Source organism: Sus scrofa, chromosome X (assembly GCF_000003025.6).
Source record: "Sus scrofa isolate TJ Tabasco breed Duroc chromosome X, Sscrofa11.1, whole genome shotgun sequence".
NCBI classification, from domain to species: domain Eukaryota; kingdom Metazoa; phylum Chordata; class Mammalia; order Artiodactyla; family Suidae; genus Sus; species Sus scrofa.
In genome coordinates, this window is record NC_010461.5 from 97,243,398 (window position 1) to 97,365,293 (window position 121,896).

A 121,896-nucleotide genomic window follows, 5' to 3' on the forward strand; every position below is an offset into this window, starting at 1 on the left:
ACCGGGACCTTCAGCACAGTGTTGAATGGAAGTGGTAAGAGCAGACATTCATGACTTGTTCCCTGATTTAGAAGCATATTCAACCTGTAGGTTTTTAATAGATGCTCTTTATCAGATGGATAAAGGTCTTTTCTATTTTTTTTTTAGGGCCGCACCTGTGGCTTATGGAAGTTCCCAGGCTAGGGGTCTCATCAGAGATGTAGCCACCGGCCTACGCCAGAGCCACAGCCACACCAGATCCGACCCGAGCCTGCAACCTACACCACAGCTCACAGCAACTCGGATTCTTAACCCACAGAGTGAGGCCAGGTGGGATGGAACCCGCATCCTCGTGGATACTAGTGGGGTTTGTAACCCGCTGAGCGACAATGAGAACTCCCCTGAGGATTCTTTTTTAATGTCATGAAGAGGTGTTGAGTTTTTTCAAATGCTTTTTCTGCATCTATTGCTGGAGATTACATTTTCCTCTTCTATTCTGTTTACATGGTCTATTCGGTTTGCCTTGATTTTTTGGTAAATTATAAACCTTATATTCCTGGGACAAACCTTACTAGTTTATAACAGATTTTTAATTCCTCCAAAGTTCTTCCTTCCCACTGTTGCTGAAAATTTTAATTCTGGCTGTTAAATGTTAATATACAGATTGTTTATTCAAGTAGCAACATTTAACGGACATCTACTATATAGTCTCATACAAAATATTGTCCCTATTTTGAAGAGTCAGAGCCTGTTTGGAAAGTTAGCTACATAGACAATGGGAAGTATAGTGATAAATACCCACCCTCTGAATTATCAGAGTAGGAAGAAAAGATGTCTGGTGTCTTGCTACTCTGTGCGGATCAGGACACGGATCCTGGAAGAGGTGATGCTTTATCTTCTTAAAGGGGTCAACTAAATGAAAGGGATTAAAGGGCAAAAGGGAACAGGCACACAGTGAGGTCAACACCATGGTGCTTCAGGGAAACTACTAGCAGTTCTTTGCTGTTGGCGTATAAAGTACAAGGCTGAGCATGATGGATAATGATATTATAAAATTTTATCAGCCAGATCACTGCAAGTCTTATGTGTCAAACGAGAGACCTTGTCCTTAGTTCTGTGACATGATGGGGAGCCATCATGAGATTTTGAGACGAGAAGGAGGATGTGGTCTGGTTTACATTTTAATCAGAGCCCTTTTTTTAAATTTATTTTTTATTCTTATTTCCCCCAACACACTCCCCCCCCCGCACTGTACAGCATGGGGACCCAGTTACACGAACATGTATACATAATTTTTTCTCCCATTGTCGTGCTGGGTTGTTAAGTATCTACACATAGTTCTCAGTGCTACACAGCAGGATCTCATTGCTCATCCATTCCAAGTGCAAGAGTTTGCATCTGTAAACCCAAGCTCCCCCTCCCTCCCTCTCCCTCCCCTTCCCCCCACTCCCCCGGGCAACCACACATCTGTTCTCCAAGTCCATGGTTTTCTTTTCTGTGGAAAGGCCTCCAGCAGATTTGTGGAGGATAGATTTGAAAGTACTAAGGCTGGAGACAGAAAGATCACTTAGAAAAAAAAAAAAAAGGAGGTCTTGAACCTTAGCAGTGAGAGTAGAAATGAAAAGGAAGGGTCAGATTTGAGAAGTATTTAGAAAGTGAAACTGAAAGAACTTGGGGATGAACTGATTAGGCAATGAGTCAAGAAAGAAGAGTGTCTTAGTGTGCTAGGGTTGCCATAACAATGTACACAAAGTGGGTGGTTGAAAAAGCAGAATTTTATTGTCTCCCAGTTCTAGAGTCCAGAAGTCTGAAATCAAGTGTCATTAAGGCCATGCGCCTCGGAAACTCTGGACAGAAACCTTCTTTGCCTCTTCCCAGCTTCTGCTGGGAGCTTTTGATCTTCGATGTTCCCTGGCTTGTGGCTACAGTACTGCAGTCTCTGCCTCTGTCATTGCATGGCTTCTCCCTGTGTGTCTCTGTCCTATTGGATTAAAGGCTCACCCTACTCCAAGTAGGACTTCACCTTCACTAATCATATCTGCGGGGACCCTATTTTCAAATAAGGTCACATTTGAGGGAGTTAGACCGTCCCATGAAAGAGACACAATTCAACCCATAAAGAAGGGTAAATTCAAAACCGCTCTTAGTTTTCTAGCTAGGAGTTTATAGGGTGTGACCACTGGCTAGATAGGAAACACAAATGAAAGAGCTACTTCAGGAAGAAGATAAATTCAAAGTTGTCTGAAGGACATACTGGAAGAGTTGTTTTCGCAGTCAGTTCTCTGGGTCTGAAGTTCATCTCCTTAAGATAGAAACAAACTGTTAAGACCAATGGATCGCATGAGTAATTGGCTTCATCTTTTTACTGTTGACAACATGGGATTATGGTTCACAAATAAATTTGTTTTATAGCAGCTGTTGTCACTATGGCAGGGTTGGAGATCTCTGTCTTGAGGTATCATACTATCATTCTCACTAATTTTAGAACCAACAGTCAAGAAGGGAGCATTCTTTTTGTTTTGGTTTTTGTTTTGTTTTTGACGAAGGAAGCATTCTTGACTAAAATCGCATCATTTTAATAAACACGTATGTCACTAATGCAACAGCTTGAAAGTTGTCAAATTGTCCTAAGACTCTCTTAATTGTGTGTAAATGTAATTTTTTTTTGTATTTCATCCTTTTCTAGGGCCGCACCCAAGGCATATGGAGGTTCCCAGGCCACGATGGGAACTCCTAAATGTAATTTCAATACAGAGGAAAAATAAGCTTAGTGGAATTTACCCTGTTAGACATCCAAACATCCTCAGTTTAGAACAATGTATCCCCTTTTAAAAATACTGCTTCTCAGAGTCGGCGCAGCGGAAATGAATCCAACTAGAAACCATGAGATTGCGAGTTCAACCCCTGGCCTCGCTCGGTGGGTTAAGGATCCAGCATTGCTGTGAGCTGTGGTGTAGGTCACAAATGCGGCTCGGATCCCGCATTGCTGTGGCTGTGGTATAGGCCGGCAGCTGCAGCTCCAATTAGACCCCTAGCCTGGGAACCTCCATATGCCGAGGGTGCAGCCCTAAAAAGCCAAAAAAGAAAAAAAAATTTTCTTCTCAATGTGTTACCATTTACAAGTACGGTTAATATCTTCATTCTATGATAAAATAAATACATGTCATTTACTATTGTCGATATTAATTTCATACTTTTTTTAATGACTGCACCTACAGCATAGGAAAGTTCCTGGGCCAGGGATTGAATCTGAGCTGCAGCTGTAACCTATCTATGCCACAGCTACGGCAACGCCAGGTCCTTTTTAAAAAAAAAAAAAAAACCAGTGTTTCTCTGTTTTCTTTAACATCTAAGATCCAAGGTTAAAATATGATTTCAAGAATGGAGGAATTACGTTAATTTCGAGGTTAGGAGAAACCGCCAAGGGGACACTCGGATATGAACACCGGATCCTTTAACCTACTGCCCTGGGCTGGGGATCAAACCTGCCTTCACAGCGACCCAGGCCACTGCAGTCGACTCTTAACCCCATTGTGCCGCAGCAGGAACTCCTAATTCTGTGCTTTTAAGAATAGTTTCAATTTCAAATATTTCAAGTATTTGATTTAGAAAATATAGTCACACAACTCTACTCCTTTTGTGCATTTCATTAAATTTAGTACATTCTGTTCTGTATTAAGTGGAAATAGTTCAAAATATATTTGCCCAGAGCTCTAAAACTGTCTCTAATTCTTGATTGCATTTTCTCTCAATACAGGAAGTTTTACTGGAGTTGCTAGAACAATGTGTGGATGGCTTATGGAAAGCAGAGCGTTATGAAGTAATTTCTGAAATTTCCAAGTTGATCATTCCAATTTATGAGAAACGTCGAGAGTTCGAGGTAGATAATTTAAACATTTGCATCACCGGCCTATATATTTTATTTTGATCTTAAGTTACAGTCCTTAAAAAATGCTGTGAAGGTCTAAAATTAGAATCCTATGGTATGTTCTTATAATTTCCCAATGAAATTAAAGATGAAACATCTCAAATATAAATTGGGAGTTCCCATCATGGCTCAGTGGTTAACGAATCCGATGAGGAACCATGAGATTGTGGGTTCGATCCCTGGCCTCACTCAGGGGGTTAAGGATCTGGCGTTGCCATGGGCTGTGGTGTAGGTCGCAGACGCCGCTCAGATCTGGCATTGCTGTGGCTGTGGTTGTGGTGGAGGCCAGTGGCTACAGCTCTGATTAGATCCCTAGCCTGGGAACCTCCACATGCCACAGGTGCAGCCCTCAGAAAGACAAAAATAAAAAATAAAAAAGTAAAATATGAATTGACATTTACATTATACCAGTAATAATGGTATAATTATTCTCAAAACATTCTTGGAGTTCCCATCATGGCGCAGTGGTTAACGAATCCGACTAGGAACCATGAGGCTGCGGGTTCGGTCCCTGCCCTTGCTCAGTGGGTTAAGGATCCGGCGTTGCCGTGAGCTGTGGTGTAGGTTGCAGACGCGGCTGGGATCCCGCGTTGCTGTGGCTCTGGCGTAGGCCGGTAGCTACAGCTCCAATTCGACCCCTAGCCTGGGAACCTCCATATGCCACAGGAGCAGCCCAAGAAATAGCAAAAAGACAAAAAAAAAAAAAAAAAGAATCCGGCATTGCTGCAGCTGTGGCATAGGTGGCAAGTGAGGTTCAGATTTGCTCCCTGGCCTGGGAACTTCCATATACCATGGGTGCAACCAAAAAAAAAAAAAAAAACATTCTTATCTCGCAATCTCCCCTCCTGCACTCCTGGCAGAAAACCGTCAAAGTTGTCTTCACTAAAACCTTCACTTAAAAAAAAGCTATTGGCTTCCTTGTTGCCCGGGAAGAGGCATAAGCATGATTCTATTCTTTGCAATTTGACAGGGGGACTAAAGGTGCTGGCAGATGACAGTGGGGGCAATAATAGGACAGTAGTAATAGTCCTATTATGAGTTTTTCAATTTAGCCTGCCAGACTAATAGTTTTAGTCTGATGAAGGGCAGTTAATAAAGAATAGCAGGATAATAAACAGCTGTTGCCACCAGTACTGAACAGGAATTTTTTATATTCAAGTCTCAAAGTTCACAGCATAATTTCCTACCCTGCTATGCTGGGAAGGGGTGATTTAGGGTTCAAGCCATTTTTTTTTTTGAAAAAACAAGATAATTTATCCTTAAATATAACAAGGAGTCTTTCATTGTTCACGCTTTCATTCCAAGAGTGAAAACATACGTTTAATGTCATCTGTGTAGTGTTCGCATCTCTGCCGCAAACTGGCTCTGATCAAGCTTTTTCTTCCTAGCTTCTAGGTTTTTCTCTCTTTGCCATACTTTCTGTGTCTATGAGGCATGTCTGAAAAACCATAGTGGAGTTCAAATAATTATATTAAAAAGCAAGAGGTAAATAATTAAATCTAGGTCGGATAGATGACAAAGAATAGCCTATGAGACAAGACAAGAATTGGCATGGCCCCTTCTATCAAAGTATTACATCCTAAGAACCTTTGTAAAGGTTTTAAAACACCCACTTTCTTACTCTTAGGTTGAAGATCAGGCTATTAGAAAACATTTTGCTTCTCAAGTGTCTGATCGGGAAAAAAGAAAAATCTTCCCTACACATTAAAGAAAACCATATGTTCCGTAGGGGAACTATTCCCATTTCCTTGAAGGGATACACAGGTCTGTATAGATCCCTAGCATTCTGCATGAGCTGAAGTAGTTTTTCAGTGTATCTTTATGAGAAGGGCTGAAAAGTATCAGAGATAGCATCCATAAAGGTAAGGAAAATAGCCCTCAAACTGAGCTCAACTGAAGAAAATAACATGGAAAGAATTTTAGAGAAAGAACTTCTGCTTCTGTGATCCCATTTTTTTAATTGAAGTGAAATTCGCATACTATCAGTCAACCTTTTTCAAGTGTACAGTTCAGTGGAATTTAGTGCCTTTTTTTTGGTCTTTTTTTTTAGGACCACACCCACAGCATATGGAAGTTCCCAGGCTAGGGGTCGAATCAGAGCTGTAGCCTCTGGCCTACACCACAGCCACAGCAACTCGGGATCTGAGCCGCGTCTGTGACCACAGCTCACGGCAATGCCAGATCCTTAACCCACTGAACAAGGCCAGGGATCAAACCTGTGTCCTCATGGATACCAGTCAGATTCATTTCTGCTGAGCCACAAAAGGGACTCCTAGTGCCTTCTCAATATTATGCTTTCACCACCTCTCTCTAGTTTCAAGACATTTTTTTTTCTTTTTGGTCATGCCTGTAGCATGCGAAAGTTCCCAGGCCAGGGATCAAACCCACACCAGAGCAGTGACCCGAGCCGCTGCAGTGACACTATGGGATCCTTAACCCACTGTGCTATTAGGGAACTCCAGTTTCAAAACATTTTTGTCACCTCAGAAAAGCACTCCATATCCTTTAAGTGATCACTTTCCACCCCATCCACCCTCCCCTGGTCACCACTACTCTGCTTTCTGTCTCTGTGGACTTGCCTGTTCTGGATGTGTCATAAAAAAGGATTAATAAAAGATGGGACCTTTTTGTGTCTGGCTTCTTTCACTTAGCCTAATATTTAGAGGTTCATCCAAGTTGTATCATGCATTAGTACTTCATTCCTTTTTATGGCCGAATGATGTTCCATGGCATGAATATGCCACACTTTGTTTATCCATTTGGGTTGTGTCCACATTGGGGCTATTATGAAGAGCGCTGTCGTAAACATTTATGTGTAAGTTTCTGTTTGGGCATGTTTTCATTTATCTTAGGTATATACCTAAGAGGGGAATGGCTGGATCATCTGGTAATTCTGTGTATAACTTTTGAGTAACCACCAAACTGTTTCCCTTTTACCCTCCAACCAGCAGTGTACACATTCCACGTGGTGACCAACACTTGCTGTTTTTGCTTTCTTATTATAGCCATCCTAGTGGATGTGAAGAGGTGTCACAGTGTGGTTTTGATGTGTGTTTCCTTAATGACCAGTGATTTTGAACATCTTTCATGGGCTTGTTGGCCATATATATATTCTTTGGAGAAATGTCTATTCAGGTTCCTTGCTCACTGTTAAATTGGGTTGTCTTTTTGTTGTCGAATTGTGAGCCTTCTTTATATGTTCTGGATAGAAAAACCGACCAGATCTGTGATTTATAAATATTTGCTCCCGTTCCATAGGTTGTCTTTTTGTACTCTTGATAATGTTCCTTGCACAGTGTATGCTCCCTTTTTCTGGGTGTGCAGAAGAGTATATTCTTTGAAAATGTCCGTGAACTTGTTATCAAAGCAGTTATTGTTATTTTTGTATCTGCATTTTACTTTCTTCTCCAAAAGTGTTTGCACAGATTGCTTATTCTTATCTCTCCACCTAAGGGCGCAAACAAAGCATTTTGCTTCTCTTTCCGTTAAAATAATTCAGGCAGAAAATGATAGTCGATAACACAATATTTGAAAGCTATACACTGCCATTGAGCTAGGAAGGAAATGAAGCATGAGCCTTAGAAATACAGTGTTATTTGACTCCTTGACGTTCTAGCCTATGACCTTCAGTTATTAAGGAGTTTTGTCCTGTTGTGGCCATGGGCCATGCGAGTGTGAATGATCCCACCAAAACCATTCTGAAAAGGAAATAGTGTTGCCTTTTTTCCCCTGTGCATTTATCTTAGACATTTAGTAAGCAAAAGATGGAGCTAATTTGTTTATTCTCATTTTTTTTCCCAGAAACTTACTCAAGTTTATAGAACTCTTCATGGAGCCTACACAAAAATTTTGGAGGTTATGCACACCAAAAAAAGACTTTTAGGCACTTTCTTCAGAGTTGCCTTTTATGGCCAAGTAAGTATACTCTGGTTCATAAAGGTGTTTTTTCTTTTTGAACGTTCACCTTTGAATTATTAGATTACTGTAATAGCAGTTATTGGGTCTAGGATTCTGTCTAGATAGAGCACCTGTCGCAACAGCAGGAGACCTCTTTGGTTAAGTATAAAGTTCACTTTGGTTTCCATATCTAAATCCACTAGGTCAGAGGACAACATAAAACATTTGAATTTTTCCTTTGGTTTCATTTTCTGTTAAGCTTCTTAAATAGATACTTACTATCGAGTACTGGAAGCTTCCAAATAAAAATCAAGTATACGGGGAATGAAACAAGTAGAATGTGAGAATCTTGAGGCCAATAATAGATTCATATGACTGTGAGTTTGAAAATTCTCATTTGTTTCAGAAAAAATATATGCATGTGGCTTTGGGTAGTGTTATTTAAAATCGATTTCAAATACATTATTGCTAGTTATTTAGTAGAGTTTCTCTAAATGCTGTAATTTGCTCCTACTATTTATAAATCGTGTATTTATCTTTATAATAGTCTTTTTTTGAAGAAGAGGATGGAAAGGAGTACATCTATAAAGAGCCAAAGCTCACCGGCCTCTCGGAGATTTCCATGAGACTTATTAAACTTTATGGTGAAAAATTTGGCACAGAGAATGTCAAAATAATTCAGGATTCAGACAAGGTAACATATGCCCTGCACTTTGAGATCATTATTTGTTAGTTTCAAGTGTGGTACTTTCCTTCTGACTTTTTCCCTTTTTTAGCTGGTGATGGAGAGGCGTGGGAAATAGAGCCTTTCCAGATTGTGAAAGAAAGGACAGGGATTTGGAGTCGGATAGAAGGATGCAGATCTCCATTCTCTGCCCCGGCTAGCTGTGTGACCATGGGGAAGTTACTTAAGCTGTCTGTGCTTCATTGTTCTCAGTAATGTGACGTTAGTAATAGAGCCTTCCTCATGGGATTGTCCTGTGGATTCAATGAGTTAATATCTGGAAAGTGATTAGAGGTCTGGTAAATAAAAAGCATTCGCTAATAATAATAGAAGCTCGCATGCTCAATAAAGATGAGCTATTATTGCACATGCTGTTGGGCATCGTGATTGTCAGTTTCGTACTTGATGATTCATATCATCTTAGGACACACATTTTATTCTAAGGTATCCTTAGTTCATTAGTTACATTCGCAGTGATGTGGGTGTAGGAGAGATGCCTTGCTCCAAAGATTATCCATCCACTAGGCCCTTCCAAGGCAAGGATGAGAAAGGGTCCAGGAAGAGAGGCTCTTTCTTAGAAATGCATAGTTTCCTACAGACAGAATTTCAGGCAAGAACTGTAGGGATGCCTGACTGTCCTTCGTCACCATGGGTGTGTCCAGAAGAGCCGATTTTTAAGGTCGGAAGCATCTACACAGTGCAGGATCTGTAGGCCTTGCACTATTTACTCAGTGACTGTGATATGCATGGTGCTGTGCAAAGCACTTAACAGCTCACAGGGGCCGCATTGCCAGAGTGAAAAGCCCACGGCAATGGTGAAGACACGTCCTTTTCTACCATGAAAGTGATCTCGTCCCTTCGTAGGCTTACTTATATCTCATGGAGGTGGTTTTATCTTGAACACATGCCTTAGACATTTAAAAAGCAATGTGCTGGCGTTCCCGTCGTGGTGCAGCGGAAACGAATCCGACGAGGAACCATGAGGTTGTGGGTTCAATCCCTGGCCTCACTCAGTGGGTTAAGGATCCAGCATTGCCGTGAGCCGTGGTGTAGGTCACAGAGGCGGCTTGGATCCCACGTTGCTGTGGCTGTGGTAGGCGGACAGCTATAGCTCCAATTCGACCCCTAGCCTGGGAACCTCCATGTGCTGCGGGTTCAGCTCTAAAAAGCAAATAAATAAATAAATAATAAATAAATAAAAATAGATGTGCCGGCAGGCTCAAATTTCATTAATATTCAACAAAACCTCTCTACTTTGTAGCAGTTTCACTATTTTGTGTTGTTTTATTGAATTAAGACAACAGAGAATTGTGTCTCCTTGTGGCCAAAAAGTTTTAGGCTCACTGTCACAATGCTAACACTATAAATGGAAAGTTAGTGGAAGGCTGGCCTTGCAGAACAACATACAGGTTCTTACTTTATTCTGCCTCTGAAAACTCGGCCAAGGAGCCCTAATGACAAACTACCACCAGGCAGCTGGACTCCTGACAGTGTTTGTGTGCACAATATTTTAGTCATTCATCACAGGCAGCAGATGTAATAAGCAGTTGCTACTTTTAAAATCCTTGTTTCTTTCTTAATGTGTGAAATTAAAAATTAAACCCCTCTTTTACTTGCCAAAGAACAAGATCTGCTTAAGGGCATAAACAATTTGAAGAACCATTGGGCAGTATTCTCCTGTATTTTAAATGTATGTTTCCTCAGACCCCATAATTTCACATTTAAGATTTTATCTTGTAGACAAAGATGTATGTTTAAAGGTGCTTATGGGAGTTTCTTAGTAGTGCAGTGGTCTGGCAACTGAGATCAAGCCACAGCATGCTGTGGCAAAAAAAAAAAAAAATGGATTTTAGTACTGCAAATAGTATTACTTGGAGTTCCCGTCGTGGTGCAGTGGTTAACAAATCCAACTAGGAACCATGAGGACGTGGGTTTGATCCCTGGCCTTGCTCAGTGGGTTAAGGATCTGGCGTTGCCATGAGCTGTGGTGTAGGTCGCAGATGCGGCTCGGATCCCAAGTTGCTGTGGCTTTGGCGTAGGCTGGAGACTACAGCTCCTATTGGACCCCTAGCCTGGGAACCTCCATATGCCATGGGAGAGGCCCAAGAAAAGGCAAAAAGACAAAAAAAAAAAAAAAAAAAAGCAAGAAAGAAATAGTATTACGCATATAATGGACTTAGTAACCTAAGCATTAAAAAATTTCTAACTGTTGATATGAACCTAATAAAACATATTAGTGGGAGTTCCCATCATGGCTCAGTGGTAATGACCCTGACTAGTATCCGCAAGGATGCGGATTCAATCCCTGGTCTCGCTCAGTGGGTTAAGGATCCGGCGTTGCCATGAGCTGTGGTGTAGGTCACAGACAAGGGTGACAAGATCTGATGTTACTGTGGCTCTGGCGTAGGCCAGCAGCTGTAGCTCTGATTCAACCCCTAGCCTGGGAACCTCCACATGCCGCAGGTGCAGCCCTAAAAAAAAGACATTGAGAGAAAAAAAATGGTGAGGTACAAGACATTATGGATGGGATGATTACATTTGCATACAAACTGATATTCATATTTCCGGAATGAAACATATGAAAATGTTAGCCATGGTTAGCCCTGAGGAGAGAAAACTAGAGTCTTATGTGGGAAAAAAAAGTTATTTCTTCCTTTTCATATATACCCTCGTGTACTGTTTGAATGTTTTACCATACGCATAGTTTACTTTTATAAAATTAAAATCAGGCTTGACCTCTTTTCTGTTTCCTGTCTATGTTTTGTCTGAGCCAGATAATCATCCTCAACTGTCTCCTGAGGTTTCTCTGGAGAAATCGAGCTTTTTAATGGGAGAGAACAGAAAGGATTTCTAGATATAGGCTTTTTGCTTTTTATAGAATAACAAGCAGAATGGGGTTGGAGACGTTTTAAAATATGCTTTGAAACTTTCTATCCCTTGTCTGTCCTTCTATATATGTGGAGGGAAAAAAAGGATGCAGGGGCTTTTTCTTGGGAGGTTTTTATTGGGTTTTTTGGTTTGTTTCTTTGTTTGTTTGTTTGTTTGTTTCCTATGCTAAGCACAAAAAAGGCCTGGCTCTCAGATTGCAAGGATATTGACAAAGTTACCAACGTGTAAGGCAAAGTCAAATCTAGTCAGGAGAACACTGTAGGACAGTCCTGGGAACCATCTGGAGTTAATGGAGAGACTGCTGGAGGGGAGGGTATTAGGGCCTACAGACTGATACTCCAAGAAAGACTTCTGAGATTTGCTTCCAGCAGCATAGCTTCTTTTAACATGGAATTTAGACTCTTTACTAAGTAGTCCGCAGCTACTGTAATTTTATGTCTTGGGAATAGAGACGTTCCGCTTTCCTGGTCCCCTTCCTCCACAGGCTAGGATTGCTGCAGTCAAGAGTACCTCCTCTGAAAAATGTCAAAACACTGGGAGTTCCCATTGGGCTCAGTGGTAACGAACCCGGCTAGCATCCATGAGGACTCAGGTTCGATCCCTGGCCTCGCTCAGTGGGTTAAGGCTCCAGTATTGCCGTAAGCTGTGGTGTAGGTCAGACATGGCTCAGATCCCACGCTGCTGTGGGCTGTGGTGTAGGCCAAAGCTCCAATTCAACCCCTAGCCTGGGAACTTCCATATGCTGTGGGTGCAGCCCTAAAAAGACCAAAAAACAAACAAAAAAAAATTTCAAATACTGTGGATGTACAAATTGGGAAGCTTCTCTGTAGAGCAGTTGGGTAGCATGTAACAAAATCCCTAATACCATGTAAATATTTTAACTAAGCTACTTCTCAGAATTTATCCTAAGGAACAAATGAGAAAAAATACATACAATTTTAAAAACAAGGATGTTGACTGAAGCATTATTTATCATAGCAAAATGTTGGAAAACAACCTAAGAGTCTGTTAATGAAGGACTGATCTAATTATGTTTATCCATATCCATCCAGTAAAAGTCATGCTAATGACTATAATATAGAACTGTGATACCTATAATGTTTTTCATTGCGGTAAAATATGCATAACATTTACTGTTTCACTATTTTAAGTTCAGCGGTACATCCAACACCATGTTGGACAGAAGTTGCCTTATTCCTCATCTTAGAGGAGAAGCTTTCAGCCTTTCACCATTGAATATGATGTTTGCTGTGGGTTTTTCACAACGGCCCTTGAATAGATTGTAGACGCTTCCTTCTATTCCTTGTTTGTCGGGTGTTTTTATTAGGAAAAGGTGTTGAGTTTCGTCAAATGCTTTTTCTGCATCGATTGCGATGATCATCTGTTTCATTCCCCCTCATTCTGTTAATATGGTGTATTACATTGATTGATTTCAAATGTTGGACCAACCTTGCATCCCAGGAATAAATCCCACTTGGTCATGGCATATAATCCTTTGACTGTGCTGCTCCATTCAGTTTGCTAGTATTCTGTTGAGGACTTTTGCAGCAGTGTTCGTTCATAAGGATATTGGTCTATAGTTTTCTTGTACTGTCTTTGTCTGGCTCTGGTATCAGAGTAATGCTGACTTCATAGAATTTCTTCCTCTTCACATTTTTTGGAAAAATGTGAGAAGGCTTGGTGTTTAGCTGCGCTGAAATGTTTGGGAGACATCACCAATGAAGACATCAGGTCCAGAGCTTCTCTTTGTCAGGAGATTTTCTGCTATTGATTCAGTCTCCTCACTGGTTAAAGATCTACTCAGATCTTCCTGTTTCTTCATGGTTTAGTCTTTTTTTTTTTTTTGTAAGGGCTGCAGCCATGGCATATGAAAATTCCCAGGCTAGAGGTCAAATCGGAGCTGTAGCTGCCAGCCTACACCACAGCCAGATCCCTAACCCACGGAGCAAGGCCAGGGATCAAATCCACATCCTCGTGGATACTAGTGATCAGAAGCCACAACCAGCGGTCATAGCACAGACTCCCAATATTTGGAAGACTGAGTCCTTCTTGTTCATCCTGGGTCCCCTGAGAGCTGTTCCAGAAACATGTGCATAAGTGCCTGCCATTGTACTTAAGGGTGAGGCATGGGCAGTGCCAAGAGCTAAAATTGACCAAAATCAAAATTAACTGCAATTTTCCATCCAAGCCTTCCCCTGGAAGTTGCAAGTCTTCAAGAAATTCTTAGAGGTCCAAATAGTTACATCAGACAGATTCTGCCAGTGTAACCGTCATCTCTGTAGAAAGATTTCTGGTGCTCTGCCGTCTTCTCAGGATCCTCTCTATAATATATTTTTATTGAGATGGAATTCAAATGTAGTTAGCCATTTTACTATATTTTAAGGAGTCAGATTATAAAACAATGTTCAGCACAATCACCTTTGTAAATATATGGCATAGAAACAAAGATTGGAAAGAAATATCTGTGCGTGTGAATAATGGTCATTGCTGAGTGTTAGCATTACAGGTTTTATTTTCTGCCTGCATTTCCATAAACTCCAAATAGGTTCCTGTAACTTCTTTATAATCAGGAGGAAGTGGTCTTTAAAAAAAGAGCAGGAGTTCCCATCGTGGCAGCGCAGTGGAAATAAATCCAACTAGCATCCGTGAGGATGTGGATTTGATCCCTGGCCTCCCTGGCCTTGCTCAGTGGGTTAAGGATCCGGCGTTGCCGTGAGCCATGGTATAGGTCACAGACGAGGCTTGGATCCCACATTGCTGTGGCTGTGGTGTAGCCGGCAGCTGTAGCTCCAACTCGACCCCTAGCCTGGGAACCTCCATATGCCGCAGGTTTGGCCCTAAAAAGCAAAGACCTTTTTCAAGTGCATAGTCAATTCACAGTGTATGCAATGACAGTGTTCCTCAGTCGATTTCCACGGATTTAGTAGGTCACCTGCACACCCTTTTCCCTTCTGTTGAATAAAAAACAAAACTTTGTTTTACTTTACAGGTAAATGTCAAAGAGCTTGATCCCAAATATGCTCATATCCAAGTCACTTATGTGAAGCCCTACTTTGATGACAAAGAACTCACAGAAAGAAAGACTGAGTTTGAAAGAAACCATAATATCAACAGATTTGTTTTTGAGGCTCCTTATACACTATCAGGCAAAAAACAAGGTTGTATAGAAGAACAGTGCAAACGCCGTACGATCTTGACTAGTAAGTAGGACTTGGCATGACTTCTTTGTTTGATATGGTCTTTTTTTTTTTTGATACACAAGTAACAGCAGGTCAGCAGGAAAATGTAACTGAAATGTCAGTCATCCATTGTACTGCTGTTCAGTCGCTAGCTTGCACAAACAAGGCTACATTATAAACCGTTGTTTTCCCATGTGTAACTCATAATTGCTCTGAGGTATCTCATAAAAAGAATTTCTCCCTCAGTCCTGAGTGTCTTTCTCAGTGTCTAATTGCTCTCCTAAGGTATTTTCTAGAGAAGACATCGGGAGAATTAAGCATAACATATTTTTCCTCGAATTTGAATTTGCAATCTGAAAAACTCATTTGTTCAATCTTAACATTTAATAGCTTCAAACTCGTTCCCATACGTGAAGAAGAGGATTCCTATAAGCTACGAACAGCAGATTAACTTAAAGCCGATTGATGTCGCTACTGATGAAATAAAAGATAAAACTGCAGAACTGCAAAAGCTTTGTTCTTCTGCTGATGTGGACATGATTCAGCTCCAACTTAAATTGCAGGGCTGTGTTTCAGTGCAGGTATGTTGGTTGCTAAACATGTATTAAATGTTTCTTGATATTCCTCTTTCATAAAGGCACAGAGCAAGCACTCAGGGTAATTGTGTGTTATACTCTTCTCGAGTGCAAAAACCTGTCCATTATTTTTAATAAACTCAACAAAGAAGTTATATTTACTTTCTATAAATTTTGTTTTATATCAGAGGACTTTGAAAGAAATCCCTTTGACTATAGCCGAGTCCTACATTTACATGTGAGAAATTATTAACTAACTTATTAGACTATCATCTTTGCAGATGATTTGCTTTGGTTAATCTTTTTCCAATAAATTTACAGTAAAAAATAGTAAATACGTTTCTCAATGTGGATTTTTAATATATCGGGTTTTTTTTTTTAAGATTACAAATGCAGAAATTACTTCTTGATGGCCTTCTAACAATTCTCTCGTTTTTCTCCTTTTGTAATTTAGGTAAATGCAGGTCCCTTAGCTTATGCAAGGGCGTTCTTAAATGATAGTCAAGCTAGCAAGTATCCACCTAAGAAAGTAAATGAGTTGAAAGACATGTTTAGGTAAGTGCTTTGTAGTTTTCGGATTAGACTTCTCTTCCATTTTCTTCTTCTTCCTCTTCGGCATACCCATGGCATGTGGAAGTTCTCAGGCCAGGGATGGAACCCACGTAGAGCAGTGACCCGAACCACTGCAGTGACAACGCTGGATCCTTAACCAACTGTTCCACAAGAGAACTCCTCTATTTTCTTCTTAAAAGATACAAAAATATTGACCAAATAATGACCCTCCAAAAAGGGATATTCTCTGTTCTCTTTTACAGCATTGAAGTGACCTTCTAGTGGTACTCTAAGTAGTGAGGAAATGTGTGATCTCTCTCTTGCTGCAGAGCTTGAACCAATTACTAGTGACCAAAGAGATGAAATATGCCAACGCGATTTTTTTGCTTTGGATATTGTGACACAAACACAAGCCTTCATTCCTGACACGATTTGCTCCGTTGCCTGATGGACCTCATGTTACAGCTTTTCAGACCATCTGGGATAGGAAGGGTTGGATAGACTTGATCCTATCCCATGTTCTTAATTTCTGCCAGTCTGGAGCATGTGATGTCTTGTCTGGATTGAGCAGCCCTCTAAGCTAAGGCATGTCTGAATGGTCTTACATTAGAAAAAAACCTGTTTCATATATAAAAAGAGGTTACCTTCTGAATAAGAGAGAGAGAGATGAGTAAAATAGACTAAGGAGAAAGATAATGACTTATCTACTCATTTGCTTCTGACATTGACTTTTCCTATCTCTGTGTTATCAACCGTTTCAGGTTACACGGTAACCAGTAGTCAGTAACAGTAATTCAGGATCTAGTAATACCTGGCATGTACAATAAGATTCTGTTAGTTGCTATGACAGGGATACAAAACAAATGGGCAGTGAGGTACTTTGTCCCCTAAGACCTATGTTCTAAGTATGGACATTAAGGAGTTCCCGTTGTGGCTCAGTGGTGAACGAATCCGACTAGGAACCATGAGATTGTGGGTTCGATCCCTGGCCTCGCTCAGTGGGTTAGGGATCCGGCGTTGCCGTGAGCTGTGGTGTGGGTCGCAGACGCGGCTCAGATCTGGCGTTGCTGTGGCTGTGGCGGAGGCCAGCAGCTACAGCCCTGATTCAACGTTTAGCCTGGGAACCTCCATATGTAACAGGTGCGGCCCTAGAAAAGAAAAGAAAAAAAAAAGTCATGAAAATTTAAGTATGGACATTAAATGTAAACACATGAAATGATGAAAAAAATGCTTTTATGATGTCATCAATTCTCTATCCCCACTCTTACCAGTCCAGGACAGATACTTTCTATCTACAGTACCCAGCACTGTACTGGGTACATAGTTAGCCCTAAATAAATTTTTTTGAATGAATGATGTTATCTACAGATGTAAATTATCGTTAGCACAACTTTAGCTGAGAGCATATCAAGTAAATGACTGAGCAAGTAGGCTTCCTAGAGGGTGTGTGTTTTGAGCCATGTTTTGAAGGAGGTAAGAGACCAGAGGAGAAAGACGGGAAAGATATTTCAGATTTAGGGAATGTCATTAGCAAAAGCACAGGGTAAAAACAGAGGATTCTAATCTCCCTTCCAGGCAAGCCGTGGTTAAAGTAAGTATTAAATCACCCGTGAGATTTTCTAGGAGCACATAACAAAAACTTTATCTTTGATCTTCATCCGTAGGAAGTTCATCCAAGCATGCAGCATTGCACTGGAGCTCAATGAGCGGCTAATTAAAGAGGATCAAGTTGAGTACCATGAAGGGCTAAAGTCAAATTTCAGAGACATGGTGAAAGAATTGTCTGACATTATTCATGAGCAGGCAAGTATTACAGTGGTTGAAAATGAAAACATGACCTGGGATCCCAAAAGTGTTCCTTAGCCAACCTATGGATTTGAAATGTGTGGAAATTAGTCTGTTATTTTAAAATGTGCTCCTGTTTTCTTTCATCATTTAAGTGATGTAATGCAAATCAAATTTGAAGCGCTTGCTGAAGCGATTGTCAGTAATAAGCCATTTTGTTCTTTGTGCCGTTAGAAGTGAGTAGCTGAGCATGTCTGAGTTGATCTACTGTGAACGTGGCTAAGAGTCTCTCAAGAAGGGCCCTAGAGAAGTAAAAGGGCCCTCGGCAGCCAGATCCCTAAGTGAATATCCCTCTCCTGGTTCTAAGAATCTAGGTACAGTTGGCCCTTCATATTCACAGGTTCTGCATCTATAGATCCAACCAACTGCGAGTTGAAAATTTTTGAAAAAAAATTCCAGGAAGTTCCGAAAAGTAAAACTTGGAATTTGCTGCACACAGGCCATTATTTACATCACATTTGCATAGTATTCATTATTGTAAATAATCTAGAGATGACTTAAAGTATAGGAGAGGAAGTGCATCGGTTATATGTAAATACGGTGCCATTTTATATAAAGGTCTTGAGCATCCACAGATTTGGGGGGTTTTAGGGCCACACCCACGGCATGTGGAAGTTCCCAGGCTAGGGGTCAAATCAGAGCTGTAGCTGCCAGCCACAGCCACGGCAATGCCAGATCCCAGCCACGTCTTCGACCTACATCACAGCTCACTGCAACACCGGATCCTTAACCCACTGAGCAAGGCCAGGGATCGAACCTTTGTCCTCATGGATGCCAGTCAGATTCATTTCTGCTGAACCATGACGGGAACTCCCACTTCCACAGACTTTGGTATCCATGGGCAGGGTTGGAGGTACAGGGGGCAGTGGTCCTGGAACTAATCCTTGAAGGATACCAAGGGACCACTATACTCTCGTTTAGGTGAGATCCTGAAGAATTTCCAAAATTTGAGAATTGGCTTAGTCCCCATGCAGCCTGCAAAACTATTTTCATAAAACCTAGCATTTTAATCTATGACTGAGCATGATTGACAATTACAGATAACTTAGTAAAAACACAATCTGAAAAATATAGAAGATCAGCTCACCACTTAGAGTTGAAATGATGTCATAATCAGGTGGTATGGCTTTTATATACCTTCTTACCTTAAAGCCAGATTACTTCTGGATTATCCTGGTAAACGTCATTCCTACACTGAGGTCCTAAAATCTGTGATTACAACCCACTCTGTATCTGGATTGCCACCAAAGTCTTTTAACATCTTCAGCACCGTCATAAAAGTCACAGTGTGATGTTCTGGTTCCCTCGGTGCCTGAGTCTATTAAGCTTATCATAAAGTCTCCTTCATTCCCTTACTAAAGAAAACACTCAATAAGAAATAATTGCTTTAGAAACTCTTCAAACTCATTTTTTCTTTGTCTATTGTCTTTTTAGGGCCACGCCCACGGCATATGGAGGTTCCTAGGGTAGGAGTCGAATCGGAGCTACGGCTTCTGGTCTACGCCACAGCTCACGGCAACGCCGGATCCTTAACCCACTCAGCGAGGTCAGGGATCAAACCTGCATCCTCATGGATCCTAGTTGGGTTCGTTAACCCCTGAGCCACGGCAGGAACTCCCTTTTTTCTTTTCATTGGTGTGTGTGGCGGAGAGTTCCCTGGTGGCACAGGGGTGTTGTCACATCCGTGCCCTGGGTCACTGCTGTGGCGTGTGTTCTATCCCTCGCCCAGGAACTTCTGCATGCCGTGGGCACAGATAAAAACAAACAAGCAAAAAATTTTAAATGCAGTGAAGACTCCTTAAAAGAAACAAGGATGATTACGACCATTTATTTTATTTTTTTAATTTATTTTTTTATTACTCAAATAAATTTATCACATCTGTAGTTACGTAATGACCGTAACAATCCAGTTTCACAGGATTTCCACCCCATAACCCAAGCACACCCCCCCACCCCCAAACTGTCTCCTCCGGAGACCACAACCATTTAGAGAATGTGTTCTTAGCGCTGGTTCGTCCTCTGTCCTGCTCTCTGCGTTTCAGTGATTGCTTGAAGGCAGTCCCCTCTGTGAGACCATCACACAAAGGAGGTACCTAGCACTCGGCCGCCAGTAGTCAGTACCCAAAGAGCTGCAGTGTAACGATGGAGGAGAGAAGAGACATTTTGAGGAAACCAAAAGCTAGGAGACTCCGAAGCAAGCTCTGCCTCCTGGAATTGATCTTGTATGCTTTCTCTTAGAAAGGACTTGGGAAATTTTAGGTATAATTAGCCCACATTCACACCGAGTGACCAGGAGTCTCGTTTTCTTTTTTTCTTTTTTTTTTTTTTTTGTCTTTTTTTGCCATTTCTTGGGCCGCTCCCACGGCATATGGAGGTTCCCAGGCTAGGGGTCGAGTCAGAGCTGTAGCCACCGGCCTACACCACAGCCACAGCAACGCGGGATCCAAGCCACGTCTGCAACCTAAACCACAGCTCATGGCAATGCCGGATCCTTAACCCACTGAGCGAGGCCAGGGAACCTCATGGTTCCTAATTGGATTCTCTAACCACTGAGCCACGATGGGAACTCCAGGAGTCTCGTTTTCTAACCATTGTCATCTCAGTGTGGAAAAGCCAGTCCATCAGCCTTGCATCATCCCATCTGTTCGATGAGACGCCTACTCTCCCGTTGTCATGGCTGGGAATCTGGTCGGCCTGAGGAGTCTGGAATCAGTGTTCTATTTCTTCTTTCTGCCCTCTTTACCTCTGTTAGCCCGCTTAGGACCGAGTGGAAACTGTTCCGAGACATACCTTGGCTGCTGTCTGCAGAGGCCCCTTTTTGCCTCCTTCCCGCAGTAGCCAGGTGATGAGGAGGAGGCAGGTAGGGGGTCATTCCGCTTCCTTTACTGTCTGTATCTCAAGCTCGGCCCATGATTACAGTGGGTGGGGGGTACACCCCTCTTCACCATCCCTGTTCTGGAGTATGCTTTGATCGAATAGACGACATAATTTGTTCCCAGAAACTGTCCGGCTTCTGCCTTGCTGTTCTCCACAGTCCTTAGGAAAAGACAGCAAAAACTCCTCCTTCACAAAAGATATAAAACAATTACATCATGTTAAGCCAACGTGTATTATATTACAATGATATGCTTTGCATGCAACTGTATGACCTAGCCTTGACCTCTAAATTATTCAAATTGAAAGCAAATTATTCGATTTGCTGCTATTACTGTGATCAAGACATTTAGAGTAGTCGTTTTATAAAGTTCGTTTTGCCCTTGTTAAACAACGAAATACACCTGAGTAAATTTTAAAGATCTCAGCTTTATTTGGTGCTTGACGAAGTGGGCAGCATCCCACCAAGCAGATAGAAAGGAGCTCCATAGAGCTTTACAAAATGGAGGGCTTTTACAGGTAGAAGGAGGACAAAGAGGTTATTCTAGAAAAGAGCTGATTGTTTCAGGCAAGGTCACCTTCCCCTGGGCACAACAGTGGTCTGTCAGGTGGACCACCTCACTAGTGCCAACCAGGTAATTCCAGATTGAAAGTCATACATACACAGTTTTGACTGGTTAAGATTACCTGCCTAGAAAAGGCTGAAACTGAAATTAGGTTAGATATTGAGTCTCGTTGAGGTGATGTAGGCTTAGCACAAGTGACTCCGTTTTGAGGCCTTTGATCTCTCTCTCTGTCTCTTTTTTTTTTTTTTTTTTTGCTTTGCTTTTTTAGGGCCGCACCTGTGGCATATGGAAGCTGCCAGGCTAGGGGTCAAATCAGATCCAGCAACACCGGATCCAAGTCATGTCTGCGATCTACACCACAGCTCAGGGCAATGCTGGATCCTTAACCCACTGAGCAAGTCCAGGAATAGAATCCACATCCTCATGAAGACTAGTCGCGTTTGTAACCCACTGAGCTACAACGGGAACTCCTTTTATCTCTTTTTTTTGATGATGCAAAGCATGGATTTTACAAATCTGTTGTCATATTTCCCACCTATCTCTTTTAATTTCCATAAATCATGGCTATTTTATTTAGTTCTAGAGACTAATATTTTTAGACCCTTGATGTTATATACTGATAGCTAACCAAGAAAAACCTTAGTTTCTATTGGTTTATATTGATGCAGGCTGTGCTGTCATAAGGCCTCAATCATATTCAGGTGTGCCTTCCTTTGGGCAAATGTTGACTTTATAGTGAATTTTTGTGAATCAGTATTTCCTATTAGAGTCTCATATAAAAGAGAGCCTTTTTTTTTTTTTTTTTTGGTCATACACTTTGAGACATTAGTTCCCAAAGGAAAAGGTAATAATACAACATAAAATATAGTTGTGCACTGAAATGTGAATTATCTGTTGAGCTCTGTAAATGATTACTTGACAAAAAAGATACAGCTGGGCTATTCCTTGGCCTTTTTCAATGCAATCTGTTACACTATGCCAAAAGCTCTTCAAGCTTTTGACTTTTTAAGAGGGATTTATATTATGTTAAGACTAGTAATTGCAGGAGTTCCTGTTGTGGCGCAGCGGAAACGAATTCGACTAGGAACCATGAGGTTGCTAGTTCAATCCCTGGCCTCGCTCAATGGGTAAAGGATCCGGCGTTGCCATGAGCTGTGGTGTAGGTCACAGATATGGCTCGGATCTGGTGTGGCTATGGCTGTGATATAGGCTGGCAGCTGTAGCTCCTATTCGACCACCTAGCCTGGGAATCTCCATATGCTATGGGTGCGACCCTAAAAAGCAAAAAATAAAATAAATTTTTAAAAAGACTATTAATTGCAGATCTTAATTAGAGTTGGTGGTGGCTATCGTTGTGTCTGTTTGGTCTGTCCTGTTTGCTTCATGGTGAATGCTCTCTGCTTGTCAGATCTGACAGGTGTGGGTAATCGATTAGTCATCTCTTAAACCTCTCCTGGGCTTTCAGATCAGTGTCATGAGTTATGATTTTTGTAAGAGGAAATTTCTCTATTATGGGCTTTATACAAGATGTGATGTGTAGCAACACAAATGATAGGACCCATTACTGCCACCATAAATCAGTTTGCAGGCTTAATGCTGAATTTCCAGAGCCAACTTGAGAAACTGGTACTGAAAGCTCGAGACCTAAGTTGGGACTGTTGAGTAAAGAAGTTGGATGTGATGTGTGTGCTCTTCTTTTCTTCCATCTAATCCAGGCATGAGATATTTCTTGCTTTTTTTTTTTTTTTTTTTTTGTCTTTTTGCTATTTCTTTGGGCCACTCCCGTGGCATATGGAGGTTCCCAGGCTAGGGGTTTAATCGGAGCTGTAGCCGCCGACCTACACCACAGCCACAGCAACTCGGGATCCGAGCCGCGTCTGCAACCTACACCACAGCTCACGGCAACGCCGGATCATTAACCCACTGAGCAAGGGCAGGGACCGAACCCGCAACCTCTTGGTTCCTAGTCGGATTCCTTAACCACTGTACCATGACGGGAACTCCCAAAATGGGTATTTTTAAAATATCTATACTAATATGAATATATGTATGCTTATATACTTATGGGATATACTTATATACTTATGAGATATAAAATTTTTATTGATGGAGTTCTTCATTTCCAAGAAGAATCTTTTGTATCCATTAACTTGTACAATTATAGTGTGTCTTTAGAAATATTCACTCATTTTCTCCTCACTCAATATTATTTCCCAAGTCTCCAGGGAAGGAGAATATGGGTACCTGCATGTTTGAAAAGCCCCACAGGTGATCTGGGAACCACGATAAGAAGATGATCTGTAAATTGTATCAACCAGTCCACTGTTTAGGCCTCTTGTCATGACCATCTGTTAAAAAAATATTTCAAAGACTGTATCACCTCTCGCTTTTTATTGAATTTTGCTGTTTACACCCTTTTGTTTTTCTAAATGAGTAACCAGATCTTTTCTGCTTTTTTGATATGCTGCCTTTGTAATACAGCTTTGAAGACTTGAGTCGGTAATGTTTTTCTTTGCTCTTTCTGCTTTATATCATGTGAAATAGCTAAGTGTCAGTGATGAATTGAAATATGCCTGTGATTTCATATACACATACTTTTTTGGCAGTGGCTGTTTTGCTTCATGATAAACATGGGGATTTCTTTTGTTTTAGATATTACAAGAAGACACAATGCATTCCCCCTGGATGAGCAACACATTACATGTATTTTGTGCAATTAGTGGGACATCGGGTGACAGAGGTTATGGTTCCCCAAGATACGCTGCTGAAATATGAAGACGTGCAGATGGAAAGTGACAACAAGAATGAACTCTCTCAGGAATATTTGGAGCTGTGCAAATGTTAAAATTTAAAGATTTGCTGTACATGGAGTGTTTCTTCCTGACACCAAAATTTTCATGCTTTCCAACAGGGTGCTTACATATTTGTAAATATTTAAGCAACTTGAAAGTGCCTGGAAAATTGCACCACTGTGCTTGCTTTGTACTTTTTTAGGTAAATCTATATACTGAGAAGTAGAGCTCAAAAACATCCATTCGATTTGCTTAATTGTTGCTTAAAATAATAATGGTACTATGTAAAATTGTATAATGGAACACAATAAAAGGTAAAACTTATTTGTAATTAGAAGTGAAGGAAATAATACTTTGAACATAGCATTTTTCTTGACAGGAAGCTAAACTCATGATCATACTAATCCTTGGAGGAAAAAAATTGATAAAATTTCCTTCAAATGTGAATACTTCTGATTGCCTACCAATGGTCAAGACTGGCTTAAGGAAACAAAAGCATTATTTAAAAGGGCAAAGTTCACAAAGAAAGGATAGACAGAGGAATACCAAGCTTACTGATCCTTTAGGTATTGTCAGGTAGTCCAGTCGGTCGCTCTTCTGACATAGGTTTGCCTGCTCCCAGCACTTGTTGCCAAAGCTTCATCAGCTGAGGCTATCCATAAAAGTGAAACAAAATGTCTTCTGAGGAGTTCCCATCTTGGCTCAGCAGGTTAAGAACTGGACTAGTATCCATGAGGACTCGAGTTCCATCCCTGGCCTTGCTCAGTGGGTTAAGGATCCGGCGTTGCCGTGAGCTGTGGTGTAGGTCACAGACATGGCTCAGATCCTGTGTTGCTGTGGCTGTGGTGTAGGCTGGCAGCTGCAGCTCCGATTTGATGACCCCCAGCCTGGGAACCTCCGTATGCCTCAGGTGTGGCCAAAAAAAAAAAAAAAAAAAAAAAAAAAAAAAAAAAAAAAAAAATCTCTGAGAATTTGCAGTCAGTACACTATGCAACTTGAAAGCCTTAGCAGCAGAGCCTGAGGATAAGCATTTTGTAACGATTATTTTCTTCAGTTTATGAGGTTAACAAGCATCTTGATAGAACTCGGTGGTTACAGCATTCTTGGGTCAGGACACATAACCACCACAGATTTCGCAAGTGCTAGCTAAGGGTTACGTCTCTAACTATGAAGAAACCTCAGACGACTGAAGTAATTCAGGAGCAACCAAGATGGGAAGAACGTTTTTAGCTTGCATTATCCATAGAATTTTGGCTGCCTTTCATGTAAACGTTAAGTCCTAGACTTATTTTTTGGATGTAGTTTAGCCTATTTTATAGGTGGGGAAAAAAGTCGAGATAGACACTGAAATATAAGTGGGTTGATGGAGCCTTGGTTTTTTAAGTACTTTGTGATCAAGTAAATCATAGAGATTATGCACCTGGCTTGGCCATTTTTCTTTATAGGTCATTTTTAAGCTTTTGGGGAGCATGAAATTATTGATTAAAGGTTCATCTTGTATTTTAATAGAAGATTCAGAAATTTCAAAGGCCGTTTGTAGGTCCCTGATACTTTGGAGTAACCTGTCGAGTTAGTTTCACCTTTGCCGTCCTTATATTTGGCGTGTGTGTGTCAAGAGTGGTCGACTAGCGCTGACTCTGAGAAGAGTGCTGCCATCTGAGAATGAGGTGTCCTGGGGAAACTTCACACTCTTTTGTCCATAATTCGTCCCTAACATGTCTCCCAGCACAGTATTGTGCCTGTGGGTAACATTTTAAAGTACAATAGATGGCCCCTGCCCTCAAGGAACTTGCAGTCTAGTCGAGGAGGCAAGATCAACACAAAATTTAATAATACAAGAATTAGGGGTTTGCATCATGGCTCAGTGGAAACAAATCTGACTAGCATCCCTGAGGATGTAGGTTTGATCCCTGGCCTCGCTCAGTGGGTTAAGGATCCGGTGTTGCCGAGAACTGTGGTGTAGGTCACAGACGTGGCTCAGATCTGGTGTTGCTGTGGTGTAGGCTGGCAGCTACAGCTCTGATTGGACCCCTAGCATAGGAACCTCCATATGCCAATGGGTGAAGCCCTAAAAAGACAAAAAAAAAGAAAAAGAAGAAGAAGAAGAAGAAAATGTTTTTCACAGAGAAGAGGTTTTAAATTTAAAAATCAGTTATTTCTCTCATGGGCCATGGCTTTGGTGTTGTATCTAAAAAAAAAAAAAAAAAAAAAAAAAGGGGGAGTTCCCGTCGTGGCGCAGTGGTTAACGAATCCGACTAGGAACCATGAGGTTGCAGGTTCGATCCCTGCCCTTGCTCAGTGGGTTAACGATCCAGCGTTGCCGTGAGCTGTGGTGTAGGTTGCAGATGCGGCTCGGATCCCGCGTTGCTGTGGCTCTGGCGTAGGCCGGTGGCTACAGCTCCGATTCAACCCCTGGCCTGGGAACCTCCATATGCCGCGGGAGCGGCCCAAAAGAAATAGCAACAACAACAACAACAAAAAGACAAAAGACAAAAAAAAAAAAAAGAATTAACAATATAAGACAAAAAAGTTGGATATGACCATTGCCAAATGAAGGACACTGTTGATAGCTCTTAGCACATTCAAGGAGTGCGAGGTAGGTCACTGTGAACTGCAGTGTTCAAGGATGGTTTCATGGACAAAAGATTGACCCCTTCAAAGATGAGAGGGTTTTCTAGGCAGGAGGAACAGCATGAGCAAAGGTATAAAAAGAATTAGCAGGAGTTCCCGTCGTGGCGCAGTGGTTAACGAATCCGACTGGGAACCATGAGGTCGCGGGTTCGGTCCCTGCCCTTGCTCAGTGGGTTAACGATCCGGCGTTGCCGTGAGCTGTGGTGTAGGTTGCAGACGCGGCTCGGATCCCGCGTTGCTGTGGCTCTGGCGTAGGCCGGTGGCTACAGCTCCGATACAACCCCTAGCCTGGGAATCTCCATATGCCGCGGGAGCGGCCCAAGAAATAGCAACAACAGCAACAACAGACAAAAAGACAAAAGACAAAAAAAAAAAAAAAAAAAAAAAAAAAAAAAGAATTAGCAGAAGTTCAGAGGATGGTGAGGGGACCGGTTTTGTTCAAGGGAGTAGTGGGGTGATAAAATTTGGAGCTAGATTTTGGGGAAGGCCTTGAATGCCAGGCTAACAAATAGTGTATGGACTCGAGTCAGTACATGTGAGGGAGCCAGTCAAGGTTTTTAAACAGATGAGTCAATTAAATGTGATTTTTAGAAATTTAATCCTGTTTTGTTACCATATGTATTTGAGGCAGAGAGAGATGGACATAGGGAAACCAGTTAGACAGTTGTTGCAATCATCTAGTTGTGAGTCCATAAACCCATAGATAAGAACAAGGATGGAGAAGAAAGGGCGAGTTAAGAGATACTGTGTGCAAAGACTGGACATGACCTTCTGATGGCCAAGGAGGAAAAAGGAAGAGTTAATTTTGTGTCCTGTGGCCAATGAGTTCTCCAGGTCCTGGCACAGTTTCACTAGATTTATTTCAACAACTTTCAGACTGAGGGCCAGAAGCTATAGAGAGAGGATACGGGGGCTAGACTAGAGAAACCAGCTAAATGTGTTTTGAAACTGTGTATATTAGGTATTGCTGTTTTATATAGTTTAATGATTTCATGAAGCGATTTGCCTGCTACAGATTCGTTCACATCAAAGAATGCATTTCTGGAGTTCCCGTCGTGGCGCAGTGGTTAACGAATCCGACTAGGAACCATGAGGTTGCGGGTTCGGTCCCTGCCCTTGCTCAGTGGGTTAACGATCCGGCGTTGCCGTGAGCTGTGGTGTAGGTTGCAGACGCGGCTCGGATCCCGCGTTGCTGTGGCTCTGGCATAGGCCGGTGGCTACAGCTCCGATTCAACCCCCTAGCCTGGGAACCTCCATATGCCGCGGGAGCGGCTCAAGAAATAGCAACAACAACAACAACAACAACAGACAAAAAGACAAAAAGACAAAAAAAAAAAAAAAAGAATGCATTTCTGCTATACTGATTATTTTGCAGTTAAGCTTGAGTCCAGTTTCCTCTGGAAGCTATGTTTTGATAAGTCTTTGAACACATAGTCAAATGTGAATGAAGTCACCCTTGGTGTTAGTTTATCACTACAGTGATAACCCATAGAGAAAAAAACGTAACTCCATGCAGGTTTTCCTAGTAACCAGTGCACCAGTGGCACCATATCTTATAGATGAGATTGTTATTATTACCGTATTTATGTGACTTGACTGCCTGTGTAAATATTATAAACATCTTTGAAAAAATGAAAGAGAAAGCAGCAGTGATAGCAACAATCTGGGAACCTTGACCAGCATACCACAGAACTAGAGATGACTCACTAGTTAATTAACAAACTAAGCAGGTCAGCACAGTAAAAACCCAAGCCTTTGATTATAAATACAAGTTTGCCTGAAATGAAGAACTTGAGCCATATATTGCAATAAGAATTTCCAAATTCGGAGCTCCCGTCTTGGCACAGTGGTTAACGAATCCGACTAGGAGCCATGAGGTTGCGGTTTTGCTCCCTGGCCTCACTCAGTGGGTTAAGGATCCAGCGTTGCCGTGAGCTGTGGTGTAGGTCACAGACGCGGCTCGGATCCCGAATTGCTGTGGCTGTGGTGTAGGCCGGTGGCTTCAGCTCTGATTCGACCCCGAGCCTGGGAGCCTCCATATGCCACGGGTGCGGCCCTAAAAAGGCAAAAGACAAAAAAAAAAAAAAAAAAAAAAAAGAATTTCCAAGTTCTTGAACATATTAATAACCAGATACATATTTCAGGCTTCTGAGCCACAAAACGGTGGGCCACCTTCAGTCTTGTTCTAACGGTACACTATTTCAGCCATCAAAACACAAGGGAAAGGAGTAGAAGAAAAGTTGGTGGGGAATGGGAAGTGGGTTCGTGTAACAAGGCCATTCCCCTATCCTGGGAGTTGGCCGTAAGAGTGCTTTGTTTATCTGGTTCCAGTTACGATAATACTTTTTTTCTAGTCCCTAACCACATAAAGGTCACCCTAAGAAAAGTGTGTATGTATGTTTATCCAACTCCTGATTGAAGTTGTGACTACATTCTCTAAAGATTTTGCCTCTCTGTGTGGCATTTAAAATTTTTTTCCAACATGCTTTTTTTTTTTGCTTCTGTTTTTCTCTTTATTGAGATGTAATTCACACACATTCACTCATTTAAAATGCACAATTTGGAGTTTCCGTTGTGGCTCAGCAGACTAAGAATCCGACTGGAAGAAAAAAAAAAATCCGACTAGGAACCATGAGGTTGCAGGTTCGATCCCTGGCCTCGCTCAGTGGGTTAAGGATCCGGCGTTGCCATGAGCTGTGGTGTAGGTCGCAGATGCAGCTTGGATCTGGCATTGCCGTGGCCGCAGTGTGGGCCAGCAGCTGCAGCTCCAATTGGACCCCTAGACTGGGAACTTCCATATGCTGCGGGTGCAGCCCTAAAAAAGCTAAATAAATAAATAGATTTTAAAAACGCACAATTCAGGAGTTCCCGTCGTGGCGCAGTGGTTAACGAATCCGACTAGGAACCATAAGGTTGCGGGTTCGGTCCCTGCCCTTGCTCAGTGGGTTAACGATCCGGCGTTGCTGTGAGCTGTGGTGTAGGTTGCAGACGCGGCTCGGATCCTGCGTTGCTGTGGCTCTGGCGTAGGCTTGCGGCCACAGCTCTGATTAGACCCCTCGCCTGGGAACCTCCATATGCCGTGGGAGCGGCCCAAGAAATAGCTAAAAAAATAAAAAAATAAATAAAAAATAAATAAAAAATAAAAACCCACAATTCAGTGGTTTTTAATATATCCAGAGTTGCACAACTCTCACCGCAATTAATTTTAGACCATTTTCATCACCCCCAAAAGAAACCCCAAACACATGAGCAGTCACCACTCACATATACCCTCCCCCCACCACCCTGCTTGCTCACCAGCCAGCCTCCAGCCCCTGAAAATCACTAATCGACTTTCTGTAGCTATAGATTTATATTCTAGATATTTCATATAAATGGAATTGCACAATATGTGGCCTTTTGTGATTAGCTTCTTCATTTAGCATAATGTTTTCAAGGTTTGCCTGTGTTGTAGCATGTATTAGAATTTCGTTCCATTTTATGGCTGAACATATTCCTTTTATATGGATACATCACAGTTTCTGTCCATCAGTTGGTAGATGTTTGGGTTATTTTTGCTTTTTGGCCATTATTAATAATGTTGCTATGAACACCCATGTACAAGTTTTTTTGGGTGGATGTTTTCTTTTGTCTTGGGTGTATACCTAGGAGTTGAATTACTGAGTCACATGATAACTCTGTTTAACCTTTTGAAGAACTGCCAGATTGTTTTCCACAGCAGCTACACCCTTAAGTTCAGCAGCAGTAAATAAGGATTCCAATTTCTCAATATTCTCAACAACACTTGTTATTATCTGCCTCTTTGATTATCACCTTCCTAGTGGATGTGAAGTGTACCTTACCCGGCTCGTTGTTTGCATTTCCCTAATGGCTAATGAAGTTGAGCATTCTGCCCTGTGTTTGTTGACTTTTTTCAGACCTTCTTTGGAGACATGTCTGTCCAGATTCTTTACCCATTTTTGAAAACTGGTTTGTCCTTTGTCAAGTTGCAAGAGTTCCTTATATGTTCTAGACGCAAGTTCCTCATCAGACAAATGATTTCCATATATTCCTCCTCTTCTGTGGGTTTCCTTTTCCTTTTTGTAATGGTGTCCTTTGAAACAAGTTTTTAATTTTGATGCTCTCCAGTTTATCTATGTTTTCTTTTGTTGCTTGTGCTTTAATGTCGTACCTAAGAAGATATTGCCTAATCCAAGGTCATGGGGCTTTATACCTGTGTCTTCTTAAAGTTTTATAGATTTAGCTCTTACTTTTAAGTCCTTGATCCATTGCAAGCTAGTTTTTGTATATGGTTTGAGGTAGGGGTTCAAATTCATTCTTTTGCTTGTGGCTATCCAGCTGTCTTTGTATCACCTGTTGAGAAGACTATTTTCTCCCATGGAATTCGCACCCTTTTCAAAAATCAGTTGACCATAAACGTATGGGTTTATTCCGGGCTCTCAGTTCTATTCCGTTGATCTATGTGTCTATCCTTATACCAGTACCACATAGTCTTGATCACTGTAGCTTTGTAGTAAGTTTTTAAATTGAGAAATGTGAGTCCTCCGACTTTGTTCTTTTTGGAATATCTGTTTTGGATCTTATGGGTCTCTTGCATGTCCATATGAATTTTAGACTCAGATTGTCAATTTCTTAAAAAAAAGTAGCTGAGATTTTGGAAGTATTTACTATTAATCTGTAATTTAATTTGGGAAGTATTACCATCTTAACAATATTAAAAGTCCCAATCCAAGTACACAGGATGTTTTTCTATTTCCTTAGTTTATCTTTAATTTTTTTCAACAGTGTTTTGTGGTTTTCAGTGTAGAAGTCTTGCTCTTCTTTTATTACATTTATTCCTTAGTATTTTATTCTTTTTAATGCTGTGGCAAAGGGAGTTATTTTTTATCTCATTTTCAGATTGTGCATTAGCTTACAGAGATACAACTGACTTGTATATTGACCTTATATCCTGAAACCTTGCTGGATTCATTTATTAGCATTAATAGTTTTCAGTGGATTCTTTAGTGTTTTCTATATACGATCGTGTCATCTCAAAATACAGATAGTTTTACTTCTTCCTTTCCTATCTTGATTCTTTTCATGTCATGTTCTCACTTGGCACTTGGCTAGAACTTCCAGTAGAATGTAAAATAGCAGTGGTGAAAGCAGACATCCTTGTCTTATTACTGATCTCTGGAAGAATGCTTTCAGTCTTTTCACCTTTTAAGTATGGTTTTCGCTGTGGGTTTTTCATAGATGCTTTTTATCAGGTTGAGGAAGTTTCCCCCAAAGGGATTTGCATCTGTTTTCTGATTCAATTCCCCCCGTAATCATATGATCCCTGTGTGACCTGTAGGGAAATAGATGACAAATGATTCAGAAATGTACTCAAGATACACCTCATGTTAGAGATGAAGCCAAGGTATCCTGACTCACAGTCCACAGTGTTTTCAACTATTATTTACTATTTCCTGTGGTCTTCTGCTGCAACTTTCTAGAGACACCAATAATTTTCCTCCCTTCCACTTTTTGACTAAGGTGGTAAGTTACCTAAGGATAGAGTCTGTGTCTGATTTTTCACCTTTCTTTCTCGGGAACCTCAAAGTGCCTGCCGCAGAATAAGCGCTTGAGCAGTCTCAAGGAAATACAGCCAGTTTAGATAAGCGGATATTGCTAAAGCTTTTATTATACGCGAGGCAATGTGGATAATATCCCAGCCCTCAGAGAGATTGCGGTGGAGGGCGATAAGCCCTAGTCACAGAGGAAGATATGAAGACATCTGATAATAGCAAATCACTGGTAATGACAAGTGCTTGAAGAGGCAGAGCTTTTCTAGATGTGGAACAAAAAAGGCTTCATGCAGGGCATGAACGGAGCCTTGAAGAATGGGTAGGAACTAGCGTGTGTATGGTAAGGAAGTACCTTCGGCAGGGCTTTAAAGAGGAAGTTTAAAAATTAACTCCATTTTAATTATTATATGAACTCTGACCCTTAAAACCATTCCCACTCTAAAAATCCCTGAAAACCATTCCCTCTCACAAGGGCCATGCAAAGGAAAAATAATAACAGGGTGCCTCTAAAGTCGGGGAACATTCTCTATGTTGTTTTTCTTTTTCTTTCTTTCTTTTTTTTTTTTTTTTTTTTTTGTCTTTTTAGGGCCACACCGTCGGTATGGAGGTTCCCAGGCTAGGGGTCGAATCAGAGCTACAGCTGCTGGCCTACACCACAGCCACAGCCGCAGCCACAGCAACGCAGGATCCGAGCCGCGTCTGCGACCTACGCCACAGCTCATGGCAACGCCGGATCCGCAACCCACTGAGCGAGGCCAGAGATCGAACCCACATCTTCATGGATGCTAGTCGGGTTCATGAACCACTGAGCCACGACAGGAACTCCTATCTTGTTTTTCTGACTCCCTTGTCCTTTGGTCCTAAATTGAGTAAATCGGCTTTTTCTTTTTGCCCAGAAAATTTACACTCTTACTTGCTTCGTTCCCATGTTATAAAACTTTTCCAGCCAACCTCAGTCAAGCTCTGCTCAGCAAGTCTGGTTTTTTGGGTATCCTAGAATTTCGTCCTAATCATGGCTTCAGTTAGATCTCCTAGGGTTGAGAATCTTAAAGGCTCTGGATGCCTCATCCTGCATGCTGACTGTATGCCTCCAATAGAAAAAAATCATTGGGGAGTTCCCGTTGTGGCTCAGTGGTTAACGAATCCGACCAGGAACCATGAGGTTGGGGGTTCGATCCCTGGCCTTGCTCAGTGGGTTAACGATCCGGCGTTGCCGTGAGCTGTGGTGTAGGTTGCAGACACGACTCGGATCCCCCGTTGCTGTGGCTCTGGTGTAGGCCAGTGGCTGCAGTTCCGATTGGACCCCTGGCCCGGGAACCTCCATATGCCGAGCGGCCCAAGAAATGGCCAAAAAAAAAAAAAAAAAGAAAAGAAAATCATTGGAAGCTGTCATATGAGCAGGCAAGGGCCACAATCCAAGAACTGCAGACCATTTGTCACAATTTTTTGATTCCCCCATTGCGAGCCAGGCAATATTCAGTGGGCAGATAGGCAGATGAGAGATTATCATCTAGTAGCTAATCTAAGGGTAGTCTTTTTCTGTCAATAACTGGACTGGGGAGTTCCTGTCATGGCTCAGTGGTTAACAAACCTGACTAGTATTCACGAGGACGCGGGTTCAATCCCTGGCCTCGCTCAGTGGGTTAAGGATCTGGTGTTGCCATGAGCTGTGGTGTACGTCACAGATGCGGCTTGGATCTTTTGTGGCTGTGGTGTAGGCCGGTAACTGCAGCTCCAATTTGACCCCCAGCCTGGGACGCTCCGTAGGCTGCAGTGCAGCCCTAAAAAGAGAGCAGACAAAAAAAAAGAAAGTAAAGAAATAACTGGACTGGATCTTCTGCCTGAATGGGTAAAAGGAAACATCTTATGTCTCTTTGAAGGATGTAACGAATAGTGCGTCGAGATATGTTTGGACATTACATATTGAAACGCAAAAGCAGAACCAGTATAGATATGGGGTTCTGTTCAATGCCAAGCTCACTAGCTCATACAGTGAATTAATTATTTCAGAATTCTTGCTTGCCATAGGCAGGACTTGAGATGCCTCCCAAACCACTGTAAGATCATGGTAATTGTCCTGTGCCCTCCCTCCACAGCCCAGACTAAATCTAGACACAAACACACACAATAAATGAGGCTGAGTGAGGGAAAAGGCCTGAGTTGACAGAATTATCCTTATCAGAACAAGTACAGGGAAAACAAGAGACTTCTAGAAGGACACTTGGCTGCAGTTTGTTCCACCATAACCCCCAGTCGGTAAAGGTCAGCTGAATACAATTCAGGCCACGTGGAGGAGAAATTATGTTCAGGAAAGAAATCGGGGTATTTACGCAGAATGTTTTGTTTTCGAAAATAAGGTAACCCCACCACCGCTCCTAACACCTCCTCCTCCTCCTCCTTTGTTAGGAAAACAAAACTTAAAGTTGCCCTGGAAGGCAGATCTTCAGGAGGGAACATTCCAACTCTGTCTCCGTGGGTTGAAGCTTTGCTGGTTTCTCTTTGAACAGCCACCAGTGTGATGGCCCCATGGGGTGTTTCATGAAACCCCTGCACTTCTAGATGAGACTTTGGCAGGGAGTGGACTGGTTAGGGGTCCTCACAGCCTCCCCAGGGGCTCTGTCACCCTCTATGGTTATTCTCATTCTGACAGGTTCGGCATTCCATCTACATAGGGTTAAGGCTATGGATCTTTTGTGGCTGTGGTGTAGGCCGGTAACTGCAGCTCCAATTTGACCCCCAGCCTGGGACGCTCTGTAGGCCGCAGAGGCTCAGAAGCCAACTGACTGGGTCAGAGGCTCTACGCTGTCATTTACCAAGCTGTGGGCACTTGGGCATGTTACTTAAGCCCTCTTTGCCTTCATTATCTCATCTGTAAAATGGAGCTATTCGTCGTACCTACTTTCTAACATTACTGTGAAAGAGCAGTGAGGCAAGGTGCATAAAGCACAGAGAACCATGTCTGGCACAGCTCTCTGACTGTGGCATCTTTATACGTGTTTGCTAGAATGCTAAGCTTTACCCCCAAGCATAGCAGGATTTTGCCAGCCACCTCATGCTCTCTGTCACTGGACCCACCTCTCCAGTGGGTCCGATGGATGGTTCAAGGTCAGACCATTTTTCTACTTGATCGTTCACAGATCACCCTTGTGTCTCTAGGTCTTGCCCTGTGATAGGGATCCATACCCCTGCACAGGGATGTTATCTCCTGTGTGGCATGGGCACCAACAAATATGCACAGATGCTGGCAGTGAGCGATGGACACGGCCATGCTGGTGCTTCCTGGCTGAATATCGGCCCTGCCTGTGTCTGCCTTCCTGAACAGAAGCCAGTGACTTATGGCTTCCATACACATTTTGACAAGCTGGCCCTTATAACCCCAAGCTCTAGGGCCTCTCTGCTTAGCTTCCACTATCCGAATCATACAGAAGGGATTTTGGATTTGAGATTGAACTGGTGGCATTTACTCCCTCAGTATTCCCTCCATAGAGAGTCTCTAAATACACAACCTTCTTCAAGTGAGCCCGACTCTTTCTTTCTTTCTTTCTTTCTTTCTTTCTTTCTTTCTTTCTTTCTTTCTTTCTTTCTTTCTTTCTTTCTTTCTTTCTTTCTCTCTTTCCTTCTTTCTTTCTTTCTATTTAGGGCCGCACCTGCAGCATATGGAGGTTCCCAGGCTACAGGTCAAATCAGAGCTGTAGTCACCAGCCTACACCACAGCCACAGCAATGTGGGATCCAAGCCGCATCTGCGACCTACACCACAGCTCATGGCAATGCCAGATCCTTAACCCACTGAGCCAGGCCAGGGATCGAACCCAGGTCCTCATGGATACTAGTCAGGTTCGTTAACCACTGAGCCACGATGGAAACTCTCTCAGCACCCTTTTAAACACTTGAAAATTATTGAGGACCCAAGCTAACTTTCTTTCTTTCTTTTTTTTTTTTTTTCTTTTTAGATCCACACCCGAGACATATGGAGGTTCCCAGGCTAGGGGTTGAATCAGAGCTGCAGCTGCTGGCCTCCACCACAGCCACAGTAACCGGGGATCAGAGTCATGCCTGCCATGTATGCCACAGCTCACAGCAACACCAGATCCTTAACCCACTGTGTGAAGCCAGGGATCAAACCCACATCCTCATAGATCCTAGTCAGGCTCGTTACCGCAAAGCCACAATGGAAACTTCCCAATTGAGCTTAATTTCTATCTCTCATTTGGATTTCCTCTGTCAACGTTCACCAATAACCATTCTACAGCTCTCCTGACAAAGATCAGAAAGTTTTCACCGTTTCGCTCCCCCATTTCCCACCCATTTCTCTGCAGCTATAGAAACCCCGTAGGGGAAAATCTGCCCCACCCTGTTGAGAGACTTTTCATCCCCACTTTAGGAGATGGAGCTTGGAGTTGAGGTCTGCTGTCTCCTGGCATTGCAGGAAAGCTCTGGACCCTACCTCCCAGCCCCCTCCTAACCCTGTCCTCTTCTGCTCAGTCCCTTCATCTCCCCAAGAGCTCCACCTCGCTCCCATGCTGTGTGCTCTCCTCTCGCTAGTTTTCTCAGCGCTCACCATCTGGACGAATCAATTTCCACAACCATGCCCCATAACTCCAGCTTATCGCACCCAAGCACATTTCAGCAAGTTTCCGCAGCCACTACAACTTGGGAAAAGTGACATTTAGTCAGGATCTGTCAAGCTTCCTGCTGGATAGCACTGGGAACTATACCTAACCCATTTGTGATGGAATATGATGGAGGATAATGTGAGAAAAAGAATGTGTATAAATGTGTGTGTGGGGGGGCGGGGGTTGGGTCATTTTGTGATACAGCAGAAATTGACAGAACATTGTAAATCAACTATCATTAAAAAAAATTTTTTAAAGGATCTGATAAGCCTACACTAGGGAAATGTCTGAAGGTGGAACTGACTAGAATTTCCCTCTCTCCACCCCAAATCTGACATTTCAGTCTCCCTCCCTGCCAGGTTTTCCCCAGCAAAGATTTCTTCCTTTGGATGCCTATGAGCCAGTCCGTTCCCTGCCCTGCTCTGCTTCTTCCTCCTCTGATGCTGGGACATCCTCAGCAAGTCTGCTACCCCATCTTCCCACCCCCTCTACCAGGATGTGGCAGAGTGGGGGTGGGTATCTTGCACTTCCCCTTTCCAGGAGGCCATTGCCTAAACCCTGACCTTCACCGCCAGCACCCTGCTGGCTGGCCTCACACGCTCACTTCTTCGGTTATGCCTTTGCTCCTTGGTCTCTTAGATCTTAGAACAGCGGTTCTGAGAGATGCCCCCTGCTCCCCAGGAGGACATTTGACGATGTCTGGAGACATTTCTGGTTGTCACAGGTGGGAAGTGGGGTAGCTATGGGCGTCTAGTGGGTAGAGACCAGGGATGTTACTAAGCACCCTCTTATGCACAGGCAGTCCCGCCCCCCCACCCCCCACAGCAAAAATCTACCTGGCCCCGAATGTCAGTCCTGCGGAAGTTGAGAAATGCTATCTTGGAAGGACTGCCCGCCTCACTGGACTCCTTGACAGCTACTCCTCCAGCTGGTTTGTCCTCAAGGACCCTTTAGCAGGTCTTTCCACCAATGCAAGTCCACGGAGACATCTCTCTTTCGTACTAATGACTGCGTTTACCCTCAGTTGCAACTATCTTCCCCCTTGCATGCTTGTATGCCACAAGCAGTAGTAGGAGTCTACCTGAATTTCATTTCATTTCTTTCTTGCTTGCTTGCTTGCTTGCTTTCCTGCTTTCCTGCTTGCTTGCTTGCTTGCTTTTTAGGGTCGCACCCACGGCATATGGAGGTTCCCAGGCTAGGGGTCGAATCGGAGCTGCAGCGGCCAGCCTACGCCACAGCCACAGCCATGTAGGATCCGAGCTGCGTGTGCAACCTATACCACAGCTCATGGCAATGCCAGTCCTTAACCCACTGATCGGGGCCAGGGATTGAACCCACATCCTCATGGACGTTAGTCGGGTTCATTGCCCCTGTGCCACAACGGGAACTCCCTGACTTTCATTTCTAAGTTGGCACTTAGTCTGCAGGAATGCTCTAGTCTGCTTCACCACCTCTGTAGCTGTCCCTTCCTTCCACTTTCTGCTGAAGCCTTTCTCACTATTAGAGACCCTCCAACTCGCTCCCTAGGCCAAACCTTTCCAATTCTATTGTTGCTGCCATCTATGAAGCAGCTTAATCCCTTTAATAAAACAAACCCCAAGATCTCTAAGCTATTAGCCCTGATTAGCAGGGGCAAACTAGTATATACAGGATGGATAAACAGCAAGGTCCTACTGCATAGCACAGGGAACTATAATCAATATCCTGTAGTAAAAAGCCATGGAAAAGAATACGAAAAAGAACATAGGTGCATAACTGAGTCACTTTGCTGTACAGAAGAAATTAACACAACATTGTAAATCAATTGTACTTCAATACAATTTTTAAAAAGTTATTACTCTTGAAAGAAAAAAGCCTTAGGTCAAGAGGACTATCTACTGAAGGGCATAAAAAAAAAGTCCTGGGAGTTCTCACTGTGGTGTAGTGGGTTAATGATCTGGCTTGTCTCTGCGGAGGCTCTAGTTCAATCCCTGGCCCAGCTCAGTGGGTTAAGGATCCAGCAGCATTGCTGCAGCTGTGGCATAGGTTGCCGTTCCAGCTTGGATTACATCCTTGGCCCAGGAACGTTCATATGCCACAGGGGTGGCTGAAAAAGGAAAAAAAAAACATCCTGAATCCATGGAGAAGCACACCTTGTCACAATTACAAAAATGTGATGTCTCTCCTAAATACCTAAATCCAATGCCGCCCTAATCAAAATCCCAAAAGGATTTTCTTAACTTGGAGAAATGATTCTATAGTTTATCAGAGAGAATACAGATGCAAAAACAGCTAAGAAAGGCGTTGCCTGGTGGCCTAGCAGTTAAGGACTCAGCATTGTCACTATTGGGGCTTGAGTTTGATCTCTGACCTGTGAATTTTTGTATGCTGTGGGCACAGCCAAAAAAAACCCCAAAAAACAAACAAACAAAAAAAACACAGCTAAGAGAATACCCCCAAAAGAGGAATAAGAAACAAAGGCTTGCCCTAGCAGACATTTAAATGAATAATGTAGCTTATTAAAGCTGAGCATTACAGAATAAAATTGGAAGACTAATACTACCCGACTTCCAGACTCAATATGAAGCTACAGTAATCAAGACACTGTGCTATAAGTGGAAGAATAGACAAAGGGGTCAATGGGACAGAAAGAGACCCCAGAAACAGGCCCACATAACTATAGTCAATTAATCTTCGACAAAGGGGCAAAGGCAATACATTGGAGCAAACATGGTCTTTTCAACCCATGGTGCTGGAACAGCTGGACATCCACATGCAAAAAAACAAATCTAGACACAGACCACACCCCTTTCACAAAAACTAACTGAAAACGGATCACAGATCTAAATGTAAAATGGGAAACTATAGGAGTTCCCGTCGTGGCTCAGTGGTTAACGAATCTGACTAGGAACCAGGTTTCGGGTTCGATCCCTGGCCTCACTCAGTGGATTAAGGATCCGGCGTTGCCGTGAGCTGTGGTGTAGGTTGCAGATGCGGCTCGGATCCTGCGTTGCTGTGGCTCTGGCATAGGCCGGCGGCTACAACTCCGATGAGACCCCTAGCCTGGGAACCTCCATATGCCACAGGAGCGGTCCTAGAAAAGGCAAAAAGACAAAAAAAAAAAAAAAAAAAAAAAAAAAAAAGACAAAAAAAAAAATGGGAAACTATATAACTCCCAGAAAGTAACATAAGATTAAACACTTCTGCTCTGTGAAAGTCAAGAGAGTGAGAAGACAAGTCACAAACTGGGAGAATATACTTGCAAAAAAGAAGCATTTACCAAAATGTTCCACACTATATCATCAGGAAAATGCAAATTAAAACAACATCGCGATCCCACTACACATCTATGAGACCGAGCCAAAATCTGGAAGCCTGACACCACCAAATGCTGACAAGGATGTAGAGCAGCAGGAGCTCCACTCGTTGCTGCTGGAGATGTGAGATGGTACAGTCCCTTTGGTCATTTCTACACCCTAGACATATACTTATCATATGATCCAGCAAATTACCCAAAGGACACGAACATTTAGGTTCACACAAAAACCTGCATGTGAGTATTTATAGCAGCTGATTCATCATTGCCAAAGCTTGGAAGCAACCAAAATGTCTTTCAGCAGGTGAATGGATACATAAACTGAAGTACATTCGGACAAGGGAATATTATTCAACCCTAAAAAGACATGTGTTATCAGGCCCTGAAAAGACATGGAGAATCCCTAAATGCATATTAATAAGTGAAAGAAGCCAGTCTGGGAAGGCTACATACTGTATGACTCCAACTATGTGAATTTTGGGAAAGGCAAACTGAAGCAGACAATAAAAACACCAGGGGTTGCTGTTTGGAAGTGGGTGGAGGGAGATGAATAGGCAGAGCACAGAGGGGTTTTAAGGCCGTGAAAATACTCTGTATGATATTGTCGTGATGGATACATATCATTGCAGATGTGTCCAAACCCATAGAATGTACGGTAATATAAGCTGTGAACTTTGAGTGATGATGATGTGTTAACGTGGGCTCATCGGTTGTAACAAATGCACCACTCTAGTGGGAGAGGTTGATAATGGGGCTACATATGCGTGGGGCAGGGGGTATATGGAAAGTTTTCTGTACCTTCTCAATTTTGCCGTGAAACTAAAACTGCTCTAAAAAAATAAAGATAAAGCCTTAATCATTTTTTTCTAAACTGGGAACTTACTAATATGGAAATAGGCAGAAGAATATAATAGAATAATATATATCAAAATCTATATAGCAAAGTTTCATTTCAAAAAAGAAATCAATAAATGGTGTTGGGATTATTCAATAAATAGTGCTGGAATAATCAGCTAGGTATCTGCACAAAATTTAAGGAATCCCTACTTTATTAGCTACACAAAATAAATTTTAAATTGATCATAGATTTAAATGTAAAAAAAAAGACCCTTAAAGAACTCGAATCAGACATGTATTATTATATGTACAGTCTTGAGGTTGGGAAGGTCTTTATAAGAAGACTCAGAATCCGGAAGTCAAAAAGGAAAAGCAACTAATTACTTGGATCACAAAGAATTTAAATTAAAAACACTGTAAGTAAAATCCAAAGAAAAATAACTAAGTAAAATATGCGCAGCTCATATGATAAAGATAAATATCCTTAATATAGAAAGTGTTCTTACAAAACAATAAGATGAAATTTCCAATAGGAAAATGGCTAAAGAACACTGAGTAGGCAATTTGCAGAAGAGAAAATGCAAAAGGTTGATAAACATTTTTTGATTCAACTTTCTTATTAAAGAAATGTAAATTAAAATAATGACAGTCCAAGGAGGAGGAGGGGACGTCGTTATTAAACTCTAGGAAGGAACAAAAGGAAGTAAACCTCTGAAACATCTAGCCTTAAAAAAGACGGGGAAAACTTCAGAGACAACTTAACCTGGGGTCCTGGCTTTTTATCCCTGCTTCTCCCCACTCGAAACCTACTTCTCACCCCAGGAGGTTGTCCTTCCTAGGCACTGACATCTTCTTGGTGAAGATGGAGCATCAGTGTTCCAAGAGATGTGCCAGTGAAGGCTCTCCTGCCCAATTCAAGTTAGTTCAAGTTTGGTTTTGGTTTGAGAGACAGGCCTTTTGCCAACAGGACTGACACCTAGAATTGACTTAGTCAGGTCAGGACTCACTTCTGTGAGGTTCCGCATAGAAGAACAACACTCAGCACCCATGAAAAGAAAACCTATGTCTAGGCAGTAACCCAAGGGGGAAAAGAGAAAAAGGGATGTGGAAGGGATGATGACATTAATAATAACTCAGACAGTACTTAAATATGTGCCTGGCAGCATCACAAGTGCTTTGCAGGAGTTCCCATGGTGACTCAGTGGTTCACGAATCCGACTAGGAACCACGAGGTTGCGGGTTCGATCCCTGGCCTCGCTCAGTGGGTTAAGGATCCGGCATTGCCGTGAGCTGTGGTGTAGGTCGCAGACTCAGCTAGGATCCCATGTTGCTGTGGCTGTGGTGTAGGCCAGCGGCTACAGCTCCGATTCGACCCCTAGCCTGAGAACCTTCATGTGCCACGGGTGCGGCCCAATAAATAGCAAAAAGACAAAAAAAGAAAAAAACCCCCCAAAACAAGTGCTTTGCCTACTCGAACTCATTTCATGCTCACTGTGACTTTGTGAGGTAATTACTAGTGTTACCCACCGTCTTATGAGTAGGGAAACTGAGGAAGAGTGCAGCTAGTAAGTGCTTTAAGATCACATCCTTGCCTGATGGGAGGGGGAGGGAGTGGGAGGGATCGGGAGCTTGGGCTTATCAGACACAACCTAGAATAGATTTACAAGGAGATCCTGCTGAATAGCATTGAGAACTATGTCTAGATACTCATGTTGCAACAGAAGAAATGGTGGGGGAAAAACTGTAATTGTAATGTATACATGTAAGGATAACCTGACCCCCTTGCTGTACAGTGGGAAAATAAAAAAAAAAAAAAAAAAAAAAAGATCACATCCTTAATAAGTGGCAGAGCTAGAACTTCAACCGGGGAATCTGGTGTAAAAATTCACACTCTGAGCCACACCACCGAGACAAATCAAGGGAAAAAGAGAGATGCAGGAGCATAAAAGGATGAGGAAGGAAGGAAGGGAGGAAAAGGCAAACCTCAGTTCCCTGACACTGGAAGGCTGTTGTTAGACAGTACCCGGTCTAAGTTCAGTTGATTTGGACAAAAACATTCAAACCAACGAAGCAAGTGGTGTCCAGAAGAATCGATAGTTTGCTGTTTGTTTGTTTGTGTTTTGGCCACACCCTAGTTTCCAGGCCAGGGCTAAAACCCATGCTACAGCAGTGATCGGAGCCCCAGCAGTGATAAGGCTGGATCCTTAACCCGCTGTGCCACACGGGAACTCCTCACTGTTATTTTTATATTATGAAAAACCATTGTTTTCAGAAGGAATCATGTGAATTCAGGAATACAAAGATGCTGCCTTTTGGTTTTGTTCTTCGCCCCTCTGCCAAAGCACAACCTAGAGCAACAAAATCAAAAGATCCAGTTTTGCCCCCTCTTCGCCCTTTAGCTGTAATCTAAACAAGAAAAAGCTTTACATCTTAGGAAGATTGGAGACTAAACTGAAGATAACTCTAATTTCTCGAATAAGTTGTTAAAACCTTCTAGGCTTTACCCAAGCCATGCCACATCTTTTAGGTTCGAAAAGAAATTACAGGAGTTCCCACTGTGGCTCAGGGGGGAAGAATCTGACTAGTATCCATGAGGACTTGGGTTCAATCCCTGGCCTCACTCAGTGGGTTAAGGATCCGGCATTGCTATGAGCTGTGGTGTAGGTCGAGGACGCAGCTCAGATCTGGCGTCGCTGTGGCTGTGGTGTAGGCCGGCAGCTGCAGCTCTGATTGGACCCCTAGCCTGGCAACTTCCATATGCTGCTGGTGAGGCCATGAAGGAAAATAAGTAAAAGAAAAAAAAACATAAAAGGAATTACAGTTTTATGTGTAAAGCAAACACTGAAATTGAAGTGAACATCAGAGCTTTAAGCCCCCTACCAAAAGAGCAGGAAGAGACTGTGGGAATTTGGGCATTTGCTTCTGGAGAAGGGGAAGCTTGCTAATATTCACTAGCTCGGTGTCCAGCCCAGGCCTCTCTCCTAAATTCTAGAGCCTTATACCCAGCTGCTTGCTGGGTTACTCCCTCTGGGGACCACGGGCACCTCACGATCCAATTCCCCAGGCCAGAAACCCACAAATCATCTAGACTAGCAGTAGGCATATTTTTCCATAAAGGGCCAAATATGAAATACTTGAAGCTCTGCAGACCATATGGTCTCTGTTGCAACCAACTCAAGGCTGCACCAAGAAGGCAGCTGTAAATAGTATGTAGCAAAGGGGTGGGGCCGTGTTCTAATAAAACTTCAGTTGCGTGCACAGAAGTTTGAATTTCATAGCATTTTCATGTTACAAAATAGTCTTGATTTTTTTTCCAACTCTTTAAAAAATGGGTTCCATTCTTATGTTATGGGTTGTCCAGAAATGAGTGGGCTGGATTGTGTTGCTCTCGAATCCTCTCGCTCCTGCCTTTCCACGTCTAATCAGGCAACTCCTGCAAGACTCACTTTCTAAATAGTTCTTGAATCTGTTCACCTCTTCATTCCTATTTATACCACTTTAGATCAGGAACTTGTCCATATTACTTGCTTTTTATTTGTGTATTTATTTATGCGTGTGTATATATATATTTGTATATTTATATATATGTGTGTGTGTGTATGTATATATATATATATATATATAAGTGCACATTATTTTTACTTTTACTTTCCTTTTTGGCAGCCCCACAGCATATGGAGTTTCTGGGCCAGGGATCAGATCCAAGCCGCAGCTGCAGCAATGCAGGTTCCTTAACCCACTGTGCCTGGCTGGGGATTGAACCTGAGTCCCAGCCCCCAGAGATGCTGCCAATCCTGTTGTGCTAACAGCGGGAACCACTATAAATACATTATTTTTTTAATATCCTTTTCCATTATGGTTTCTCATAGGACATTGGCTGCAGTTCTCTGTGTTATGCAGCAGGACCTTGTCGTGTCCCTGCTCCGTGAATCAGAGCTCACAGCTGCTCACCCCAACCTCCCGCTCCGCCCCTCCGTATTGCTTTCTGACATGGACAGTTAAGCAAAATTGAAGACTGCAAAGAAAGGTTTTCCGAAACTATGGGAGACGGAAGCACACGTCCCTCCCAGGTTTTCTTTAAGTTCCTCATGGTGAGAAGCATAAGCTACAGATTCGTTTGCTTCTTCCTTCCTCTGGCACCAGAGAAACACTCAGTTAATGCATGCCCCTGTTTCACGGCCAATCACAACAGTCTTCTAAATTATCTCCCTACATCTACCATTTACTACCTTAGAGTCTATTCTCAACCCTATAGCCAAAGTGATCTTTTTAAAATTTAAGACAGATCATGGCACGCCCCTCTGTTCAAACCCTCCGATGGCCTCTCCTCTCACTCCAATAATAGCTCTGGTTCATCTGGCCCTTTGGCACCTCTGGTGAACCGCTGCCACCTCCCTTGCCACTTTCCCACAGTGCTCCAGTCACACAGGCCTCCTGGCTGTTCCTTAAACCTACCATGTCCACGTCTACCTCAGGGCATTTGCACTTGCTCTTGCCGCTGCCCGAAATGCTCTTGCCCAGAATAACGCCACAGCTTGCTTCTCCATTGCATTCAGATTTCTACCCCAACGCCACCTTATCACAGAGCCCTTCCCTGAACTAATAATTGCTCACCCCACTCCCCATCCCCTTATAACCTGCTTTATTTTTCTCTATCCCAATTCTTACCCTCTGACATTATAGTATCACATTTTCTGGTTTATGGTATGTCACCTTCAATTCGAATATAAGCCTCATGGGAACAAGGGCTTTTGTCTTGTTCACGGCAGTTCCTGGATCCATAGTACGTGCTCTACAAATATTTATTGAGGAAATGTCTGAAAGGTACAGTTGAGAATGCAAGAAAATAAAGTGCCAGGAAGGATGAGAAAACTCGAAACTAGCGTGGCATATGGCTAACTTGTCATCTGATGACTTGAGATTTGACCACTGTGGCCAAGATTTGATCATTGTGGATATCATCCCACAACATTCATTCTCATCTACATCTATAACAGAACCCTTAATTTTTAGTTGGACAGTCACCCAGGATAAAGACTATCACAACTAAGCTCTGACCAAAGGGATATAGAAGAAAATGGCATTTGGAAGCTACGGAGAATCTTCCTTAAAAAACACCTGCCCTGTCCCTTCTTCTTGCCATCCTACTCTTTCTTGCCAGCTGGAATGTAAAAGTGAGGGCTGGAGCAGGAGCAGCCATCTTGGACCATGAGGTGACCTGAGAAACAGAGGCCACATAGGCTGGAACAACAAGATAGAAATAGCCTGGGTGCCTGAGAGCATGGTGGGAACACACACTCATACCAGCCTGGACTGCCTTTCTCTGGGCTGTTATATAAAACAAGTTTTCTCACATTTATGCCACTGTTATTTTTGGAGCTCTGTTGCTCTCAGCTGAACTTAATACTAATCAGTGCAATGCACATACACAGAGAGGAGCCAAGGCCTTGGAACCAAGAACCTTTGGAGTTCATGTTGCAGCTCAGCAGGTTAAGGACCCGACATAGTCTCTGTGAGGATGTGGGTTCGATCCCTGGCCTCACTCAGCGGGTTAAGGATCCAGTATTGCCTGCAAGTACAGCGTAGGTTGAGGATGAAAACCAAAATCCTAAAAAAGACTCTTGAGGAATAGCTTTCTAATTAAACCTTTATGCTTCCATGTGGAAAGAAAGTTTCATGGGTTTTCTTGTATTTCCACTCAGTAAGTACTTAATGAAAATCAAAGCTCTGGAACGGATCTTTTTGTTTTGTTGAGATCTAATTTACTCATGTAAAGTGAATTCAGGGAGTTCCCACCACGGCGCAGCGGATACGAATCTGACTAGTATCCATGAGGATGTGGGTTCGATCCCTGGCCTTTCTCAGGGGGTTGAGGATCTGTCGTTAGCTTGGGAACCTCCATATGCTACGGATTTGGTCCTAAAGAGACAAAAAAAAAAAAAAAAGTGCTGAGATCAAAAACCTTGAGAGCCACTGGTCTAGAACATACTAGGAGAGGTAAAATCCCCTCACCGTCACTTCAAATCAGACATTCACCTGACTACTAAAATTAGAAGACCCTCGCTCCCATTTTTCTCCCCTCTCCCTCCCTCTCTCTCCTCCATTCCTTTTCCTAGTATTTCCTAAAACTCTCTCACCTCCCTAGATGTGTTGCACCCTGCACCTCAGTCTCCAGCCTATGTTTATCTCACCTTCTACTCAAGATCTTTTCTGTGGTTTGCAAGAAATTAAATTGCTCCTGTTTCCATGCTGGCAGTAGCCCTCTCTTCAATGAAGACAGATACAATACATTATATACGGTTTGTTTTTTCAGAACTTCCCAATCACAGAGAGGCATTTTGTTATTGTACATGCTAACAGGGATGCATTTCATCTACATTGTAAGTTGAAATTGCATTTTGTAACAAAGCAGTTTCAAAAAATACCACCAGCGTCTACTTACAGTTTATTGTGAAGAATCAAAGTGTATGCTTAATGGTCATCAAAAGATGAGACTCTCCTATCTGTGTGAGGCCCATGCAAAATATGGATGTTCGGAGTTCCCGTCGTGGTGCGGCGGAAATGAATCCGACCAGAAACCCTGAGGTTGTGGGTTCGACCCCTGGCCTCGCTCAGTGGGTTGAGGATGCGGCATTGCCATGAGCTGTGGTGTAGGTTGCAAACATGGCTCGGATCCCACGTTGCTGTGGCTCTGGCGTAGGCCTGTGGCTACATCTCTGATGAGACCCCTGGCCTGGGAACCTCCATATGCCGTGGGTGTGGCCCTAAGAAGACAAAAGACAAAAAAATATATATATGGATGTTCAGCACCTCTGTTTACTTCAAGCCAAGTAGGGAAACCACCAGAGAACAGAAAAACACCCTAAACTCCAGCAAGTTCCAGTGTTCCTCCAGTGACACAGTCTCTCTTGGAAAAAAATGTCATGCTACAAAGGACACAGAAAAAGCAAAGATTTGAAGTAAGTGGAGTAAGGAATCATCATGGCAAATAAATATCAGATTAGCAGAGGGCTTCCTTTTTGGTCTGGTGAGTTTTTGCTTTTTGGAAACATGCGTTGCTTTCTCCAAGCAGCACATACACACACACACGCAAAATACATAACTTGATAAATTTAGTTGCAGTGCTGTCACAACAATGATGTCAAAATTTTCCTCTGACCGCAGTGTGTTTGAGTACAAATGGTTCCTCTTTCCAGGCTTAGTACATATACAAATCCCTAGTGAGGTGACACCCACTCTCCCACAGCAGGGCCCCTTCCTGAGAGTGGACAGCGAGGATCTGGCCAAGGAGCTAAGAATTAAACTGTGTCCTAGCTGGCAAGTTCTCTGGCCTTGCACCCACGTCACAGAAACCGATGATCCCGGCGGATCCAGTGTCACCGTGGCCAGCCTAGAGGGACACGCAGATTCGGCCACGTGTTGGGCGGTACCTTTGTCAGCCTGTGGAATGGGGATCAGAGGACAAGGCACCGCTGTCTCACCTCCTGCCCCCGCTGTGCCCCAGATCCCCTGCACAGCGTCCCGTGTCCGAAGGGGCTTCACTACTGTGGCTTGAACATGGAGCTGGCCTGGGGAAGAAAGGGTGAACGGAACCAGGAAATCAACTGGTAAAGGAGAAATGAAAGAAAAGCGACTGAGAACAAATGGGATATTGTCAGCAGAAAGGAGAACTACAGAAGCGGAACAGCAAGACAGAAGGGAACCCTAAAGATGAAAGGGTACTAGAACTTCTAATAATAGTCCCCATTTAGTAGTGCCTACTATGTGTTAGGTACTGGAGAGACATTTTATGTAAGTTTCTTCATCTCATTTAATCCTTACAACAAACCCTGTGGTAGGTACTAGTCTTATGCATATTTTATGAGAGATAAAGCAAGCTCTTACAATGAAAAAGATCCCCCCTCTCCCCCCTGCCTCCACATACAACGTTTAAAAGAACTCAAGAGAGGAGAGGATAGGAGTTCCCGTCGTGGCACAGTGGTTAACGAGTCTGACTAGGAACCATGAGGTTGCGGGTTCGATCCCTGGCCTTGCTCAGTGGGTTAAGGATCTGGCGTTGCTGTGAGCTGTGGTGTAGGTCGCAGATGCAGCTGAGATCCCGCGTTGCTGTGGCTCTGGCCTAGGCCGGTGGCTACAGCTCCTATTAGCCTACGATTTCCCCTAGCCTGGGAACCTCCATATGCCATGGGAGTGGCCCTAGAAAAGGCAAAAAGACAAAAAAAAAAAAAAAAAAGAAAGAAAGAAAAGAGAGAGGAGAGGATAAAAAAAAATAGAGACAAAAGGGAGTTCCCACTGAGGCACAGTGGGTTAAGGATCCAACTGCTGCAGCTTGGGTTGCTGCAGATCTGTGGGTTTGATCCCCAGCCCGGTGCAGTGGGTTAAAGGATCCAGTGTTGCTGCAGCTGGAGTGTAGGTCGGAGCTGCAGCTAGGATTCAGTCCCTGGCCTAAGAATTTCCATACACCGTGGGTGCAGCCATAAACAACAAAAAAGATACAGAAAAAAAAAGTGGACCAACAGAAAGCACAAAATCAGATGGTAGAAATAAGGATAGTAGACATACTAGAACTGAGTTCTACAGTTAAAAGATGGCGATTGCCTATCAGATAGGAAAAAAAACAAATTTGCACTATATATTGTTCCCAAGAGCTCATCTAAAACTTCACGGCAGAGATAGGAAAGGAAGGATGTGGGAAAACAGTGTCTGGCACACCCTAAGCAAAAGAAAGCTTATGAAGTTATGCTAATACTAGTTGAAATAGACCTTGAGGCCAAAGCATTTGTAGATTCATGGAAGTTATTTCATAATGATTAATGACTTGCTTCACTATGAAGCGCTAACAATTCTAGATATGCATGCATCTGAAGAAACGCCTTAAAAATACACGTACATAAAGTGGAAATCAACAGAATTCTAAGGAGAACTGAACAAACCCACCATCAGAGTATCACAGTGGGAGAGTCCAACACACCTCAGTAACTGAGAAATCCAACAGGAAAAAAAGCAAACTCAGCAAGTGCATGGATCTGACCAACACGATCCACAAACTTGATTCAGCAGATACATGTAGAACACTGGACCCCATAATTGGAGAATTGTCCTGCAGACACTCGTGGGACATTTACAAAAATAAACTGTACGTTGTGTCATAAAGCAAACTCATCAAATCCGCAAGGCTGGGAAGTAAGGATGCAGAGAAGCTAAGTGATGGGCCTTTGCTTCTGTGGCTGAGACGCAGGGAGGCTGGGCCTGCGTGCACACAGCTATGGCTCAGCGCCAAGGATGCTGCAGTCATTCCGCTTTAAGTAGCACAGAGCTAGAAAGGGCAATCCAGGTAAAGGGCTGTGGGTGAGATGGCGTGATGATTCAGAAACTAAATTGGGACGGGGTTTGCTGCTCCCCCAGCCTCCCCCACACCTGGTGTTCTCCAAGTGAAAAGTGAGACCTCCATTCCTCTCGCCCAGGGTCCAACAGCCAGATAGGCAAAGTGACCTCTGGCGATGTGCAAATGAGAGCATTGATTCCTAGGGCAGTGTCATAGCTATGCAAAGAGCCCCTTTAGCAGGGAGGCACCTTGGATGGAGGGGACCACTAAGAGGCAAGAGGGACTGGAGGTTTCTGGGTTCAAATGTCAATACAAATTACCCTACACTTTCAAGACAAACAATGGGGACTTTTCAGGGCAAGAAGGCACAGAAGGCTGACATGCAAACGATGCATTTGAATCTTTAACCTAGAGTCCTGAGTGGGGAGGCAGGAGCACTTTCAGGGCCATTGAAGGCTGCACTTGACCCTGTGCAGAGAGGGGACAGGGCCTAGATGGGGTGTTAGATCCAGGATGGAGAGGGTGCAGTGAAAAGTTTGCAGGGATCCAAGCTGGGTGCTGGGGTAGCGACCCCAAGGAGAGTACCCCAACCTGGGGCCCAAGGAGGAGCCCTGGATGCCAATGAGGATGCACAGTGGCCCTTCCTCCAAAGTGTAAGAAAGCAGAACAGGGCCAGTTCCAGAGAGGGAGGGCTTGCAGCCTGAAGGGAGAGAGGCCAGGGAGTGGCTGAGGGGGAAATTGAATGCTTTCAAGGGGAGCGAGAGACAGTTAGGGGTGCCAGGGCCCAGGGGCCCGCTCTTCACAGCACAGTGCCCCGCATCCTTTGGCCCAGGGAAGAAGTGGCCTCCCAGTCCCTGGGGTCTGACGGTGGAGCTCACAGTTTGCCTAGAGGCCAACCCTGTCCCTGACTGCTAAAACCTCAAATAGTCTTTCTCCAGCCTTCTTGCCTCTGGGCAAGAATGAAGGGAGTCTTATGTGTTTGGGTTATGGGCTGGAAATCCTTCGAAATTGGATTGTTATGATCATTATACAACTACAGATGTGATAAATTCATTTGAGTAATAGAAAAAACTTAAAAAAAAAGAATTAAGGAAGTCTTAATCCATCTTAGACAACCAGATCTCGTAAATACCACTTTTATTATGCATGTCACCACCTTGCTGGTAAAATCCTCAGAGGCGCCTTATTGCTTCTGAGATCCAGCCAAAGGCTAATTATTGTTCACCTGTAGGCTCTCTCTCCTCCCTTTTCCCCTCCCTCCCTCTCTTCTCTCTCTCTCTTTCTCTAAGTTCTCGTTATCCTTCAAGGTCTAGTTCAATTCCCATCTATTCCAAGAAGCCTTCAGAAGCAATTCCAAACATATTGCTCTGTTTCAACTTTCTCTGAAACCTGTACCATGAAAGAGCATTTTTGCTTGTTTGTTTGGCTGCATTTTCTTTTTTTTTCTTTAAAAAGACATTTTTTTTTTTTTTAACAGCTGCATCTGTTGCATCTGGAAATTCCCAGGCTAGGGGTGGAATCAGAGCTGCAGCTGCAGGCCTATGCCTCAGCCATAGCAATGCCAGATCCGTGCTGCATCTGTGACCTACACCACAGCTCGAGGCAACGCTGGATCCTTAACCCACTGAGCGAGGCCAGGGATCAAACCTGCATCCTCATGGACCCTATGTTGGGTTCTTAAGCCACTGACCCACAACAGGAACTCCTTGTTGCATTTTCTTGTGCAAACAGCACTCTCTTGAGTACACCCTGTGAAACTTTAAGAAGAAAACCACTTGCTCAAAAGTAAGAAACTTCAAGTCAAGGAAACCTGGACTGATCATGTTATACTCATCTTTATATTCTCTGTGGTGCCAGACAGTGTCTTCCATGCAGCCACCCCAAAATAAACTTAGAACCTAAGTAAGAGCAGTGTGCTTGCCTGCTGTACACAAGGCTTCCAGAGAAGTCCCCTGGTTATTGTCGCTTCCAATCAGATTGCCGGTCCTAAGCTCCTCCTGGGTGGAAATCCTGGAGTCCCCGTGGATAGAGTCTCTGGGATCCAGGAACTTGTATCCAGTGGCAGAAAACTGACACACACACAAACCTTTGTATTTATTATTTGCTGCAGCAGCAGAGGAATTTGCCAAGTGCGATAGGCACACACATAAGAGGAAGTAAAGAATTTTGCAGTTGGGAGTAAAAGAAACTCAAAAAACAAGTGACATCTGAGGAATGGAAAAGCTTCCCAGACAAAGAGAACAGCAAGAGGAAAGGGTTGCAGTGAGAGAATATCAGAGGTGACAAACAGGAGTCAGCAAGTAGTGAGGAAGGGAAGCAGGCCAGGCCTGGGAGCATAGGGCCTGGGCAGATGCAAGGCATGGGCCCTCTTGATAAGGTGGCAGCCCTGCTTAGCACCTGCTGAGAGCTGGCACAGGGAACACAGGCCCAATGTTATCAGAACTTCTGATTTCTTAAGACACGCTAAAGATCTGGGGTGTTCTGCAAAAGCTGTTTGTGTGTGTGTGTGTGGTTTTGTGTTTTGTTTTGTTTTTCATTTTGGGCATCTAGATAAGTTGAAACACGATGTAGGCCAAACAAAATTGCCTCTAAGGGACATTCAGCCTGAAGGTGACCCGTCTGCTAGGAGGGCTAGAGCTCCCAGTGACTTGGGGAGCTGGCTGGAGGTGAGGCTGGGAGGAGTTTGGGGAGCCTGCCATGGAGAAACAAGGCTGCAGGCCAAGGAGCTGAGACTGCCCTTCATGGCAGTTGAGGGCAGGGGGGTGTCACTTACGCAGCTTAAGCTGGGAGTGAAAAGATCCGATGTGCACATTGCAAAGATATGGCTCGTGGAGGGTGGATCCAAAGACCTTTGTGATCTATTCATCGGAAAGTTGGTAAGGACCTAAACACAACAGTGGAGGTGAGCAGCAGGGAGAGTAGGTCTGAGGGATGTTTTCCCACCTAAGCAGCGACTGCATGGCTGGTTGGTGGGCTGGGGAAATGACGTACACTAGATACAGGAAACGGCGGTGTCAAGGACAAGTTTTAGCATTAATCTCCCACTGGTTTTTCTTTTTGCTTTTTTTGGTTGGGGGGTGCTGCCCCTGTGGCATATGGAGGTTCTCATGCTAGGGGTCGAATCGGAGCTCCAGCTGCCAGCCTATGCCGCAGCCGCAGCAACACGGGATCCAAGCTGCATCTGCAACCTACACCCCAGCTCACGGCAACACCGGATCCTTAACGCGCTGAGCAAGACCGGGGATCCAACCTGTGTCCTCATGGATACTAGCTGGGTTCTTAACCCCCTGAGCCATAACGGGAACTCCTCTCGCTGATTTCGGGTGGGCATGGGGACAGTGAGTGGGCAGGGGTGAAGTACAAAAGACAATGAAGTGTACAATAGTTCAGGAGTTCTCAGCTATTGTCACTTTGAACGGGGGACATCTTTGTTGTGGGAGACCATTCTGGTCCTGTGTGTCACAGGGTGTTTGCAACATCCCTGGCCTCTCTACTCACTAGACGCCCGTAGCACGCACCCCCACACCTCAAGTCCTGATGGCCAAAAATAGCTCCAGCCGTTGCTAAAGGTCCCCTGTAGCGACAAAATCACCCCTGTTTGGGAAGCATGGCTCTAGGGTCAGGAGGGAAATTCCCTATTTGCTACTTCCCTCTTTTCTTTGCGTTGCACTAGCGCTGAAGATAATGTTCTGGTTTCGCTTAACAAAAGGCAGAAGACCCTTTGAGAGATTTTTGCCTAAGGAGCCAGAATTTTTGGCTAAGCCCTTGGTCTCTTCGGGAGCCTATGTCCTTTATGAACTCGAGAGAGGGCCTCTCACTAGCTGGAAGGAGATCTGACTTTGAAAAGAGGAACACCCTTCTCCCCTCCCAGATATTTTCTTGTTTGTGCCCTTTTCTAATTCCATTTACAGAAAAGAAGAAAGTGAAGATCAAGAAAGCCAACTGGATGCACCAGTCCGCCCAGAACTGCAGTCAAGCCCAGCCAAAGCGGAAAAGAACTGAGATTGGGAGTCTCACACCCAAGTCATTAGGGCTCAATGGATTAAGGGTTAAAGCTAAACTTGACGTTGACTCATCAGGACTTTGATTACACAAAGCCAAAATGAGAGCGCTTTGTTTATTGCAGTTCCTGGAAAGCCTTCCATCTGTCTTCGCACAGGCCAAGGCAGTGGCCCAACTCAATCCAAGATGCGCTTTGAGTAAAAGTACACTGAAATTACAAATAGAAGTTTGATACAGCAGAAACAGCATTCCTAACTCTCACCTAGCCCTACAAAAAGAATTTTTTTTTTTTTGGGTTAATGTTGCTTGATGTTTAGGGTCAAGAGGAAACGGAACTGACTACAACAGTTATACTCATGACAGCGGGCAAGGACTACCACGGCCATGCCACCGTGCTTGGTTTTCTTTCTCACAATACTCAAAGTTTCAGGGCCTTTTCTGGAGGCTAATGACAAGTCGCGACCCTTAATTTTCTAATCATTTGCTGCCATTACTGTTCATTTCGTTAAGCACTCGCTCAGTCTATGCCAGACAGTGCCCACGATGGCACTCGGCCAGTCCCCAGGGGCTCCTGTTCCAACTGAAGACTTCTTAAAAGGCAGATGACATAATCATTCGGGAAACATTATTATAAAGTTATTGTATAATGTTTATAGAAAATGTCAACAAGCGTATGTGTGTGGTGACGGGGAGGGAAAGTCTTGGGTTAGAGAGGAGCTGGCCTGTTTGTCGGAGGGATTTAGAAATAACAGTCGTCTCTCTCAGCTCTGCTGGCTTTGATAGTTTATAAAGTGTTTTATTTTGTTCAATAATACACACAGGCAAGGATTTATTCTGAACTTTGAACCACAAGACTCAGTATCTCAAGATTCAGCACAGGCGGGCCTGACTCCTGGAAGCCGCCCCTGCCTCTGCCCCCGCATAAGTTACCCCTTCTTGGTGTCTGCCAGTTCCCCATTCTTGCCTTTGGTTTTTTGTTTGTTTGTCTTGTTTGTTTGTTTTTTTGGTGGGTTTTTTTTTTTCCTGTCTTTTTAGGGCCACACCCATGGCATATGGAGGTTCCCAGGCTAGGGGTCTAATCAGAGCTGTAGCTGCCGGCCTATACCACAGTCACAGCAACGCAGGATCCAAGTCGTGTCTGTGACCTACACCTCAGCTCATGGCAACGCCGGATCCTTAACCTGCTGAGTGAGGCCAGGGATCGAACCCGAATCCTCACCGATGCTAGTTGGGTTCGCTAACTGCGGAGCCACGACGGGAACTCCTGTTCTTGCTCTTGCGATCGCCCCTCATAATGCCTGCAGCTCTTTGTTGGCAGAGCCTGCTTTTAATGAGTGTCTACCAGAGATTCTGGAAGGATGATAAATGTTTATTGTCCTTAAGGACCTTAATTCCAAGAGTGAAGCCTTTGTTTCAGATCGGTTAAACATCCCCATACCTTTTGAGTAGGGTCTAGACTAGGTGTATGATCAGCATTTTTATTGCTCTATTTTTTTTGCAACAGATTTCAGATGTGTACATTGGTTGAATTCAACCAAAATATACCCCAGTCAGTGGGTCTCATCACCTATCCAGACTTGAATCTTTTTTGAGGGGTGGTGACAGAATAATACCCCCTCAACAGTGTCCATGTCTTAATCCGAGACCACTATGAATACGCTGGTTATTTTATATGGCAACAGTGACTTCGTAGGTGTGATTAAGTAAAGGATTTTGAGATGGGGAGATTATCATGGATTATCTAGTAGGCTCCATCTATTTTTTCCTTTAACATTAAAAAATTATATATTTTTAAAGGTTACACTTCATTTACAGTTATTATAAAATATTGGCTATATCCCCAGTGTAGACTACATCCTTGTAGCCTGTTTTATTTATTTATTTCATCTTTTGTCTTCTTAGGGCAGCACCTGAGGCATATGGGGATTCCTAGGCTAGGGGTTGAATTGGAACTGTTGCTACTGGCCTACACCACAGCTACAGCAACATGTGATCTGAGCCGCATCTTCGACCTACACCACAACTCTTGGCAACGCTGGATCCTTAACCTACTGAGTGAGGTCAGGAATACGAACCTGCATCCTCGTGGATACTAGTGGAGTTTGTTAACCACTGAGCCGCGACGGGCAACTCCCTTTGGAGCCTATTTTATACCCAATAGTTTGCACCTCCCACTCCTCCCGTCCCACTGCTAACCACTAGTTCCTTCTGGATATCTGGTAGGTGCAATCTAATTACAAGGCTTCTCAAAAAAGAAAAAGGAAGGCAGGAGGGTCAGAGTCAGAGCAGGAGATGTGCTAAGGGAAGCAGAGGTCTGAGTGGTACAGAAAGGGGCCAAGGAATGCAGTCGGCCTCCAGAAGCTGGAAAAGGCATGGAGACAGATTCTCCCTTAGAACCTCCAGAAGGAAAACAGCTCCAGCCACGCCTTGATTTTACCCTAGTGGGACTTCTGACCTCCAGAACGCTAATATAATAAAACTGGGGTGTTTTTAGTCAATTCGTGGTAATTTGTTACAGCAGCCATAGGAAACCAAGGGTTCCTCTTTTCCTCCATCCCCAGCGACATTAAGCCTCAGCCACCCACCTTCCATCTCTCTATATGTATGAAAAAGCAGTATGTAGAAAGTTGGTCGTGAGCTTTAAAAACATCCCTTTGTGGCGCAACGGGTTCGGTGGCCTCTTGGGAGCGCTAGGACGCCAGTTTGATTCCTGGCTAGACACAGCGGGTTAAGGATCCTGCGGTGCTGCAGCTGCGGCCTAGGTAGCAACTGCGACTTGGATAGGATCCCTGGCCCGGGAATTCCATATGTCGTGGGGCCGCCAAAAAAGGAAACATTTTTAAAAATCCAAGTATATAGTATGGCACTGTCGGTCATATTTACAATTTTTGCTTCCTCCCCCCCCATTATCAACAGATTTCAAATATACTTTTCATCCTGTTTACAAAGCATGCTCCCGCCACATCCCCTCCTCTGGTCTTCCAAGTCCACCCTCTGAGGTCAGACCTGGGATTACTAACTCGGGAGTCAGAGTTTAGGAAACAAGGGCTCAGAGGCCCACGTTTGGAAGCCGCGTCTCCAGACTCCCAGGCCAAGGCTCGTTCCCAGAGAAGGCCCTGCCCGGGGAGCCCGGTGGAATACAGCTCCCCCAGCACGTCCGGGGCTCCGCCGGTCTGCACGGTCCGCTCGGCTTGCAGGCGCGGGGGCCGGGCCGCGACGCGGTCGGGGAAGTTCCGTTTGGCCGGCGATCCGCCTCGGGGCGGGGGACTGGGCTGCGGCAGGGCCAGGTGTTGCGCAGCAGAAGCCGCTGCGGGAGCCACCGACGCCCCGCCCCTCCACCCGCGCCGGCCGCCAGGGGTTACCTGCGGCCGGTGGGCGGGGCGGCCCTTCCCGTCTGCGCCGGCCCCCGGCCTCCAGGGCGGCGGAGCCGGGAAGTGGGAGAGGGAGCGGAGGAGGCGGAGACTGCCGCGGCTGCTGCCCGGCCGGGCTCCGAGCGAGGGGCTGCATGGAGCGGCCGGCGCGGCTCTACGGGCTGTGGGCGCTGCTGTTCTGCGCCGGCGGCGGCGGGCTGGCCGCGCCCGCAGGTGAGTAGTGCGGCCCCTGGGGCCCGGGGCGGCGGGGGTCGCGGCCGAGAGGCCCGCCGGGCCGAGGGCGGCGGTGGGCGCCGGGGGCGGGCTCCGCGATGCCCCCGCGGCCGCCGCCGCCGCCGCCACTCGCGTGCGGCTCGAGGTGAAGGACCCAGAGCGGCGGAGGGGCCGGAGGACGTCCCTTGGCCGTCGGGAAGCGCCGAGGAGCCCGGGGCCGGACCGAAACGAGTCCGTGGCCGCGGAGTCGGGACCGGGCATGTGGCCCGTGAGCCCGGGAGGGGTTGAGGGCCCAGAAGCCCGCGGGGACGGCGACCGAGGTCCCGGCGAGCCGGGGACCCGCCGGGGCTTCTAGCGCAGCGGGTCTAGTGAGGGAGTGAGAGTTGGAGGCAACCTCTGAGGCTCCTAGTTCCTGAAGGAAAAGGACGTGAGGGTCACGGCCTCCTCTGGCGTCCAAGAAATCCAGTGGGAAACCCGGAGCAGCATCCGCGTGGATGCCTTTCTTTAATATTTTCCTTTAAAAAAAAGCAACCTTTATACTTTGGAATAATTTTCAATTTACAGAAAAGTTGCAAACATAGAGCGTTCGTGTATGCCCCTCCCCCCCCCCCGTGCGGCAATTTCAAATTAATCAACCAAGAGTTACTGTGAAAAGTGGGGGCTGATGAGTTGCTCAGGGATGGCTTTTTCCGGACCTTCTTGGTGAGGATAGTAGATCCAAAGTCGATAGGTTTTATTGTCATGTTGACACAAACGCTTCCAGTTTTGTTTATTGCAATTTCACCAGCGTGTTGTACTTTGAAACCCAAGTTGAAATGTTGATTAGGAAACCTCGCTGCCCTGTGTTGATTCAGTCAACAAAACGTGTGCAGAGCCGGCTCACTGCCAGGCTGTGTTCTAGGGGCTGAGAATGCCGCAGATGAGCAAAACAGAGTCCCTGCCCTTTGGTGCTTCTCTGCAGTTGGCAGAGTCTGAGAAAGGGGGGCGGGAGTGAAATATAAGGTATGTCAGATGGCGAGAAGTACTTTGGAGGAAAACAACGCAGAGGAGGGGGCTGCCATTGTAAATAAGGTGGAGTAGGAAGACCTCCACTGAAAAGGTGGCCTTGGAATAGAGACCTGGGGAGGTTTGAAGTTGGTCAGCTAATAATTCAAGTGAGGACTTTCCATTGTGGCTCAGCAGTAACGAACCCAACTAGTATCTGTGAGGATGTGGGTTCAATCCCGGGGCTCGCTCAGTGAGTTAAGGATCTCGCGTTGCCCTGAGCTGCTGTGTAGGTTGCAGACACTGCTCAGGGGTCCCACTTTGCTGTGGCTCTGGCGTAGGCCCTCCGCTGCAGCTCCGATTGAACCCCTGGTTTGGGAACTTCCATATGCCCCAGGGGCAGCCCTAAAAAGACAAAAATAAATAAATAAATAAATAAATAAAAATTCAAGTGCTTTTCTTGTTTAGTACTGAGCCAGGCTCTGTAGGTTCACTTAGAACCTTAGAATGTACAGTGTAATCCTCGCCCCCCCCCCCCAAGTGCCTGTAGTTTACTTGGGGAAATCCAGTTTCCATAATTATATATATAGGGCAGCTGCAGTCCAGAGAAGGGAAAGGACTTGTCTAGGGTCACCCGTCTCATTAGTCTCCTGATTTTCCCAGTGCTACTCCAGCACCCTCCCTGGCACAGACTCCCTCCCACACACACCTGGAACAACACACAGCTGGCCCTCTAGCTAATACTGGCAACCCCCAACTTCATCAGTTTTGTCACAGAGGTTCATTGGTGACTTGGTTACTTAGAATACAGAAACTTGTTTCCCATTGGAAATATTGATAGAATTGCATTGAGGCACGGTGACAGATTTTAAAAAACAAGTCGGGGACTTGAATTTTAGTGGTCCAACATTTCCCAGCTGTGGAATATCAGGGCTGGTCATTTCCTCTCCCTTGTGCAGCAGCTTTTTTATCTGTGACAGGAGGTTGAACTCTCTAAATTCTAAGGGCTCTTCCAGCTCTAATCTTTTGAGTGTTTATAAAAAATGATTTGGTTACCAGCTTAGTTTGGTCTCTTTAGATTGGTAGCCCACACCATGACATGTCTTAAGAACAACTAGGATTTAGTGTTTATGCCAGGCAGCGTACTAAGTTTTCCACTTGCACTGTTTCATTTGATCTTGTTTTTTTTTTTTTTTGGCTTTTTGGCTTTTTGGCTTTTTGGCTTTTTAGGGCCATACCCATGGCATCTGGAGAGGTTCCCAGGCTAGGAGTCCAATTGGAGCTCTAGCCAGCAGCCTATGCCAGAGCCACAGCAGTGCTGGATCTGAGCCGTGTAACCCACTGAGCAAGGCCAAGGATTGAACCTGCGTCCTCATGGATGCTAGTTGGGTTCGCTAACTGCTGAGCCACCACGGGAACTCCTGTTTCATTTGATCTTTACACAGAACCTGTCCATTAGGTGCTGTTATCAGTCCTATTTTGTCTATGAGGAAGCTGAGGCATAGTAAGACCCAGAGCCTTGCTCAGCGTCTCATAGGTGGTAGCTTGGAGGAGCCAGGCTTCCAACCCCAGCAGCCTGGTTCCAGAGGCCAGGCCTGTAACCACTGTATTCAGTGTCTCCCTCTGCAGAAGTGAGGGGAGTCCTTGGCTGGGAGAGGCGCTAACCCTCCCAGCGTGGCCAGGCAGGACTGGTGGGCACCCATGCAGGCACCCATGTAGGCACGGACAGGCCATTGGTATGAAGCAGAATGATCATGAATTGGAGACTTGCTTTATAATCGCCAGAGTGTGTGGTCCAAACAATAACTTCAGAAGCCAGGAAACTGAGAGCTGGCAGTGTCGTGGACAAGCTAAAATTTGAGCTAGACGTTGAGGGGGGGGTGACATTTTGAGTAGGTGGAGAAGTTATTCCCAGTGGGGGCCTAGCAGGAGCAGTGACCCAGAAGTAAGAGTGAGAATACCTCTTTGTGCTCAGCAAGGAGCCGGGCAGCTTCCTTTGCCCTTGAACCTGAGTGGGGCACAGCGTGAGGGTAATGACACCGGAGGAGAAGCCAGCAGGGAGACATGCCTGACGGAGTGTGAGGGACTCCCTGGGGTGTGAAGCTGGGCAGAGAGGTGGCCACTAGAAAGATGTGTTGTGTCGTCTGTCCAGGACCCGGCCTTACTGGTGTATGTCTGCCGGTCTCACCGGGCCCAGCAGAGCACCCCGGTTAGTGTGATCGGGATGATTAAGAGAGGTGTTGCAAAAAACACTGAAAGAGATTAATGACCCAGTGAATGTAAAGGAAGGAGCTGAATGACTCATGTATGACTTGTGATTTCCTTGACTTTTCCCGAAATACGCATGCTTCTGCCAGCTCCTGCGATTGAACAGGAGAGAGCAACATTGCCTTGTTATCAGAAACAGCATTGATGGTGCTAATTCCTAACTAGAATGGGATGTTGTGCTTGATGACCGTACAGATCGACTGGAGGTTGGAAGTTTAGTCGAGGGAGCTCCTTGAGTCCCTCTCTCCTCTCTGCTCCCCTTTCTGCCAGCCATCAACCCATACGAAATGGGTTGGAAAGAGATGCGTAAGGAAAGCTTCTCAGGCAGAAGGGATGCTTGCTCTGTCTCCAAGGCCATGTGCGTGCAGGTCAATCCCGTAGAAAACCAAAGCAGCTGTTTAGAACTGTTTTGTCTCTTCAGAAAGCAAGCGAGCAGATAGCAAGCATTTACACAGCCCTTGTTCTGTGCCAGGCACTGTTGGGAGCTTTTTATCTGAGTTAACTCGTTTAACCCTCATCGTAACCCTTTTTCCTTAGGTTATTTCTTTTCAATGATCCTCATGTTATAAATGCGAAAACCGAGGCAGAGAAAGGTTAAGTAACTTGCCAGCTAGTAAATAGCAGAGCTGGCACATGAGCTCAGGCAGTCTGGCTCCAGAGTCCATGCTCTTAATGACTCTACTAATGCTGAATTGTACGTCTTACATATGAGGAGCTGTTAGAGACCTTTACAAAAAGTACAGTCTCTGCTGGTTTATGTATATGTCTGGATGTATTATACCCTCATCCACACATTCAGATATATTTATAAACATTTGGAGATTGAATATAAACTTTCCACGAGTCTGTGTGTGTTTTAAAGTATAGGAAGTAGAGGATGTCTCTTGCAACACAGTGGGTTAAGGATCCGGTGTTGTCACTGCCACAGCTTGGGTCACTGCTGCGGTGCAGATTTGATCCCTGGCCTGGGAACTTCCACATGCCATGGGCACAGCCAAGATAAAGAAATAACTAATAAGAAGTAGAAAAATCTCAAGCGAAATGGAAGGAACCCTTTTTTTTTTTTTTTTTTTTTTTTTTTTTGCGGGTTGGGGGAGAAGCTTGGTAGGTAGCCACAGGTGCCGCCAAATGAAAACCAGTTAGAAGATCTGACTAAAGATGCTTCGGAGCAGACGGGGTGGGGTGCAGAATGAAACCCATTGGAGAGACTGGAAAGAGGGCGGGCTGTTGTTCTGTTGAAATACTGAGGTGAACAAATAAGATTTAAAAAGGTCTTCAATTCCCTTGAGAATTGGGGCATGATTTAAGCATACCACAATGGCCAATATTTTCACGATCAGGGCTTTCATTTTTTGTGTGGGAGCGGGAGGTGGGTAGGAAGGCAGAGTGTCAGCAAGTGCCAAACCAGCTCTCCTGGACTGTTGCTTCGGGGTGTTTCTGGAAACTGCACAGTAAGAGAGAGTTGGTAGTCTTCAGTAGGAATAGGGTTTTCATTAGAGGCTCTAGACCTGACAGATGACATGTCTTCGAACATATCATTGACGTGATGTTACAAAGGCCGAAATGGAGTAGCCGTACACGGCTGTCACCACTTCCAATCATAACTTAAAATCACGGTCGCCTGTGCCATGGATGCTCCCTGGCACTGGCTGCCTTTTCATGCAGTGCAGTAGGATTTCCTGCGTCCTTGAGGATTTGATCTGCTGTGGGCTCCTCCTCCCTACAGTTGGGCCTTGGCTCTACCTTTCGGGAAGGCTAATGGTTGTCGAGGCAGGAAAGGCAGAATGGATATTGAGAGTCGAGGGCCTGTGCAGTCTGCTGTGTATAAAACTGACTTTGGGGGAAATCGCAACTACTTCGTGCCTGCGGGGCTGATGTTTGGGGACAATGGGAATTTGGGGTTCAATTAAAGAGGAAGGCGACGGTATAAATATGGCAGATTAGGTGAGAGGCCAGAGCACTCCAAAGTCGGGTATCAAATTGGCCTAGGGTATAAAATAGCACTCTACCGATGGATAAATTAATGTAGCTGGAATCCTTAAGTAATTAATAATGATTAAGTTTGCCACTTTAGACAATTTGGGGGATCGTTCTTTAAATTAGTGTAATAACCTTTATTTTGGAATAACGTTCGACTTACAGAAGAATTGCAAAGATAGGACAGAGAAGCCCTGGATACGCCCCATCTGGTGTATAGAAGGGCGATGACTTTGGGATTCGTGGTCTCAGAAGACGTCCTCGGGAAAGTTTGTAAGGATGATTTCCTTTCCCTCCTCTATGGACTTCCCTGCCTTTGGCAGGAGCATGAAAACTCCTTTCCCTGATCCTAGAGCTAGGTCCAGAATAATAGAGTCAGTAAATATTTGGGAGAGACAGTGGTGGGTTTTCTCCAAGAGAAGCACATTTTTTAAGACATTCGCAGTTTCTCCCCTTTTCTTGCCCTCTTCAGATTAGTCGAAGCTACCATTCCAGCTGTTTAGTGTCAGACCTCAGGGGAGGATTAGGGAGCAGCAAGGGCTGTTTAATCTCTTTCTCAGTACTTCTTTGGAAAAGTTATAAAAAACAATTACCAGGTCACGTTAGCAAGCGTGATTAAAGACGAGCTGCTTAAACTGCTCCTAGAACTGCTGAGATTCACGTGTCTGTATTGAGTGACCTGTGGACCACAAGTGTAGGGAACCCCAAATACCTGCAGGAGGAATGCTTAGACATTTAAGAACATACTTGTCAGAGTTCCCATCGTGGCTCAGCGGTAACGAACCTGACTAGGGTCCATGAGGAGGCGGGTTCGATCCCTGGCCTTGCTCAGTGGGTTGAGGATCGGGCATTGCCGTGAGCTGTGGGATAGGTCAGAGACACGGCTCGGATCCGGTGTTGCTGTGGCTGTGGTGTAGGCCGGTGGCTGCAGCTCCGACTGGACCCCTAGCCTGGGAACCTCCATATACCGAGAGTGTGGCCCTAAAAGACAAAAAAAAAAAAAAAAAGGAATATACTTATCTCTGTGTTCACGCTTTCTGGGTCTGCCTCTCAGCTCTGCCGTTTACTGGCCATGGGATATGGGGCAGGTGACTCACTGACCCTGTGCCTCAGTCACCTCATCTTTAAGATGAGGCTGATGTCTCATAAGGTTGTTGTGAGGATTCACTGGATTGATATGTGGGGAGAATTTAGCAGGCTGCCTGTGTTAGCTCTTGTTAACTCAGGTTTATGATTCTTGGCCTCTAAGGAATGGGTTGAATGAACCACTGAAAACACTGACTGCTGCTGCTAAGTGTATTTCTTGTGCTTGATTTGCACAGAAACTCAGCCACCTGTGACGAATTTGAGTGTTTCTGTCGAAAACCTCTGCACAGTCACATGGACGTGGAATCCTCCTGAGGGAGCCAGCCCGAATTGTAGTCTATGGTATCTTAGTCATTTTGGCAACAAACAGGATAAGGTAAGTTTTCCAGAACACCTTGCATTGATGACGTGAAGTGAACACTGTGAGTTGGAGCCAAGAATAAGCCAAATTCTAATCTTACTTCAAAGTGGGATTTTTTTTTTTTTTTTTTGACTGCACCTACGCATGTGGAAGTTCCTGGGCCAAGGATCAAACCTGCGCCACAGCAGTGCCCCAAGCCACTGCAGTGACAATGCAGCATCCTTAACCTGCTGCATTTCAAGAGAACTCCCAAAGTGGGATTTTTGTTTTGGGTTGTGTCCAGATTTTAACTGGGAAAATTACGGACACAACTGTTGACAAATTGAACATTAGACAATCTTTACTAATTATTTGCTGATGACGTACAATTGAGATTATTGCTCCTTTAGGAAAACCAGATATTGTTATCTAGTAGGCCCCCAGTAAATAATTCATATGTTAAAATCAGTTCCTGTAGGTACTCAATGATCATGTTAAAATGTGTTTCTGTGTTCCTGCCTGTAGCCTCGTATTTATATAACACTTTCAGTTTCTCAGGGAATTTTCACTTTTACCATCTCACTGATCACATGCACAGATAGATATGCAAGAACTGTGTGATGTGTAAGTAAATGGCCACATGGAAAGTGAAAAAAGAAGATGTCAGTGGCAGATGGGGTTGACCAGAAGGTTCCCTGATGCTTAAGGAAAAGTGAAACTTTGAGCCTTTCCAGTCAGATATGCGACCAGTCTAAGTGAATTTTTGTTACTAGGACTGGATCCTTTTGGATTCTTTATGACAGTCTTATTCAATGGGAGTTTCTCTTGGACCTTATTGGTTTGTAGCCCCTTCTAATTGACAGGTTCTTCAAAGCCTCATATGGTCTGTTCAGAACTATTTCATACCTTTATACAGTCCTTGGATTCCACATCTGCAGATGGAAAATATTAGAAGAAAAGATACCAGAAAGTTCCAAAAAGCAAAACTTGAATTTGCCATGTACTGGCAACTCTATGTGTCATTCGCATTGTACTATATAAGTAATCTAGAGATGATTTAAAGTATGTGAGAGGATGTGTGTAGGTTATATGCAAACACTACACCATTTTAGATAAAGGACTTGAGCATCCTTGGATTTTGGTATCTCTGCGGGGTTCTGGAACCAGTGCCCCTTGGGTATAGGAGGGATGAGTGTATCTTCTTTCAGTAGGTGGGTGGGGGAGGTGGAGGATGTTTGGGGTGGAATTTGTCCAGGCTTGGGGGAGGCCAATGAGAAGTTGTTATTAATGACAGTACTTGGGCTCAGCGAGCTGTGGAATCATCATATTCAAGCAGTTTGGTGGCAGGAAACGTCTGGAGGATGAGTTTGGTGCAGCACCAAGCTAGCTCAGTGGCCTGGGGTAAATTACTTAACCTCTCTCTCTGTGCCTTCATTTTCTTGTGTGTACAGTGTGGCTCTACTCACTTCCCTGGCTTGTTGGGCCACTAAAAATCATGTCTGTGAAAAGTTAATGAAGTGAGGATAGAATGGGCTCTTCCTCTTGAGGGGACCTTGCCAATCTGCCTTTCCACTTTCCTGCTGAAGTGTTCGTTATCGTTTAGGGATTGACTGATAAATAACTGGGACTGGTTAGAAGTAAGTGTTTGTGTTTTAAAAGAGGTCCTCCAAATGCGGAAGCCTATGAAACCCTGGTAGGTCAGTTCCCCTTTTCATGCTGTTGGCTTCCTCTTGTCCCTAAGGAGGGGCCTCCGACAGTTGGAGTCTTAGTGGCAATTTTTGGTAGTTGAGTCTTGAGACGTTCCAGGAAAGACTCTTCAGTGCTTCGCCTAAGTATCTAACTGAAACCCCCAGGAGAAGTCACCATCTTTCTCACAGTTCCTTATTTATTAGCCTGTCAAGCATGCTCAAGAATCAGTCAGGTAGACATGCTAGCCTAGAGATGGAGCTAATTCCTCAATATAATTACAGAAATTTAGACTTAAAGTATCTTTAGGAGGCAGTGGAATCAGATAGAACTGGGTGTGAAATTTTGTCTCTTATCATTCAAGTTTTGTGGCCTGAGCCTCCATTTCTTTATTTGTAAACACTGGTGGCAAAGGCTAGTAGCTATTTCATATGAATGGGGTGTGTGTGTGTGTGTGTGTGTGTGTGTGTGTGTGTGTGTGTGTGTGTGTGCGCGTGCGCGCACCTGCCTGTGAGAAAGGAGATGGTGTTTGTGATACACTCGCTGCAGATTTAGTGTTCAGTAATTGCTAGCTTTCGGGAGTTCCCTTCGTGGTTAATGAACCTGACTGGGATCCATGAGGATGCAGGTTCAATCCCTGTCCTCGCTCAGTGAGTTAAGGATCCCGCATTGCTGTGGCTGTGGTGTAGGCTGGCAGCTGTAGCTCTGATTCGACCCCTAGCCTGGGAACCTCCATATGCCATGGGTGCAGCCCCCGCCCCCGAAAAAAAAGGCAAAAAAAATAATTGTTAGCTTTTATTATTATTACTACTGTTAGCTTGAACCACATGAAATTGTTGCCTTTATAAGTCATATTATATGGTTCAACATAATATTATCATTTAATCTTGTTCTCTCTATTTTGCCCCTGAAGAGACCAGAGGGAGACCATGAGGGTGGCCTCTGCCCAAAGCCTGCACATTTATTCCAGCCGTTTGACAGCGTTGATGGCTACCTATGCCACAGTTGTGATTAACACAGATTATTCCTTCCAATCAGTGATGGGAGATTTCCTATCTGGATCTTTTGACGTTTACAATCCTGAGGCTGAGAATCAATGGCAGGAGTGATTTTCCTTTCCTCTTCTTGTCCTTTAGACACAGTGTTGATGTCCTCAGATCACACGGCAGTATATATATATGCTCTGAATCATATTGAAGCAGTGGCATTATGATAGTCTGTACATGTCAATGGGCTTTTGTGACCATCTCAAGGTCCCAAATTGCTAACTGAGGTAAACCCTTGAGATCATTTTCAATCTTCAGATTGGAGGACCATTAAGATGAGAGACAGGGATTCATCGGTGATTTTTTTAGAAATACAAGACTAGCTGAAATGGCTGCCCTCCGCCGTTGTTTTAACAACATCGAATCTGGCAATTGGAAGAAGGATCTGGCATCACATTTTAGATCTCCTTCATCACCAAGAGATCGACAAGTCACACTAGGTGAATAAACTCAAAGGATGTTTTGTCTAGGCATCCAGAGAGGCCGAGGCCGAAGCTGAAGCTGACTCCCCTTTCCTTCTGAGAAAGGAATTAGGAACCGGGAAAGGGGAGTTCCTGTCATGGCTCCCTGGTTAACGAACCTGACTAGTAACCATGAGGTTTCGGGTTCGGTCCCTGCCCTTACTCAGTGGGTTAAGGATCCGGCATTGCCGTGAGCCGTGGTGTGGGTCACAGACGCGGCTCGGATCCCACGTTGCTGTGGCTCTGGTGTGGGCTGGCGGCTACAGCTCCAACTTGACCCCTAGTCCAGGAACCATCATGTGCTGCGGGTGCGGCCCTAAATAAAAAAAAAAAAAAGGAATTGGGAAAGGTGCAATCTAGCCAAATGAACATTGGCCCTGAGGGGGAGGGATCAGTTCAGGACTCTGGCCTTGGTTTTTGATAAATTTTCAAAGGAGCCCATATTCTCTGAGGGGTGGAGCATAATGTCATATGGCAGCTACCAGTGAAATGAGTCACCACAACTGAAAGTCACAGCCACACATACCTCATCAAGATCTGCAAGGAGGGATTTAGTTCCTTGTCTGACAGACAGAGATGCGCTTGACTTGGCCATCACTGACAACTGGGGCTCCTACTTTACTCATGCCGTATTATTTGCCTTGAGCTTTGAACGAGATTTTAAAAGGTTTTTTTTTTTTTTAATCATCTTTTCCCCACCATGTCTTTTCTAAGTCCTTCTATTATTGATATGCCCAAAACAAGGTTCAGAATTAGGTACTAGAGTTTTGTTGTTTTTTTTTTTAATTTAAGAAGTTCCATTATAATAAAAATAGCTAGGTCCTAAAACTCCTCAGCCCTCTCGCTGAAATGGTATCTAATATAATAAGAGAGCTGTGATTTTTTTCCATGATGATTCTTGTTGATGGCATTCAACCATACATGGCCCCTCCGGATGTCCTCAGAGGGCAAATGCAGCTTCCAGACAAGAATTATCTGGGCTCCTCGGGTCAGGGTGGCTCCTTCAGGGGGCATAATGGGCCTTGTGCTTAGTGGAACCGTGAGGTCGGCCAAATTTGCATTCGGAGCTTTCCTGCCACCATTACCAGCGATCCTGAGACTGGTCTTCAGCTTCCCCGGCTGAGAAACCTCATTTGCTGAGCACACGTTCACCAATCCAGGGCCAGTTGCTCACTCTGCCCTGAGGAAACCGTAATGGTGAAACGTTCTAGCGAGCCTTCTCTTGGCACAGCTGGTGTGTTCCATCCCTGTAGGCAGCAAGTGTATGGGAAGCCAAATGATAAGTAGGTTCCTTGGCAAGGAATCAGGAATGTGTTGTGAAAATGTACTTGACTCAGAATAGCTGGAGGCCCCACTGAGGGTAGGCATGGCTTTGCTGCTGGGACAGAAGTACTCAGGGTCCGTGGAACTAAATCCCTCTGTTTTCTCCCTGTCAGAATTTTGACCACAAACATTTTGCTTTCTTTTCTTCCAGGACTGCCCCGCTAAATCCTTTTTCAGAGGGCTGTCTTGCCGGGGCCTAAGAGCTGCTCTATAGTCTATACTACAAAGTGTTGGGCTTTTTTTTCCATGTCTTTGCTGTGGTTCGTTGTTGATTTGTTGGCTCCTTCTCAGAGGATATACTTCTGTCCTGATTTTGAGAGTCTCTCACAGTCGCTGTCATGGTCAGCTGGCAGCAGACATGTGAAATGACACAGTAGCCCCTTAGGGTGGTAGATACAGGTAACTGACAAAATTTCCCCTCCGTGGCTGTCAGCACGTATATAAAAGGAAGTGCTGTCTCCAACTTGAGTCAGAAACTATTGCAAAACAGGAAGCTCCTTGGAGCTCTGATTAAAAGCAGCTCCGTTCTTCATTATTCCAACTCTGTAACCTTGGGAAATGTCCATTTCCTGAAGAGCCATTTAATGATTTATTCTAAATCATAACCAGATTTGTGATTTATTTATCTCTGTATGCTTTCTATATGTTGGCTTTCTGTGGTTCCACAGAGTTTATCTGCTTTTCAGACTAAAAGGGTGCTATACTCAGTGTATGTAATAGCAATCCGTAAAATTTTTATGTGAATGTGAGAGAATGGTCAGTGCAGAAAGATGTTTAATGAAAAGTGTCTCTTCAGTCCTCAGGCTCCTGTTCTTTACTTCCTCTCCTCAGACGTGACCAGGATGACCAGATTCTGAAAACAGTCCTTTTTAACCTTGATCTTGATGTTAATAGTGCATCTACTTAGAATAAATTTTTTTAATGCATGGATTATTTTTTAAATTGTATTCTTAAAAAATTGAAGCAGAGTTCATTTACTATGTTGTATTTGAATTGAATTTTGATAATATTTATTTATTTATTTATTTTAGGGCTATAACTTCAGTGCATGGAGGTTCCCAGGCTAGGCGTTGAATCGGAGCTGCAGCTGCCAGCCTACACCACAGCCCCAGCCACAGCAACACAGGATCTGAGCCGTGTCTGTGACTAGCACCACAGCTCACGGCAACCCTGGATCCTTAACCCACTGAGTGAGGCCAGGGATCACACCTGCATGCTCATGGATTCTAGTCGGGTTCGTTTTGCCTGAGCCATGACGGGAACTTCGCATTTTGATAATCTTTGATAATCAACTGTCTTTTAGACAGTGGATGTTAGCATGGTTGGTTGATAGGTAAATGTCATAATGTTTATATATTGAAAGTGTGGAAGGAGTTCCCTGGTGGCTCAGTGGGTTAAGAATTCGGCATTGTCACTGCTGTGGCTTGGGTTTGATCCCTGGCCCTGGAACTTCCATGTGCCGCAGGTGTGAGGCCCCCCCACACACACACACAAAAGAGAGACAGAGAAATAAAATGTGGGTAACTGTCTTTTATTTATACCAGGGTTTCTCAGTGGTGGCACTACTGATATTTGGTATAGGATGCTTCTTTGTCGTTGGAGGAGGGAAGGCTAGTCTGTGCATCGTAGGATATTTAGGAGCATCCTGGGCCTATATCCACTAAATGCCAGGAGCAGCCCCCTTCCAAGTTATGACAACGAAAAACACTCTTAGACAGGAACAAATGTTCCTTGGGGATGGAGGAGCAGAGTCCCTCCAGGTTGAGAATCACTGAACTAACTGTATAGCATTTGATAACGTTGCATTTTCTTTACACAAATGAGGTATACCACTGTTTTATTACATACATATATTTCTGTGTATTTGCTACAGCTGTCCCTTTGTAAATTTTTCTTCCCTTAGAAAATTACTCCAGAAACACATCGTTCAGAAGAAGTGCCCCTGAATGAGAGGATTTGTTTACAAGTGGGATCCCAGTGCAGCACCAATGAAAGTGAAAAGCCTAGCATTTTGGTGGAAAAGTGCATCTCACCCCCTGAAGGTAACAACTGAAAGCTCTATCTCTTGGTATTTAGAGAATAAATCTAACTTTCCCATGTGCTTATGTTCAGCATTCATTAATTCATTCAATTTTCAAACATTTGCTGACTCTAGTTAGTGTCAGGCAGTTGTACTAGATGCCGACAACACGCTGGTAAATGTGAGGCCATCCCTGCCTGTGGGTTGCTCACAAACAACTGAAATAACAGTGCCAGATCGTTACAGAGTGCCTAGCAACTTGTAAGGTGATACACACACACACACACACACACACACACACACACACACACCCCTCTTCCCTAAATGGAGCATCTCAAGCTTATTCTGTGAAGTGAGCAAAACATGTATTATTAGCCAGATCCATTTTGTGAGGAAGAAGGGAACAGAGTGAGTTGCTATAGGTCTTTGAATTCCAGGTCTGGTGCCTTTAAAAAAAAAAGACCCCACAATACTTACTCATTATATAGAGAGATTGGTTTGATATACAGAATATATTTGGGGAAAGCTGTTAAAAAAGGAAAGTGGGCATGCCTGCCTGGCTCTGATTCAAGACTAGTCCTAGGAAAAGCTGTCAAATGGGTTGATCGCTGTCCGCTAATTCCCTTCCCACTCATCACCCAGCGTCCTTTATGGCACTTACATTACACACAGCGGGTAGGTAGCACATACTGATGAAGAGCAGGGCTGCCAGAGCTTAGATGTCCAAGTTTAAACCTCGGCTGTGCCAACTCCTAGTTGTGTGACCCTAAGCAGATCACTTAGCCCCTTCTGTCTTCAGTTTCCTCGTCTGTAAAATGGGGATGATGATCGTACCTACCTCCCAGGATTGTTGAAAGGATTATATAAATCTGTATACATGAGGTGCTTAGAATAGTGCCCGGCAAAGAGTAAATGCTACATACATATCATCTCTTCATATTCAGTTGCCCTTTGGTTAGGCAGGGTCCCACCTCCTACCTCCAAACCTTAGCACTATGTAGCTTGTTCTGCAAACCATTCTCTCTACCTGCCTTGCACAGATCCAAAGTATATGGTGTGTTGCACAGATCCAAAGTATATATATGAAGTAGGAATTCACGTCATGGCTCAGCGGTTAGCGAACCCGACTAGCATCCATGAGGATGCAGGTTCGATCCCTGGCCTCGCTCAGTGGGTTGGGGATCCAGCATTGCCCTGTGAGCTGTGGTGTAGGTCGGCAGCTGTAGCTCTGATTTGACCCCTAGCCTGGGGACCTCCATATGCCACGGGTGTGGCCCTAAAAAGACAAAAAGACCAAAAAAAAAAAGGTAGAGGAAGTAATATTTTAAAACTATGAAATCCAGTAGTGCTAGGAGACCGGGAGCATGGTTTAAAACAACGTACCCTCCCCCCATTCTCTTTTCTTGAGGAGTTTAATACATAATCTGAAAAAGCCTAAATGGTGTTAAGACAGTAAGGTGGTTGGCGATGGCTCAGTACAGCACCCTGTTAAGGATCATGAGGAATAACGGGTTTACATTTTATTTATTTATTTATTTATTTATTTGTCTTTTTGCCATTTCTTGGGCCACTCTCGTGGCATATGGAGGTTCCCAGGCTAGGGGTTGAATCGGAGCTGTAGCCGTCGGCCTAGGCCAGAGCCACAGCAGTGCAGGATCTGAGCCGCGTCTGCGACCTACACCACAGCTCACGGTGACGCCGGATTCTTAACCCACTGAGAAAGGCCAGGGATCAAACCCACAACCTCATGGTTCCTAGTCGGATTCGTTAACCACTGAGACACGACAGGAACTCCACGGGTTTGCATTTTAAACCGAGGCATTTAATTTAGAGACATGATTTCAGATCATAAAGATTTTAGGGCTGCTAAGATCATATCACACAATAGGCAACTGCTGAGAGTTATGTTTTGCTTACCTTTCCCCTAATTGCTTCGGCAGGAAGGTTGGTTTAATTCTTAAAACAAGATGTATCACTATTGCTCAAAAGACAGGAAGGTAAATTACAACTCAGTAACCTTGGTTTTTTCTTAAAAGACAGGCAGATAGAGCAGTTGTTTATATTTTCACATTCGCTTGGGAAATTCCATAGTCATTTCCTCTGACTGCAATATTATTTGACCTTCAAACACTCTCTCCAGTTAGGATACAAGAGTTTAGGGCCCCTCAGTGATAGTAAAGATTTTTTTCTTAGTAGGAGGAGGTGAGAGAGAAAGTTGTGAACATAGTAGATTTGGGTTTTCTCCCTTCTGGATGCCTTCAGGGTGAAATGGGGTGAGAGATTCGAGCTTAGCATCCTCACCTCCCTCCACCCGCCAGAGTGATGGGTGAGTTTGCATTGCAAGGAGAGAAGGGTCCTGAACTCTTGGCTGGATGTTCCAGGTGATCCTGAGTCTGCTGTTACTGAGCTACAATGCGTTTGGCACAACCTGCGCTACATGAAGTGTACCTGGCTCCCTGGAAGGAATACAAGTCCTGACACTAATTATACTCTCTACTATTGGTGAGTAAGTGAGGGAGACGGACTGATTGCGATGGCCATGGGAGCGTTGGATCTAACCTAGTTAAAACAACAACAAAAACAGAACAGCCTATTCTTTTTTTTTTTTTTTTTTTTTTTTTTTTTTTTTTTAGGGCCTCACCTGTGGCATATGGAGGTTCCCAGGCTAGAGGTCTGATCAGAGCTCCAGCTGCCGGCCTACACCACAGCCCCAGCCCAGCCACACCAGATCCGAGCCGAGTCTGTTGTGACCTACACCACAGCTCATGGCAATGCTGGATCCCCAACCCACTGAGCAAGGCTAGGAATCGAACCCATAACCTCATGGTTCCTAGTCGGATTCGTTTCTGCTGCACCATGATGGGAACTCCGGAAGAAGTCTTAAAACTGTATCTCAGTCCTTGACAGACTGTGCAGAAAAGTAACCCAAATGTAGAAATTGGAGTGGCTCTGGAGGTAGATGGTGGCCCAGTCCTTGGAGTTCTTATAAGACAAAGTTAAGGAAGTGCCTTGGGGCATGTACCAGCACAAAACAGATCTTAGTGCCAATGACAAAACTGCCATCCTCTATGGATGAGTAAATTGCAAAAAACTGGACCAACCAAGTAGAAAAGCATTCTTCTTCCTCTGGGCTAAAGCATTCGTCTTCTGGGCTGATGCAGCGTCTTGCCAAAGCTGACAACAGATGGTGCTAGGGCTGGCCTTCAGCCCTTCATTGATGCCCTGGGACAGGGGACAGTCTACAAACCATTGGAGGTGGTTCGAGAAGCCAGCCCAAGAGAAGGGCTTCACTGGCACCTGAGAGCAGGGGCATCAGGGATAATGCTTGTTGTCATACACGTTCCCAGAGGCGGTCATCGGCATGGACTCCTTCTGTAATGTTAGAACTGTCCTGTCCAATACAGGAGCCACTAGTCACTCGACTGTTTACATTTTCATTTAAATAAATTAAATTGAATCAGGAGTTCCCCTCATTGCTCAGCAGGTAAGAACCCAACTAGTATCCATGAAGATATGAGTTTGATCCCTGGCCTCGCCCAGTGGGTTAAGGATCCGGCATTGCCATGAGCTGCGGTGTAGGTCACAGACATGGTTTGGATCCCGAGTTGCTGTGGCTGTGGCGCAGACTGGCAGCTGCAGCTCCAATTCGACACCTAGCCTGGGAACTTCCAGATGCCACAAGTATGAAAAGAAAAAATAAATAAATAAAATTAAATTGAATGAAAACTTCAGGAGTTCCCTGGTGGCCTAGCAGTTAGGATCCAGCATTTGCACTGCTGTGGTGCGGGTTCAGTCCCTGGCCTGAGAACTGCTGCTTGCTGTGGACACAACCAAAAAGAAAGTATTTCAAGAAAAAAAAAAAACCATTTCAGTTGATTAGTCTTACTAGCCAATTTCATATATGGCTCGTGGCCCCTGTACCAGACACATGGATCTGGAACGTTTCCATAATCCCAGAAGACTGTGTTGGACAGTGCTGGTATAAATTCTCTATATTTTGCCCTTGCTGCCCTGCAGCGTATTCTTTTCTGGAGCCACACTGCCTGGGTTCAAATCCTGGCTCTCTTGCTTAATGGCAGTGTGATTTGGGAGCAGTTCTCTCTGTGAGCCTCAGTTTTGTAATCTGTAAAAGGGGGATAGTAACAATAGTGTTGCTTCTTAAGGATTTTGTGAGGCCTGTTATTTCGGAGTTGTGCCTAACTGCTAAAGTTGATAGGGTAAGCATGCAGTGCAGGGTAGGTCTATTTTTTTTTTTTTTTTTTTGCTTTATTCATCCCCACTCCCTTGCAGATATAGCAAGTACACATAGCTAGAGAACTAGCATCAGCCTTGGCCTCTTTGTCCCTGCTCTCCCCTGCAGGGATCCTTTCCAGCCAGAACCACAGAAGAAAGACACATGGTTCATTCATTATCAAGCACTCAGAACTGGTTTAGGTACCAGTTTAAAGCACGTCAGACAAACTGCGGAGACTTGTTTCCCTAATCCCTAATCAGAAAATGTGGAGTTGGAGTTCCCGTCATGGCTCAGTGGTTAATGAACCCGACTACATCCATGAGGATACAGGTTCCATCCCTGGCCTCACTCAGTGGATTGGGGATCCAGCATTGCCGTGAGCTGTGGTGTTGGTTGCAGATGCAGCTCGGATCCCACGTAGCTGTGGCTGTGGCGTAGGCCGGCAGCTGTAGCTCCAGTTAGACCCCTAGCCTGGGAACTTCTGTATGCCGTGGTGCGGCCCTAAAAAGACAAAAAAAAAAAAAAAAAGTGGAGTCATTTTGAAGCCGCAGGGCAATGACCTGCCATCCAGCAGGGACAGTCTGGCTTTAAAAGGCGCCTGAACTTAATAGCTACAGACTAGCCAGGCTAATGAATTTTAGGGAATTTCTTACCACATTAATCATCTTCAGAGTCTGGAGAATAGTCGTTAATTTGTCTATTTCCTCCTTATGTCTGCAGTATGATTCTGTGGAGGATTTCAGTGTGTGGATTTTAACAGGAGGCACCTAAATGACTCCTATTTTAGCTGATCCTCTAATCTTTCATTAAGATTTCAGAAGTTGTCTATTCAAAACTAGTTTTCCGGAGTTCTTGTCATGGCTCAGCGTTTAACAAACCCGAGTAGTATTCATGAGGACACAGGTTTGATCCCTGGCCTCCCTCAGTGGGTTAAGGATCCAGCATCACCATGAGCTGTGGTGTAGGTTGCAGATGTGGCTCTGATCTGGTGGTGGTGTGACTGTGGTGTAGGCCAGTGACTGCAGCTCCGATTTGACCCCTAGCCTGAGAACCTCCGTATGCCATGGGTGTGGCCCTAAAAAGACAGGAAAAAAAAAAAACCAAACCCAAAACTAATAGTTTCCCTTTTGTTATTTTTTTTTCTAAAGTGCAACCAAAATTTTAAAAACTTTCATATCTGGAATCCATGAGGATATATGAAATACTCAGGGTACAAAAGTGAAAAAGGAATCTCAGAGGCTACTCATTAGAGGAGTTCCTTTCATTATTGAAAAAAATTAACTTTCTACATAGTTTTCTTTAGTTACATAACAAAAATATCCTAAGTTTCTTCTGTTTCTATTTCTGGCTGTGGGTGGAAAACATTTCAGGCCTATCTGATCTAAAAACTAGTCACGGCAGTAACATAGTTTTTAAAAGACTTTTCATTCATGAACCACAGGGACCTGCAACCAGGAGAAAGATCTTGTGTACTGTCTTTTAAGGGACAAGAACACTTTATATATTGAAGCATTTCTTTGCACAGGCTTTGAAGATGTAAATACATTAGATCTAGATTTTCGCTTTCTTTTTTTTAAAAGACATTATTTAGAGCAGTTTCAGGTTCACAGCAAGACTGAGGAGGAAGGTACAGAGACTTCCCATATATCCACCGCCCCACATATGCAGAATCTCCCCTGTTATCAACATTCCCCACCAGAGTGGCGCATTGGTTACAACCGATGAACCTCCATTGACTCATCGTAACCACCCAAAGTCCATAGCTTGCCTTGGGGTTCACTCTTGGTGTTGTATATGAGTTTGGGCCAGTGTATAATGACATGTATCCATCTTTATAATAGCATACAGAGTATTTTCACTGCCCTAAAAATCCTCTGTGCCTCACAAGTTCATCTCTCCCTACCCCAATCCCTGGCAACCACTGATTTTTTTATTCTCCATAGTTTTGCCTTTTCCAGAATGTCATATAGTTGGAATTATACAGAATGTAGCATTTTCAGATTGGATAATTCACGTGCTAATATGCATTTAAGTTTTCTCCATGTCTTTTCAGGGCTTGATAGCTCATTTCCTTTTAGGGCTAAATAATATTCTATAGTCTGGACGTGCCACAGTTTATTTACCCATTTACCTGCTGAAGGACATTGTGGTTGCTTCCAAGCTTTGACAATGATGAATAAGCCTGCTATAAACATGTGTATGCAGGTTTTTGTGTGGACATAAGTTTTCAACTCCTTTAGGTAAAGACTAAGTAGCACAATTGTTGAGCATATGGTGAGATTATGTTTTACTTTTTTTTTTTTTGTCTCTTTGCCTTTTCTAGGGCTGCTCCCATGGCATATGGAGGTTCCCAGGCTAGGGGTCTAATTGGAGCTATAGCCACCGGCCTGCGCCAGAGCCACAGCAATGCCGGGATCCAAGCCACGTCTGCAACCTACACCACAGCTCATGGCAACACCGGATCCTTAACCCACTGAGCAAGGGCAGGGATCGAACCCGAAACCTCATGGTTCCTAGTCGGATTCGTTCACCACTGAGCCACGACGGGAACTCCAAATATGTTTACTTTTATAAAAACCGTCAAACTGTCTTCCAAAGTGCTCTACTATTTTGTATTCCCACCAGCAACGAATGAAAGTTCCTGTTGCTCCACGTCCTTGTCACCGTTTGGTGCTGTCGGTGCTTTGGATTATGGGTATTCTAATTGGCGTGTAGTGGTATCTTGTGGCTTTAATTTGCATTTCTCTGATGACACATGATGTGGAACATATTTCCATATGCGTATTTGCCATTTGTATGTCTTCTTTGGTAGACTATCTATGATGATCTTTGGCCCATTTTTCAGTTGCGTCATTTGTTTTATTGTTTTAAGAGTTCTTTGTATATTTGGGGTAATAGTCCTTTATCAGATGTGTCTTTTGCAAATATTTTCTCCCAGTGTATGCCTTGTTTTCTTGTTGTCTTGGTATTGTCTTGCAGAAGTTTTAAATTTTAGTGAAATCCAGCTTATCGATTATTTCTTTTATAGATCATGTCTTTGGTGTTGTAGCTAAAATGTCATCACCACACTCAAGATTGTCTAGGTTTTCTCCTATGTTATATCCTAGGAGGTTTATAGTTTTGTGTTTTACATCTAGGTCTATGATCCATCATAAGTTTAGTTTTGTGAAGAGTGTAAGGTCTATGACTAGATTCTTTTTTTTTTTTTTGCATGCAGATGTCCAGTTGTTCCAGTACCATTTGTCGAAGAGACTATCTTTGCTCCATTATATTGCTTTTGCTTCTTTGTTGAAGATTAATTGATTGTATTTATGGGAGTAGATCTAAGTTTTATAAGGCTGAATTTGCAGCCCAATCCCCTGGAGAATTGCTGTCAAAATGCTCACTCCCAGGCCCCAGACAGAACCTTCTAAGTAGGATTCTCTGGGAGAGTGTTTGAGGAATCTGCCTTTCTTTAATGACCGCAGACGATTCTGAAGTAAACAGGTCAAGGATTGGGACTCTTTACTCTTAGTTCATTTTCTAAGTTGTCTTCCTTCCCTGCAGAATCTTTGCACAATTCCCATGTGATGAATGATATAAGACTTGACTCTGCCTTCCACCAGTTGCTATAAAACAGAGTCCTTTGATAGCCTAGACAAGAAAAATATGAGCACATTCTGGCTGCCAGCACTGTGCTAGGTGCTGATGATCCTTGGGGAAAGGTCTATGTAGAGAGTTTTGAAATGGGAAAGAAGATACCAGCATTTAGAGCCACACAGTAGTGTATGACACCGAGAAAGTCATCGTGTCTGGGAACATTGATCTGGCAGTGGTTGGATGGCACTAATAAAGAAATTCAGAGACTTCAATCTGGAAAAGACATGAAGCCTGAAGTAATTGGGGCATGAAATATCAGGACCATCAGGAGAGAATCCAAGAAGCTTTGCAAAGGAAGAAGTAACAGAACTTGGTGATAGAATATAGGGAGGTGGGGGTGGAGGAGATGATTTCAAAGGCTCTAATTGAGGAGCCCAAAGAAAATGAGCTCTGACCAATGGAAATCGGGAAAGTTAGGAAAAAAGGCAGTTTGGCAGGGAAGGGGGACATATGTTTTTGATGTTTAATTTGAGGCAGTAACACTCAAATGGAGCAGTTAGAAATCTAGAACAAGTGCCAGGATTAGGAAGAGTCAGTATAGAAATTCTAGTCAAGGGGTGGGAGTGATAAATGGAAGAATGGATGAGGGGTTAAGAAATAGGAATATACAGAGGGCCGAGGACTGGATGTGAGAAGAGGAGAAAGGAGAGGAGCAAGCCAAGAAAACAAGGAAGGAGCAGGCAGAGGGACCAGAGGAGAACCATGGAATTCAGCAGATGAGGCATGTTTAGGAAGCATAAAACAGCCTGGCTTCATACCATCTCCTACATAGAAGAGTCAGAACTCCTGTAGTTTCCATGGCTATTGAAAGTACCAATATTGGGAGTTTTCGTTGTGTCTCAATGGTAATGAACCCAACTAGTATCCATGAGGACACAGGTTCAATCCTTGGCCTCGCTCAGTGGATTAAGGATGCAGCATTGCCATGGCGTAGGTCACAGATTTGGCTTGGATCTGGCAGCTATAGCTCTAATTCTTCCCCTCGCCTAGGAACTTCTATATGCTGAGGATGCAGCCCTAAAAAGCCAAAAAAAAAAAAAAAAAAAAGAGGAAGTACTAATATTCATCAAAAGAAACATTTGTTTCTTCCTAGAGTATGAAATTGAACCACATTATAAAACAGGCCTTTAAAAAAAAGCTATCCTGGAGTTCCCGTCGTGGCGCAGTGGTTAACGAATCCGACTAGGAACCATGAGGTTGCGGTTTTGATCCCTGGCCTTGCTCAGTGGGTTAAAGATCCAGCGTTGCCATGAGCTGTGGTGCAGGTCGCAGACGCAGCTTGGATCTGGCATTGCTGTGACTCTGGTGTAGGCCGGTGGCTACAGCTCTGATTAGACCCCTAGCCTGGGAACCTCCATGTGTGTGGGTCTGGCCCTAAAAAGACAAAAAATAAATAAATATAAAAATAAAGCTATCCTGCCAGATTTCAAATATGGCTTTTCATGGACATCTTCAGTCATTTAAAAGCAAACTTCTGCCTTTGTTTCTTGAATATCTGGTTAAAAATAATACTGAAGTTTGTTTCATTTTATCTTGTAGGCACAGCAGCTTGGGACAAATTCTTCAGTGTGAAAACATCTATAGAGAAGATCAACACATTGCTTGTTCCTTTGCTCTGACTAAGGTGAAGGATTCCAATTTTGATTCCAGTGTCCAAATAATGGTCAAGGACAATGCGGGAAAAATCAGACCAGCCTTCAGCATAGTGCCTTCAAGTTCTCATGGTGAGTTTTAGAAGTCCACTATGACTGTGTGGATAACAGCATTCTGTCATTTGAATATCAATACAAATAATGACAATTCTTGGTTTGAAGATCTTCCCAGAAAAAAAGGACTATATTTATGTATATATTCTTTGATCCTTTTTAAAGAAGCTTGGAAATTCTCATATTTATTGAGTACACATGCCACATGCTTTATCCTTGTTTACTTCCAAGTACACTGAGGCTTAGAGCAAGCAGTTCATTGTAGAAGCGAGATTGGAACCAGGGCTTTCTGACTCTCAAGACCTGTTCTCCTGGAGTTCCCGTCATGGCTCAGCGGAAACACATCTGACTAGCATCCATGAGGATGCAGGTTCGATCCCTGGCCTCGCTCAGTGGGTTAAGGATCCGGCATTGCTGTGAGCTGTGGTGTAGGTCACAGACATGGCTCGGATCCCAAGTTGCTGTGGCTGTGGTGTAGGCTGGCGGCTACAGCTCCAGTTCAACCCCTAGCCTGGGAACCTCCATATACCACGGGTGCGGCCCTAAGAAGACAAAAAAAAAAAAAAAAAAAGATCTATTCTCCTTTACTTATAATCCAGAAGATGATGCTGCAGAAGAGATGTGACTTCTTATAGTTAATATGATCTGTCTCTTAGTTTTAAAAAAAAGCTTAACCTGAAGGTGGAATGATCAGGGGTGATGTTCAAACCAACATTCTGGGTGGCCCAGGCACTGATCAGTTAGAACTACCAGTGCAGCCAAATTTTGGCCCATTAGAAAGAGACCTGAACTTGAAAACAAAATGTCTACTTAAGGTCCTAGCTTCGTCACTTTGAACAAAGCACATGAACTTTCTTTAAGTGCTTCCTCATGTAGAAAAAGGGGTACACAGTCCTTCTTGGCCTCCAAGGCCTTCTGTGAGGTCCAAATGATGTGAGATGTTATAAAAGCATTTTGTAAATCTTTAAAGCAGAGTAGGATAAGCATCATGTTTATTTATTTATTGTAATAGGCAAGCAGCTCAGATTCTGGCTGAGTGGTACACAGATGATTTATAAGGAAATGATCACGAATTGGCAAAGGCTCCCAAGTCTGAGCAGAATGCTCTTTGCCACCACTCCAGACAGTCACGGAAGTGAATTCTAGGAGTGCACCAAAGGCAGCTTAGTTTGTAGACCAAGGGAGTTAAGAGTGCAGAAACTTGGCAAGTGGCATCATCTGAAGCAAAGCCCTTCTCCGTCCTCCCCCTTGCTTGGTGGATTGTCCTCGATGGAGCTTTTCAAGTTCATTCTGATGCTTTTCTTCCTGGAGATTCGTGGTGACATAAAGTGAGATCCTCCTTGGCTAGAAGATGACATCGTCAAGTTGTTTGCTATTAATTATTCATTCTCTTTTGTTGCTCTGTCTTAAGCATAGTTGACTCCCAAGAAACTAAATTGACTGGGGTAATTGACTTTCTCTTACATTGTGGCTGTCATCACATAGCATTAAATTCACCATCATAACCATTTCCAAGTGTACTGTTCGGAAGCGTTAAGCATCATCACATTGTCGTGCAATCTGATCTCTAGAATTTTTCATCTCGTAAAACTGAAACTCCATGCCCGTGAAACCCTAACTCCCCCTCCCACTTGCCCTTCCCCCTGCCCTTGGTAATCACCTTCCTACATTCCGTTTCTATGATATTAACTACTGGCGATACATCATATGAGTGGGATTATATATTATTGGTCCTTTCGTGATGGGCTTAGTTCACTTATGAACTAATGCCCTGGAGGTTCATCTGTGTTGTAGCATGTGACAAAAACTAGGCCAGTGTTTGAATTGTGGTCTGGAATTGGTATAAGTGAGTGACAACTGATGGAAACCCCCTGTACCTTGTATCCTTGTTACCCATCTGGTGGAGGCCCATCTGGACCCACGCACTTCATTTCCTTACCGTCTTGGTTGCAGCTATCTGCCTGCTGTGTCCTGGCCATGTTATAACCAAATGCAGGTCAAGGGTCATGTCACCTGCGAGACACCCCAAAGATAGGTGTTCCTTAGAGCCATTTTACTAGGCAGCTTAAAATAAACTTCCTACTTTAATCGTGGCTGATTGGAAATCCTGGTCAGGTAAGGCCATTAAAAGCATCAGCCCCCTATTTTTGTGCGTGTGTGTCTTTTTAGGGCCACACCTGCAGCATATGGAGGTTCCCAGGATTGGGGTCAAATCCAAGCTGTAGCTGCCAGCCTACACCACAGCCACAGCAACACTAGATCCAATCCGTGTCTGCAACACAGCTCACGGCAACACCAGATCCTTAACCCACTGAGAGAGGCCAGGGATCGAACCTGCGTCCTCATGGATGCTAGTCAGGTTCGTTTCCGCTGAGCCATGACAGGAACTCCACATCAGCCCTATTTTGATTTCACTTTAGGACCTTCATTGTCTCTCCATATGTGTATCTCATCAAAGTAAACTCTGGAAGCTAATTTGATTTCTTCTCTTTCTATCTTTCAGTGAAACCTGATCCTCCGCATATTAAAAGTCTCTCTTTCCAAAATGGTGACTTGTATGTGCAATGGAAGAATCCACAGAATTTTTATAGCAGATGCTTGTCTTATCAAGTAGAAGTCAATAACACCCAGGCTAAGACACATGATATTTTCTATGTAAGTTTTTCTAGATAGTTGTTCTTATATGAATATTTTTCTTTCATTTGTGTTTCTTACAGTATAATAAATTGAAATATCAAGGAAATGTAGCTTTTAGATTTGTCACCTGCTGATGATGGCGAAACTTCTCTGAAACAGGGCGTGGTGGAAAGTTTGAGGGTTTATGGTAGTGGTAGTTGCAAGAGTCCCGCCACTCATTAATTCATTTGCTCAAAAGCTTTTTATTCCATGCCTGCCATGTGGCAGGCACTATTTTATGTGCACATGATGAAAAAAATTTTTCCTGTAGAGCTTAGCTGCTAGAAAATAAGTGTGTAAATGAGCAAGCTAACTTTAGAGAATGAATGCTATGACAAACATGAAATGGGGTGACACATAATAGGATGATGGGAAGGCCTGAGGGAACATTAGGTAGGGTAGACATCCACAGTGGTGACATTTGAGGTGAGACCAGAACGATGAGCCGGAGCTAGCCATTTGACCCCCCTGGGGTGGCGGGAACAGCATGTACAAAGACTTTGAGGCACAAAGACAATGAGTTTGGCAGGTGTGAGAAACAGACTGGTGTGACCAAAATATAGTAGGAAGAGATGTCTGAGCATGAGGTCAGCCATTTCATTTTCTTGGACTTGGTGTTGGTGGCAGCTAAAGGTACTGGGAGTTTGGGGTTAGGAGCTGCAGACAATGCCATTTAGAATGATAGTCAAGACTTGTCTACTCTTTGGCATGTCGTTAAACAAATAAAATAGTCCACTTTGAATAGTCAGTATTTGGAGGGATGATGTACATTTACCCTGTTTGGGATCTAATAGAAAATGTGCCAATGAGAAGTCTCTGTGGGGCACTGGGCGTAACAGGAGGTGGCGTAACCTCAGGGCCGCAGGCACATCGTTACACTTTGCAGCAGAGCTCACAAAGTCGGGCCTCACACACAGTGGGGTTTTGCGTGTTTGTATATTCAATTTGAATATTTTGCCCAGATTTCAAACTATGGTCCCTGAGGGCGTAGTTGCCATAAGGTGGCGCCTCAAGACCACAGGGACTGCACCGCTCACCCTGCCACCTGCCTGGACTCTGTATTTGAGTTTGACAGCTTAGAAACCAAGTGTCTTCTCTTAGCTTTTGAAGGAGCCCTGCATGTCACACGTGAGCAGATTCCTTGGTCCATTTGTTTTAGTTTGTCATGGGAGCTTCAGAAACTGAACTATTTTATTTCCTAAAATAAGCCAGTGTTGACAGGCTGTAACTCCAGAGGGAGTGACCAGGTCCACAGCTGAGCAGAACTCTTCTGGGTATTTGCAAATGAATCTTGTTTGCTAAAATAGAACAATTATTATTCGTACCAGAAACCAGTGTCCCTAAATAATCCCAGAAGGGGAAAATGCAAAGGGCTTCCAAGTGGGGAGGGGGCTGAGGCTTGGATTTACCACTGATTTATCAGAAAGCCGAATATGCTTGACTGTCCAGCCTTCAATGCGCCCTTCTGTTGGAAATCCTGAGACACATGCTGCCTGTATTACTCTTTTGGCACTGAGTTAGGTCCTGCTAGTTACCCGGGATCGCTACTAAAAATATAAGCTCCTGCAGGGAGCAGTTAGGTGCTGTTTACTCTGTGCTGTTCCTGCTACTGATAGCAGCTAACATGTATTAAGCAATTACTGTGTAGTAGGTCTTTTTATAAACACTTTATCTGAATTGTCTCATTTAGTCCTCACAGTGACCCCAAGGATCTAGGTCCAGTTGTACGGTCCCCATTTTACAGATGAGAAAACTCAGTCTCAGAGGGTACTCCTAGGGTCACATTTCTAGTAAGTGACAGAGTCAGGATTTCAGCAAAAGTCTGACTCCAAAGCTTTTATTCGTAGGCCCTGGGGACCGTCTCAGTACTTCCTCTTAATAGTAACAGCCGTCACTTAGTCCTTATGATGTTACAGATATGCTCTTCTATGTACTTCTCCTTTTTTTTTTTTGCGGGGGGGAACCGTACCCGCGGCATGTGGAGGTTCCCAGGCTAGGGGTCACATCGGAGCTGCAGCTGCCACCCTACACCACAGGCACAGCAACACAGGATCCAAGCTGCATCTGCGACCTACACCACAGCTCACGGCAACACCAGATCCTTAACCCACTGAGCAAGGCCAGGGATCGAACCCATGTCCTCACGGATGCTAGTCGGGTGTGTTGACCGATGAGCCATGACGGGAGGTCCATGAGATAGGTTCCCTTTTAACCTCCGTTTTATCGAGTGGCTAAGGCTCAGAGAGGTTCAGTAACTTGCTACAGGCCACACAGTAAGTATGACTCCAAATGTTGGTCTCTATGTATCAAGCTTTGACCAAGAACACTTGGGATAAGATTATGTGCATCGTCATCACATAATACATTCTCGAGCTCCTTTTTTTTTTTTTAACAAACTTCTGAACTAAAGAGAATGCATATGCTATGGGATTTATCCACCTTAACCAGAACTGTAGTCGATTTGGAATTAACTCTGTTTATACACTGAAGTTTAATGCTCTCTCTCTCAGCAGATGTTTACCAGCTGCTTCCTCCCCTGAATGTCATCAGCTTTTTGTGTGCTCACTCATTTTGAGCTCTACGGGTTAGACCCTTTTTTCCCCCCCTTTTCAAAACGTTTTGAGAACTTTCTTTGCCTGGTGTTCTAGTCGAGAGGGGCAGGTAGGCTGCAGCATGAACATGGCTTGTCTCTGACTGCCCCCCTCCCCGCCCGCTCTCTACTTGATGATCTGTGTCCTCCTTTTCCTTTTCTCACAGAAGTTTCTGAGCAGCTGATAAACTGCACAAGGGGATTTACATTTGAACAAGAGTCCAGAACTACAAATTGACACAACGTTTTGCTGACGTTGGAATATGCATAGCTGGGAGATGGTCCAGGGAGGGGGGCCACCAGCTTGCAACCTAGTGGCTCAAGTGGTAGTTGGCACGTGCAATTCCCCAGCAGGCCTCTGATTCCAATGGCCAGCAATGGGGTACAGTGGCCCCTGAGTGGCTTTAAGATTTTTTTGCTTGGAGTATGGTTGACTTACAGTGTTGTGTCAATCTCTGAGTACCACAAAGTGATCCCAGTCATATATGCACATGCATTCCCTTTTTCATATTATCTTCCATCATGTTCTATCCCAAGTGATTGGATATAGTTCCCTGTGCTATACAGCAAGCCCTGAGTGGCTTTTTCTCTACCCCTGTATGGATGGCTCTTCATCATTCAGTTGGCCTTTCACTCTTCACAAATGCTGGTAGGAACTGTTTAGTGAATGACAATGCCAAAAATCATAGCATGTGTTCTAGTCTTTGTCTCATGTTTAAACATCTCTTTGAGGAGTTCCCATCATGGCTCAGTGGTTTATGAATCCTACTAGGAACCACGAGGTTGTCGGTTCAATCCCTGGCCTTGCTCAGTGGGTTAAGGATCCGGTGTTGCCGTGAGTTGTGGTGTAGGCCGCAGATGCAGCTCGGATCCGGTGTTGCTGTGGCTGTGGTGTAGGCCAGCAGCTACAGCTCCAATTAGACCCCTGGCCTGGGAACCTCCATATGCCGAGGAAGCAGCCCTAGAAATGGCAAAAAGACCAAAAAATAAAAATAAAAAAAATAGACATCTCTTTGACAGAAGTCGACTATTTTTGCCATCTTCATTGGGTATAACTGACAGGTTAAAAATTGTATATATTTACGGGGCTCAGATCCCGCGTTGCTGTGGCTGTGGCGTAGGCCGGTGGCTACAGCTCCGATTGGACCCCTAGCCTGGGAACCTCCATGTGCTATGGGAGCGGCCCTAGAAAAGGCAAAAAGACCCCAAAAAATTGTATATATTTAGGTTGTACAATGTGATTATTTTAAGGTGTACAACATGATGATTTAATATATATAGACATTGTGAGATAGTTATCACAATCAAGTTAACACATTCATCACCTCCTAAACTTACTTTTTTGTGTGTGGTGAGAACACTTAAGATATCTCTTAGCAAATGTCAAGTATACAGTACACTCTTATTAACTGTAATCCTCGTGCTATACATTAGATCCCCAGAATTTATCATTGAAAATTTGTGCCCCTGACCAACATCTCCCCAATCTCCCCACTCCCCAGCCTCTGGCAATTACCATGCTACCCTCTGCGTCAATGAATTCGATATTTTTGGATTCCACATACAAGTGAGATCAGGTCGTATATTGTCTTCTGCTTTCTGACTTATTTCACTTAGCACAGTGCCCTCAAGTTTCATCCATGTTGTTACAAATGGCAGGATTTCCTTGGGATTGCTAAATCATATGGTAGTTCTAGTTTTTTAATTTTTGGTCATGCCTGCAGCACACAGAAGTTCCTGGGCCAGGGATCAAACCCATGCCACAGCAACAACCTGCTGCAATTATAATGCCAGATATCTGGCTGCACCACAAGAGAAGTCCCTAATTTTTCATTTTTTGGGGGGGAACCTTCGTACTGTTTTCCAAAACGACTGCACCAATTTACATCCCCACCAACAGGGCACAAGGGTTCCTTTTTCTCCACACCTTCTCTAGCATTTGTGATCTCTTATCTTTTTGATGATGGCCATTCTAACAAGTATGAGATGAGATCCCACTGTGGTTTTGATTTGCATTTCTCTGATGATTAGTGAACATCTTTTTGCGGACCTGTTGGCCAAAAGTAGATGATTTAAACTAAGCAAAAGATTTTCCTGTGTCGATTTGGAAATATTTGCATTTTAGGAACTGGTTATTCTCTTTCTTTCACATAGCATGTGACTTAAATTGGGTAGAGGAGAACGTGGCCGTTTACTTTCTTTTCTCTAACCCAGTCATTTTTAAAATTTATTATACTCTCAACAAGCGCATATACTATTCTTCTCTTTTAACATTCTATTGACCTATAGTATACTATAGAAAAATTGCAGAAGGCATTATGTGCAGATTAATGATGTTTCGGAAATGATTTTTCACTTACGTAACCAGCACCCCAGAAGCTCAATTGTGACTCCTTTTAGTCACTACTCTTCCAAAGAGCAATTTTTATCCTGACTTCTAGTCCCATAGATTCATTTTGCTACCTCTTTTTAAACTTCATATAAATGAATTATACAGAATTTATTTTTTGTGTGTGTCTGCCTTCTCTCACTCAGTGTTAGGTTTATGAGATTCACTGATACTGTTGCCTGTGGCTGTAGGTGGTTCACACATTGCATTCAGTCCATCACGCCTGTATACCCCATTTGAGTTATCCATTCTCCCATTGATGGACGTTTAAATAGTTTCCAGTTTGGAGGTTTATGAATGGAATATTTATGGACATTTGCGTACTTGTCTCTTGGTACACATGTGCGCACGTTTCTGTTAGGCGTCTACATATCATAGGGTTACATATGATTGTCTCTAAATGATCATAAGTTTTCCCAAATGGTTGTGCCAGTTTACACTAAGCGCAGAAATTGAGATCGCCAGATGCTTCACATTCTCATCAACAGTTGGTATTGTCCAGTAGGTGTGTGTATTATCTTGTGCATTTAATTATGAATTTTCCTGATGACTAATGAAGTTGAGTACTTTTTCATATGTTTATTGGCAGTTTAAATATCTTGTGAAGTGTCTGATCAGTCTTACCAGTTTTCTATTGGGTTGTTGGTCTTTTCCTTATTGATTTTTGGGATACCTGTATATGTGTGTGTATTATATATAAATACAAATTGTGTATTATATATAAATATGAATTGCATATATATATTTATATATAAAATATATATGCAAGCCCTTTGTCAGAAATTGCAAATATCTTCTCTCACTCTATGCATTACCTTTACCTCTTCATTTCCTTAATAGGATATCTTTTGATGAACTTAAGTTTTTAATTTTAATATATATGATATAAAAATTTCTCCTTTATGGTTAATTTTTGGGTCCTATTTAAGAAATCTTTTCCTGCATTAAGGTCGTGAAGATGTTCTAAGTTTTCATCTGAAAGCTTGCTGTATTTTTGTATTTATTGGTTCATTTATTTTAACTTTCATATTTAGATCTACAATCCATATGGAATTGACTTTGTAAATAGTGTGAGGTAAGGGTCGAGATTCTTTTTTGTTTTTTTCACATATGGACCTGTGATTGACCTACTACCACTTATGTTTTTTTAAACAAAACTACTCTCTTTCACTGTACCTGGTCCTCCTTTAATGGGATAAAAGAAAACTTGTTTAAATAGCTCAATGATATAAAATATGATCTTTTACATTTTTTGAACTTATTCATATTTTATATTTTCAAGGTTGAAGAGGCCAAATGTCAGAATTCAGAATTTGAAGGGAACCTAGAGGTCAGTAAATTCCATTTTAGCTATTTGGCCTTAAACTCATAATTGAGGGTGGGGCAGGGTGAGCATATCCTAAATTTGAGCTGCTTCTGAGAAAAACAAACTACTTTGTTCTGTGGATTATTGCCAGTTTTCTTTTTCAGGAGTTAAAACCAGATAATTTGTATTACAATACAAAGTCTGAATCACATACGGAATTTGGCAGACAATTATATTTAGGATTCAGAAGCAGGAAAACAAGAATAAACTAGTAATATTCCTTGTGTGTTTTTATTTTATATCTAAGGGTATGATTTGTTTCATGGTCCCCGGTGTTCTTCCTGATACTTTGAACACAGTCAGAATAAGAGTCAAAACAAATAAGTTATGCTATGAAGATGACAAGCTCTGGAGTAATTGGAGTCAAGCGATGAGTATAGGTAAGAGAACAGGATTTCATCAAAATTGAAACCATTGATGCATGGAAGCTAAGTTGAAGCATAAACTAGACTGTGGGAAAGGACTGTTCTTCATTCTTGACATCAGCCAGAGAACACTTAAATTGAAATGTATTTTCTGTATCAAATCACTCGGTTAATTTGCAGTATGCAATTCTTTGAAAATTCGCAGTCCAAGGGGTGTTATTGTCTCTGTCGTCCAAATGGTGTCCTGTCTCTATCTTGTTAACAACCTGAACAAAAATATAGACGACAGGGATGATTAAATCTCCAGGTTGTGCAATGCTAGAGGACTATCCTATGTGCAAGTAGCAGAATCAAGAGTGGGACAATGGCTTTGATGGCATTTAATAGAGATAAGCCTGTATCTAGGTTTGAAAAAAAAAAAGTTTCTTCCCTTTCTTTCTTTCTTTCTTTTTTTTTTTTTTTTTTTGGTGTTTTTAGGGCCACTCCCTCAGCATATGGAGGTTCCCAGGCTAGGGGTTGAATCAGAGCTGTAGCCACAGGCCTACACCACAGCCACGACAATGTGGGACCTGAGCCGTGTCTGTGACCTACACCACAGCTCATGGCAATGCCAGATCCTTAACCCATTGAGTGAGGCCAGGGATCGAACCTGCATTCTCATGGATGCTAGTCAGATTTGTTTCCTCTGAGCCACAATGGGAGCTCCCTCTTTTATTTATTTATGTATTTATTTATTTTTGCTTCTTTTAGGGCTGTACCCACGGCATATGGAAGTTCACAGGCTAGGGGTCGAATTGGAGCTACAGCTGCTGGCCTACACCACGGCCACAACAATGCAGCATCCAAGCTGAATCTGTGGCCTACACCACAGCTCACAGCAATGCCAGATCCTTAACCCACTGAGGGAGAACAGGGATCAGACCTGCATCCTCGTGGATGCTAGTCGGATTCATTTCTGCGGTGCCACAACAGGAACTTCTTGGTTTCTTTTATTAATTGAGAGGCTCAGGCTCTGTCCCAGGCTCAGGCACAGGATTGGAAAGACATGTGCCTGATGGATACGTGTGTTGTAGGGTGGGAAGTAGGGTTTTATTTGACAGTAAGCTCAAAGCGACTCAACATCAGACCCTTAAATATACCCCAGAGGGTACGAAGTCATAGGCAGCAGCGATAGTGCCATGCCCAGAACAAGGGAATGCTGCAGGGCAGGGCACAGTGGCCTGACCACATCAGAAGTGTGTAGTATTCCATCCTGGGCACCATATTGTAAGAGGTGTGTCGGCCGACTGGAATCCTTCCTTGAAAGGGTCAGGCTGTTAAAGAATCTTAAAATTCGGGGAGGAACCGTTAATGAGGTAAGCTTGGGGAATCATGATTGCTGAATTCTGTTTTTAGCTATTGTCAGGTAGAAGAGGGGGTAGGCTGTCTTTCTTGTGAATCCATGGGACAAAACAGGACAAACTTAAGAACTTTGTAACAGCACTCTAAACAGTCAGACAGGTTGTTGAATTAGTCAATTCCCTATTAATTGAGCGGCTGCCAAACTATGTGCCAGACCAGGTTGTATTTGTTATCTATTATTGCATAATAAATAAATTAGTGGCTTAAAAAAACACATATTTGCTGTCTAACAATTTCTATGGGTCAGGAATTTGGCTAGATACCTCTGGCTCAAGTTCTCTCATAATGTTACAGTCAAGCTGTAGCCTGGGACTATGGTCTCATCTGAAGGTTTGACTGGGGCTAGAGAATCCACTTCCAAGATCACTCATATGGTCACTGGAATGCTGCTGGATGGAGGTTGTAGTGGGTTGCACCATATGCCCCCAAAAGATATGTTCAAGTTCTAATTCCTGGTACCTGTGAATGTGACCTTATTTGGAAATAGGGTTTTTGCAGATGTAATCAAGTTAAGATGAGGTCATACTGGCTTAGAGTAGATCCTAAACCCAATGGCTAGTATCCTTATCAGAAGAAGAGAGGATATACAGAAACACAAGAGAAGAAGGCCATGTGAAGATTGAGGCAGAAATTGGAATGATACAGCTACAAGCCAAGGAATGTCAAGGACTCCTACAAGCCATCAGAAGGTAGGAAGAAGCAAGGAGAGAGTCTATTCTAGAGTCTCCAGAGGGAGCATGTCCCTGCTGATACCTTGATTTTGAACTTCTAACCTCCGGAGCTGTGAGAGAATGTATTTCTGTTGTTTTTCTCTTGTATTTCTGTGTGGCGATTTGTTACAGCCACTCTAGGAAACACATACAGAGGTCTCTCTCAGCTCCTTGCCACTTGGACTTCCTCATAGGGCTACCCCATGCCATGGCAGCTGGCGTCCCCAAGTGAGTGGCCCAAGCAAGAAGGAGCATATGAGAGAACATCCAGTATGATAACCGCAATCCTTTGTAACCTAATCTCAGAAGTGACCGTGCATCATTGTTGCTCTTCACTCATTTAGCCCACCCTCAAGGGGAGAGAATGACACAAGGGCGTGAAGATCAGGAGGCAGGGATCAGTTGGAGTCATCTTAGAGGCGGCCTAACACAATGCTAGGTCCTGATGATGCTTTCCAGATGTTCATGCCCTCGTGAAAAAGATGCGCATTCTGTGTGGTAGGTGTAGCAAGGCAGTTAATGAAAGACTTGGGGACTGGACAGTGCTAGGTTCGAGGCTTGACTCCATCACTTATTAAACCCTCTGTATAAGCCACTAAACTTCTCTGAGTCTTAAACTTCTCATCTGTATAAATGGGAAATAATATTATCTATCTCTACAGTACAGATATAAGTGTGTAAAATCACTAGTATGATATCAGACATATAGTAGGTGCTCAATTAAGAATAGAAGTAATGGTAGTTGTTTTTAGGACTGCTTTAGGTGTTCTAATAGTGCTAAGGATTAGTCTAATAGTGCAAGGATCTGGTATTGCCACTGCTGAGTCTCGGGTCACTGCTATGGTACAGGTTCCATCCCTGACCCAGGAACTTGCACATGCTGTGGGTGTGGCCAAAAAAAGGCGAGGGGGAGAGAAAGAAAGAAAAGATAGTCTCTGTTACTGAGATGACATATTTAACAAAAATAACATCTTTGTTAATAGTATCTGAAACCTGTTAAGATACCCTGGTTTCAGGAGTTCCCTTTGTGGCTCAGCAGTTAAACCTTACTAGGATCGATGAGGATGCAGATTTGATCCCTAGACTTACTCTGTGGGTTAAGGATCTGGCATTGCCATGAGCTGTGGTATAGGTCGATGATGTGGCTCAGATCCCAAGTTGCTGTGGCTGTGGTGCAGGCTGGTGGCTATAGCTCCAATTCTACCCCTAGCCTGGGAACTTCCATATGCCATGGGTGTGGCCCTAAAACCAAAAAAAAAAAAAAAAGAAAAAGAAAAACAAACAAAAACCAGTTATCCTGGTTTCAGATAATCCTCAAGTCCTTAAGATGCTTATTCATCCATGCAATTTTAGGCACCAGAACAGGACTTTTTTTTAATGTCTTTTTAAAGGCCTCAGCCACGGCATACGGAAGTTCCCAGGCTAGGGGTCAAATCAAAACTGCAACTGCCAGCCTATGCCACAGCCACAGCAACACCAGATCCAGGCTGTGTCTGCAACCTACACCACAGTTCATGGCAATGCCACATCCTTGACCCACTGAGTGAGCCCAGGGATTGAACAGAGTCCTCACAGATCCTGGTTGGGTTTGTTACAGCTGAGCTACAATGGGAACTCCAGGACTTTTTTTTTTTTTAAGGCTGCACCCATGGCGTATGGAAGTTCCTGATCCAGGGATTGAGTCCAAGCTGCAGCTATAGCAACGCCACATCCTTTAACCCACTATGCTGGGCTGGGGATTGACCCCACACCTCTGCAGTGGCCCAAGCCACTGCAGTCTTCGGATTCTTAACCCACTGTACCACAGAAGGAACTCCAAGCAGGACTTCTCCCCCCTCCACTGTAAATATAACAAAAGACAAGAGAATTGAAGAGTTTGGGGAAAGATGTTGGGGAAAAGGGCAGAACTGTGATCTCATTAGTCTAATATAGCTCTTGATTGGTTTATTTCTAAAAGGGTTTTTACTTCTCATGTCTTTATTTTTGCTTTCCATTCTCTAGGTCAAAAGGCCAATCCAACATTCTACATAACCACATTGCTCATCATTCCAGTCATTGTTGCAGCTGCAATTATAGTCCTTCTGCTGTATCTGAAAAGGTAAATTAACTGCCCAGCAGGCTTGACAGTTTTGCTAGCCTGGTTGCTATGGTTATTATTCTTTGTGAGTGTGTTTAAGGCTTGCACAGTGTATTGGAAGCATTTGGGCTCTAACTGGCTTTTGGTAGTCTGGCATGGCAAAGATGTATTATTGTGCCCATTTTCTGGTGAGGAAAGTGCTGTATTAGTTTCCCAGAGCTCTTCTCAGGCACTGTCCTCTTTGCATGTTTTTAGAATTGTCATTAGGACAAGTCACTCTACTCTTTCAAATGCCTGATTTATCAACAGTTAGAAATGGAGACCATTAACGCATTAAATGCACTCATCTAGTACAAAGTAGTCTGACGTGGGAGACATTTTGAAGGTGGAATGGATAGCACTTGCTGATGGCTGCTTGCCTTTGGAGCTGCGAGGGAAATTGAGCCTCATATCACTTCCTAGCCTTTCTCCCTTTAGATTTTTGGCTTCAGCAACTGAGTGAATGCCGTACCCGTTTTCTGAGATAGAGAAGATTGGGAGAACTGGCTTTAAGGGAGTTCCCTTCATGGCTCAGTGGTTAATGAACCTGATTAGGATCTATGAGGATCTGGGTTTGATCCCTGGCCTCGCTCAGTGGGTTAGGATTCGGCGTTGCCGTGAGCTGTGGTGTAGGTAGAAGACGTGGCTCGGATCCCAAGTTGCTGTGGCTGTGGTGTAGGCCGGCGGCTACAGCTCCGATTCAACCCCTAGCCTGGGAAGTTCCATATGCTGAGGATATGGCCCTAAAATAGCAAAAACAAAACAAAACAAAACAAAAAAACTGGCTTTAGGGGAAAGCTGAGGATTTGAGGGGTTTTTTTGTTTGTTTGTCTTTTAGGGCCTCATGGGCAGCATATGGAGGTTCCCAGGCTAGGGGTCTAATCGGAGCTGTAGCCACCAGCCTACACCACAGCCACAGCAACGCGGGATCTGAGCATCTGAGCTGCGTTTGCGACCTACACCACAGCTCACAGCAATGCCGGATCCTTAACCCACTGAGCAAGGCCAGGGATGGAACCCGAGTCCTCATGGATACTAGTCAGATTTGTTAACCATTGAAGCACCACAGGAACTCCAGGATTTGAGTTTTGAACATGATAAGTTTGAGATGCCTATGAAATATCCAAGCAGAGATGTGAAATAGGTACTTGTATACAGGAACCTGGAGTTGAAGGGAGAGGTTTGGACTGGAGAATTTGGTGAGTTCTCGGCATGTAAATGGATTTAAAGCCCTAAGGTTGAAGAGAGCACTCATAAAGTGAGGGAGATAAGAAGGACAAAAGACTAAACCCTGGGGCCCACCAGTGTTTAGAGACCTAAGAGGGGATGCAGAACCAGAGAGGGTATAACACACACAGACACACACGCAGTCATAACTGCACGAGGGGATAGATGTGTTAATCAGCTTGATTGTGGTAATCGCTTCACAATGTATACGTATATGAACACATCAGGTTGTGCACCTCAAATTTTTTTTTGTTTGTCAAGTATATCTCAATAAAGCTGGAAAAATTAGGTTAAATGATGGGTATATGTAATCTGTGACTGATGGCCCCTTTGCCTCACCCACACTCGATACTCTTAGGACATTGGTTTCTCAGTTTGTTTTAGAAATTTCTTCGCTAAAGATGACTTGCGTCCCATGTCTTTTGTCTAAGCCTTCTTTTTTAACACGACCGTATTTAAGTGGGACATTTCTATGGACTGGAAGATATGATCAAAAATACTTCTGTGGAGTTCCCGTCGTGGCGCAGTGGTTAACAAATCCGACTAGGAACCATGAGGTCGCGGGTTCGGTCCCTGCCCTTGCTCAGTGGGTTAACGATCCGGCGTTGCCGTGAGCTGTGGTGTAGGTTGCAGACGCGGCTCGGATCCCGCGTTGCTGTGGCTCTGGCGTAGGCTGGTGGCTACAGCTCCGATTCAACCCCTAGCCTGGGAACCTCCATATGCCGCGGGAGCGGCCCAAGAGATAGCAACAACAACAATAACAAAAGACAAAAAAAAAAAAAAAACTTCTGTTCAGGAGTTCCCATGGTGGCTCAGCACGTTAGGAATCCAGATAGCATCCCTGAGGATGTGGGTTCAATCCCTGGCCTTGCTCAGTGGGTTAAGGATCCGGCGTGGCCGTGAGCTGTGGTGTAGGTCACAGACGCGGCCCGGATCTCGTATTGCTGTGGCCGCGGCATAGGCTGGCAACTGCAGCTCTGGTTTGACCCCTGGCCTGAGAACTTGCAGATGCTGCAGATGCAGCCCTAAAAAGGCAAAAGAAAAAAACCAACTTCTGTTTTCTTAAAGGCTCAAGATCATTATATTCCCTCCAATTCCTGATCCTGGCAAAATTTTTAAAGAAATGTTTGGAGACCAGAATGATGATACCCTGGTAAGTACTGACTCCATGAGGTTTGAAATTGATTTTTTTTTGTCGGGGGGGGGTGGAGCCTATGGGGTTTTTAAATTTTGGGGGAAAATATGCATAATATAAAATTTACCACTTTAACCAGTTTTAATTACACAGTTCAATGGCATTAAGTGCATTTACAGTGTTGTGCAACCATCCTCACTATTTCCTGAAGTTTTTCATCATCCCAAATGGAAACCATACCCATTAAACAATAATTCTCCATTCCCCTTAACCCCTGATGACCTCTATTCTGCTTTCTGTTTCTGTGAATTTGCCTAGTGTAGCAAGCTCCTATAAATGAAATCCTATAATATTTGGCTTCTTTCACTTAGCATCATGTTTTCAAGGTTCACCCCATGTTGTATGTAGCACATGTCAGAATTTCACTTCAAAACTGGTTATTTTAAACTACATTTTATCAAACAGATTAAAGAGCTCTTTCACAATCTTGTATCTCAGGCCAAGCATACCATTTAAGTAGTCCCCAGAATACTATGCCGGTTTCATATCACTGGGCTTCAGTGTCCTTCTGGGGACAGGGAACATATTTGATCCAAACATGCAGGGGAAGGAGCTTCCTTTATGAAACTAAACCAATAGGCAGGTCTTCTAACTCTTAGGTGATCCTTAAAACTTGATTTGGGGAAAGAGAAAGATAATATAAATAATTGAAATCGATTGTGTTCAGGCTCTTGCCTGGAAAGCTGGCCTCTAGTTCTAGCTGGAACTAGAGCAAACCCACCCCAACTGTTAGAAGTAGCTGGCTGCAGACTCTCATGCTAGAATTTGTGGCTGGAAAAACTAAGACCTTATGGAAACAAAAGAGTTTGAGGTTTCTCTGATAAACACATTCACCCAAATAAAATAATACAGACACTAAATGAAATAAATATCAATATTATTGTATATATCTTAAATGAGTAATTTCAGGCATAGGGCAGTTAATTCGGGAAAGCAGTACAGCATGGTAGACAATAGCCTGCGCTCCGGAGTCAGAGTGTCTGGATTCAAATCTCTGCTGTGTCATTTACATCTCTTTGACCTTGGATAACTTCCTTAACCTCCCTGTGCCTCAGTTTTCTCAATTGTAAAGTGGGGGTAAGGGTAGCACCTGCCTCATAGTGTTGTTAGGTGGATGAAACTAATTTAATACATAAAAACTGCTTCGTGCGCCGGGTGCTTAGTAAGTGCTGGTGATTGCTATTACTATTGATAAACCTTTCCATTTATCTTTCATGCCCAAACAATTCTTGTAATAACGTGTGGTTGACAATAGCAGTGATGATTTATGGCTAAGGGAGGAAGGCAGGGGGGCTCCCATGCTGTCAGAGGAGGAATCATCTGGATCATTTTTTCACCAAGTCATGGTCATGGCCAGGGTAACTCTGCCAGATAGGGCACCACTAGGCAGGGAGGTCCAAAAGTCAGGTGCCTGGTGAAAGGCTTGTCTACTGTGACTGAGATGACTATGGCAACCAGTGATTCTTCAACTTTAGTTGAGTCACAGTCTTGTAAGAACATAGAATCCTGAGCCCTACCTCTAGAAGTTCAGATCACTGGGTCTGGGATAAGTCCCAGGAATCTGCATATTTATTTGCTTTTTTTAGGGCCACGCCTGTGGCATACGGAAGTTCCCAGGCTAGGGGTCGAATCCGAGCTATAGCTGCCCGCTCACACCATAGCCACAGCAACGCCAGATATAAGCCGCATCTGCAGCCTACATCACAGCCACAGCGATGCCAGATAGAAGCCGCATCTGCAGCCTACACCACAGCTCACAGCAACGCCAGATTCTTTACCTACTGAGGGAGGCCAGGGATCGAACCCACGTCCTCATGGATGCTAGTCAGATGCGTTACCAGTGAGCCACAATGGGAACTCCAGTCTGCGTATTTACAAGGAGCCCAAAGATGATTCCTGTCCTGGCAAGATCATTCATGGCTCACACTTTGAAAATCCCTCTTATATTTTCCTTAGGATTACCCTCATGTCTTTCTTCCTTTTTGTCAGCTATGTGATAGATGCTGGACGTTGACAGTTGTGCAGGTGTTTCTAAAACACCTCTGACCGGTTATTGGAAGTCTACTCTGTGTACACAGCGTATTAAATGCTCCATCTTCATAACCATCCTGTGGTGTAGGTACTGTTACTACCATTTTGCCAATGAGGAAATGGAGCCTCGGTGAGGTTAAATAACTTTACAGCTAGTAAGTAATGAGGTGGCCTCTGACCCAGGACTGTCTGATTATAGAGCGCCCTCTCTCTCTTTCCATTATGCTGCATTGCCTTTTGTAAGACGGAGTGTTTGTCCTCGAGAACCTCATCACCTCCTTAGAGTCCTGTATGATAGAAGTCGCGGGTTGGGATAGAGCAGTTCCAAGAACTAGATCTGAAGTCACACACTGTGGCTGGCCTTACGTGAGAAGGCAGTGGGAATTTCATTCTCACAACAACCTGGAGGGAGTGCATCAGCGAGGGAGGCACTGGCATGCTAACAGCCTGGGAGCCGCGTCCTGAATTTGCCCCACAGGTGTTGTCATTTGGGGATCTTAAGCAAGGCGTGTACTTGACCAGTTCACCTCAGGCGAAACTTGCCATTCCTGATTCCCGCTATGGTTTCACACGTTGTCCTCACATGCCAGAGCCCTGAAGGACATGTGAGTCTGCTACCCTTCTTAGCAGAGTGAAGACAAAGCACCATGACGCACATGCCCAGGATCTGTGAAAACAGGTTTGTGCTCCCTGATATACACAAGACATACAGCCAACGCATTGGTGAGATATAAATTTCCAGCTTAATACATTGCTTTTTTTTTTTTTGCTTTTTAGGGCCACACCCGTGGCATATGGAGGTTCCTAGGCTGGGAGTCCAATCAGAGCTACAGCTGCAGGCCTACAGCACAGCCACAGCAACGCAGGATCCCAGCCACGTCTGCGACCTACACCGCAGCTCACGGCAATGCCAGATCCTGAACCCACTGAGCGAGGTGGGCGGGTCAAACCCGCAACCTCACGGTTCCTAGCTGCATTCATTTCTGCTGTGCCACGACGGGAACTCCTGGCTTAATAAGTGTCTAAAAGGTGATAATATCTAGTGTCAACAAGTGGGTAGGAAACTAGCACTTTTCATGCACTGCTGGTGGGCTTGTAAAATGGTATGTAGTCATTCTGGAGGGCAGCTTGCTAAAATGTAACAAGCATATTTGGTCTTATAATTACTTCTTTAGGAATCTATTTTATGGAAATAATCCAGCAATGGCACAAGGATGGTCAGTGCAGCATTTGTTTGTACCATGAAAAATTAGAAACCAAGGAAATATCAATCATCAAGTTTTTTTTTAAAGGTAGATTTTCACAGCATTTCATGTCCTAGCAAAGGACTTTAAAGTGTAAAAAACCTATCGTATCTGTCTGGTGCATTACAATCCCGATTTTTGTAAAAATGCATCAGTATATACATAGACCAGTGAGTGGAAGGAAATGGGTCAGAATGATCATCTCTGGGCAGAAAGATTGTGGATAATTGATATTATTCTCTCTCTACCTTTCTGAAATTTCCAAATTGCCTATAATGAGCATGTATTACTTTTATAATAAAAAGAATCCCTGTACAAGTCATTAAGGGAAAGGAGAATATTGTGGTCATCCAGGTCTGTGAGATAATAGGGATTTGAACTCAGGCGGTAGCGGGGGAGATTGATGCAAGACACATTATTGAAGGAAACTCATTATGACTTGGTGACTCTGTGTGGGTGATGAAAGGTGGCGCGAGTAAAAAATAATTTCAAGGTTTCCAGCCTGGGTGATAGAGTGAGTGATGGTAACATTGACAGCAAAATCAGATCAATTATCTTTCTCAGAGATGGGAAAATTGCTTTTTTTCAATTTGCCATCTAGAGGATAATATGTTGTCCCAATGAGTCAGATAATTCTATAATTTAGTGAGGCGGATGCACTGATGAGATGGACCACTAAAAGCATAAGATGTTTTTGTTTGTGGTGCTTGCGGACCATTAAATAAAGTCACTGTTTAAAACTAAAAGTATAATAAAAAATGCCAGACAGGGGAAGGGGTAATGGAACGTATTTCCATGTTTGCTTTTTTAAACAGATGAGTAATCTGCTTTCTCTACATCTGCATGGCAACAGTTCTCACCAACTGAATGCATATGCAGCAGGAAAACTATCCTTTTATTTCTAGAATCATCACATTATGGAATGAATAATGATGGAATGAACATGGCCCTAGAGGTTGTCTAATGAGATGTATGTTTATATGTTTGGTTCTCTTTAATTATAACTTTTCAAAATTCTAGATTCTAGTCCAATCCCTCACTTTAAAGATGGGGACTTTGGGGGCCACGGAGATATTTCTCAAGAACTATCCCATAGAGAGATAATTACAGAACCTGAACTAGAAGCCACTGTAGCCCAAAGTCACCAACTTCAAATCCCAAGAAATAATCCATGCCCTTTCTGAACACTTTCTTCTTCCATGCTGCACCATCAATAGTGGTTCTTAAAAACACTTATTTAGGTGTGGCCACCAATAAATTAAATCTTTTGTAGTTTTCCTTAAGGTTTCCAGTGTTTTGACAGTGTTTTGTTCATCACTGTAGTAACATTTTGGCCAACAGCATTTTTTTTCTGTTGCTTTGCTGTTTGCCTTTTCTTTGTGACTAATTGGGCTGCTGGCCATATTTGGGCGGGGGGGGAGGGGGGCTTTGCAGAGGGAATTGCTTCTCTTTTGCATCTGTATTTCTTTTTCATCCTTGTAAAATTTTATCTATTCTTCACCCACTTCTTGGAAACTAATTATATTTTCAGTACTGTGCCAGTTTTGCATTCCTGATTGGAAAGCAACTTTTTAACTTGGAGTGGACTTCCAAATACTGCTGACTTATTTTTTTTTTTTACTTCAGTATGTACCTTTAAAAACTAAGATTGCATTCCTACATAGCCAAAATAACATAACCTCACTTTAAAAATTATTAATTCCTTAATATCATCTAATACTCAGTTTTTATTCAAGTTTTTCCAGCTGTCCCAATTGTCAGGAGACAGGTCATATCCAGTTGCCCCACCATTGGTGAGGCTAAGCTTGACCACTGTAGTTAAGGTGATAATAGCAGGTCCCCTCTTGCTGTCTGTATGTTTCCTCTGCTTGCCACCTAAACCTGTGTGGTGTTATGTTAGCGTCCTGTCAACACTTATTGGCCAATTGGTATCCTTCCTTGAACTGATAATTTCATGAAGGGTTGTGAAATGATGGTGATTTTTCTCATATGTCATTTAATCTACATTTATAAGCTGACACTTTTCTATAAAGCACTGCTTTCAGTCATCAGCTAGGCTGCTTGATTTTTCTAAAATTCAGTTTCTGGAGTTCCTGACGTGGTTCAGCAGAAACGAATCCGACTAGGAACCATGAGGTTTCGGGTTCGATCCCGGGCCTTGCTCAGTGGGTTAAGGATTCAGCATTGCTGTGAGCTGTGGTGTAAGCTGTGGTATAGGTCGCAGTGTAAGCTGTGGTGTGGGTCACAGCCTCGGCTCGGATCTGGCGTGGCTGTGGCTGTGGTGTAGGCCGGCGGCTACAGCCAATTCGACCCCTAGCCTGGGAACCTCCGTATGCCGCAGGCGCGGCCCTTAAAAAAAAATAAAAAAGAAAATTCAGTTTCTGCTAGAAAAGTAGGGTACATGTTTAATTCTTTCCCTTTAATTATCCATTTTAAAAATGAGGGTACCACCTCAAATGGTACCAAATTAGTCCCCTCCATACCACATTCAACTAGTTCTTTTTTTGTTTTTGTCTTTTTGTCTTCTTAGGGCCGCACCCACGGCATATGGAGGTTCCCAGGCTAGGGGTCTAATCGGAGCTGTAGCCGTTGGCCTACACCACAGCCACAGCAACATGGGATCCTAGCTGAGTCTGCGACCTACCCCACAGCTCACGGCAACGCCGGATCCTTAACCCACTGAGCGAGGCCAGGGACTGAACCCATAACCTCATGGTTCCTAGTTGGATTCATTTCCGCTGCACCACAACAGGAACTCCTCAACTAGTTCTTTTTCTTTTTTAACCTGAAGTGATTTTAAGGCATAAGGATCTACAATTCACATGGTACAATTTTCTGTTGTGAATGTTGCTCTGAAGAAGATGGGGACATATAATCAGTTGACTTGTATATACAAGGCCAGTGCTGAACATGGTGCTTTAGGTGCAGGAAGCCCACCTCACCTCTGTGGGCAACTCACTGTGGGAAATCACCAAATCTTGAAAGTGCTCTTAAATTGAGACTTGATGTTCCATATTCTATGAATTTTGTTTCTCTCTCTCTCTCTCTCTCTCTCTCTCTATATATATATATATATATATATGCACACCCATTTTTCTAGCATGACTAACAACTAAAAGCAAGTTGCAATCACCCCCCAAACACCAATTTTTTTTCATCTATGATGTTTTTCATCTTTGGCCATTATTCTATTGTTGATTATCTTGTTTAAAAAAAAATGTCAGTGCAAGAATTGAATTACGCACCATAATTTTGTGGATTTATTTTTTTCTACAAGTAATTGTAAAATGAGCCTGACATATAATCACAAAATTGAATAATAGGTCAGAGCCTTTGCTTTTGTCCCTTTTACCTTACATGGACATATCCACAGATGCAATGCTCAGACAAAGGCCCTGATGCTGATGATGGGTGAAAATGAGAGTAATCAAAGTTTCAGGAATGAAAAAAGGCAATTAAAAAATTAATGTATTCTTAGAAGCCATTTTTGCTGCAGTGTTCAGATTGCCTTTTTCCTGTCTAACACAGCGAAGAATGGGGACTAATGAGCAGAAACCAATGAAAAATGTTAATATTCGGGGTGCACTTTTAAAATTAAAATGAATTTTTCTTTTAAAAGAAATATGTGTTTATTGTAGAGAAATAAGAAATACAAATCACCCAAAGAAAAATAAAAATCACTCTTAATCCTGTCACCCAGATACGACCACCTCTAAGGTTATGACAACAACATAGAGCAATGGCAATACAGTCGTCTCTCAGGATCGGTGGGGGACTGGTTCCAGGACCCTGTCAGATACCAAAATTCATGGATACGCAAGTCCCTTGTATAAAATAGTGGAGAATTTGCACATAACCGATGCACATCCTCTGGAGGGCTGGCCGTGCTTTTACTGGTGAATGGAATAATCATGACAACAACAATAATAACAGTTCATACTTACTGAGCTCTTGCTATGTATCAGACACTTTTCTAAGTACTTCCCTTATAAAGTTGTCCCCATCCTACAGCAAGTATTGTCTCCATTATATAGATGGAGAAAATGAAGAGCCAGAGGGACTGTGTACAACTTGTTCAAGGTTACGCTGCCACCTAGCAGAGCTAGGATCCAAACAAAACCAACAGGTGTTAGAGCTGGGATCTGAACCCAGGCATCCTGATCCTCCGGTCCACACTTTTAGCCCATCATATCATATAATTCGTTTTAATAAAATGTTCATATTTATTTTATTTGAGTTTAACAGATGAGAAAGAAACAGATGGAGCTGAAGGGATTTCTGAACTTTTGACAGACTGTAAAATAATTGTTAATGATTATTGAAAAAAGCAATGTTTCTACATGTTTTTCCCATTCTCTCCCCATTTTTTCTTTCTGCTTTTTTTAGGGCCGCACCTGTGGCATATGGAGGTTTCCAGGCTAGGGGTCTAACAGAGCTGTAGCTGCCAGCCACAGCCACAGCCACACCAGATCCGCCAGCCACAGCCACACCAGATCCTTAACCCACTGAGCGAGGCCAGGGATCAAACCTGCAACCTCATGGTTCCTAGTCAGATTCGTTTCTGCTGCACCACAGCAGGAACTCCCTTCTCCCCATTCTTAAAGTTGTCCATCCATTATCTGCATTTTCAAGCATAAGGCCATTATATACTGTATTGCCTCCCTTATAGCCCCCCCCCCTTTTTCTGCTTCTTATGGCCACGCCCGCAGCATATGGAAATTCCCAGGCTAAAGGCTGAATCGGAGCTGTAGCTGCCAGCCTGTGCCACAGCCACAGCAACATTGGATCTAAGCCATGTCTGCAACCTACATCACAGCTCACAGCAACGCCAGATCCTTAACCCACTGAGCGAGGCCAGGGATTGAACCCGCATCCTCATGGATACTAGTCAGGTTCATAACCTGATGAGCCACAAGAGGAACTCCCCCTTATAGTCCTCTTTAGTCTTATTTCTGTATGGGTATGTATTTGATGCTAACTCCCAATCTTTATGTTGACATCTCTCCAGTCATTTTGGTTTTTGGAAGCTCCAAAAGTTTTTTCAGTCCTGGTGACTCAGTGGGTTAAGGATCTGGCATTGTCACTGCAGCAGCGACCCAAGCGTCATGGGTTTGATCTATGGCCCAAGAACTTCCATATGCTGGGGGCATGGCCAAAATAAATAAATAAAAATAAGTTTTCTCAGGAAGGATTCATGGGACAAACATTTCCTGAAATATTTATGCATTGGTGGAGTTTCCTGCATTAATAATTGCAAGTCATTTTAGCTAGATATAAAATCCCTGACTTGCATGTTCTTGCCTTGGATATCTTAAATATGTCATCAGTTTTATTCTGGAATAAAATGTCAAAGTCTGCTGACAGTATTACATTCTTCCCAGATTAAAACACTTGGTCTTTTTTGCCTGGTTATCAGAAGATTTTTTTCCTTCAAAGTCTGATGATTTTACTAAAAAATGTCTCCGTGTTGGTAATTCTGCACTGATTTTTCCAATGCATATAGTGTGCCTTTTCAGTATGGAGTTTCAAATCTTTTTTTTTTTTTTTTTTTTTTTTTTTTTTTTTTTTTTTAGTTTCGGTAAAAATGTGTTCACTTCCAGGCTTCATTTTTCTGTTCCCTTCTTTTCTTCCTTTCTTTTCTTTTGCCTTCTCGGGCCGCACCCACATCACATGGAGGTTCCCAGGCTAGGGGTCGAATCAGAGCTGTAGCTGCCGGCCTACATACACCACAGCCACAGCAACACGGGATCTGAGCCGCATCTGTGACCTACACCACAGCTCATGGCAACGCCGGATCCCTGACCCAGGAATCAAACACGCATCCTCATGGATACTGGTCAGACTCGTTTCCGCTACGCCACAACAGCAACTACTCTGTTCCCTTATTTCCTTTGCTTGTCTTCTATATTTGTCACATCCTCTTGAAAAAATTTCATCCACCTTCATTTCTTTTAAGTTAAAAAAATTCCCCCTTTCATCTTCTGTTTCTCTTAAGGTACTATCTGTGTGTTTATTTGCCCCTGTGTTTCCTCTGGCTAGTCTTCATTTCTGAAAGGATTATTTTCTTTTACTTCTAATTCTTTCTTGAGTTTTGCCATGTCATTTCTGAGTTGTTCTTATTCTGCATTTTTAATATTCTTCCATATCATGCACATTTTCCCACATCATATAACTCTTTTCTTAATCTACTTTAGCTAGTTTTGAAATATTAGATTATAATTTTTGTATGCATTTTTTTGTGGCCAGCTTTTTGGCATGTTTTAATTCTGTAAGAATACTATTCTATTGCTTATTTTTACATGAAATTAGTTTCCCAGAAGTTTTAGAAGGAGTCTTGATTTAGGACTTTTTTTTTTCTAATTTCATGGCCGTGGAGTTCCATCTTCTGTTATTTTTGACCTTTTTTCAGAATTGTAGTGAATTCCTTTCTGACCTCCTCTACTTTTATCTGGACTTTCTATTTTGTCTGTCTTGTCTCTGTTCCAGCCAGTGTGGAGTCTGTTTCCACCATTTTCTCTTCAGAGTGGGACTTTGCCCAGGAAGGGAGCTTTGGATGGTCTCGAGAGCTCATAGCGCCCAGGTGGCTCCCAGGCTATTCCGTGGACTCCTTGCTCTTGGTCACTCTTTGACGGTGCAAACCTCTGCCAGTCTGACTCATTGTTCATAAGTCAGCCTGCTGAGGTTTGAGTGAGTCATTTTAGAGTTCTCAGATCTACCAGATGCCCTGCTGATTTCCTCTCCATACTCTCCCATAGCTAATGCCGTTTTGCTCCTGAAGCCTCTCTGATTTGTCACCACCTACTCATATTTCAGGGCTCACGGGGGCCTCACTTTCATCTGGCTTTGTTGCAGATTGTTTCGTGGATTTTGGTTTTGCTTTCCTACTTAGGCTTCCTACTTGTGGTTTTTATTGTGGCATTTGGGGAGATTCAAAAACTCTGCTGCTGAGAGTTCCTGTTGTGGCCCAGTGGTTAACGAATCTGACTAGCATCCATGAGGACATAGGTTCGATCCCTGGCCTCGCTTGGTGGGTTAAGGATCCGGCGTTGCCTGTGAGCTGTGGTGTAGGTCGCAGTCGTGGCTCGGATCCCGCATGGCTGTGGCTGTGGTGTAGGCCGGTGGCTGCAACTCCGATTAGACCCCTAGCCTGGGAACCTCCATATGCCACTCTGCTGCCAAGCACCACCTTCCTCATGGGATTTCTCTGTAAACCACAGATCTTGGGCCAACTCCTGCCCACCAGTTGTTTGTGTACAGGCCGTAAGCTGCAAATCGTGTTTATACTTGTAAGTAGTTAAAAACATCGGAGGAAGAAAATTATATTAAATTTAAATTTCAGTGTCCATAAAGATAGTTTGGTTGGAACACAGACATGCCTGTTCATTTATACATTGTCTGTGGCTGCTTTCATGCTGCAGCAGCAGAGTTGAGTTATTGGGACAGAGACCGCATGGTCTTAAAGCTGAAAATATTTCTTAGCTGGCCATTTACAGAAAAAGTTCCCCAACCCTGGTCCTCTAAGACCCTTTTTAATGGCTAAATAGTATCATACTTTGTAAATACATCACGATGTACTTAACCAAGTCCCTATTATCAGGCATTTAGATGAATTCTAAAATTTCATTATTTAGGCATCATTTCACAGCTAATATATTAGCATGTATATATTTCACTACTTTCTTGGGATATTGTTACAGGTAAGATTGCTAGATTAAAGGCGATTATGTGCATTTTAAACTCTTTGATTGCTATTGACAAATTGTCATCCAGAAAGGATATACAGGGTAAATGTCTATTAAGGATACTGGCTAAGTAAGTTATGGTACAATTATGCAATGAAATATTATACAGAGGTTAAAGAGAATGAGGTACACCTATTCTACTGATGTATAAAAATTATATGCTGACAAATTAAACATATATAGGGTATGATTCCTTCATATTAAGGAAATGGTGGCATTAGAATATGCACACACTTAAACTTGTCACAAGAAGCCTTGATTACAACTAGGTTATACTGACTTAAATAGCAACCAGTACTGTGTCTGAATGGTTGTTTGGCGATGGTTTTGCCCACATGAATGTATCTAATTTAAAAAAAAAATTCTTCTCAATGCTATAGATGAGAAAAGGGCATCTTGTTTTAATTTTACATATCAAATATCATCTTTTTTCACATGTTTATTGGCTCGAATGAATTATTTTGCAAAATTCTTGTTCATTGTCCATTTTTCCCCACAATATTCATCTTTTCCCTGGTGGTTTGTAAAGCTCTCTTAATATATCAGTTATTAGTCCTTTGGCTTGTCATCAGCGTTTGCCTTTGTATAGTATTTAGGGTGATTAATGATGTACAGAAGTTTTTTTTTTCTTTTTATGCACTCAAATCTTCCTTTTTATATGTAGAAAACCCTTTCCTACTGCAGATTTATATAATTGTTGCCTAATATATTTTTCCAGGACTTAATTAGATTTTGTTTTTTATATATAGGTCTTTAGTCCGTAGGGGGTTTATCCATGTAGGCTGTGAGATAGGGTTTAACTTTATTTATTCCCTGATCCTATACCCTGGCAATCACTAATCTGTTTTCTGTCCCTAAAGTTTTGCCTTTTCCAGAATGTCATGTGAATGGAATCATGCAATACATCAATTTTTGAGTCTGGCCTCTTTCACTTAGCATAACGTTTAAGATACACCCATATTGTTGCACGTATTACTAGCTCCTTGCTTTTTCTTGCTGATTAGAATTCCATGATATGGCTGTACCCCAGTTTATTTAAGCATTCACGCGATCAAGGACATTGCAGTTGTTTCCCGTTGGAGGTTTTCATGAATAAAGCTGCTATAAACATTCATGTAGATGTCTTCGTGTGGACATGTTTTCATTTCTCTTGGGTTTGTACCTGGGGTTGAGATTTCTGAGTCATGCCGGTAAATATATATTTGATTTGATAAGAAACTGTCAGACTCTTTTCCATAGCAGCTGTACTATCTTACATTTCTACCAACAATATACGAGAGATCTGGTTATTCTGCATCCTTATCCGCACTTGAATGGTCAGTGTTTTTTTATTTTAGCCATTCTACTAAGAGTATTCGTATTAAATAATTATTTAGAATAATTTGGGTATTTTAAGCAGTGCTTCCCAACTCAGCCCTCCAGGCACTCTCTACGAATGGATGCTCCTTACTTGCTGAGTCCATCTCAAAATGCACAGCCTGAGGCAGCTGAACGGTCACTGTTGCGCCTCTCTGATTTTCCCTACTTCTGTTGCCTTTTCCAGGCTTTTAGAACCAGGAAACAGCAGTGCAGAAAAGGAGCTGAGAAATAATCTAACGCAGGGTTGACAACCTTTTCTGTAAAGAGCCAGATAGTAAATATTTTTGGCCTTACAAGCTTTTTGGTCTGTTACAGCAACTCAGCTCTGCTGCTGTAGCATGAAAACAGCCATAGACAATTCACAAACAAATGGGCGTGGCTGTGTTCCAATAAAACTTTATTTACAAAGACAGGCAGCCTGCTGGATTTGGCCCTTGGACTATAGTTTGCTGTTCCATAGTTCAATCTAACCATTTTATTTTACAGATGAGGGGACTGAGCTCAGATTTTACCCTTCCCTTTGTTTGATTTGTAAGGAAGGAAGGCAAGGACGATGATATTGGCTTTCACCATAAGAGACACAGTTAAATTGAGTTCAAGATGAGCTTACATAATTCCCTGTTCTAGCAAATGATGTTACATGAAGCTGTCAATACAAGGTCTTTCAAAACTGCACGGATCAGAAGTTCCTGTTGTGGCTCAACAGTAGCAAACCCTACTCATATCCATGAGGATGTGGGTTCAATCCCTGGCCTCCCTCAGTGGGTTAAGGATCCAGTATTGCCAAGAGCTGTGGTGTAGGTCACAGATGTGGCTTGGATCCTGAGTTGCCGTGACTGTGGTGTAGGCCGGTGGCTACAGCTCTGATTCAACCCCTAGTCTGGGAACCGCCATATGCCACAGGTGTGACCCTAAAAAAGCAAAACAAAACAAAACAAAACAAAAACTGCACTGAGACTTTTGGAAGATTTTATATATTGCCGTTCACCTTGATGCTAGTAGCCTTTTTGAGCCTGTAATATCTCTGGCACAATGGTCAAATTTGTGTGGCTGAAAAAAAATAAAGAAGCAATTGAAGTAAGAGAAGCAGGCCACCCTTTTGTTCTTCTTCAAAAGACTTTGTTTCCAATATTGGAGATGTTCCCATTTGTTTTTCTCTTGAGATAGCTGTTAAACATATAAAAATCCTCTGTTTTTTTCCCTTTTAATGTTAACTCCTGATTGTTTTGTTTCTTTAATTGTTCAAATAGATGAAGATTCTTAGGACAAAAAAAAAACAAAAAAACAAAAAAAAAAAAACAAAAAAAAAACACCGAAAATAGGAAAGCATATACTTGGGCTTCCATGCACACAAACCTTAAAATAAACATTGACTGCAAGTACTCAGGGAAAGAACATCATTTAGCAAAGTTACAGCGTGTGTGTTTTTTCTTCCCTTCCAGCACTGGAAGAAGTACGACATCTATGAGAAGCAAACCAAAGAAGAAACTGACTCTGTAGTGCTGATAGAAAGCCTGAAGAGAGCCGCTCAGTGATGGGGATAATTTATTTTAACCTTCAATGTGACCTTGTGAAGATTCATTTCGTTCTCCATTTGGTATCCGGAAACTTGTTAAATGGCAACTGCAGCTACTGGACCATTTAAAAACAGGCAGCTCGTAAGAGCCACAGGTCTTTATGTTGAGTCGTGCCCCGAAAAACCAAAGATAATGGGCCCTTTGGAGAAAAGAGTGGAGTCCTTCTCGTTGAATTATAAAAGCAGACATCTTTTGCAAAGGCTTCAAACTAGGGGACAAAAGCAAAAAGCGATGATGGCAGCCAAGTTAGTCTTATCAAGAGGTGTGACAGCTTCCTGAGGGATCTCTGCCTGCTTTGTATTCTTTGTCTCAAATAATACCAACAAGTTTTATTTATAGGAGAACTCATGTTGGGTACAAATGCTAAAGTCAAAGTTGAGTCACGGACAACATCTAGCAAACAAAATTGATAAAATCTGTTATCCATTGCTTGGGAGCCCATTGAGTAATGGCTCTGGCTATTAAAACTCTTAATCGTCCAGAATCACCATCCCCTTCAGCAGCATTTTCCTCCGCTTTGAAAGGCCCAGGCATCTGTGTTGGCCGTGGTGATGATGACAGAAAAAGCAGAGGCAGCTTCTTTACCAAGACCTTTCAAAGCCATCGCAGGCTTTTAATGGCAGTACAGGCGGAACGACTTACTGGCTCTTAGAGTTTGAACCACAGTCCCTAATGATGTATTATTTTCTTTGCTTCACCTCTGCTACCCAAATCAAGCATTTACTCCTCGCCCAGATCATACTAGGCCCACAGGTGTGAGGCACAGACTCCCTCAAAGAATTGACAGTCTGGTTGGGGCTCCTCAGGTCTTTCTCCCCACCAGTCATTTCCCGGACCTTTCAGCTCCCCAGTCCCAGCCCTTCTGCATCTCCCCCGTTCCCTTCTCCATAGTCTTTCACCCTCAGTAGCAATTAGATCATAAATCTGCTCAGAACACCTAGTGGAGCAGGGAGTAAATTGCATCTCAGGTAAAGTGTGAGTCGACTGAGAAACCATGACTAAGTCTCGAATATTTTGTCACTTCTGTGTGAGTCTGCGTTTCTTTGAGGGTTTGCAGCATTTAGTATTTCTCTACGCATTTTCTAACAGAAAGAAGGTATTATCTTCACCTAGAACTCTACTGTTTGCTTGAGAAAAAAAAAATAATAGTTGTCTTTCTCTTTTCCCTTATTCCCACAAATGGTTGTTAGTAGGTTTCATTTCTTGTATTCATAGCCAGCCCGCCAAAGCTCCAATGTTTGTTCGTTTGTTTGTTTGCATATGTTAGGGCTCCATTCTCACTCATCCCCGCAACATATCCATATATATGTATATATATATATATTCCCTCCACTCCTCCTACTTCCCCCAAATTTCCAGTTTGGAAATGAGAAGTCCCCCTCCCGTGTTTCTGTCCTCACACAGGTAGACTCAGATTACTGGTAGGAACTTGAGAACTTTAGAGCACAAGTTCTCTAAACAGTCATCCGTTTGTTCTCATAAGGCTACTTCCAGTTCCTGCTCTTAGGGGAAGGGAGAGCAGAGATCCCTGCTCTTTACAGGTTGGGGCAAAAAGTGGCAACGTGCTGGCACCACAGTGGAGGAGCACTATGCCCCCGGGAATTTTTGAGGAAGTTGGAGTTCATGGCAGTGGGAGATGTCAAGGGGTTTCTTCCCTGTGCTTTTGAGGTCAGGTTGAGGCCGGGAGACAGGCATGGTGTTCTGTTTTGTCTTACTCTTCTCTAAAAAGAATATTTGATTTTCCCGTGTAAGGATGAGATTACTTCCTAGCCAGGTCTTATAATTCTGAGAAACAAAACACCTAAGTGCCTCGACCAAAGCCATTTTTCCTGTCATCCGATTTAGATGGCATTGGGGAGGATACTTTGATATTCTGATCACCCAAGGAACAACGGCAGTCCTGCAGCCTGGGAGAGGGGAAATTGTGTGTTTTGTTTCCATCTTGCTCTTGTAGCAGTAAACTAGTTGAGGGAAAGGGGGGGCAGTGAATTATGGGAGTACCTATGGTGTTTTATAATGGCTGCAAAGTGATCCCCAGGTCCTGAGAGCTTTAATACATCAGTGGAATTCCCATGACCTATAGGAAACGAGTAGATTCATGTACTCTTTTATGTCTAACCTGTATGGATTTTTTTTCTCCACATATCTAAGTAAACTCATTATAAGAATGGTCATTCTTATTCTTTCATTCAAATAAGTTTTTTCTTCATCTGGGCACTGAAGGGATACGTGAAACAAAGTTAACATTTTTGGTAATGCCTTCCGCTGGGGATCATTTTGTTTAGCTTCTTATAGGAAAGCTTGAGTAAAATAAATATTGTCTTTTTGTATGTCACCTAAATGTGTCCCTTTGTCTTATTTGGGGAAAGTGTTGTGGTGGGGGGCGGTGGCAGAAGAAATTGGAGGTGAAAGGATATAAGTTGGGGAAAAAATCCAAGACCGCAATTTTATCTTACAATCATTTATCATAAGCTTCCCTGTGGTTCTTGGTTTGCCTCGGTTTTCTGATAAAGGCATGAGCTTGGTTTACTGTTAGTACAGCCTTTGCCAAAAGTACCTAAAGGGACATAAGTATTGGATAAATTTCGGTTATGACAATTAAGGGAAATGGAGAACTGGTTCTTTCTCATTTTAAGCTTCCAATAGGGTGCCCTGTCCTTAAGGAGACTTTGTGGTATCCATGATGAGGGACCTCTGGTTATGAATTAATCATATCAGTGGATTAGCTTTGAGACTAGGAAGATAGTTTTCAATAGCTTCCCTCTTAAGGGATGGTAATGTACTTTCATAGTTTTTGTAACTACAGCAAAATGGTTCGAATGCCATAGAGGGTCTTTCTCCTTCATATGAAGTTCTAAGAGTGCGTCTTTTAGCCTGACCGCTTTCCAAGACCCAAGCAATGGGGTGTGGGTAGAGGGTGTTGATCTTGGTCAGGTTACTTCTGTAACTACCTAAAATGATCCAAGAAGATTCTGCAAATCCCCTTGCAGGTAAGAAGTATAGTTTTGTTTTGAATAAGAAACCACCTTTTGATTCTTATTCTTCTTATTTTTCTTTTTAGGGCTGCACCCTCGGCATATGGAGGTTCCCAGGCTAGAATCGGAGCTACAGCTGCCAGCCACAGCCACAACCACAGCCACAGCAACACCAGATCCGAGCCACATCTGCGACCTACACCACAGCTCACGGCAATGCCAGATCCTTAACCTACTGAGCGAGGCCAGGGACCAAACCTGAAACCTCATGGATACTAGTCAGTTTCGCTTCCCCTGAGCCACAACGGGAACTCCTTGATTCTCAAGACATCAACACATTGAATATTATGACAGAAAATATTTAACTGAGGCCACTAGAGATTGTATATCTGTATGAGATTTATGGAAAACAAATTCCTGTAGCCACAAACATGTTCATCTCATCTCAGGGCAGAGGAGCCAGAATGATCTAAGCCCATTTGCTTTCCAGGGTCATTTACCATTTTGTCATTTCCATGAAGTTCTCTTTTTTACAAGTACAACTTCGTGCTCGTGTAAGTAACATATTATGCTACTAGCATATTAGTAGTTTTAGAATAAAGTCAGTGGACAAGAACATTTATTTCAGAGACTCTGTTTTCTTTTAAACCCTAATGATTAGGTCAAGCAGTAAAGGATTTTGTAAATACCATAGGCAAATCTTGGCATGCTTTGACTTGCTTTTACTTGAAGCAAAGGAGTTTTCAATAACATTCGAATGTGCTAGGTATTGTTGACATCAGTTCCCAAGATTATTTCTTCCTGATGATTCTTTGGCCTTTAACTGTCTTTCCTACTGGTCATACGTTCAGTTTGCCATTAGCAACAGGCAAATATTTCACTACTAGTTTTCAGCATTTATAGGTAGACCATTATATAAAAAGAGAAAACGAATAGTTATTAAGTAGCTACTGCATGCTAAGTCACATGTGTTATTTCGCTAAATCCCCATGTGAGTTCCATGAGATGGGTTTCATTGTTATCTTCATGCTACAGAGGAAGAAACTGAGATGTAAAATGATAGGATTATGTGTGCAAGATCACACAGCTCACGACTGAGACAGAATTGGAAAACAAGGCTGCCAGACTTTAGAGCCTGTATCATATAGCCAGGGATGTACTTATTTGTCCTAAGGAGGCAGTTACCTAAAGAAGAAACACTTTATTTCAAATTATTGCCAAATTTCTTATCAACTGGAAAACGGAGTTTACATCACTGAATTGCAAAGCGACCTTTATTCCCCATCTTAAGATTCATTTATGCCTTCATTCCTCTATGAGCGAGGCAGTGTGCTAGACCCTAGGAGTTTAGAGCTGAATACTATTCATCTGGGTATCAGGTGGCTGGTCAGGGGGAAGCTACTTTGTACAAGGAAAGAAACCTAGATTCGAATTTAGGAGTTCCAGGAGTTCCCGTCGTGGCTCAGTGATTAACAAATCCGACTAGGGACCATGAGGTTGCGGGTTCGCTCCCTGGCCTCGCTCAGTGGGTTGAGGATCCAGTGTTGCCATGAGCTGTGGTGTAGGTCACAGACTCGGCTTGGATCCCGAGTTGCTGTGGCTCTGGCAGAGGCCGGCTCTATAGCTCCAATTCGACCTCCATATGCCACAGGTGCAACCCTAAATAGCAAAAAAATAAATAAAATAAAATAAAATGAGGATGATAGACTTAGTGATTTGTCATCCCATCCAAGGCTCACGACAGTGACCATAAGTTGCAGAGCTCATTTGGAAGTGAGGATCTTTGCTACGTACACTGGCAGTTTCATGGGTATGTCCCTCCCTCTCTCTGGGCATCAGTGTTGTTATCTGTAAAATGAGGAGGTTGGACTAGATTAGCTCTATTCTGACACCCTGCAAAAATGAAGATGATGACTTTTGTTTTACATTATCAAGAAAATATGTTTATGATCACCTCCTACTCTTGATATTGTAGTTATTAGCTATTAGCCATAAGTGCCAAAAATAACTAAAGTTATTTTAAAAAGTTATTAAAAATAACTTTAATAGAACAGTAAGAACAAAGGAATGGATATGTTGGAAGAGCCCTGTGGTTCATCCAAACAGAGAATTTTCACAAGAGCCCAGCCATGGTCGTGCCTAACTAACATTTCTTAACATACTTTGCAGATCCTAGGTCATTTTGCCTAGAAGCTCAAAACATGGATTTTGTATAATATAGATTGCTTGTATAATGACTGCATCTGAAACAGTCTCTAAAATAGAGCCGGAGATCCCATCGTGGCTCGGCGGTTAACGAATCCAACTAGGAACCATGAGGTTGTGGGTTCGATTCCTGGCCTGGCTCAGTGGGTTAAGGATCTGGCGTTGTGCTGAGCTGTGGTGTAGGTCACAGACGTGGCTTGGATCCCGCATTGCTGTGGCTGTGGGGTAGGCCGGCAGCCGTAGCTCTGATTGGACCCCTAGCCTGGGAACCTCCATTTGCCACGGGAGCGGCCCAAGAAATGGCAAAAAGACAAAAAAATAATAATAAAATAAAATAGAGCCCACTTGAATTAGTACTTGCAAATTTGGTCATTGAACTTAACTTTTGGGGTTTCATTTGATCAAAATAAAATGTAATTTTATTTTTTTATTAAAGCATACTTGATTTACAATGCTGTGCCAATTTCTGCTGTACAGCAAACTGACTCAGTCATAAACACAAATATAAACATTCTTTTTTATTTATTTATTTTTCTGTCTTTTGAGGGCCGCACGTGGGCATATGGAGGTTCCCAGGCTAGGGGTCGAATCGGAGCTGTAGCTGCCGGTCTACGCCAGAGCCACAGCAACGCGGGATCCAACCCGCATCTTCGACCCACACCACAGCACAGGGCAACGCTGGATCCTTAACCCACTGAACGAAGCCAGGGGTCCTCATGGATCCTCATCGGAGCCACAATGGGAACTCCTACATTCTTTTTTAAAAAATATTATTTTCCATCGTGGTCTATCCTGGGAGATTGGCTATAGTTCCCTGTGCTGTACAGGAGAACCTTATTTTCTATCCATTCTAGATGGAATTGTATCTACTAACCCCAAACTCCCTGTCTACCCCACTCCCTCCCCCCTTAGCAACCAAAAAAACATGTGCAGAATTTTAAAACTCAGAGTACCTACCATTGGGTTTATAAAAAACAGTCCCCTGCCCCACCTCTCCTTGGGCTTGGTTCTTCCTCCCAGAAGAGATGTTCACACCCTAATCCCTGGAATTCCTGAAAATGTTACTTTACATGGCAAAAGGGGCTTTGCAAATGTGATTAAGATGACAGAATTGAAAATGGGGAGATTATCCTGGATTATCCGGTGGGTCTGGATCTAATCATTTGCGCCCCTACAAGTAGAGACATTTCTCTGGCTGGAGAGATTCAAAACAGAGAGGATCAAAGTGGTGCTGCTGGCGTGACCATGGAAGAGGCCGCGTAGATAGTGTTCCAGGGAACCGGGTCCTGCCAGCAACCTGAATAAGCCTGAAAACGGACTCTCCCCCAGCGCCTCCTACGAGGAGCCCGGGCTGGCCAAGCCATGATTTCAGCCCTGTGAGACCCCGGTATCTGTCTTCCTGGGAATTCCCTTTGCTTCTCTTCAGTGTTAGATTCTGTTTCATGGATCTCAGGTTGCCCTCTTTCTTGCTTTATGCCCTGGTTTTGCTGGACCACACCCTGCACTAACTTCCTTAGGAAGATTGCATGGGAGGTAATTTGAATAAAACCCTTCTGTGTCTGAATATATCCTCATACATCCTTCAAATTTTCACCAAGTGAAGAATTCCTAATTAGAAAGAGTTTCCTTTTAGAATTTTGAAAACATTATTCCAATATGTTCTTGCTTGTAGTATTGCTTTTGAAAAGTCTGATCCCCTATTGATTTCTTTGCTTTTTTTGGGGGGGGTCGCACCCCCGGCATATGGAGGTTCCCAGGCTAGGGGTCTAATCAGAGCTACAGCTGCCGGCCTACACCACAGCCACAGCGATGCCAGATCTGAGCCACGTCCTCGACCTACACCACAGCTCACGACAAGGCCGGATCCTTAACCCACTGAGCAAGGCCAGGGATTGAACCCGAAACCTCATGGTTCCTAGTCGGATTCTTTTCTGCTGCGCCACCATAGGAATTCTGATTTCTTATTTATTTATTTATTTATCTGTATGTAACTTTTCCTGCAAGCTTTAGAGGTTCTCTTTTGATCTCTAGTGTTTTATTTACTTATTTTTTTGGCCACACCCAAAGCATGCAGAAGTTCCTAGGCCAGGAAATGAACCTGCACCACAGTGGTGACCAGAGCCACAGCAGTGACAACACCAGATACTTAATCACTAGGGAACTCCTGATCTCTACTGTTTTAAAATTTAACAGTGAGGGAGTTTCCGTTGTGGCTCAGCAGTAACGAACCCGACAATATCCATGAGGACGTGGGTTCAATCGCTGGCCTTGCTCGGTGGGTTAAGGATCCGGCGTTGCCTTGAGCTGTGGTGTTGGTCACAGATGTGGCTCGGATCCTGTGTTCCTGTGGCTGTGGTGTAGGCCATCAGCTGCAGCTTTGCTTAGACCCCTAGCCTGGGAACCTCCATATGCCATGGGTGCAGCCCTAAAAAGAAAAAAAGAATTAACAGTGATATGCCTTCTTATACATCTTCTTCCATTGACTGGGCTGGGCTTTTGTGAGCCCTTTCCATCAAAAAAACTCATTTTTCATTTTTGAGATGTTATATTATTTCTCACATAATTTCTTCTTTTTTGTTTTCTCTGTTTCCAGAGCTCCTATTAGTTGGCTATTGGATATCCTGGACTGAGTCTGTGATTTTCATGTCATTCTTTCATGTTCCAGTTAATCAGCTTTTGGTTCTACTTTCTGGGAGGTTTCCTTAACTTGATCTGTCTTGAGCCTCAGTCTCATCTGTAAAATGCTGATTAAAAGGATCCACGTCCTAGAGTTATTTCAAGATGTCAATAAAATAAACCATATGTTATGCAGCTGTTAAAAAGAATGAAATGGTGCCATTTGCAGCAACATGGATGCACTTAGAAGCTTTCATACTAAGTGTTGTAAGCCAGAAAAAGAAAGACAAATACCATATGACATTATTTATATTACTTAAAAAGAGAGAGAGAGATACAAATGAACTTATTTCCAAAACCAAAAGAGACACACAGATGTAGAAAACAAACTTAGGGTTATCAACGGGGAAAGGAGGGTGGGAGGAGGAATAAATCAGGAGTATGGAGTTAACATATACAAACTACTACGTATAAAATAACTACAAGGACCTACTGTATAGAACGGGGAACTATATTCAATATTTTGTAATAACCTATAAGGGAAGAGAATCTGAAGAATAGATATTAGGTTGGTAGATAGCTAGATGGGTATATGGATGAAAGAGAACTGAATAGCTGTGCCGTACACCTGACACTAGCACGCTGTTATAAATCAACTATACTTCAATAAAATTTTTTTAAAAAGTAGAATGCAAGAGACATTAAAAAAACATAAAGTGAACTTCAGTAAGTGATGACTATGACTGCACTTTTATTTTGGCACCAATTCTTTATTCCTTCTTATATGAAAATGACAGTCCTAGTGCAGCAATATATCTTGCTTTTACAATATCTTATTATACCATTAACCTTCATTGTACTGAATTTGTCATGGCATGACCTTTTCTAATTGTACTACTTTAGAAAGAAAATATGGTATAAATCTAGTTAGCAATATTAGACTCTGAGAATGTTAGAATTCGAATCTTAACTCTCTTATTTATATTTCTAAAAATACTTAAAATCAAAGGTAGCTTTTGCTTTCTTTTCTGTTTTCTTTTTTTCCTGTCTCATCTGTAAAATGCTGATTAAAAGGATCCACGTTCTAGAGTTAGTTCAAGATGTCAATAAAATAAACCATATGTTATGCAGCTGTTAAAAAGAATGAAATGGTGCCATTTTGCAGTTGTCAGAATTTAAAAAAAAACAACAAACCCACAGATCTGCTTTCTCCCCTTGCTCCTGGGGTGCATGAAAACTGGAAAAACAATGCCGGATAGCTGTTCCTCAACAGTAAAATAGTTCGGAGCCCAAACTAACAATTTTCTCAGGATGGGAGTGCGGCGCAAACTTTGAATGTGTGACGTTTGTAGTAGGTTCCTCTGTGCAACCCAAAATAAAGCTTGCCAGTCCCTGGGGCACTAATGGAAGCTAACAGACAAGCAATGAAACTCAGCCCCGAGAGGAGGCCTGGATTATCTGTGACCTTCACAGCCAAGAGCTGCTCTGTCTGCACATAGGGGTCCCGCGGAGACCAGAACTAGAGTTACAGAGGAAGAAGGCCTGTAAGTCAGGGACAATCAAACGTTGCTTGCTTGCTTGCTTGCTTGCTTTTTTTTCTTTTTTTGTCCTTTTAGGGCCACACCCACAGCATATGGAAGTTCCAAGGCTAGGGGTTACATTGGAGCTACAGCTGCCAGCCTATGCCACAGCCACAGCGACATCAGATTCAAGCCCCATCTGCAAGCTACACAGCAGCTGAGAGCAATGCCGGATCCTTAACGCACTGAGCAAGGCCAGGGATCGAACTTGAGTCCTTATGGATACTGGTCAGGTTCATTACTGCTGAGCCACAAAGGGAACTCCTATTTATTTCTTCATTTTTTTTTTCAACCAGGAATGATGCTAAAACTATGTGACATGGGCACCAACCAATCAGATCTGACACCAGCTATAATTTCTTGGTAGGGTCATACCAGTATGTACCACATCTTAGACTCAACAGATATTTATTGCGTGCCTACCATGTCCCATGCTGGACAAGTCACTTCCTTCCTCTTAGTTTCAGTCTCCTGTCCTGTGAAAAGGAGTAAGTGATCTGCAGGAGCCCCTTCAGGTCTAACATTCATAATCAGTAAAAGGGTAACTTTGAATTGTCTGGAGAACAACAATGGGAGCAGATATAGATAAATGGCAGCTGACCCAAGACTGGTAGATTTGAAAATGTTGACGAAAACAGAGGATGATTCCATGAGTTATTGTTTGACCTGAGGACTGGATGAAGAATACATTCTAAATGTCGTATCTTCATGATGTTTCCAAAGGCACTCAAGGGGAGACAAAGCTAGCTCTACCCAAAAGCTGGAGTTGGTTTTACAGCTTCGCTATTCAAGCTGCATCCCACTAGCCATCACCAACAGGCATATACAAGATACCTTTCCCGTTTGAGTCTACTCTTTGATTCTCTTTCCAGCCACTGCCAGCCTCCAAATGCTCTCTTTCAGTGGCTGGCCGTGGCTTGTCCATTCTGGCAAGGGTCCATGTTCCAGGGTTGTCCAGCTTCCTCTTTTCAGACTTGCCCTGCCTCATTTCCTCTTCCTTTTGGCCTGTGCTTCCTTTTAAGACAGTTGAGCAGTTTTTCTTTGCTAATGTAGTCAAGGAAGGGCCAGGATGTTTGCGGATTATTATTCTTGGATCAGATGTATATTACAGGGAGCCTCCCCCAAACCATGCTACCACTTCCATGGTAGATTTTTGAAAATATTTTATTATGGAAAAGTACAAATATGAAAGTAGCAAGCTTGTTAACGATGACTGACTGACCGTGTGCTCATCATCCGGCTTCAACAATTATTAACATGGGAAATATTATTTCATCTGCACCTCCACCCATTCTCTACCCTCCCCACACACAATGAATTATTTTAAAGTTAATCCCAAACGTTGTATCATTTCATCTGTATATATATGTCGGTTGGTATATATCTTTAAAAACTAACTTTTTATAAAAACCTAACTGCAATACCACTATTATACTTAAAAATTAACAGCAATTGCTCACCGTGGCCAAATATCCAATCAGTGTTCACATTTCCCCAATTGTCTCATCAATTTTTTTCTATAATTTGTTAGAATCAGGATCCAACAAGGCTCATGGTGAATTTCTGAATACCAATGCTCTGTGATATGTGGGGCAAGGATTTGGGAACAAACAATCGTTGACCCTCAAAACCATACTATGTTGACAGCTAGTAGTGCATGTGGCTCTGTCACCACAAAGTAGCTTTTTTTCCTTTCCAGATTGCTATGACTAAACATTAGTTTAGTATCCAACTGGACTCCAGAAATTCTTTATAACAGCAATGAGACATCTGTAAAAGAAGTGAAAACTCAAGTTTGGCCTTGAAATTAGAAAGTTCTTACACAACCAACACATGGTTTTCCTTGGGGGAAAAAAAACCCCTGCCCATTTGTGCATGTACACACACACACACACACACACACACACACACACATATGCGTGCCACCAAGTGCTAACTTTTAATATGTCTAGGGAATGTTTTTGCAAATGGCAGTACAAAGCATATATCTGTTGTGTTATTTTCCCCCTCAGGATAAAGAGCAACATAAGCATGTTGAAAATGTGGTGGAGTTCCCATTGTGGCTCAGCTGTTACAAACCCGACTAGTATCCAGGGGGACTTGGGTTCTCGGGTTTGATCC

At 43.4% G+C, this 121,896-nt stretch overlaps 2 protein-coding genes across 2 annotated transcripts in view; both read left to right on the top strand.

Annotated features, from left to right (window-relative positions):
* The window catches only part of DOCK11 (dedicator of cytokinesis 11), a 199,041-nt gene extending 174,910 nt beyond the window's left edge, over nt 1-24,131 (top strand). The window contains 8 exon segments of the mRNA XM_021080484.1: nt 3,737-3,859; nt 7,709-7,822; nt 8,352-8,498; nt 14,407-14,617; nt 14,987-15,177; nt 15,626-15,726; nt 17,388-17,526; nt 23,661-24,131. Coding sequence (XP_020936143.1) covers nt 3,737-3,859; nt 7,709-7,822; nt 8,352-8,498; nt 14,407-14,617; nt 14,987-15,177; nt 15,626-15,726; nt 17,388-17,526; nt 23,661-23,783 — 1,149 coding nt within the window. The 3' untranslated portion in view covers nt 23,784-24,131.
* IL13RA1 (interleukin 13 receptor subunit alpha 1) lies at nt 57,563-110,357 on the top strand. Its single transcript, NM_214341.1, is given in 11 exon segments — nt 57,563-57,641; nt 64,193-64,332; nt 70,716-70,854; nt 73,214-73,334; nt 80,245-80,429; nt 82,915-83,066; nt 89,349-89,396; nt 89,680-89,812; nt 93,910-94,006; nt 96,320-96,404; nt 110,265-110,357. Coding segments are annotated over 11 exon segments (1,272 nt in total).